Source organism: Macaca fascicularis, chromosome X (genome assembly GCF_037993035.2).
Source record: "Macaca fascicularis isolate 582-1 chromosome X, T2T-MFA8v1.1".
Taxonomy (NCBI): Eukaryota; Metazoa; Chordata; class Mammalia; order Primates; family Cercopithecidae; genus Macaca; species Macaca fascicularis.
In genome coordinates, this window is record NC_088395.1 from 59065230 (window position 1) to 59209408 (window position 144179).

The window sequence follows — 144179 nt, forward strand, 5'->3', positions numbered from 1 at the left end:
GAAGCTTTCTGAGAAACTGCTCTGTGATGTGTGACTTCCACTCACAGGGTTACATCTGAATTTCGTGGATCTCTTTGCTAGCCTTATTTCTGTGGAATCGGAGAACAGATATTTCGGATCCCTTTGAAGACTATAGGGCCAAAGGAAATATCCTCGGATAACAAAGAGAAAGAAGCTTTCTGACAAACTTCTTTGTGTTCTGTGAAATCATCTCACAGACTTACAGCTTTCCCCTCAAGAAGCCTTTCGCTAAGACAGTTCTTGTGGAATTGGCAAAGTGATATTTGGAAGCCCATAGAGGGCTATGGTGAAAAAGGAAATATCCTCAGATGAAATCTGGAAAGAAGCTTTCTGAGAAACTGCTCTATGATGTGTGACTTCCACTCACAGAGTTACATCTGTATTTCGTGTATCTCTTTGCTAGCCTTATTTCTGTGGAATCTGAGAACAGATATTTCGATCCCTTTGAAGACTATTGGGCCAAAGGAAATATCCTCCGATAATAAAGAGAAAGAAGCTTCTGACGAACTTCTTTGTGTTCTGTGAAATCATCTCAGAGAATTACAGCTTTCCCCTCAAGAAGCCTTTCGCTAAGACAGTTCTTGTGGAATTGGCAAAGTGATATTTGGAAGCCCCTAGAGGGCTATGGTGAAAAAGGTAATATCCTCAGATGAAATCTGGAAAGAAGCTTTCTGAGAAACTGCTTAGTGTTCTGTTAATTCATCTCACAGAGTTACATTGGAATTTCGTGGATCTCTTTGCTAGCCTTATTTCTGTGGAATCTGAGAACAGATATTTCGGATCCCTTTGAAGACTATAGGGCCAAAGGAAATATCCTCCGATAATAAAGAGAAAGAAGCTTTCTGACAAACTTCTTTGTGTTCTGTGAAATGATCTCACAGAGTTACAGCTTTCCCTTCAGGAAGCCTTTCGCTAAGACAGTTCTTGTGGAATTGGCAAAGTGATATTTGGAAGCCCTTAGAGGGCTATGGTGAAAACGGAGATATCCTCAGATGAAATCTGGAAAGAAGCTTTCTGAGAAACTGCTCTGTGATGTGTGACTTCCACTCACAGAGTTACATCTGTGTTTCGTGGATCTCTTTGCTAGCCTTATTTCTGTGGAATCTGACAACAGATATTTCGGATCCCTTTGAAGTCTATAGGGCCAAAGGAAATATCCTCCGATAACAAAGAGAAAGAAGCTTACTGAGAAACTTCTTTGTGTTCTGTGAAATCATCTCACAGAGTTACAGCTTTCCCCTCAAGAAGCCTTTCGCTAAGACAGTTGCTGTGGAATTGGCCAAGTGATATTTGGAAGCCCATAGAGGGCTATGGTGAAAAAGGAAATATCCTCAGATGAAATCTGGAAAGAAGCTTTCTGAGAAACTGCTCTATGATGTGTGACTTCCACTCACAGAGTCACATTGGTATTTCGTGGATCTCTTTGCTAGCCTTATTTCTGTGGAATCTGAGAACAGATATTTCGGATCCCTTTGAAGACTATAGAGCCAAAGGAAATATCCTCCGACAACAAAGAGAAAGAAGCTTTCCGAGAAACTTCTTTGTGTTCTGTGAAATCATCTCACAGAGTTACACCTTTCCCCTCAAGAAGCCTTTCGCTAAGACAGTTCTTGTGGAATTGGCAAAGTGATATTTGGAAATCCATAGAGGGCTCTGGTGAAAAAGGAAATATCCTCAGATGAAATCTGGAAAGAAGCTTTCTGAGAAACTGCTTAGTGTTCTGTTAATTCATCTCACAGAGTTACATTTGAATTTCGTGGATCTCTTTGCTAGTCTTATTTCTGTGGAATCTGAGAACAGATATTTCGGATCCCTTTGAAGACTATAGGGCCAAAGGAAATATCCTCCGATAATAAAGAGAAAGAAGCTTTCTGACAAACTTCTTTGTGTTCTGTGAAATGATCTCACAGAGTTACAGCTTTCCCTTTAGGAAGCCTTTCGCTAGGACAGTTCTTGTGGAATTGGCAAAGTGATATTTGGAAGCCCATAGAGGGCTAAGGTGAAAACGGAAATATCCTCAGATGAAATCTGGAAAGAAGCTTTCTGAGAAACTGCTCTGTGATGTGTGACTTCCACTCACTGAGTTACATCTGTGTTTCGTGGATCTCTTTGCTAGCCTTATTTCTGTGGAATCTGAGAACAGATATTTCGGATCCCTTTGAAGACTATAGGGCCAAAGGAAATATCCTGCGATAACAAAGAGAAAGAAGCTTTCTGACAAACTTCTTTGTGTTCTGTGAAATAATCTCACAGAGTTACAGCTTTCCCGTCAAGAAGCCTTTCGCTAAGACAGTTCTTGTGCAATTGGCAAAGTGACGTTTGGAAGCCCTTAGAGGGCTATGGTGAAAAAGGAAATATCCTCAGATGAAATCTCGAAAGAAGCTTTCTGAGAAACTGCTTAGTGTTCTGTTAATTCATCTCACAGAGTTACATCTGTATTTCGTGGATCTCTTTGCTAGCCTTATTTCTGTGGAATCTGAGAACAGATATTTCGGATCCCTTTGAAGACTATAGGGCCAAAGGAAATATCCTCTGATAACTAACAGAAAGAAGCTTTCTGAGAAACTTCTTTGTGTTCTGTGAAATCATCTCACAGAGTTACAGCTTTCCCCTCAAGAAGCCTTTCGCTAAGACAGTTCTTGTGGAATTGGCAAAGAGATATTTGGAAGCCCATAGAGGGCTATGGTGAAAAAGGAATTATCCTCAGATGAAATCTGGAAAGAAACTTTCTGAGAAACTGCTGTGTGATGTGTGACTTCCACTCACAGAGTTACATCTGTATTTCGTGGATCTCTTTGCTAGCCTTATTTCTGTGGAATCTGAGAACAGATATTTCGGATTGCTTTGAAGACTATAGGGCCAAAGGAAATATCCTCCGATAACAAAGAGAAAGAAGCTTTCTGACAAACTTCTTTGTGTTCTGTGAAATCATCTCACAGAATTACAGCTTTCCCCTCAAGAAGCCTTTCGCTAAGACAGTTCTTGTGGAATTGGCAAAGTGATATTTGGAAGCCCATAGAGGGCTATGGTGAAAAAGGAAATATCCTCAGATGAAATCTGGAAAGAAGCTTTCTGAGAAACTGCTTAGTGTTCTGTTAATTCATCTCACAGAGTTACATCTGTATTTCGTGGATCTCTTTGCTAGCCTTATTTCTGTGGAATCTGAGAACAGATATTTCGGATCCCTTTGAAGACTATAGGGCCAAAGGAAATATCCTCCGATAACAAAGTGAAAGAAGCTTTCTGAGAAACTTCTTTGTGTTCTGTGAAATCATCTCACAGAGTTACAGGTTTCCCCTCAAGAAGCCTTTCGCTAAGACAGTTCTTGTGGAATTGGCAAAGTGATATTTGGAAGTCCATAGAGGGCTATGGAGAAAAAGGAATTATCCTCAGATGAAATCTGGAGGGAAGCTTTCTGAGAAACTGCTTAGTGTTCTGTTAATTCATCTCACAGAGTTACATCTGTATTTCGTGGATCTCTTTGCTAGCCTTATATCTGTGGAATCTGAGAACAGATATTTCGGATCCCTTTGAAGACTATAGGGCCAAAGGAAATATCCTCCGATAACAAAGAGAAAGAAGCTTTCTGAGAAACCTCTTTGTGTTCTGTGAAATCATCTCACAGAGTAACAGCTTTCCCCTCAAGAAGCCTTTCGCTAAGACAGTTCTTGTGGAATTGGCAAAGTGATATTTGGAAGCCCATAGAGGGCTATGGTGAAAAAGGAAATATCCTCAGATGAAATCTGGAAAGAAGCTTTCTGAGAAACTGCTCTATGATGTGTGACTTCCACTCACAGAGTTACATATGTATTTCGTGTATCTCTTTGCTAGCCTTATTTCTGTGGAATCTGAGAACAGATATTTCGATCCCTTTGAAGACTATTGGGCCAAAGGAAATATCCTCCGATAATAAAGAGAGAGAAGCTTCTGACGAACTTCTTTGTGTTCTGTGAAATCATCTCAGAGAATTACAGCTTTCCCCTCAAGAAGCCTTTCGCTAAGACAGTTCTTGTGGAATTGGCAAAGTGATATTTGGAAGCCCCTAGAGGGCTATGGTGAAAAAGGAAATATCCTCAGATGAAATCTGGAAAGAAGCTTTCTGAGAAACTGCTTAGTGTTCTGTTAATTCATCTCACAGAGTTACATTTGAATTTCGTGGATCTCTTTGCTAGCCTTATTTCTGTGGAATCTGAGAACAGATATTTCGGATCCCTTTGAAGACTATAGGGCCAAAGGAAATATCCTCCGATAATAAAGAGAAAGAAGCTTTCTGAGAAACTTCTTTGTGTTCTGTGAAATGATCTCACAGAGTTACAGCTTTCCCTTCAGGAAGCCTTTCGCTAAGACAGTTCTTGTGGAATTGGCAAAGTGATATTTGGAAGCCCATAGAGGGCTATGGTGAAAACGGAGATATCCTCAGATGAAATCTGGAAAGAAGCTTTCTGAGAAACTGCTCTGTGATGTGTGACTTCCACTCACAGAGTTACATCTGTGTTTCGTGGATCTCTTTGCTAGCCTTATTTCTGTGGAATCTGAGAACAGATATTTCGGATCCCTTTGAAGTCTATAGGGCCAAAGGAAATATCCTCCGATAACAAAGAGAAAGAAGCTTACTGAGAAACTTCTTTGTGTTCTGTGAAATCATCTCACAGAGTTACAGCTTTCCCCTCAAGAAGCCTTTCGCTAAGACAGTTGCTGTGGAATTGGCAAAGTGATATTTGGAAGCCCATAGAGGGCTATGGTGAAAAAGGAAATATCCTCAGATGAAATCTGGAAAGAAGCTTGCTGAGAAATTGCTTAGTGTTCTGTTAATTCATCTCACAGAGTTACATCTGTATTTCGTGGATCTCTTTGCTAGACTTACTTCTGTGGAATCTGAGAACAGATATTTCGGATCCCTTTGAAGACTATAGGGCCAAAGGAAATATCCTGCGATAACAAAGAGAAAGAAGCTTTCTGACAAACTTCTTTGTGTTCTGTGAAATAATCTCACAGAGTTACAGCTTTCCCGTCAAGAAGCCTTTCGCTGAGACAGTTCTTGTGCAATTGGCAAAGTGACGTTTGGAAGCCTTTAGAGGGCTATGGTGAAAAAGGAAATATCCTCAGATGAAATCTGGATAGAAGCTTTCTGAGAAACTGCTCTGTGATGTGTGACTTCCATCACAGAGTTACATCTGTATTTCGTGGATGTCTTTGCTAGCCTTATTTCTGTGGAATCTGAGAACAGATATTTCGGTTACCTTTGAAGACTATAGGGTCAAAGGAAATATCCTCCGATAACAAAGAGAAAGAATCTTTCTGAGAAACTTCTTTGTGTTCTGTGAAATCATCTCACAGAGTTACAGCTTTCCCCTAAAGAAGCCTTTGACTAAGACAGTTCTTGTGGTATTGGCAAAGTGATATTTGGAAGCCCATAGAGGGCTATGGTGAAAAAGGAAATATCCTCTGATGAAATCTGGAAAGAAAATTTCTGAGAAACTGCTTAGTGTTCTGTTAATTCACCTCACAGAGTTACATCTGTGTTTCGTGGATCTCTTTGCTAGCCTTATATCTGTGGAATCTGAGAACAGATATTTCGGATCCCTTTGAAGACTATAGGGCCAAAGGAAATATCCTGCGATAACAAAGAGAAAGAAGCTTTCTGACAAACTTCTTTGTGTTCTGTGAAATAATCTCACAGAGTTACAGCTTTCCCCTCAAGAAGCCTTTCGCTAAGACAGTTCTTGTGGATTTGGCAAAGGGATATTTGGAAGCCCATAGAGGGCTGTGGTGAAAAAGGAAATATCCTAAAATGAAATTTGGAAAGAAGCTTTCTGAGAAACTGCTCTGTGATGTGTGACTTCCACTAACAGGGTTTCATCTGTATTTCGTGGATCTCTTTGCGAGCCTTATTTCTGTGGAATCTGAGAACATATATTTCGGATCCCTTTGAAGACTATAGGGCCAAAGGAAATATCCTCCGATAAAAAAGAGAAAGAAGCTTTCTGAGAAACTTCTTTGTGTTCTGTGAAATCATCTCACATAGTTACAACTTTCCCCTCAAGAAGCCTTTCGCTAAGACAGTTCTTGTGGAATTGGCAAAGTGATATTTGGAAGCCCATAGAGGGCTATGGTGAAAAAGGAAATATCCTCAGATGAAATCTGGAAAGAGGCTTTCTGAGAAACTGCTCCGTGATGTGTGACTTCCACTCACAGGGTTACATCTGTATTTCGTGGATCTCTTTGCTAGCCTTATTTCTGTGGAATCTGAGAACATATATTTCGGATCCCTTTGAAGACTATAGGGCCGAAGGAAGTATCCTCCGATAACAAAGAGAAAGAAGCTTTCTGAGAAATTTCTTTGTGTTCTGTGAAATCATCTCACAGTGTTACAGCTTTCCCCTCAAGAAGCCCTTCGCTAAGACAGTTCTTGTGGAATTGGCAAAGTGATATTTGGAAGCCCATAGAGGGCTATGGTGAAAAAGGAAATATCCTCAGATGAAATCTGGAAAGAAGCTTTCTGAGAAACTGTTTAGTGTTCTGTTAATTCATCTCACAGAGTTACATCTGTATTTCGTGGATCTCTTTGCTAGCCTTATTTCTGTGGAATCTGAGAACAGATATTTCGGATCCCTTTGAAGACTATAGTGCCAAAGGAAATATCCTCCGATAACAAAGAGAAAGAAGCTTTCTGAGAAACTTCTTTGTGTTCTGTGAAATCATCTCACAGAGTTAAAGCTTTCCACTCAAGAAGCCTTTCGCTAAGACAGTTCTTGTGGAATTGGCAAAGTGATATTTGGAAGCCCATAGAGGGCTGTGGTGAAAGAGGAAATATCCTAAAATGAAATTTGGAAAGAAGCTTTCTGAGAAACTGCTCTGTGATGTGTGACTTCCACTCACAGGGTTACATCTGAATTTCGTGGATCTCTTTGCTAGCCTTATTTCTGTGGAATCTGAGAACAGATATTTCGGATCCCTTTGAAGACTATAGGGCCAAAGGAAATATCCTCGGATAACAAAGAGAAAGAAGCTTTCTGACAAACTTCTTTGTGTTCTGTGAAATCATCTCACAGACTTACAGCTTTCCCCTCAAGAAGCCTTTCGCTAAGACAGTTCTTGTGGAATTGGCAAAGTGATATTTGGAAGCCCATAGAGGGCTATGGTGAAAAAGGAAATATCCTCAGATGAAATCTGGAAAGAGGCTTTCTGAGAAACTGCTTAGTGTTCTGTTAATTCATCTCACAGAGTTACATTTGAATTTCGTGGATCTCTTTGCTAGCCTTATTTCTGTGGAATCTGAGAACAGATATTTCGGATCCCTTTGAAGACTATAGGGCCAAAGGAAATATCCTCCGATAATAAAGAGAAAGAAGCTTTCTGACAAACTTCTTTGTGTTCTGTGAAATGATCTCACAGAGTTACAGCTTTCCCTTCAGGAAGCCTTTCGCTAAGACAGTTCTTGTGGAATTGGCAAAGTGATATTTGGAAGCCCATAGAGGGCTACGGTGAAAACGGAGATATCCTCAGATGAAATCTGGAAAGAAGCTTTCTGAGAAACCGCTCTGTGATGTGTGACTTCCACTCACAGAGTTACATCTGTGTTTCGTGGATCTCTTTGCTAGCCTTATTTCTGTGGAATCTGAGAACAGATATTTCGGATCCCTTTGAAGTCTATAGGGCCAAAGGAAATATCCTCCGATAACAAAGAGAAAGAAGCTTACTGAGAAACTTCTTTGTGTTCTGTGAAATCATCTCACAGAGTTACAGCTTTCCCCTCAAGAAGCCTTTCGCTAAGACAGTTGCTGTGGAATTGGCAAAGTGATATTTGGAAGCCCATAGAGGGCTATGGTGAAAAAGGAAATATCCTCAGATGAAATCTGGAAAGAAGCTTTCTGAGAAATTGCTTAGTGTTCTGTTAATTCATCTCACAGAGTTACATCTGTATTTCGTGGATCTCTTTGCTAGACTTACTTCTGTGGGATCTGAGAACAGATATTTCGGATCCCTTTGAAGACTATAGGGCCAAAGGAAATATCCTGCGATAACAAAGAGAAAGAAGCTTTCTGACAAACTTCTTTGTGTTCTGTGAAATAATCTCACAGAGTTACAGCTTTCCCGTCAAGAAGCCTTTCGCTGAGACAGTTCTTGTGCAATTGGCAAAGTGACGTTTGGAAGCCCTTAGAGGGCTATGGTGAAAAAGGAAATATCCTCAGATGAAATCTGGATAGAAGCTCTCTGAGAAACTGCTCTGTGATGTGTGACTTCCATCACAGAGTTACATCGGTATTTCGTGGATGTCTTTGCTAGCCTTATTTCTGTGGAATCTGAGAACAGATATTTCGGTTACCTTTGAAGACTATAGGGTCAAAGGAAATATCCTCCGATAACAAAGAGAAAGAATCTTTCTGAGAAACTTCTTTGTGTTCTGTGAAATCATCTCACAGAGTTACAGCTTTCCCCTAAAGAAGCCTTTGACTAAGACAGTTCTTGTGGTATTGGCAAAGTGATATTTGGAAGCCCATAGAGGGCTATGGTGAAAAAGGAAATATCCTCTGATGAAATCTGGAAAGAAAATTTCTGAGAAACCGCTTAGTGTTCTGTTAATTCACCTCACAGAGTTACATCTGTGTTTCGCGGATCTCTTTGCTAGCCTTATATCTGTGGAATCTGAGAACAGATATTTCGGATCCCTTTGAAGACTATAGGGCCAAAGGAAATATCCTGCGATAACAAAGAGAAAGAAGCTTTCTGAGAAACTTCTTTGTGTTCTGTGAAATAATCTCACAGAGTTACAGCTTTCCCCTCAAGAAGCCTTTCGCTAAGACAGTTCTTGTGGATTTGGCAAAGTGATATTTGGAAGCCCATAGAGGGCTGTGGCGAAAAAGGAAATATCCTAAAATGAAATTTGGAAAGAAGCTTTCTGAGAAACTGCTCTGTGATGTGTGACTTCCACTAACAGGGTTTCATCTGTATTTCGTGGATCTCTTTGCTAGCCTTATTTCTGTGGAATCTGAGAACATATATTTCGGATCCCTTTGAAGACTATAGGGCCGAAGGAAGTATCCTCCGATAACAAAGAGAAAGAAGCCTTCTGAGAAATTTCTTTGTGTTCTGTGAAATCATCTCACAGTGTTACAGCTTTCCCCTCAAGAAGCCCTTCGCTAAGACAGTTCTTGTGGAATTGGCAAAGTGATATTTGGAAGCCCATAGAGGGCTATGGTGAAAAAGGAAATATCCTCAGATGAAATCTGGAAAGAAGCTTTCTGAGAAACTGTTTAGTGTTCTGTTAATTCATCTCACAGAGTTACATCTGTATTTCGTGGATCTCTTTGCTAGCCTTACTTCTGTGGAATCTGAGAACAGATATTTCGGATCCCTTTGAGGACTATAGGGCCGAAGAAATATCCTCCGATAACAAGAGAAAGAAGATCTCTGAGAAACTTCTTTGTGTTCTGTGAAATCATCTCACAGAGTTACAGCTTTCCCCTCAAGAAGCCTTTCGCTAAGACAGTTCTTGTGGAATTGGCAAAGTGATATTGGGAAGCCCATAGAGGGCTATGGTGAAAAAGGAAATATCCTCAGATGAAATCTGGAAAGAAGCTTTCTGAGAAACTGCTTAGTGTTCTGTTAATTCATCTCTCAGAGTTACATCGGTATTTCGTGGATCTCTTTGCTAGCTTTATTTCTGTGGAATCTGAGAACACATATTTCGGATCCCTTTGAAGACTATAGGGCCAAAGGAAATATCATCCGATAACAAAGAGTCAGAAGCTTTCTGAGAAACTTCTTTGTGTTCGGTGAAATCACCTCACAGAGTTACAGATTTCTCCTCAAGAAGCCTTTCGCTAAGACAGTTCTTGTGGAATGGGCAAAGTGATATTTGGAAGCCCATAGAGGGCTATGGTGAAAAAGGAAATATCCTCCGATGAAATCTGGAACGAAGCTCTCTGAGAAACTGCTCTGTGATGTGTGACTTCCAATCACAGAGTTACATCTGTATTTCGTGGATCTCTTTGCTAGCCTTATTTCTGTGGAATCTGAGAACAGATATTTCGGATCCCTTTGAAGACTATAGGGCCGAAGGAAATATCCTCCGATAACAAGGAGAAAGAAGCTTTCTGAGAAACTACTTTGTGTTCTGTGAAATCATGTCACAGAATTACAGCTTTCCCCTCAAGAAGACTTTCGCTAAGACAGTTCTTGTGGAATTGTCAAAGTGATATTTGGAAGCCCATAGAGGGCTATGGTGAAAAAGGAAATATCCTCAGATGAAATCTGGAAAGAAGCTTTCTGAGAAACTGCTCTATGATGTGTGACTTCCACTCACAGAGTTACATTGGTATTTCGTGGATCTCTTTGCTAGCCTTATTTCTGTGGAATCTGAGAACAGATATTTCGGATCCCTTTGAAGACTATAGAGCCAAAGGAAATATCCTCCGACAACAAAGAGAAAGAAGCTTTCTGAGAAACTTCTTTGTGTTCTGTGAAATCATCTCACAGAGTTACAGCTTTCCCCTCAAGAAGCCTTTCGCTAAGACAGTTCTTGTGGAATTGTCAAAGTGATATTTGGAAATCCATATAGGGCTCTGGTGAAAAAGGAAATATCCTCAGATGAAATCTGGAAAGAAGCTTTCTGAGAAACTGCTTAGTGTTCTGTTAATTCATCTCACAGAGTTACATTTGAATTTCGTGGATCTCTTTGCTAGCCTTATTTCTGTGGAATCTGAGAACAGATATTTCGGATCCCTTTGAAGACTATAGGGCCAAAGGAAATATCCTCCGATAACAAAGAGAAAGAAGCTTTCTGAGAAACTTCTTTGTGTTCTGTGAAATCATCTCACAGAGTTACAGCTTTCCCCTCAAGAAGCCTTTCGCTAAGACAGTTCTTGTGGAATTGGCAAAGTGATATTTGGAAGCCCATAGAGGGCTATGTTGAAAAAGGAAATATCTTCTGATAAAATCTTGAAAGAAGATTTCTGAGAAACTGCTTCGTGTTCTGTTAATTCATCTCACAGAGTTACATCTGTGTTTCGTGGATCTCTTTGCTAGCCTTATTTCTGTGGAATCTGAGAAGAGATATTTCGGATCCCTTTGAAGACTATAGGGCCAAAGGAAATATCCTCCGATAATAAAGAGAAATAAGCTTTCTGACAAACTTCTTTGTGTTCTGTGAATTGATCTCACAGAGTTACAGCTTTCCCTTCAGGAAGCCTTTCGCTAAGACAGTTCTTGTGGAATTGGCAAAGTGATATTTGGAAGCCCATAGAGGGCTATGGTGAAAACGGAAATATCCTCAGATGAAATCTGGAAAGAAGCTTTCTGAGAAACTGCTCTGTGATGTGTGACTTCCACTCACAGAGTTACATCTGTATTTCGTGGATCTCTTTGCTAGCCTTATTTCTGTGGAATCTGAGAACAGATATTTCGGATCCCTTTGAAGACTCTAGGGCCAAAGGAAATATCCTCCGATAACAAAGAGAAAGAAGCTTACTGAGAAACTTCTTTGTGTTCTGTGAAATCATCTCACAGAGTTACAGCTTTCCCCTCAAGAAGCCTTTCGCTAAGACAGTTGTTGTGGAATTGGCAAAGTGATATTCGGGAGCCCATAGAGGGCTATGGTGAAAAAGGAAATATCCTTAGATGAAATCTGGAAAGAAGCTTTCTGAGAAACTGGTTAGTGTTCTGTTAATTCATCTCACAGAGTTACATCTTTATTTCGTGGATATCTTTGCTAGCCTTATTTCTGTGGAATCTGAGAACAGATATTTCGGATCCCGTTGAAGATTACAGGGCAAAAGGAAATATCCTCCGATAACAAAGAGAAAGAATCTTTCTGAGAAACTTCCTTGTGTTCTGTGAAATCATCTCACAGAGTTACAGCTTTCCCCTCAAGACGCCTTTGACTAAGACAGTTCTTGTGGTATTGGCAAAGTGATATTTGGAAGCCCATAGAGGGCTATGGTGAAAAAGGAAATATCCTCTGATGAAATCTGGAAAGAAACTTTCTGAGAAACTGGTTAGTGTTCTGTTAATTCACCTCACAGAGTTACATCTGTATTTCGTGGGTCTCTTTGCTAGCCTTATATCTGTGGAATCTGAGAACAGATATTTCGGATCCCTTTGAAGACTATAGGGCCAAAGGAAATATCCTCCGATAACAAAGAGAAAGAAGCTTTCTGAGAAACTTCTTTGTGTTCTGTGATATCATCTCACAGAGTTACGGCTTTGCCCTCAAGAAGCCTTTCGCTAAGACAGTTCTTGTGGAATTGGCAAAGTGATATTTGGAAGCCCATAGAGGGCTATGGTGAAAAAGGAAATATCCTCAGATGAAATCTAGAAAGAAGGTTTCTGAGAAACTACTTAGTGTTCTGTTAATTCATCTCACAGAGTTATATCTGTATTTCGTGGATCTCTTTGCTAGCCTTATTTCTGTGGAATCTGAGAACAGATATTTCGAATCCCTTTGAAGACTATAGGGCCAAAGGAAATATCCTGCGATTACAAAGAGAAAGAAGCTTTCTGAGAAACTTCTTTGTGTTCTGTGAAATCATCTCACAGAGCTACAGCTTTCCCCTCAAGAAGCCTTTCGCTAAGAGAGTTCTTGTGCATTTGGCAAAGTGATATTTGGAAGCCCAAAGAGGGCTATGGTGAAAAATGAAATATCCTCAGATGAAATCTGGAAAGAAGCTTTCTGAGAAACTGCTCTGTGATGTGTGACTTCCACTCACAGAGTTACGTCAGTATTTCGTGGATCTCTTTGCTAGCCGTTTTTCTGTGGAATCTGAGAACAGATATTTCGGATCCCTTTGAAGAGTATAAGGCTAAAGGAAATATCCTCCGATAAAAAAGAGAAAGAAGCTTTCTGAGAAACTTCTTTGTGTTCTGAGAAATCATATCACAGAGTTACAGCTTTCCCCTCAAGAAGCCTTTCGCTAAGAATGTTCTTGTGGAATTGGCAAAGTGATATTTGGAAGCCCATAGAGGGCTATGGCGAAAAAGGAATTATCCTCAGATGAAATCTGGAAAGCAGCGTTCTGAGAAACTGCTCTGTGATGTGTGACTTCCTCTCACAGCGTTACATCTGTATTTCGTGGATCTCTTTGCTAGCCTTATTTCTGTGGAATCTGAGAACAGATATTTAGGATCCCTTTGAAGGCTATAGGTACAAAGGAAATATCCTCCGATAACAAGAGAAAGAAGCTTTCTGAGAAACTTCTTTGTGTTCTGTGAAAGCATCTCACAGAGTTACAGCTGTCCCCTCAAGAAGCCTTTCGCTAAGATAGTTCTTGTGGAATTGACAAAGTGATATTTGGAAGCCCTTAGAGGGCTATGGTGAAAACGGAAATATCCTCAGATGAAATCTGGAAAGAAGCTTTCTGATAAACTGCTCTGTGATGTGTGACTTCCACTCACAGAGTTATATCTGTATTTCGTGGATCTCTTTGCTAGTCTTATTTCTGTGGAATCTGAGAACAGATATTTCGGATCCCTTTGAAGACTATAGCGTCAAAGGAAATATCCTCCGATAACAAAGAGGAAGAAGCTTTCTGAGAAACTACATTGTGTTCTGTGAAATCATCTCACATAGTTACAGCTTTCCTCTCAAGAAAGCTTTCGCTAAGACAGTTCTTTTGGAACTGGTAAAGTGACATTTGGAAGCCCATAGAGGGCTATGGTGAAAAAGGAAATATCCTCAGATGAAATCTGGAAAGAAGCTTTGTGAGAAACTGCTTAGTGTTCTGTTAATTCATCTCACAGAGTTACATCTGTATTTCGTGGATCTCTTTGCTAGCCTTATTTCTGGGGAATCTGAGAAAAGATATTTCGGATCCCTTTGAAGACTATAGGGCCAAAGGAAATATCCTCCGATAAAAAAGAGAAAGAAGCTTTCTGAGAAACTTCTTTGTGTTCTGTGAAATCATCTCACAGAGTTACAGCTTTCCGCTCAAGAAGTCTTTCGCTAAGACAGTTCTTGTGGAATTGGCAAAGTGATATTTGGACGCCCATAGAGGTCTATGGTGAAAAAGGAAATATCCTCAGATGAAATCTGGAAAGAAGCTTTCTGAGAAACTGCTTAGTGTTCTGTTAATTCATCTCACAGAGTTACATCTGTATTTCGTGGATCTCTTTGCTAGCCTTATTTCTGTGGAATCTGAGAACAGATATTTCGGATCCCTTTGAAGACTATAGGGCCAAAGGAAATATCCTCCGATAAAAAAGAGAAAGAAGCTTACTGAGAAACCTCTTTGTGTTCTGTGAAATCATCTCACAGAGTTACAGCTTTCCCCTCAAGAAGCCTTTCGCTAAGACAGTTCTTGTGGAATTGGCAAAGTGATATTTGGAAGCCCATAGGGGGCTCTGGTGAAAAAGGAAATATCCTCAGATGAAATCTGGAAAGAAGCTTTCTGAGAAACTGCTCTGTGATGTCTGATGTGTGACTTCCACTCACAGAGTTTCATCTGTATTTCGTGGATCTCTTTGCTAGCCTTATTTCTGTGGAATCTGAGAACAGATATTTCGGATCCCTTTGAAGACTATAGGGCCAAAGGAAATATCCTCCGATAACAAAGAGAAGGAAGCTTACTGAGAAACTTCTTTGTGTTCTGTGAAATCATCTCACAGAGTTACAGCTTTCCCCTCAAGAAGCCTTTCGCTAAGACAGTTGTTGTGGAATTGGCAAAGTGATATTTGGAAGCCCATAGAGGGCTATGGTGAAAAAGGAAATATCCTCAGATGAAATCTGGAAAGAAGCTTTCTGAGAAATTGCTTAGTGTTCTGTTAATTCATGTCACAGAGTTACATCTGTATTTCGTGGATCTCTTTGCTAGCCTTACTTCTCTGGGATCTGAGAACAGATATTTCGGATCCCTTTGAAGACTATAGGGCCATAGGAAATATCCTCCGATAAAAAAGAGAAAGAAGCTTTCTGAGAAACTTCTTTGTGTTCTGTGAAATCATCTCACAGAGTTAAAGCTTTCCACTCAAGAAGCCTTTCGCTAAGACAGTTCTTGTGGAATTGGAAAAGTGATATTTGGGAGCCCATAGAGGGCTGTGGTGAAAAAGGAAATATCCTAAAATGAAATTTGGAAAGAAGTTTTCTGAGAAACTGCTCTGTGATGTGTGACTTCCACTAACAGGGTTTCATCTGTATTTCGTGGATCTCTTTGCTAGCCTTATTTTTGTGGAATCTGAGAACAGATATTTCGGATCCCTTTGAAGACTATCGGGCCAAAGGAAATATCCTCGGATAACAAAGAGAAAGAAGCTTTCTGAGAAACTTCTTCGTGTTCTGTGAAATCATCTCACAGAGTTACAGCTTTCCCCTCAAGAAGCCTTTCGCTAAGGCAGTTCTTGTCGAATTGGCAAAGTGATATTTGGAAGCCCATAGAGGGCTACGGTGAAAAAGGAAATATCCTCAGATGATATCTGGAAAGAAGCTTTCTGAGAAACTGCTTAGTGTTCTGTTAATTCATCTCACAGAGTTACATCTGTATTTCGTGGATCTCTTTGCTAGCCTTATATCTGTGGAATCTGAGAACAGATATTTCGGATCCCTTTGAAGACTATAGGGCCAAAGGGAATATCCTCCGATAACAAAGAGAAAGAAGCTTGCTGAGAAACTTCTTTGTGTTCTGTGAAATCATCTCACAGAGTTACAGCTTTCCCCTCAAGAAGGCTTTCGCTAAGACAGTTCTTGTGGAATTGGCAATGTGAAATTTGGAAGCCCATAGAGGGCTATGGTGAAAAAGGAAATATCCTCAGATGAAATCTGGAAAGAAGCTGTCTGAGAAACTACTTAGTGTTCTGTTAATTCATCTCACAGGGTTACATTTGTATTTCGTGGATCCCTTTGCTAGCCTTATTTCTGTGGAATCTGAGAACAGATATTTCGGATCCCTTTGAAGACTATAGGGCCAAAGGAAATATCCTCCGATAACAAAGAGAAAGAAGCTTTCTGAGAAACTTCTTTGTGTTCTGTGAAATCATCTCACAGAGTTACAGCTTTCCCCTGAAGAAGCCTTTCGCTAAGACAGTTCTTGTGGAATTGGCAAAGTGATATTTGGAAGCCCATAGAGGGCTATGTTGAAAAAGGAAATATCCTCAGATAAAATCTTGAAAGAAGATTTCTGAGAAACTGCTTCGTGTTCTGTTAATTCATCTCACAGAGTTACATCTGTTTTTCGTGGATCTCTTTGCTAGCCTTATTTCTGTGGAATCTGAGAAGAGATATTTCGGATCCCTTTGAAGACTATAGGGCCAAAGGAAATATCCTCCGATAATAAAGAGAAATAAGCTTTCTGACAAACTTCTTTGTGTTCTGTGAAATCATCTCACAGAGTTACAGCTTTCCACTCAAGAAGCCTTTCGCTAAGACAGTTCTTGTGGAATTGGCAAAGTGATATTTGGAAGCCCATATTGGGCTATGGTGAAAAAGGAAATATCCTCAGATGAAATCTGGAAAGAAGCTTTCTGAGAAACTGGTCTGTAATGTGTGACTTCCACTCACAGAGATATATCTGTATTTCGTGGATATCTTTGCTAGCCTTATTTCTGTGGAATCTGAGAACAGATATTTCGGATCCCTTTGAAGACTATAGGGCCAAAGGAAATATCCTCCGATAACAAAGAGAAAGAAGTTTACTGAGAAACTTCTTTGTGTTCTGTGAAATCATCTCACAGAGTTACAGGTTTCCCCTCAAGAAGCCTTTTGCTAAGACAGTTCTTGTGGAATTGGCAAAGTGATATTTGGAAGCCCATAGAGAGCTAGGGTGAAAAAGGAAATATCCTCAGAAAAAATCTGGAAAGAAACTTTCTGAGAAACTGCTCTGTGATGTGTGATGTGTGACTTCCACTCACAGAGTTACATCTGTATTTCGTGGATCTCTTTGCTAGCCTTATTTCTGTGGAATCTGAGAACAGATATTTCGGATCCCTTTGAAGACTATAGTGCCAAAGGAAATATCCCCCTATAACAAAGAGAAAGAAGCTTTCTGAGAAACTTCTTTGTGTTCTGTGAAATCATCTCACAGAGTTACAGCTTTCCCCTGAAGAAGCCTTTCGGTAAGACAGTTCTTGTGGAATTTTCAAAGTGATATTTGGAAGCCCATAGAGGGCTATGGTGAAAAAGGAAATATCCTCAGATGAAATCTGGAAAGAAGCTGTCTGAGAAACTGCTTAGTGTTCTGTTAATTCATCTCACAGAGTTACATCTGTATTTCGTGGATCTCTTTGGTAGCCTTATTTCTGTGGAATCTGAGAACAGATATTTCGGATCCCTTTGAAGACTATAGGGCCAAAGGAAATATCCTCCGATAACAAAGAGAAAGAGGCTTACTGAGAAACTTCTTTGTGTTCTGCGAAATCATCTCACAGAGTTACAGCTTTCCCCTCAAGAAGCCTTTCACTAAGACAGTTCTTGTGGAATTGGCAAAGTGATATTTGGAAGCCCATAGTGGGCTATGGTGAAAAAGGAAATATCCTCAGATGAAATCCGGAAAGAAGCTTTCTGAGAAACTGGTCTGTGATGTGTGACTTCCACTCACAGAGTTACATCTGTATTTCGTGGATCCCTTTGCTAGCCTTATTTCTGTGGAATCTGAGAACAGATATTTCGGATCCCTTTGAAGACTATAGGGCCAAAGGAAATATCCTCCGATAACAAAGAGAAAGATGCTTACTGAGAAACTTCTTTGTGTTCTGTGAAATCATCTCACAGAGTTACAGCTTTCCACTCAAGAAGCCTTTCGCTAAGACAGTTCTTGTGGAATTGGCAAAGTGATATGTGGAAGCCCATATTGGGCTATGGTAAAAAAGGAATTATCCTCAGATGAAATCTGGAAAGAAGCTTTCTGAGAAACTGGTCTGTAATGTGTGACTTCCACTCACAGAGATATATCTGTATTTCGTGGATATCTTTGCTAGCCTTATTTCTGTGGAATCTGAGAACAGATATTTCGGATCCCTTTGAAGACTATAGGGCCAAAGGAAATATCCTCCGATAACAAAGAGAAAGAAGCTTTCTGAGAAACTTCTTTGTGTTCTGTGAAATCATCTCACAGAGTTACAGCTTTCCCCTGAAGAAGCCTTTCGCTAAGACAGTTCTTGTGGAATTTTCAAAGTGATATTTAGAAGCCCATAGAGGGCTATGGTGAAAAAGGAAATATCCTCAGATGAAATCTGGAAAGAAGCTGTCTGAGAAACTGCTTAGTGTTCTGTTAATTCATCTCACAGAGTTACATCTGTATTTCGTGGATCTCTTTGCTAGCCTTATTTCTGTGGAATCTGAGAACAGATATTTCGGATCCCTTTGAAGACTATAGGACCAAAGGAAATATCCTCCGATAACAAAGAGAAAGAGTCTTACTGAGAAACTTCTTTGTGTTCTGCGAAATCATCTCACAGAGTTACAGCTTTCCCCTCAAGAAGCCTTTCACTAAGACAGTTCTTGTGGAATTGGCAAAGTGATATTTGGAAGCCCATAGTGGGCTATGGTGAAAAAGGAAATATCCTCAGATGAAATCCGGAAAGAAGCTTTCTCAGAAACTGGTCTGTGATGTTTGACTTCCACTCACAGAAATACATCTGTATTTCGTGGATCTCTTTGCTAGCCTTATTTCTGTGGAATCTGAGAACAGATATTTCGGATCCCTTTGAAGACTATAGGGCCAAAGGAAATATCCTCCGATAACAAAGAGAAAGAAGCTTACTGAGAGACTTCTTTGTGTTCTGTGAATTCATCTCACAGAGTTACAGCTTTCCCCTCAAGAAGCCTTTCGCTAAGACAGTTCTTGTGGAATTGGCAAAGTGATATTTGGAAGCCCATAGAGGGCTAGGGTGAAAAAGGAAATATCCTCAGAAAAAATCTGGAAAGAAGCTTTCTGAGAAACTGCTCTGTGATGTGTGACTTCCACTCACAGAGTTACATCTGTATTTCGTGGATCTCTTCGCTAGCCTTATTTCTGTGGAATCTGAGAACAGATATTTCGGATCCCTTTGAAGACTATAGGGCCAAAGGAAATATCCTCCGATAACAAAGAGAAAGAAGCTTTCTGAGAAACTTCTTTGTGTTCTGTGAAATCATCTCACAGAGTTACAGCTTTCCCCTCAAGAAGCCTTTGACTAAGACAGTTCTTGTGGTATTGGCAAAGTGATAGTTGGAAGCCCATAGAGGGCTAGGGTGAAAAAGGAAATATCCTCAGATGAAATCTGGAAACAAACTTTATGAGAAACTGCTTAGTGTTCTGTTAATTCATCTCACAGAGTTACATCTGTATTTCGTGGATCTCCTTGCTAGCCTTATATCTGTGGAATCTGAGAACAGATATTTCGGATCCCTTTGAAGACTATAGGGCCAAAGGAAATATCCTCCGATAACAAAGAGAAAGAAGCTTTCTGAGAAACTTCTTTGTGTTCTGTGAAATCATCTCACAGAGTTACAGCTTTGCCCTCTAGAAGCCTTTCGCTAAGACAGTTCTTGGGGAATTGGCAAAGTGATATTTGGAAGCCCATAGAGGGCTATGGTGAAAAAGGAAATATCCTCAAATGAAATCTGGAAAGAAGCTTTCTGAGAAACTGCTTAGTGTTCTGTTAATTCATCTCACAGAGTTACATCTGTATTTCGTGGATCTCTTTGCTAGCCTTATTTCTGTGGAATCTGAGAACAGATATTTCGGATCCCTTTGAAGACTATAGGACCAAAGGAAATATCCTCCGATAACAAAGAGAAAGAAGCTTTCTGAGAAACTTCTTTGTGTTCTGTGAAATCATCTCACAGAGTTACAGCTTTCCCCTCAAGAAGCCTTTCGCTAAGACAGTTCTTGTGGAATTGGCAAAGTGATATTTGGAAGCCCATAGAGGGCTACGGTGAAAAAGGAAATATCCTCAGATGAAATCTGGAAAGAAGCTTTCTGAGAAACTGCTCTGTGATGTGTGACTTCCACTCACAGAGTTATATCTGTATTTCGTGGATCTCTTTGCTAGCCTTATTTCCGTGGAATCTGAGAACAGATATTTCGGATCCCTTTGAAGACTATAGGGCCAAAGGAAATATCCTCCGATAACAAAGAGAAAGAAGCTTTCTAAGAATCTACTTATTGTTCTCTGAAATCATCTCACAGAGTTACAGCTTTCCCCTGAAGAACCCTTTCGCTAAGACAGTTCTTCTGGTATTGGCAAAGTGACATTTGGAAGCCCTTAGAGGTCTATGGTGAAAAAGAAAATATCCTCAGATGAAATGTGTAAAGAATCTTTTTGAGAAACTGCTTAGTGTTATGTTAATTCATCTCACAGAGTTACATCTGTATTTCGTGGATCTCTTTGCTAGCCTTATTTCTGTGGAATCTGAGAACAGATATTTCGGATCCCTTTGAAGACTATTGGGCCAACGGAAATATCCACCGATAAAAAAGAGAAAGAAGCTTTCTGACAAACTTCTTTGTGTTCTATGAAATCATCTGACAGAGTTACAGCTTTCTCCTCAAGAAGCCTTTCGCTAAGACAGTTCTTGTGCAATTAGCAAAGTGACGTTTGGAAGCCCTTAGAGGGCTATGGTTGAAAAGGAAATATCCTCAGATGAAATCTGGATAGAAGCTTTCTGAGACACTGCTTAGTGTTCCGTTAATTCATCTCATAGGGTTACATCTGTATTTCTTGGATCTCTTTGCTAGCCTTATTTCTGTGGAATCTGAGAACAGATATTTCAGATCCCTTTGAAGACTATAGGGCCAAAGGAAATATCCTCCGTTAACAAAGAGAAAGAAGCTTTCTGAGAAACTTCTTTGTGTTCTGTGAAATCATCTCACAGAGTTACAGCTTTCCCCTCAAGAAGCCTTTGACTAAGACAGTTCTTGTGGTATTGGCAAAGTGATATTTGGAAGCCCATAGAGGGCTACGGTGAAAAAGGAAATATCCTCAGATGAAATCTGGAAATAAACTTTCTGAGAAACTGCTTAGTGTTCTGTTAATTCATCTAACAGAGTTACATCTGTATTTCGTGGATCTCCTTGCTAGCCTTATATCTGTGGAATCTGAGAACAGATATTTCGGATCCCTTTGAAGACTATAGGGCCAAAGGAAATATCCTCCGATAACATAGAGAAAGAAGCTTTCTGAGAAACTTCTTTGTGTTCTGTGAAATCATCTCACAGAGTTACAGGTTTCCCCTCAAGAAGCCTTTCGCTAAGACAGTTCTTGTGGAATTGGCAAAGTGATATTTGGAAGCCCATAGAGGGCTATGGTGAAAAAGGAAATATCCTCAGATGAAATCTGGAAAGAAGCTTTCTGAGAAACTGCTTAGTGTTCTGTTAATTCATCACACAGAGTTACATCTGTATTTCGTGGATCTCTTTGCTAGCCGTATTTCTGTGGAATCTGAGAACAGATATTTCGGATCCCTTTGAAGACTATAGGGCGAAAGGAAATATCCTCCGATAACAAAGAGAAAGAAGCTTTCTGAGAAACTTCTTTGTGTTCTGTGAAATCATCTCACAGAGTTACAGCTTTCCCCTCAGGAAGCCTTTCGCTAAGGCAGTTCTTGTGGAATTGGCAAAGTGATATTTCGAAGCCCATATAGGACTATGTTGAAAAAGGAAATATCCTCAGATGAAATCTGGAAAGAAGCTGTCTGAGAAACTGCTTAGTGTTCTGTTAATTCATCTCACAGAGTTACATCTGTATTTCGTGGATCTCTTTGCTAGCCTTATTTCTGTGGAATCTGAGAACAGATATTTCGGATCCCTTTGAAGACTATAGGGCCAAAGGAAATATCCTCCGATAACAAAGAGAAAGAGGCTTACTGAGAAACTTCTTTGTGTTCTGTGAAATCATCTCACAGAGTTACAGCTTTCCCCTCCAGAAGCCTTTCGCTAAGACAGTTCTTGTGGAATTGGCAAAGTGATATTTGGAAGCCCATACAGGGCTATGGTGAAAAAGGAAATATCCTCAGATGAAATGTGGAAAGAAGCTTTCTGAGAAACTGCTCTGTGATGTGTGACTTCCACTCACACAGTTACATCTGTATTTCGTGGATCTTTGCTAGCCTTATTTCTGTGGAATCTGAGAACAGATATTTCGGATCCCTTTGAAGACTATAGGGCCAAAGGAAATATCCTCCGATAACAAAGAGAAAGAAGCTTTCTGAGAAACTTCTTTGTGTTCTGTGAAATCATCTCACAGAGTTACAGCTTTCCCCTCAAGAAGCCTTTCGCTAAGGCAGTTCTTGTCGAATTGGCAAAGTGATATTTGGAAGCCCATAGAGGGCTATGGTGAAAAAGGAAATATCCAGAGATGAAATCTGGAAAGAAGCTTTCTGAGAAACTGCTTAGTGTTCTGTTAATCCATCTCACAGAGTTACATCGGTATTTCGTGGATCTCTTTGCTAGCCTTATTTCTGTGGAATCTGAGAACAGATATTTCGGATCCCTTTGAAGACTATAGGGCCAAAGGAAATATCCTCCGATTACAAAGAGAAAGAAGCTTTCTGAGAAACTTCTTTGTGTTCTGTGAAATCATCTCACAGAGTTCCAGCTTTCCCCTCAAGAAGCCTTTCGCTAAGACAGTTCTTGTGGAATTGGCAAAGTGATATTTGGAAGCCCATACAGGGCTATGGTGAAAAAGGAAATATCCTCAGATGAAATCTGGAAAGAAGCTTTCTGAGAAACTGCTCTGTGATGTGTGACTTCCACTCACACAGTTACATCTGTATTTCGTGGATCTTTGCTAGCCTTATTTCTGTGGAATCTGAGAACAGATATTTCGGATCCCTTTGAAGACTACAGGGCGAAAGGAAATATCCTCCGATAACAAAGAGAAAGAAGCTTTCTGAGAAACTTCTTTGTGTTCTGTGAAATCATCTCACAGAGTTACAGCTTTCCCCTCAAGAAGCCTTTCGCTAAGACAGTTCTTGTGGAATTGGCAAAGTGATATTTGGAAGCCCATAGTGGGCTATGGTGAAAAAGGAAATATCCTCAGATGAAATCCGGAAAGAAGCTTTCTGAGAAACTGGTCTGTGATGTGTGACTTCCACTCACAGAGTTACATCTGTATTTCGTGGATCCTTTTGCTAGCCTTATTTCTGTGGAATCTGAGAACAGATATTTCGGATCCCTTTGAAGACTATAGGGCCAAAGGAAATATCCTCCGATAACAAAGAGAAAGATGCTTACTGAGAAACTTCTTTGTGTTCTGTGAAATCATCTCACAGAGTTACAGCTTTCCACTCAAGAAGCCTTTCGCTAAGACAGTTCTTGTGGAATTGGCAAAGTGATATGTGGAAGCCCATATTGGGCTATGGTAAAAAAGGAATTATCCTCAGATGAAATCTGGAAAGAAGCTTTCTGAGAAACTGGTCTGTAATGTGTGACTTCCACTCACAGAGATATATCTGTATTTCGTGGATATCTTTGCTAGCCTTATTTCTGTGGAATCTGAGAACAGATATTTCGGATCCCTTTGAAGACTATAGGGCCAAAGGAAATATCCTCCGATAACAAAGAGAAAGAAGCTTTCTGAGAAACTTCTTTGTGTTCTGTGAAATCATCTCACAGAGTTACAGCTTTCCCCTGAAGAAGCCTTTCGCTAAGACAGTTCTTGTGGAATTTTCAAAGTGATATTTAGAAGCCCATAGAGGGCTATGGTGAAAAAGGAAATATCCTCAGATGAAATCTGGAAAGAAGCTGTCTGAGAAACTGCTTAGTGTTCTGTTAATTCATCTCACAGAGTTACATCTGTATTTCGTGGATCTCTTTGCTAGCCTTATTTCTGTGGAATCTGAGAACAGATATTTCGGATCCCTTTGAAGACTATAGGACCAAAGGAAATATCCTCCGATAACAAAGAGAAAGAGTCTTACTGAGAAACTTCTTTGTGTTCTGCGAAATCATCTCACAGAGTTACAGCTTTCCCCTCAAGAAGCCTTTCACTAAGACAGTTCTTGTGGAATTGGCAAAGTGATATTTGGAAGCCCATAGTGGGCTATGGTGAAAAAGGAAATATCCTCAGATGAAATCCGGAAAGAAGCTTTCTGAGAAACTGGTCTGTGATGTTTGACTTCCACTCACAGAAATACATCTGTATTTCGTGGATCTCTTTGCTAGCCTTATTTCTGTGGAATCTGAGAACAGATATTTCGGATCCCTTTGAAGACTATAGGGCCAAAGGAAATATCCTCCGATAACAAAGAGAAAGAAGCTTACTGAGAGACTTCTTTGTGTTCTGTGAATTCATCTCACAGAGTTACAGCTTTCCCCTCAAGAAGCCTTTCGCTAAGACAGTTCTTGTGGAATTGGCAAAGTGATATTTGGAAGCCCATAGAGGGCTAGGGTGAAAAAGGAAATATCCTCAGAAAAAATCTGGAAAGAAGCTTTCTGAGAAACTGCTCTGTGATGTGTGACTTCCACTCACAGAGTTACATCTGTATTTCGTGGATCTCTTCGCTAGCCTTATTTCTGTGGAATCTGAGAACAGATATTTCGGATCCCTTTGAAGACTATAGGGCCAAAGGAAATATCCTCCGATAACAAAGAGAAAGAAGCTTTCTGAGAAACTTCTTTGTGTTCTGTGAAATCATCTCACAGAGTTACAGCTTTCCCCTCAAGAAGCCTTTGACTATGACAGTTCTTGTGGTATTGGCAAAGTGATAGTTGGAAGCCCATAGAGGGCTAGGGTGGAAAAGGAAATATCCTCAGATGAAATCTGGAAACAAACTTTATGAGAAACTGCTTAGTGTTCTGTTAATTCATCTCACAGAGTTACATCTGTATTTCGTGGATCTCCTTGCTAGCCTTATATCTGTGGAATCTGAGAACAGATATTTCGGATCCCTTTGAAGACTATAGGGCCAAAGGAAATATCCTCCGATAACAAAGAGAAAGAAGCTTTCTGAGAAACTTCTTTGTGTTCTGTGAAATCATCTCACAGAGTTACAGCTTTGCCCTCTAGAAGCCTTTCGCTAAGACAGTTCTTGGGGAATTGGCAAAGTGATATTTGGAAGCCCATAGAGGGCTATGGTGAAAAAGGAAATATCCTCAGATGAAAACTGGAAAGAAGCTTTCTGAGAAACTGCTTAGTGTTCTGTTAATTCATCTCACAGAGTTACATCTGTATTTCGTGGATCTCTTTGCTAGCCTTATTTCTGTGGAATCTGAGAACAGATATTTCGGATCCCTTTGAAGAATATAGGACCAAAGGAAATATCCTCCGATAACAAAGAGAAAGAAGCTTTCTGAGAAACTTCTTTGTGTTCTGTGAAATCATCTCACAGAGTTACAGCTTTCCCCTCAAGAAGCCTTTCGCTAAGACAGTTCTTGTGGAATTGGCAAAGTGATATTTGGAAGCCCATAGAGGGCTACGGTGAAAAAGGAAATATCCTCAGATGAAATCTGGAAAGAAGCTTTCTGAGAAACTGCTCTGTGATGTGTGACTTCCACTCACAGAGTTATATCTGTATTTCGTGGATCTCTTTGCTAGCCTTATTTCCGTGGAATCTGAGAACAGATATTTCGGATCCCTTTGAAGACTATAGGGCCAAAGGAAATATCCTCCGATAACAAAGAGAAAGAAGCTTTCTAAGAATCTACTTATTGTTCTCTGAAATCATCTCACAGAGTTACAGCTTTCCCCTGAAGAACCCTTTCGCTAAGACAGTTCTTCTGGTATTGGCAAAGTGACATTTGGAAGCCCTTAGAGGGCTATGGTGAAAAAGAAAATATCCTCAGATGAAATCTGTAAAGAATCTTTTTGAGAAACTGCTTAGTGTTATGTTAATTCATCTCACAGAGTTACATCTGTATTTCGTGGATCTCTTTGCTAGCCTTATTTCTGTGGAATCTGAGAACAGATATTTCGGATCCCTTTGAAGACTATTGGGCCAACGGAAATATCCACCGATAAAAAAGAGAAAGAAGCTTTCTGACAAACTTCTTTGTGTTCTATGAAATCATCTGACAGAGTTACAGCTTTCTCCTCAAGAAGCCTTTCGCTAAGACAGTTCTTGTGCAATTAGCAAAGTGACGTTTGGAAGCCCTTAGAGGGCTATGGTTGAAAAGGAAATATCCTCAGATGAAATCTGGATAGAAGCTTTCTGAGACACTGCTTAGTGTTCCGTTAATTCATCTCACAGAGTTACATCTGTATTTCGTGGATCTTTGCTAGCCTTATTTCTGTGGAATCTGAGAACAGATATTTCGGATCCCTTTGAAGACTACAGGGCGAAAGGAAATATCCTCCGATAACAAAGAGAAAGAAGCTTTCTGAGAAACTTCTTTGTGTTCTGTGAAATCATCTCACAGAGTTACAGCTTTCCCCTCAAGAAGCCTTTCGCTAAGACATTTCTTGTGGAATTGGCAAAGTGATATTTGGAAGCCCAAAGAGGGCTACGGTGAAAAAGGAAATATCCTGAGATGAAATCTGGAAAGATGCTTTCTGAGAAACTGCTTAGTGTTCTGTTAATTCATCTCACAGAGTTACATCTGTATTTCGTGGATCTCTTTGCTTGCCTTATTTCTGTGGAATCTGAGAACAGATATTTCGGATCCCTTTGAAGTCCATAGGGCCAAAGGGAGTATCCTGCGATAACAAAGAGAAAGAAGCTTTCTGAGAAACTTCTTTGTGTTCTGTGAAATCATCTCACAGAGTTACAGCTTTCACCTCAAGAAGCCTTTCGCTAAGAGAGTTCTTGTGGAATTGGCAAAGTGACATTTGGAAGCCCTTAGAGGGCTATGTTGAAAAAGGAAATATCCTCAGATGAAATCTAGAAAGAAGCTTTCTGAAAAACTGCTTTGTGATGTGTGACTTCCACTCACAGAGTTACATCTGTATTTCGTGGATTTCTTTGCTAGCCTTATTTCTGTGGAATCTGAGAACAGATATTTCGGATCCCTTTGAAGTCTATAGGGCCAAAGGAAATATCCTCCGATAACAAAGAGAAAGAAGCTTTCTGAGAAACTTCTTTGTGTTCTTTGAAATCATCTCACAGAGTTACAGCTTTCCCTTCAAGAAGCCTTTCGCTAAGACAGTTCTTGTGGAATTGGCAAAGTGATATTTGGAAGCCCATAGAGGGCTATGGTGAAAAAGGAAATATCCAGAGATGAAATCTGGAAAGAAGCTTTCTGAGAAACTGCTTAGTGTTCTGTTAATGCATCTCACAGAGTTACATCGGTATTTCGTGGATCTCTTTGCTAGCCTTATTTCTGTGGAATCTGAGAACAGATATTTCGGATCCCTTTGAAGACTATAGGGCCAAAGGAAATATCCTCCGATTACAAAGAGAAAGAAGCTTTCTGAGAAACTTCTTTGTGTTCTGTGAAATCATCTCACAGAGTTCCAGCTTTCCCCTCAAGAAGCCTTTCGCTAAGACAGTTCTTGTGGAATTGGCAAAGTGATATTTGGAAGCCCATACAGGGCTATGGTGAAAAAGGAAATATCCTCAGATGAAATCTGGAAAGAAGCTTTCTGAGAAACTGCTCTGTGATGTGTGACTTCCACTCACACAGTTACATCTGTATTTCGTGGATCTTTGCTAGCCTTATTTCTGTGGAATCTGAGAACAGATATTTCGGATCCCTTTGAAGACTACAGGGCGAAAGGAAATATCCTCCGATAACAAAGAGAAAGAAGCTTTCTGAGAAACTTCTTTGTGTTCTGTGAAATCATCTCACAGAGTTACAGCTTTCCCCTCAAGAAGCCTTTCGCTAAGACATTTCTTGTGGAATTGGCAAAGTGATATTTGGAAGCCCATAGAGGGCTACGGTGAAAAAGGAAATATCCTGAGATGAAATCTGGAAAGATGCTTTCTGAGAAACTGCTTAGTGTTCTGTTAATTCATGTCACAGAGTTACATCTGTATTTCGTGGATCTCTTTGCTTGCCTTATTTCTGTGGAATCTGAGAACAGATATTTCGGATCCCTTTGAAGACCATAGGGCCAAAGGGAGTATCCTGCGATAACAAAGAGAAAGAAGCTTTCTGAGAAACTTCTTTGTGTTCTGTGAAATCATCTCACAGAGTTACAGCTTTCACCTCAAGAAGCCTTTCGCTAAGAGAGTTCTTGTGGAATTGGCAAAGTGACATTTGGAAGCCCTTAGAGGGCTATGTTGAAAAAGGAAATATCCTCAGATGAAATCTAGAAAGAAGCTTTCTGAAAAACTGCTTTGTGATGTGTGACTTCCACTCACAGAGTTACATCTGTATTTCGTGGATTTCTTTGCTAGCCTTATTTCTGTGGAATCTGAGAACAGATATTTCGGATCCCTTTGAAGACTATAGGGCCAAAGGAAATATCCTCCGATAACAAAGAGAAAGAAGCTTTCTGAGAAACTTCTTTGTGTTCTTTGAAATCATCTCACAGAGTTACAGCTTTCCCTTCAAGAAGCCTTTCGCTAAGTCAGTTCTTGTGGAATTGGCAAAGTGATATTTGGAAGCCCATAGAGGGCTATGGTGAAAAAGGAAATATCCAGAGATGAAATCTGGAAAGAAGCTTTCTGAGAAACTGCTTAGTGTTCTGTTAATGCATCTCACAGAGTTACATCGGTATTTCGTGGATCTCTTTGCTAGCCTTATTTCTGTGGAATCTGAGAACAAATATTTCTGATCCCTTTGAAGACTATAGGGCCAAAAGAAATATCCTCCGATTACAAAGAGAAAGAAGCTTTCTGAGAAACTTCTTTGTGTTCTGTGAAATCATCTCACAGAGTTCCAGCTTTCCCCTCAAGATGCCTTTCGCTAAGACTGTTCTTGTGGAATTGGCAAAGTGATATTTGGAAGCCCATAGAGGGCTATGGTGAAAAAGGAAATATCCTCAGATGAAATCTGGAAAGAAGCTTTCTGAGAAACTGCTCTGTGATGTGTGACTTCCACTCACAGAGTTATATCTGTATTTCGTGTAACTCTTTGCTATCCGTATTTCTGTGGAATCTAAGAAGAGATATATCGGATCCCTTTGAAGACTATAGGGACAAAGGAAATATCCTCCGATAACAAAGAGAAAGAAGCTTCCTGAGAAACTTCTTTGTGTTCTGTGAAATCATCTCACAGAGTTACAGCTTTCCCCTCAAGAATCCTTTCGCTAAGACAGTTCTTGTGGAATTGGCAAAGTGATATTTGGAAGCCCATAGAGGGCTATGGTGAAAAAGGAAATATCCTCAGATGAAATCCGGAAAGAAGCTTTCTGAGAAACTGCTCTGTGATGTGTGACTTCCACTCACAGAGTTATATCTGTATTTCGGGGATCTCTTTGCTAGCCTTATTTCTGTGGAATCTGAGAACAGATATTTCGGATCCCTTTGAAGACTATAGGGCCAAAGGAAATATCCTCCGATAAGAAAGAGAACGAAGCTTACTGAGAAACTTCTTTGTGTTCTGTGAAATCATCTCACAGAGTTACAGCTTTCCCCTCAAGAAGCCTTTCGCTAAGACAGTTCTTGTGGAATTGGCAAAGTGATATTTGGAAGCCCATAGAGGGCCAGGGTGAAAAAGGAAATATCCTCAGAAAAAATCTGGAAAGAAGCTTTCTGAGAAACTGCTCTGTGATGTGTGACTTCCACTCACAGAGTTACATCTGTATTTCGTGGATCTCTTCGCTAGCCTTATTTCTGTGGAACCTGAGAACAGATATTTCGGATCCCTTTGAAGACTATAGGGCCAAAGGAAATATCCTCCGATAACAAAGAGAAAGAAGCTTTCTGAGAAACTTCTTTGTGTTCTGTGAAATCATCTCACAGAGTTACAGCTTTCCCCTCAAGAAGCCTTTCGCTAAGACAGTTCTTGTGGAATTGGCAAAGTGATATTTGGAAGCCCATACAGGGCTATGGTGAAAAAGGAAATATCCTCAGATGAAATGTGGAAAGAAGTTTTCTGAGAAACTGCTCTGTGATGTGTGACTTCCACTCACAGAGTTACATCTGTATTTCGTGGATCTCTTTGCTAGCCTTATTTCTGTGGAATCTGAGAACAGATATTTCGGATCCCTTTGAAGACTACAGGGCGAAAGGAAATATCCTCCGATAACAAAGAGAAAGAAGCTTTCTGAGAAACTTCTTTGTGTTCTGTGAAATCATCTCACAGAGTTACAGCTTTCCCCTCAAGAAGCCTTTCGCTAAGACATTTCTTGTGGAATTGGCAAAGTGATATTTGGAAGCCCATAGAGGGCTACGGTGAAAAAGGAAATATCCTGAGATGAAATCTGGAAAGATGCTTTCTGAGAAACTGCTTAGTGTTCTGTTAATTCATCTCACAGAGTTACATCTGTATTTCGTGGATCTCTTTGCTTGCCTTATTTCTGTGGAATCTGAGAACAGATATTTCGGATCCCTTTGAAGACCATAGGGCCAAAGGGAATATCCTGCGATAACAAAGAGAAAGAAGCTTTCTGAGAAACTTCTTTGTGTTCTGTGAAATCATCTCACAGAGTTACAGCTTCCACCTCAAGAAGCCTTTCGCTAAGAGAGTTCTTGTGGAATTGGCAAAGTGACATTTGGAAGCCCTTAGAGGGCTATGTTGAAAAAGGAAATATCCTCAGATGAAATCTGGAAAGAAGCTTTCTGAAAAACTACTCTGTGATGTGTGAATTCCACTCACAGAGTTACATCTGGATTTCGTGGATCTCTTTGCTAGCCTTATTTCTGTGGAATCTAAGAAGAGATATATCGGATCCCTTTGAAGACTATAGGGACAAAGGAAATATCCTCCGATAACAAAGAGAAAGAAGCTTCCTGAGAAACTTTTTGTGTTCTGTGAAATCATCTCACAGAGTTACAGCTTTCCCCTCAAGAAGCCTTTCGCTAAGACAGTTCTTGTGGAATTGGCAAAGTGATATTTGGAAGCCCATAGAGGGCTATGGTGAAAAAGGAAATATGCTCAGATGAAATCTGGAAAGAAGCTTTCTGAGAAACTGCTCTGTGATGTGTGACTTCCACTCACAGAGTTATATCTGTATTTCCGGGATCTCTTTGCTAGCCTTATTTCTGTGGAATCTGAGAACAGATATTTCGGATCTCTTTGAAGACTATAGGGCCAAAGGAAATATCCTCCGATAACAAAGAGAAAGAAGCTTTCTGAAAAACTTCTTTGTGTCCCGGGAAATCATCTCACAGAGTTACAGCTTTCCCCTCAAGAAGCCTTTCGCTAAGACAGTTGTTGTGGAATTGGCAAAGTGATATTTGGAAGCCCTTAGAGGGCTATGGTGAAAAAGGAAATATCCTCAGATGAAATCTGGAAAGAAGCTTTCTGAGAAACTACTCTGTGATGTGTGAATTCCACTCACAGAGTTACATCTGGATTTCGTGGATCTCTTTGCTAGCCTTATTTCTGTGGAATCTGAGAACAGATATTTCGGATCCCTTTGAAGACTATAGGGCGAAAGGAAATATCCTCCGATAACAAAGAGAAAGAAGCTTTCTGAGAAACTTCTTTGTGTTCTGTGAAATCATCTCACAGAGTTACAGCTTTCCCTTCAGGAAGCCTTTCGCTAAGGCAGTTCTTGTGGAATTGGCAAAGTGATATTTGGAAGCCCATACAGGGCTATGGTGAAAAAGGAAATATCCTCAGATGAAATGTGGAAAGAAGCTTTCTGAGAAACTGCTCTGTGATATGTGATGTGTGACTTCCACTCACAGAGTTACATCTGTATTTCGTGGATCTCTTTGCTAGCCTTATTTCTGTGGAATCTGAGAACAGATATTTCGGATCCCATTGAAGACTATAGTGCCAAAGGAAATATCCCCCTATAACAAAGAGAAAGAATCTTTCTGAGAAACTTCTTTGTGTTCTGTGAAATCATCTCACAGAGTTACACCTTTCCCCTGAAGAAGCCTTTCGCTAAGACAGTTCTTGTGGAATTTTCAAAGTGATATTTGGAAGCCCATAGAGGGCTATGGTGAAAAAGGAAATATCCTCAGATGAAATCTGGAAAGAAGCTGTCTGAGAAACTGCTTAGTGTTCTGTTAATTCATCTCACAGAGTTACATCTGTATTTCGTGGATCTCTTTGCTAGCCTTATTTCTGTGGAATCTGAGAACAGATATTTCGGATCCCTTTCAAGACTATAGGGCCAAAGGAAATATCCTCCGATAACAAAGAGAAAGAGGCTTACTGAGAAACTTCTTTGTGTTCTGCGAAATCATCTCACAGAGTTACAGCTTTCCCCTCAAGAAGCCTTTCGCTAAGACAGTTATTGTGGAATTGGCAAAGTGATATTTGGAAGCCCATAGTGGGCTATGGTGAAAAAGGAAATATCCTCAGATGAAATCCGGAAAGAAGCTTTCTGAGAAACTGTTCTGTGATGTTTGACTTCCACTCACAGAGATACATCTGTATTTCGTGGATCTCTTTGCTAGCCTTATTTCTGTGAAATCTGAGAACAGATATTTCGGATCCCTTTGAAGACTATAGGGCCAAAGGAAATATCCTCCGATAACAAAGAGAAAGAAGCTTACTGAGAAACTTCTTTGTGTTCTGTGAAATCATCTCAGAGAGTTACAGCTTTCCCCTCAAGAAGCCTTTCGCTAAGACAGTTCTTGTGGAATTGGCAAAGTGATATTTGGAAGCCCATACAGGGCTAGGGTGAAAAAGGAAATATTCTCAGAAAAAATCTGGAAAGAAGCTTTCTGAGAAACTGCTCTGTGATGTGAGACTTCCACTCACAGAGTTACATCTGTATTTCGTGGATCTCTTCGCTAGCCTTATTTCTGTGGAATCTGAGAACAGATATTTCGGATCCCTTTGAAGACTATAGGGCCAAAGGAAATATCCTCCGATAACAAAGAGAAAGAAGCTTTCTGAGAAACTTCTTTGTGTTCTGTGAAATCATCTCACAGAGTTACAGCTTTCCCCTCAAGAAGCCTTTCGCTAAGACAGTTCTTGTGGAATTGGCAAAGTGATATTTGGAAGCCCATACAGGGCTATGGTGAAAAAGGAAATATCCTCAGATGAAATGTGGAAAGAAGCTTTCTGAGAAACTGCTCTGTGATGTGTGACTTCCACTCACAGAGTTACATGTGTATTTCGTGGATCTCTTTGCTAGCCTTATTTCTGTGGAATCTGAGAACAGATATTTCGGATCCCTTTGAAGACTACAGGGCGAAAGGAAATATCCTCCGATAACAAAGAGAAAGAAGCTTTCTGAGAAACTTCTTTGTGTTCTGTGAAATCATCTCACAGAGTTACAGCTTTCCCCTCAAGAAGCCTTTCGCTAACACATTTCTTGTGGAATTGGCAAAGTGATATTTGGAACCCCTAGAGGGCTACGGTGAAAAAGGAAATATCCAGAGATGAAATCTGGAAAGATGCTTTCTGAGAAACTGCTTAGAGTTCTGTTAGTTCATCTCACAGAGTTCCATCTGTATTTCGTGGATCTCTTTGCTAGCCTTATTTCTGTGGAATCTGAGAACAGATATTTCGGATCCCTTTGAAGACTATAGGGCCAAAGGAAATATCCTCCGATAACAAAGAGAAAGAAGCTTTCTGAGAAACTTCTTTGTGTTCTTTGAAATCATCTCACAGAGTTACAGCTTTCCCTTCAAGAAGCCTTTCGCTAAGACAGTTCTTGTGGAATTGGCAAAGTGATATTTGGAAGCCCATAGAGGGCTATGGTGAAAAAGGAAATATCCAGAGATGAAATCTGGAAAGAAGCTTTCTGAGAAACTGCTTAGTGTTCTGTTAATGCATCTCACAGAGTTACATCGGTATTTCGTGGATCTCTTTGCTAGCCTTATTTCTGTGGAATCTGAGAACAAATATTTCTGATCCCTTTGAAGACTATAGGGCCAAAGGAAATATCCTCCGATTACAAAGAGAAAGAAGCTTTCTGAGAAACTTCTTTGTGTTCTGTGAAATCATCTCACAGAGTTCCAGCTTTCCCCTCAAGATGCCTTTCGCTAAGACTGTTCTTGTGGAATTGGCAAAGTGATATTTGGAAGCCCATAGAGGGCTATGGTGAAAAAGGAAATATCCTCAGATGAAATCTGGAAAGAAGCTTTCTGAGAAACTGCTCTGTGATGTGTGACTTCCACTCACAGAGTTATATCTGTATTTCGTGTAACTCTTTGCTATCCGTATTTCTGTGGAATCTAAGAAGAGATATATCGGATCCCTTTGAAGACTATAGGGACAAAGGAAATATCCTCCGATAACAAAGAGAAAGAAGCTTCCTGAGAAACTTCTTTGTGTTCTGTGAAATCATCTCACAGAGTTACAGCTTTCCCCTCAAGAATCCTTTCGCTAAGACAGTTCTTGTGGAATTGGCAAAGTGATATTTGGAAGCCCATAGAGGGCTATGGTGAAAAAGGAAATATCCTCAGATGAAATCCGGAAAGAAGCTTTCTGAGAAACTGCTCTGTGATGTGTGACTTCCACTCACAGAGTTATATCTGTATTTCGGGGATCTCTTTGCTAGCCTTATTTCTGTGGAATCTGAGAACAGATATTTCGGATCCCTTTGAAGACTATAGGGCCAAAGGAAATATCCTCCGATAAGAAAGAGAAAGAAGCTTACTGAGAAACTTCTTTGTGTTCTGTGAAATCATCTCACAGAGTTACAGCTTTCCCCTCAAGAAGCCTTTCGCTAAGACAGTTCTTGTGGAATTGGCAAAGTGATATTTGGAAGCCCATAGAGGGCCAGGGTGAAAAAGGAAATATCCTCAGAAAAAATCTGGAAAGAAGCTTTCTGAGAAACTGCTCTGTGATGTGTGACTTCCACTCACAGAGTTACATCTGTATTTCGTGGATCTCTTCGCTAGCCTTATTTCTGTGGAACCTGAGAACAGATATTTCGGATCCCTTTGAAGACTATAGGGCCAAAGGAAATATCCTCCGATAACAAAGAGAAAGAAGCTTTCTGAGAAACTTCTTTGTGTTCTGTGAAATCATCTCACAGAGTTACAGCTTTCCCCTCAAGAAGCCTTTCGCTAAGACAGTTCTTGTGGAATTGGCAAAGTGATATTTGGAAGCCCATACAGGGCTATGGTGAAAAAGGAAATATCCTCAGATGAAATGTGGAAAGAAGCTTTCTGAGAAACTGCTCTGTGATGTGTGACTTCCACTCACAGAGTTACATCTGTATTTCGTGGATCTCTTTGCTAGCCTTATTTCTGTGGAATCTGAGAACAGATATTTCGGATCCCTTTGAAGACTACAGGGCGAAAGGAAATATCCTCCGATAACAAAGAGAAAGAAGCTTTCTGAGAAACTTCTTTGTGTTCTGTGAAATCATCTCACAGAGTTACAGCTTTCCCCTCAAGAAGCCTTTAGCTAAGACATTTCTTGTGGAATTGGCAAAGTGATATTTGGAAGCCCATAGAGGGCTACGGTGAAAAAGGAAATATCCTGAGATGAAATCTGGAAAGATGCTTTCTGAGAAACTGCTTAGTGTTCTGTTAATTCATCTCACAGAGTTACATCTGTATTTCGTGGATCTCTTTGCTTGCCTTATTTCTGTGGAATCTGAGAACAGATATTTCGGATCCCTTTGAAGACCATAGGGCCAAAGGGAATATCCTGCGATAACAAAGAGAAAGAAGCTTTCTGAGAAACTTCTTTGTGTTCTGTGAAATCATCTCACAGAGTTACAGCTTCCACCTCAAGAAGCCTTTCGCTAAGAGAGTTCTTGTGGAATTGGCAAAGTGACATTTGGAAGCCCTTAGAGGGCTATGTTGAAAAAGGAAATATCCTCAGATGAAATCTGGAAAGAAGCTTTCTGAAAAACTACTCTGTGATGTGTGAATTCCACTCACAGAGTTACATCTGGATTTCGTGGATCTCTTTGCTAGCCTTATTTCTGTGGAATCTAAGAAGAGATATATCGGATCCCTTTGAAGACTATAGGGACAAAGGAAATATCCTCCGATAACAAAGAGAAAGAAGCTTCCTGAGAAACTTTTTGTGTTCTGTGAAATCATCTCACAGAGTTACAGCTTTCCCCTCAAGAAGCCTTTCGCTAAGACAGTTCTTGTGGAATTGGCAAAGTGATATTTGGAAGCCCATAGAGGGCTATGGTGAAAAAGGAAATATGCTCAGATGAAATCTGGAAAGAAGCTTTCTGAGAAACTGCTCTGTGATGTGTGACTTCCACTCACAGAGTTATATCTGTATTTCGGGGATCTCTTTGCTAGCCTTATTTCTGTGGAATCTGAGAACAGATATTTCGGATCTCTTTGAAGACTATAGGGCCAAAGGAAATATCCTCCGATAACAAAGAGAAAGAAGCTTTCTGAAAAACTTCTTTGTGTCCCGGGAAATCATCTCACAGAGTTACAGCTTTCCCCTCAAGAAGCCTTTCGCTAAGACAGTTGTTGTGGAATTGGCAAAGTGATATTTGGAAGCCCTTAGAGGGCTATGGTGAAAAAGGAAATATCCTCAGATGAAATCTGGAAAGAAGCTTTCTGAGAAACTACTCTGTGATGTGTGAATTCCACTCACAGAGTTACATCTGTATTTCGTGGATCTCTTTGCTAGCCTTATTTCTGTGGAATCTGAGAACAGATATTTCGGATCCCTTTGAAGACTATAGGGCGAAAGGAAATATCCTCCGATAACAAAGAGAAAGAAGCTTTCTGAGAAACTTCTTTGTGTTCTGTGAAATCATCTCACAGAGTTACAGCTTTCCCTTCAGGAAGCCTTTCGCTAAGGCAGTTCTTGTGGAATTGGCAAAGTGATATTTGGAAGCCCATACAGGAATATGGTGAAAAAGGAAATATCCTCAGATGAAATGTGGAAAGAAGCTTTCTGAGAAACTGCTCTGTGATATGTGATGTGTGACTTCCACTCACAGAGTTACATCTGTATTTCGTGGATCTCTTTGCTAGCCTTATTTCTGTGGAATCTGAGAACAGATATTTCGGATCCCATTGAAGACTATAGTGCCAAAGGAAATATCCCCCTATAACAAAGAGAAAGAATCTTTCTGAGAAACTTCTTTGTGTTCTGTGAAATCATCTCACAGAGTTACACCTTTCCCCTGAAGAAGCCTTTCGCTAAGACAGTTCTTGTGGAATTTTCAAAGTGATATTTGGAAGCCCATAGAGGGCTATGGTGAAAAAGGAAATATCCTCAGATGAAATCTGGAAAGAAGCTGTCTGAGAAACTGCTTAGTGTTCTGTTAATTCATCTCACAGAGTTACATCTGTATTTCGTGGATCTCTTTGCTAGCCTTATTTCTGTGGAATCTGAGAACAGATATTTCGGATCCCTTTCAAGACTATAGGGCCAAAGGAAATATCCTCCGATAACAAAGAGAAAGAGGCTTACTGAGAAACTTCTTTGTGTTCTGCGAAATCATCTCACAGAGTTACAGCTTTCCCCTCAAGAAGCCTTTCGCTAAGACAGTTCTTGTGGAATTGGCAAAGTGATATTTGGAAGCCCATAGTGGGCTATGGTGAAAAAGGAAATATCCTCAGATGAAATCCGGAAAGAAGCTTTCTGAGAAACTGTTCTGTGATGTTTGACTTCCACTCACAGAGATACATCTGTATTTCGTGGATCTCTTTGCTAGCCTTATTTCTGTGAAATCTGAGAACAGATATTTCGGATCCCTTTGAAGACTATAGGGCCAAAGGAAATATCCTCCGATAACAAAGAGAAAGAAGCTTACTGAGAAACTTCTTTGTGTTCTGTGAAATCATCTCAGAGAGTTACAGCTTTCCCCTCAAGAAGCCTTTCGCTAAGACAGTTCTTGTGGAATTGGCAAAGTGATATTTGGAAGCCCATAGAGGGCTAGGGTGAAAAAGGAAATATTCTCAGAAAAAATCTGGAAAGAAGCTTTCTGAGAAACTGCTCTGTGATGTGAGACTTCCACTCACAGAGTTACATCTGTATTTCGTGGATCTCTTCGCTAGCCTTATTTCTGTGGAATCTGAGAACAGATATTTCGGATCCCTTTGAAGACTATAGGGCCAAAGGAAATATCCTCCGATAACAAAGAGAAAGAAGCTTTCTGAGAAACTTCTTTGTGTTCTGTGAAATCATCTCACAGAGTTACAGCTTTCCCCTCAAGAAGCCTTTCGCTAAGACAGTTCTTGTTTAATTGGCAAAGTGATATTTGGAAGCCCATACAGGGCTATGGTGAAAAAGGAAATATCCTCAGATGAAATGTGGAAAGAAGCTTTCTGAGAAACTGCTCTGTGATGTGTGACTTCCACTCACAGAGTTACATGTGTATTTCGTGGATCTCTTTGCTAGCCTTATTTCTGTGGAATCTGAGAACAGATATTTCGGATCCCTTTGAAGACTACAGGGCGAAAGGAAATATCCTCCGATAACAAAGAGAAAGAAGCTTTCTGAGAAACTTCTTTGTGTTCTGTGAAATCATCTCACAGAGTTACAGCTTTCCCCTCAAGAAGCCTTTCGCTAACACATTTCTTGTGGAATTGGCAAAGTGATATTTGGAACCCCTAGAGGGCTACGGTGAAAAAGGAAATATCCAGAGATGAAATCTGGAAAGATGCTTTCTGAGAAACTGCTTAGAGTTCTGTTAGTTCATCTCACAGAGTTCCATCTGTATTTCGTGGATCTCTTTGCTAGCCTTATTTCTGTGGAATCTGAGAACAGATATTTCGGATCCCTTTGAAGACTATAGGGCCAAAGGAAATATCCTCCGATAACAAAGAGAAAGAAGCTTTCTGAGAAACTTCTTTGTGTTCTGTGAAATCATCTCACAGAGTTACAGCTTTCCCCTCAAGAAGCCTTTCGCTAAGACAGTTCTTGTGGAATTGGCAAAGTGATATTTGGAAGCCCATAGAGGGCTATGGTGAAAAAGGAAATATCCTCAGATGAAATCTGGAAAGAAGCTTTCTGAGAAACTGCTTAGTGTTGTGGTAATTCATCTCACAGAGTTATATCTGTATTTCGGGGATCTCTTTGCTAGCCTTATTTCTGTGGAATCTGAGAACAGATATTTCGGATCCCTTTGAAGACTATAGGGACAAAGGAACTATCCTCCGATAACAAAGAGAAAGAAGCTTTCTGAAAAACTTCTTTGTGTCCCGGGAAATCATCTCACAGAGTTACAGCTTTCCCCTCAAGAAGCCTTTCGCTAAGACAGTTCTTGTGGAATTGGCAGAGTGATATTTGGAAGCCCATAGAGGGCTATGCTGAAAAAGGAAATATCCTCAGATGAAATCTGGAAGGAAGCTTTCTGAGAAACTGCTCTGTGATGTGTGACTTCCACTTACAGAGTTACATCTGGATTTCGTGGATCTCTTTGCTAGCCTTATTTCTGTGGAATCTGAGAACAGATATTTCGGATCCCTTTGAAGACTAAAGGGGCAAAGGAAATATCCTCCGAAAACAAAGAGAAAGAAGCTTTCTGAAAACTTCTTTGTGTTCTGTGAAATCATCTCACAGAGTTACAGCTTTCACCTCAGGAAGCCTTTCGCTAAGGCAGTTCTTGTGGAATTGGCAAAGTGATATTTGGAAGCCCATAGAGGGCTATGGTGAAAAAGGAAATATCCAGAGATGAAATCTGGAAAGAAGCTTTCTGAGAAACTGCTTAGTGTTCTGTTAATGCATCTCACAGAGTTACATCGGTATTTCGTGGATTTCTTTGCTAGCCTTATTTCTGTGGAATCTGAGAACAGATATTTCGGATCCCTTTGAAGACTATAGGGCCAAAGGAAATATCCTCCGATTACAAAGAGAAAGAAGCTTTCTGAGAAACTTCTTTGTGTTCTGTGAAATCATCTCACAGAGTTCCAGCTTTCCCCTCAAGAAGCCTTTCGCTAAGACAGTTCTTGTGGAATTGGCAAAGTGATATTTGGAAGCCCATAGAGGGCTATGGTGAAAATGGAAATATCCTCAGATGAAATCTGGAAAGAAGCTTTCTGAGAAACTGCTCTGTGATGTGTGACTTCCACTCACAGAGTTATATCTGTATTTCGTGTAACTCTTTGCTATCCTTATTTCTGTGGAATCTAAGAAGAGATATATCGGATCCCTTTGAAGACTATAGGGACAAAGGAAATATCCTCCGATAACAAAGAGAAAGAAGCTTCCTGAGAAACTTTTTGTGTTCTGTGAAATCATCTCACAGAGTTACAGCTTTCCCCTCAAGAAGCCTTTCGCTAAGACAGTTCTTGTGGAATTGGCAAAGTGATATTTGGAAGCCCATAGAGGGCTATGGTGAAAAAGGAAATATCCTCAGATGAAATCTGGAAAGAAGCTTTCTGAGAAACTGCTCTGTGATGTGTGACTTCCACTCACAGAGTTATATCTGTATTTCGGGGATCTCTTTGCTAGCCTTATTTCTGTGGAATCTGAGAACAGATATTTCGGATCTCTTTGAAGACTATAGGGCCAAAGGAAATATCCTCCGATAACAAAGAGAAAGAAGCTTTCTGAAAAACTTCTTTGTGTCCCGGGAAATCATCTCACAGAGTTACAGCTTTCCCCTCAAGAAGCCTTTCGCTAAGACAGTTGTTGTGGAATTGGCAAAGTGATATTTGGAAGCCCTTAGAGGGCTATGGTGAAAAAGGAAATATCCTCAGATGAAATCTGGAAAGAAGCTTTCTGAGAAACTACTCTGTGATGTGTGACTTCCACTCACAGAGTTACATCTGGATTTCGTGGATCTCTTTGCTAGCCTTATTTCTGTGGAATCTGAGAACAGATATTTCGGATCCCTTTGAAGATTATAGGGCGAAAGGAAATATCCTCCGATAACAAAGAGAAAGAAGCTTTCTGAGAAACTTCTTTGTGTTCTGTGAAATCATCTCACAGAGTTACAGCTTTCCCTTCAGGAAGCCTTTCGCTAAGGCAGTTCTTGTGGAATTGGCAAAGTGATATTTGGAAGCCCATACAGGGCTATGGTGAAAAAGGAAATATCCTCAGATGAAATGTGGAAAGAAGCTTTCTGAGAAACTGCTCTGTGATATGTGATGTGTGACTTCCACTCACAGAGTTACATCTGCATTTCGTGGATCTCTTTGCTAGCCTTATTTCTGTGGAATCTGAGAACAGATATTTCGGATCCCATTGAAGACTATAGTGCCAAAGGAAATATCCCCCTATAACAAAGAGAAAGAAGCTTTCTGAGAAACTTCTTTGTGTTCTGTGAAATCATCTCACAGAGTTACACCTTTCCCCTGAAGAAGCCTTTCGCTAAGACAGTTCTTGTGGAATTTTCAAAGTGATATTTGGAAGCCCATAGAGGGCTATGGTGAAAAAGGAAATATCCTCAGATGAAATCTGGAAAGAAGCTGTCTGAGAAACTGCTTAGTGTTCTGTTAATTCATCTCACAGAGTTACATCTGTATTTCGTGGATCTCTTTGCTAGCCTTATTTCTGTGGAATCTGAGAACAGATATTTCGGATCCCTTTGAAGACTATAGGGCCAAAGGAAATATCCTCCGATAACAAAGAGAAAGAGGCTTACTGAGAAACTTCTTTGTGTTCTGCGAAATCATCTCACAGAGTTACAGCTTTCCCCTCAAGAAGCCTTTCGCTAAGACAGTTCTTGTGGAATTGGCAAAGTGATATTTGGAAGCCCATAGTGGGCTATGGTGAAAAAGGAAATATCCTCAGATGAAATCCGGAAAGAAGCTTTCTGAGAAACTGTTCTGTGATGTTTGACTTCCACTCACAGAGATACATCTGTATTTCGTGGATCTCTTTGCTAGCCTTATTTCTGTGAAATCTGAGAACAGATATTTCGGATCCCTTTGAAGACTATAGGGCCAAAGGAAATATCCTCCGATAACAAAGAGAAAGAAGCTTACTGAGAAACTTCTTTGTGTTCTGTGAAATCATCTCAGAGAGTTACAGCTTTCCCCTCAAGAAGCCTTTCGCTAAGACAGTTCTTGTGGAATTGGCAAAGTGATATTTGGAAGCCCATAGAGGGCTAGGGTGAAAAAGGAAATATCCTCAGAAAAAATCTGGAAAGAAGCTTTCTGAGAAACTGCTCTGTGATGTGTGACTTCCACTCACAGAGTTACATCTGTATTTCGTGGATCTCTTCGCTAGCCTTATTTCTGTGGAATCTGAGAACAGATATTTCGGATCCCTTTGAAGACTATAGGGCCAAAGGAAATATCCTCCGATAACAAAGAGAAAGAAGCTTTCTGAGAAACTTCTTTGTGTTCTGTGAAATCATCTCACAGAGTTACAGCTTTCCCCTCAAGAAGCCTTTCGCTAAGACAGTTCTTGTGGAATTGGCAAAGTGATATTTGGAAGCCCATACAGGGCTATGGTGAAAAAGGAAATATCCTCAGATGAAATGTGGAAAGAAGCTTTCTGAGAAACTGCTCTGTGATGTGTGACTTCCACTCACAGAGTTTCATGTGTATTTCGTGGATCTCTTTGCTAGCCTTATTTCTGTGGAATCTGAGAACAGATATTTCGGATCCCTTTGAAGACTACAGGGCGAAAGGAAATATCCTCCGATAACAAAGAGAAAGAAGCTTTCTGAGAAACTTCTTTGTGTTCTGTGAAATCATCTCACAGAGTTACAGCTTTCCCCTCAAGAAGCCTTTCGCTAAGACATTTCTTGTGGAATTGGCAAAGTGATATTTGGAACCCCTAGAGGGCTACGGTGAAAAAGGAAATATCCAGAGATGAAATCTGGAAGGAAGCTTTCTGAGAAACTGCTCTGTGATGTGTGACTTCCACTTACAGAGTTACATCTGGATTTCGTGGATCTCTTTGCTAGCCTTATTTCTGTGGAATCTGAGAACAGATATTTCGGATCCCTTTGAAGACTAAAGGGCCAAAGGAAATATCCTCCGATAACAAAGAGAAAGAAGCTTTCTGAAAACTTCTTTGTGTTCTGTGAAATCATCTCACAGAGTTACAGCTTTCACCTCAGGAAGCCTTTCGCTAAGGCAGTTCTTGTGGAATTGGCAAAGTGATATTTGGAAGCCCATAGAGGGCTCTGGTGAAAAAGGAAATATCCTCAGATGAAATCTGGAAAGAAGCTGTCTGAGAAACTGCTTAGTGTTCTGTTAATTCATCTCACAGAGTTACATCTGTATTTCGTGGATCTCTTTGCTAGCCTTATTTCTGTGGAATCTGAGAACAGATATTTCGGATCCCTATGAAGACTATAGGGCCAAAGGAAATATCCTCCGATAACAAAGAGAAAGAAGCTTACTGAGAAACTTCTTTGTGTTCTGTGAAATCATCTCACAGAGTTACAGCTTTCCCCTCAAGAAGCCTTTCGCTAAGACAGTTCTTGTGGAATTGGCAAAGTGATATTTGGAAGCCCATAGAGGGCTCGGGTGAAAAAGGAAATATCCTCAGAAAAAATCTGGAAAGAAGCTTTCTGAGAAACTGCTCTGTGATGTGTGATGTGTGACTTCCACTCACAGAGTTACATCTGTATTTCGTGGATCTCTTTGCTCGCCTTATTTCTGGGGAATCTGAGAACAGATATTTAGGATCCCTTTGAAGACTATAGGGCCAAAGGAAATATCCTCCGATAACAAAGAGAAAGAAGCTTTCTGAGGAACTTCTTTGTGTTCTGTGAAATCATCTCACAGAGTTACAGCTTTCCCCTCAAGAAGCCTTTCGCTAAGACAGTTCTTGTGGAATTGTCAAAGTGATATTTGAAAGCCCATAGAGGGCTGTGGTGAAAAAGGAAATATCCTAAGATGAAATCTGGAAAGAAGCTTTCTGAGAAACTGCTTAGTGTTCTGGTAATTCATCTCACAGAGTTACATCTGTATTTCGTGGATCTCTTTGCTAGCCTTATTTCTGTGGAATCTGAGAACAGATATTTCGGATCCCTTTGAAGACTATAGGGCCAAAGGAAATATCCTCCGATAACAAAGAGAAAGAAGCTTTCTGAGAAACTTCTTTGTGTTCTGTGAAATCATCTCACAGTGTTACAGCTTTCCCCTCAAGAAGCCTTTCGCTAAGACAGTTCTTGTGGAATTGGCAAAGTGATATTTGGAAGCCCATAGAGGGCTACGGTGAAAAAGGAAATATCCTCAGATGAAATCTGGAAAGAAGCTTTCTGAGAAACTGCTCTGTGATGTGTGACTTCCACTCACAGAGTTACATCTGTATTTCGTGTAACTCTTTGCTATCCTTATTTCTGTGGAACCTAAGAACAGATATTTCGAATCCCTTTGAAGACTATAGGGCCAAAGGAAATATCCTCCGATAACAAAGAGAAAGAAGCGTTCTGAGAAACTTCTTTGTGTTCTGTGAAATCATCTCACAGAGTTACAGCTTTCCCCTCAAGAAGCCTTTCGCTAAGGCAGTTCTTGTGGAATTGGCAAAGTGATATTTGGAAGCCCATAGAGGGCTACGGTGAAAAAGGAAATATTCTCAAATGAAATCTGGAAAGAAGCTTTCTGAGAAACTGCTTAGTGTTCTGTTAATTCATCTCACAGAGTTACATCTGTATTTCGTGGATCTCTTTGCTAGCCTTATTTCTGTGGAATGTGAGAACAGATATTTCGGATCCCTTTGAAGACTATAGGGCCAAAGGAAATATCCTCCGATAACAAAGAGAAAGAAGCTTTCTGAGAAACTACTTTGTGTTGTGAGAAATCATCTCACAGAGTTACAGCTTTCCCCTCAAGAAGCCTTTCGCAAAGGCAGTTATTGTCGAATTGGCAAAGTGATATTTGGAAGCCCATAGAGGGCTACGGTGAAAAAGGAAATATCCTCAGAGGAATTCTGGAAAGAAGCTGTCTGAGAAACTGCTTAGTGTTCTGTTAATTCATCTCACATAGTTACATCTGTATTTCGTGGATCTCTTTGCTAGCCTTATATCTGTGGAATCTGAGAACAGATATTTCGGATCCCTTTGAAGACTATAGGGCCACAGGAAATATCCTCCGATAACAAAGAGAAAGAAGCTTTCTGAGAAACTTCTTTGTGTTCTGTGAAATCATCTCACAGAGTTATAGCTTTCCACTCAAGAAGCCTTTCGCTAAGACAGTTCTTGTGGAATTGTCAAAGTGATATTTGGAAGACCATAGAGGGCTATGGTGAAAAAGGAAATATCCTCAGAAAAAATCTGGAAAGAAGCTTTCTGAGAAACTGCTCTGTGAATGTGTGACTTCCACTCACAGAGTTACATCTGTATTTCGTGGATCTCTTCGCTAGCCGTATTTCTGTGGAATCTGAGAACAGCTATTTCGGATCGCATTGAAGACTATAGTGCCAAAGGAAATATCCCCCTATAACAAAGAGAAAGAAGCTTTCTGAGAAACTTCTTTGTGTTCTGTGAAATCATCTCACAGAGTTTCAGGTTTCCCCTGAAGAAGCCTTTCGCTAAGACAGTTCTTGTGGAATTTTCAAAGTGATATTTGGAAGCCCATAGAGGGCTATGGTGAAAAAGGAAATATCCTCAGATGAAATCTGGAAAGAAGCTGTCTGAGAAACTGCTTAGTGTTCTGTTAATTCATCTCACAGAGTTGCATCTGTATTTCGTGGATCTCTTTGCTAGCCTTATTTCTGTGGAATCTGAGAACAGATATTTCGGATCCCTTTGAAGACTATAGGGTCAAAGGAAATATCCTCCGATAACAAAGAGAAAGAAGCTTACTGAGAAACTTCTTTGTGTTCTGTGAAATCATCTCACAGAGTTACAGCTTTCCCCTCAAGAAGCCTTTCGCTAAGACAGTTCTTGTGGAATTGGCAAAGTGATATTTGGAAGCCCATAGTGGGCTATTGTGAAAAAGGAAATATCCTCAGATGAAATCCGGAAAGAAGCTTTCGGAGAAACAGGTCTGTGATGTTTGACTTCGACTCACAGAGATACATCTGTATTTCGTGAATCTCTTTGCTAGCCTTATTTCTGTGGAATCTGAGAACAGATATTTCGGATCCCTTTGAAGACTACAGGGCCAAAGGAAATATCCTCCGATAACAAAGAGAAAGAAGCTTACTGAGAAACTTCTTTGTGTTCTGTGAAATCATCTCACAGAGTTACAGCTTTCCCCTCAAGAAGCCTTTCGCTAAGACAGTTCTTGTGGAATTGGCAAAGTGATATTTGGAAGCCCATAGAGGGCTACGGTGAAAAAGGAAATATTCTCAAATGAAATCTGGAAAGAAGCTTTCTGAGAAACTGCTTAGTGTTCTGTTAATTCATCTCACAGAGTTACATCTGTATTTCGTGGATCTCTTTGCTAGCCTTATTTCTGTGGAACGTGAGAACAGATATTTCGGATCCCTTTGAAGACTATAGGACCAAAGGAAATATCCTCCGATAACAAAGAGAAAGAAGCTTTCTGAGAAACTACTTTGTGTTGTGAGAAATCATCTCACAGAGTTACAGCTTTCCCCTCAAGAAGCCTTTCGCTAAGGCAGTTCTTGTCGAATTGGCAAAGTGATATTTGGAAGCCCATAGAGGGCTACGGTGAAAAAGGAAATATCCTCAGAGGAATTCTGGAAAGAAGCTGTCTGAGAAACTGCTTAGTGTTCTGTTAATTCATCTCACATAGTTACATCTGTATTTCGTGGATCTCTTTGCTAGCCTTATATCTGTGGAATCTGAGAACAGATATTTCGGATCCCTTTGAAGACTATAGGGCCACAGGAAATATCCTCCGATAACAAAGAGAAAGAAGCTTTCTGAGAAACTGCTTTGTGTTCTGTGAAATCATCTCACAGAGTTATAGCTTTCCACTCAAGAAGCCTTTCGCTAAGACAGTTCTTGTGGAATTGTCAAAGTGATATTTGGAAGACCATAGAGGGCTATGGTGAAAAAGTAAATATCCTCAGAAAAAATCTGGAAAGAAGCTTTCTGAGAAACTGCTCTGTGAATGTGTGACTTCCACTCACAGAGTTACATCTGTATTTCGTGGATCTCTTTGCTCGCCTTATTTCTGGGGAATCTGAGAACAGATATTTAGGATCCCTTTGAAGACTATAGGGCCAATGGAAATATCCTCCGATAACAAAGAGAAAGAAGCTTTCTGAGGAACTTCTTTGTGTTCTGTGAAATCATCTCACAGAGTTACAGCTTTCCCCTCAAGAAGCCTTTCGCTAAGACAGTTCTTGTGGAATTGTCAAAGTGATATTTGGAAGCCCATAGAGGGCTATGGTGAAAAAGGAAATATCCTAAGATGAAATCTGGAAAGAAGCTTTCTGAGAAACTGCTTAGTGTTCTGGTAATTCATCTCACAGAGTTACATCTGTATTTCGTGGATCTCTTTGCTAGCCTTATTTCTGTGGAATCTGAGAACAGATATTTCGGATCCCTTTGAAGACTATAGGGCCAAAGGAAATATCCTCCGATAACAAAGAGAAAGAAGCTTTCTGAGAAACTTCTTTGTGTTCTGTGAAATCATCTCACAGAGTTACAGCTTTCCCCTCAAGAAGCCTTTCGCTAAGACAGTTCTTGTGGAATTGGCAAAGTGATATTTGGAAGCCCATAGTGGGCTATTGTGAAAAAGGAAATATCCTCAGATGAAATCCGGAAAGAAGCTTTCGGAGAAACAGGTCTGTGATGTTTGACTTCGACTCACAGTGATACATCTGTATTTCGTGAATCTCTTTGCTAGCCTTATTTCTGTGGAATCTGAGAACAGATATTTCGGATCCCTTTGAAGACTACAGGGCCAAAGGAAATATCCTCCGATAACAAAGAGAAAGAAGCTTACTGAGAAACTTCTTTGTGTTCTGTGAAATCATCTCACAGAGTTACAGCTTTCCCCTCAAGAAGCCTTTCGCTAAGACAGTTCTTGTGGAATTGGCAAAGTGATATTTGGAAGCCCATAGAGGGCTACGGTGAAAAAGGAAATATTCTCAAATGAAATCTGGAAAGAAGCTTTCTGAGAAACTGCTTAGTGTTCTGTTAATTCATCTCACAGAGTTACATCTGTATTTCGTGGATCTCTTTGCTAGCCTTATTTCTGTGGAATGTGAGAACAGATATTTCGGATCCCTTTGAAGACTATAGGGCCAAAGGAAATATCCTCCGATAACAAAGAGAAAGAAGCTTTCTGAGAAACTACTTTGTGTTGTGAGAAATCATCTCACAGAGTTACAGCTTTCCCCTCAAGAAGCCTTTCGCTAAGGCAGTTCTTGTCGAATTGGCAAAGTGATATTTGGAAGCCCATAGAGGGCTACGGTGAAAAAGGAAATATCCTCAGAGGAATTCTGGAAAGAAGCTGTCTGAGAAACTGCTTAGTGTTCTGTTAATTCATCTCACATAGTTACATCTTTATTTCGTGGATCTCTTTGCTAGCCTTATATCTGTGGAATCTGAGAACAGATATTTCGGATCCCTTTGAAGACTATAGGGCCACAGGAAATATCCTCCGATAACAAAGAGAAAGAAGCTTTCTGAGAAACTTCTTTGTGTTCTGTGAAATCATCTCACAGAGTTATAGCTTTCCACTCAAGAAGCCTTTCGCTAAGACAGTTCTTGTGGAATTGTCAAAGTGATATTTGGAAGACCATAGAGGGCTATGGTGAAAAAGTAAATATCCTCAGAAAAAATCTGGAAAGAAGCTTTCTGAGAAACTGCTCTGTGAATGTGTGACTTCCACTCACAGAGTTACATCTGTATTTCGTGGATCTCTTCGCTAGCCTTATTTCTGTGGAATCTGAGAACAGATATTTCGGATCGCATTGAAGACTATAGTGCCAAAGGAAATATCCCCCTATAACAAAGAGAAAGAAGCTTTCTGAGAAACTTCTTTGTGTTCTGTGAAATCATCTCACAGAGTTTCAGGTTTCCCCTGAAGAAGCCTTTCGCTAAGACAGTTCTTGTGGAATTTTCAAAGTGATATTTGGAAGCCCATAGAGGGCTATGGTGAAAAAGGAAATATCCTCAGATGAAATCTGGAAAGAAGCTGTCTGAGAAACTGCTTAGTGTTCTGTTAATTCATCTCACAGAGTTGCATCTGTATTTCGTGGATCTCTTTGCTAGCCTTATTTCTGTGGAATCTGAGAACAGATATTTCGGATCCCTTTGAAGACTATAGGGCCAAAGGAAATATCCTCCGATAACAAAGAGAAAGAAGCTTACTGAGAAACTTCTTTGTGTTCTGTGAAATCATCTCACAGAGTTACAGCTTTCCCCTCAAGAAGCCTTTCGCTAAGACAGTTCTTGTGGAATTGGCAAAGTGTTATTTGGAAGCCCATAGTGGGCTATTGTGAAAAAGGAAATATCCTCAGATGAAATCCGGAAAGAAGCTTTCGGAGAAACAGGTCTGTGATGTTTGACTTCGACTCACAGACATACATCTGTATTTCGTGAATCTCTTTGCTAGCCTTATTTCTGTGGAATCTGAGAACAGATATTTCGGATCCCTTTGAAGACTATAGGGCCAAAGGAAATATCCTCCGATAACAAAGAGAAAGATGCTTACTGAGAAACTTCTTTGTGTTCTGTGAAATCATCTCACAGAGTTACAGCTTTCCCCTCAAGAAGCCTTTCGCTAAGACAGTTCTTGTGGAATTGGCAAAGTGATATTTGGAAGCCCATAGAGGGCTAGGGTGAAAAAGGAAATATACTCAGAAAAAATCTGGAAAGAAGCTTTCTGAGAAACTGCTCTGTGATGTGTTACTTCCAGTCACAGAGTTACATCTGTATTTCGAGGATCTCTTCGCTAGCCTTATTTCTGTGGAATCTGAGAACAGATATTTCGGATCCCTTTGAAGACTATAGGGCCAAAGGAAATATCCTCCGATAACAAAGAGAAAGAAGCTTTCTGAGAAACTTCTTTGTGTTCTGTGAAATCATCTCACAGAGTTACAGCTTTCCCCTCAAGAAGCCTTTCGCTAAGACAGTTCTTGTGGAATTGGCAAAGTGATATTTGGAAGCCCATAGAGGGCTATGGTGAAAAAGGAAATATCCTCAGATGAAATCTGGAAAGAAGCTTTCTGAGAAACTGCTCTGTGATGTGTGACTTCCACTCACAGAGTTACATCTGTATTTCGTGGATCTCTTTGCTAGGCTTATTTCTGTGGAATCTGAGAACAGATATTTCGGATCCCTTTGAAGACTACAGGGCGAAAGGAAATATGCTCCGATAACAAAGAGAACGAAGCTTTCTGAAAACTTCTTTGTGTTCTGTGAAATCGTCTCACAGAGTTACAGCTTTCCCCTCAAGAAGCCTTTCGCTAAGACAGTTCTTGTGGAATTGGCAAAGTGATATTTGGAAGCCCGTAGAGGGCTACGGTGAAAAAGGAAATATCCTCAGATGAAATCTGGAAAGAAGCTTTCTGAGAAACTGCTTGGTGTTCTGTTAATTCGTCTCACAGGGTTACATCTGTATTTCGTGGATCTCTTTGCTAGCCTTATTTCTGTGGAATCTGAGTACAGATATTTCGGATCCCTTTGAAGACCATAGGGCCAAAGGGAATATCCTGCGATAACAAAGAGAAAGAAGCTTTCTGAGAAACTACTTTGTGTTCTGTGAAATCATCTCACAGAGTTACAGCTTTCACCTCAAGAAGCCTTTCGCTAAGACAGTTCTTGTGGAATTGGCAAAGTGACATTTGGAAGCCCTTAGAGGGCTATGTTGAGAAAGGAAATATCCTCAGATGAAATCTGGAAAGAAGCTTTCTGAAAAACTGCTTTGTGATGTGTGACTTCCACTCACAGAGTTACATCTGTATTTCGTGGATTTCTTTGCTAGCCTTATTTCTGTGGAATCTGAGAACAGATATTTCGGATGCCTTTGAAGACTATAGGACCAAAGGAAATATCCTCCGATAACAAAGAGAAAGAAGCTTTCTGAGAAACTTCTTTGTGTTCTGTGAAATCATCTCACAGAGTTACAGCTTTCCCCTCAAGAAGCCTTTCGCTAAGACAGTTCTTGTGGAATTGGCAAAGTGATATTTGGAAGCCCATAGAGGGCTATGGTGAAAAAGGAAATATCCTCAGATGAAATCTGGAAAGAAGCTTTCTGAGAAACTGCTTAGTGTTCTGGTAATTCATCCCACAAAGTTATATCTGTATTTCGTGGATCTTTTGCTAGCCTTATTTCTGTGGAATCTGAGAACAGATATTTCGGATCCATTTGAATACTACAGGGCCAAAGGAAATAACCTCCGATAACAAAGAGAAAGAAGCTTTCTGAGAAACTTCTTTGTGTTCCGGGAAATCATCTCACAGAGTTACAGCTTTCCCCTCAAGAAGCCTTTCGCTAAGACAGTTCTTGTGGAATTGGCGAAGTGATATTTGGAAGCCCATACGGGGCTATGGTGAAAAAGGAAATATCCTCAGATGAAATCTCGAAAGAAGCTTTCTGAGAAACTGCTCTGTGATGTGTGACTTCCACTCACAGAGTTACATCTGTATTTCGTGTAACTCTTTGCTATCCTTATTTCTGTGGAATCTAAGAACAGATATATCGGATCCCTTTGAAGACTATAGGGACAAAGGAAATATACTCCGATAACAAACAGAAAGAAGCTTCCTGAGAAACTTCTTTGTGTTCTGTGAAATAATCTCACAGAGTTACAGCTTTCCCCTCAAGAAGCCTTTCGCTGAGACAGTTCTTGTGGAATTGGCAAAGTGATATTTGGAAGCCCATAGAGGGCTATGGTGAAAAAGGAAATATCCTCAGATGAAATCTGGAAAGAAGATTTCTGAGAAACTGCTCTGTGATGTGTGACTTCCACTCACAGAGTTATATCTTTATTTCGGGGATCTCTTTGCTAGCCTTATTTCTGTGGAATCTGAGAACAGATATTTCGGATCCCTTTGAAGACTATAGGGCCAAAGGAAATATCCTCCAATAACAAAGAGAAAGAAGCTTTCTGAGAAACTTCTTTGTGTTCCGGGAAATCATCTCACAGAGTTACAGCTTTCCCCTCAAGAAGCCTTTCACTAAGACAGTTCTTGTGGAATTGGCAAAGTGATATTTGAAACCCATAGAGGGCTATGGTGAAAAAGGAAATATCCTCAGATGAAATCTGGAAAGAAGCTTTCTGAGAAACTGCTCTGTGATGTGTGACTTCCACTCACAGAGTTACATCTGTATTTCGTGGATCTCTTTGCTAGCCTTATTTCTGTGGAATCTGAGAACAGATATTTCGGATCCCTTTGAAGACTATAGAGACAAGGAGATATCCTCCGAAAACAAAGAGAAAGAAGCTTACTGAGAAACTTCTTTGTGTTCTGTGAAATCATCTCACAGAGTTACAGCTTTCCCCTCAAGAAGCCTTTCGCTAAGACAGTTCTTGTGGAATTGGCAAAGTGATATTTGGAAGCCCATAGAGGGCTATGGTGAAAAAGGAAATATCCTCAGATGAAATCTGGAAAGAAGCTTTCTGAGAAACTGCTCTGTGATGTGTGACTTCCACTCACAGAGTTACATCTGTATTTCGTGCATCTCTTTGCTAGCCTTATTTCTGTGGAATCAAAGAACAGATATTTCGGATCCATTTGAAGACTATAGGGCCAAAGGAAATATCCTCCGATAACAAAGAGAAAGAAGCTTTCTGAGAAACCTCTTTGTGTTCTGTGAAATCATCTCACAGAGTTACAGCTTTCCCCTCAAGAAGCCTTTCGCTAAGACAGTTCTTGTGGAATTGGCAAAGTGATATTTGGAAGCCCATAGAGGGCTATGGTAAAAAAGGAAATATCCTCAGATGAAATCTGGAAAGAAGCTTTCTGAGAAACTGCTTAGTGTTCTGTTAATTCATCTCACAGAGTTACATCTGTATTTCGTGGATCTCTTTGCTAGCCTTATTTCTGTGAAATCTGAGAACAGATATTTCGGATCCCTTTGAAGACTATAGGGCCAAAGGAAATATCCTCCGATAACAAAGAGAAAGAAGCTTACTGAGAAACTTCTTTGTGTTCTGTGAAATCATCTCACAGAGTTACAGCTTTCTCCTCAAGAAGCCTTTCGCTAAGACAGTTCTTGTGGAATTGGCAAAGTGATATTTGGAAGCCCATAGTGGGCTATGGTGAAAAAGGAAATATCCTCAGAAGATATCTGGAAAGAAGCTTTCTGAGAAACTGCTCCGTGATGTGTGACTTCCACTCACAGAGTTACATCTGTATTTCGTGGATCTCTTTGCTAGCCTTATTTCTGTGGAATCTGAGAACAAATATTTCGGATCCCTTTGAAGACTATAGGGCCAAAGGAAATATCGTCCGATAACAAAGAGAAATAAGCTTACAGAGAAACTTCTTTGTGTTCTGTGAAATCATCTCACAGAGTTACAGCTTTCTCTTCAAGAAGCCTTTCGCTAAGACTGTTCTTGTGGAATTGGCAAAGTGATATTTGGAAGCCCATAGAGGGCTATGGTGAAAAAGGAAATATCCTGAGATGAAATCTGGAAAGAAGCTTTCTGGGACTGCTTAGTGTTCTGTTAATGCATCTCACAGAGTTACATCGGTATTTCGTGGATCTCTTTGCTAGCCTTATTTCTGTGGAATCTGAGAACTGATATTTCGGATCCCTTTGAAGACTATAGGGCCAAAGGAAATATCCTCCGATAACAAAGAGAAAGAAGCTTTCTGAGAATCTTCTTTGTGTTCTGTGAAACCATCTCACAGAGTTACAGCTTTCCCCTCAAGAAGCCTTTCGCTAAGACAGTTCTTGTGGAATTGGCAAAGTGATATTTGGAAGCCCGTAGAGGGCTATGGTGAAAAAGGAAATATCCTCAGATGAAATCTGGAAAGAAGCTTTCTGAGAAACTGCTCAGTGATGTGTGACTTCCACTCACAGAGTTACATCTGTATTTCGTGGATCTCTTTGCTAGCCTTATTTCTGTGGAATCTGAGAACAGATATTTCTGTTCCCTTTGAAGACTATAGGGCCAAAGGAAATATCCTCCGATAACAAAGAGAAAGAAGCTTTCTGAGAAACTTCTTTGTGTTCTGTGAATTCATCTCACAGAGTTACAGCTTTCCCCTGAAGAAGACTTTCGCTAAGACAGTTCTTGTGGAATTGGCAAAGTGATATTTGGAAGCCCATAGAGGGCTATGGTGAAAAAGGAAATATCCTCAGATGAAATCTGGAAAGAAGCTTTCTGAGAAACTGCTCTCTAATGTGTGACTTCCACTCCAAGAGTTACATCTGTATTTCGTGGATCTCTTTGCTAGCCTTATTTCTGTGGAATCTGAGAACAGATATTTCGGATCCCTTTGAAGACTATAGGGCCAAAGGAAATATCCCCCGATAACAAAGAGAAAGTAGCTTTCTGAGAAACTTCTTTGTGTTCTGTGAAATCATCTCACAGAGTTACAGCTTTCCCCTCAAGAAGCCTTTCTCTAAGACAGTTCTTGTGAAATTGTCAAAGAGATATTTGGAAGCCCATAGAGGGCTATGGTGAAAAAGGAAATATCCTCAGATGAAATCTGGAAAGAAGCTTTCTGAGAAACTGCTTAGTGTTCTGTTAATTCATCTCACAGAGTTATATCTGTATTTCGTGGATCTCTTTGCTAGCCTTATTTCTGTGGAATATGAGAACAGATATTTCGGATCCCTTTGAAGACTACAGGGCCAAAGCAAATATCCTCCGATAACAAAGAGAAAGAAGCTTTCTGAGAAACTTCTTTCTGTTCTGTGAAATCATCTCACAGAGTTACAGCTTTCCCCTCAAGAAGCCTTTCGCTAAGACAGTTCTTGTGGAATTGGCAAAGTGATATTTGGAAGCCCATAGAGGGCTATGGTGAAAAAGGAAGTATGCTCAGATGAAATCTGGAAAGAAGCTTTCTGAGAAACTGCTCTGTGATGTGTGACTTCCACTCACAGAGATACATCTGTATTTCGGGGATCTCTTTGCTAGTCTTATTTCTGTGGAATCTGAGAACAGATATTTCGGATCCCTTTGAAGACTATAGGGCCAAAGGAAATATCCTCCGATAACAAAGAGAAAGAAGCTTTCAGATAAACTTATTTGTGTTCTGTGAAATCATCTCACAGAGTTACAGCTTTCCCCTCAAGAAGCCTTTCGCTAAGAGAGTTCTTGTGGAATTGGCAAAGTGATATTTGGAAGCCCATAGAGGGCTATGGTGAAAAAGGAAATATCCTCAGATGAAACCTGGAAAGAAGCTTTCTGAGAAACTGCTCTGTGATGTGTGACTTCCACTCACAGAGTTACATCTGTATTTCGTGGATCTCTTTGCTAGCCTTATTTCTGTGGAATCTGAGAACAGATATTTCGGATCCCTTTGAAGACTATAGGGGCAAAGGAAATATCCTCCGATAACAAAGAGAAAGAAGTTTACTGAGAAACTTCTTTGTGTTCTGTGAAATCATCTCACAGAGTTACAGCTTTACCCTCAAGAAGCCTTTCGCTAAGACAGTTCTTGTGGAATTGGCAAAGTGATATTTGGAAGCCCATAGGGAGCTATGGTGAAAAAGGAAATATCCTCAGATGAAATCTGGAAAGAAGATTTCTGAGAAACTGCTCTGTGATGTGTGACTTCCACTCACAGAGTTACATCTGTATTTCGTGGATCTCTTTGCTAGTCTTATTTCTGTGGAATATGAGAACAGATATTTCGGATCCCTTTGAAGACTATAGGGCCAAAGGAAACATACTCCGATAACAAAGAGAAAGAAGCTTACTGAGAAACTTCTTTGTGTTCTGCGAAATCATCTCACAGAGTTACAGCGTTCCCCTCAAGCAGCCTTTCGCTAAGACAGTTCTTGTGGAATTGGCAAAGTGATATTTGGAAGCCCATAGAGGGCTATGGTGAAAAAGGAAATATCCTCAGATGAAACCTGGAAAGAAGCTTTCTGAGAAACTGCTCTGTGATGTGTGACTTCCACTCACAGAGTTACATCTGTATTTCGTGGATCTCTTTGCTAGCCTTATTTCTGTGGAATCTGAGAACAGATATTTCGGATCCCTTTGAAGACTATAGGGCCAGAGGAAATATCCTCCGATAACAAAGAGGAAGAAGCTTTCTGAGAGACTTCTTTGTGATCTGTGAAATCATCTCACAGAGTTACAGCTTTCCCCTCAAGAAGCCTTTCGCTAAGACAGTTCTTGTGAAATTCGCAAAGTGATATTTGGAAGCCCGTAGAGGGCTACGGTGAAAAAGGAAATATCCTCAGATGAAAACAGGAAAGAAGCTTTTTGAGAAATTGCTTAGTGTTCTGTTAATTCATCTCACAGAGTTACATCTGTATTTCGTGGATCTCTTTGCTAGCCTTATTTCTGAGGAATCTGAGAACAGATATTTCGGTTCCCTTTGAAGACTATAGGGCCAAAGGAAATATCCTCCGATAACAGAGACAAGAAACTTTCTGAGAAACTTCTTTGTGTTCTGTGAAATCATCTCACATAGTTACAGCTTTCCCCTCAAGAAGCCTTTCGCTAAGACAGTTCTTGTGGAATTGGCAAAGTGATATTTGGAAGCCCATAGAAGGCTATGGTGAAAAAGGAAATATCCTCAGATGAAATCTGGAAAGAAGCTTTCTGAGAAACTGCTTAGTGTTCTGTTAATTCATCTCACAGAGTTACATCTGTATTTCGTGGATCTTTTTGCTGGCCTTATTTCTGTGGAATCTGAGAACAGATATTTCGGATCCCTTTGAAGACTATAGGGCCAAAGGAAATATCCTCTGATAACAAAGTGAAAGAAGATTTCTGAGAAACTTCTTTTTGTTCTGTGAAATCATCTCACAGAGTTACAGGTTTCCCCTCAAGAAGCCTTTCGCTAAGACAGTTCTTGTGGAATTGTCAAAGTGATATTTGGAAGCCCATAGAGGGCTATGGTGAAAAAGGAAATATCCTCAGATGAAATCTGGAAAGAAGCTTTCTGAGAAACTGCTCTGTGATGTGTGACTTCCACTCACAGAGTTATATCTCTATTTCGTGGAACTCTTTGCTAGCCTTATTTCTGTGGAATCTGAGTACAGATATTTCGGATCCCTTTGAAGACTATAGGGCCAAAGGAAATATCCTCCGATAACACAGAGAAAGAAGCTTTCTGAGAAACTTCTTTGTGTTCCGTGAAATCATCTCACAGAGTTACAGCTTTCTCCTCAAGAAGCCTTTCGCTAAGACAGTTCTTGTGGAATTGGCAAAGTGATATTTGGAAGCCCATAGAGGGCTATGGTTAAAAAAGTAAATATCCTCAGAAGAAATCTGGAAAGAAGCTTTCTGAGAAACTGCTCTGTGATGTGTGACTTCCACTCACAGAGTTACATCTGTATTTCGTGGATCTCTGTGCTAGCCTTATTTCTGTGGAATCTGAGAACAGATATTTCGGATCCCTTTGAAGACAATAGGGCCAAAGGAAATATCCTCAGATAACAAAGAGAAAGAAGCTTTCTGAGAAACTTCTTTGTGATCTGTGAAATCATCTCACAGAGTTACAGCTTTCCCCTCAAGAAGCCTTTCGCTAAGACAGATCTTGTGGAATTGGCAAAGTGATATTTGGATGCCCATAGAGGGCTATGGTGAAAAAGGAAATATCCTCAGAAGAAATCTGGAAAGAAGCTTTCTGAGAAACTGCTCTGGGATGTGTGACTTCCACTCACAGAGTTACATCTGTATTTCGTGGATCTCTTTGCTAGCCTTATTTCTGTGGAATCTGAGAACAGATATTTCGGATCCCTTTGAAGACTATAGGGCCAAAGGAAATATCCTCGGATAACAAAGAGAAAGAAGCTTTCTGAGAAACTTCTTTGTGTTCTGTGAAATCATCTCACAGAGTTACAGCTTTCCCCTCAAGAAGCCTTTCGCTAAGACAGTTCTTGTGGAATTGTCAAAGTGATATTTGGAAGACCACAGAGGGCTATGGTGAAAAAGGAAATATCCTCAGATGAAATCTGGAAAGAAGCTTTCTGAGAAACTGCTTAGTGTTCTGGTAATTCATCTCACAGAGTTTTATCTGTATTTCGTGGATCTTTTGCTAGCCTTATTTCTGTGGAATCTGAGAACAGATATTTCGGATCCCTTTGAAGACTACAGGGCCAAAAGAAATATCCTCCGATAGCAAAGAGAAAGAAGCTTTCTGAGAAACTTCTTTGTGTTCCGTGAAATCATCTCACAGAGTTACAGCTTTCCCCTCAAAAAGCCTTTCGCTAAGACAGTTCTTGTGGAATTGGCAAAGTGATATTTGGAAGCCCATAGTGGGCTATGGTGATAAAGGAAGTATCCTCAGATGAAATCTGGAAAGAAGCTTTCTGAGAAACTGCTCTGTGATGTGTGACTTCCACTCACAGAGTTACATCTGTATTTCGTGGATCTCTTTGCTAGCCTTATTTCTGTGGAATCTGAGAACAGATATTTCGGATCACTTTGAAGACTATAGGGCCAAAGGAAATATCCTGCGATAACAAAGAGAAAGAAGCTTACTGAGAAACTTCTTTGTGTTCTGTGAAATCATCTCACAGAGTTACAGCTTTCCCCCCAAGAAGCCTTTCGGTAAGACAGTTCTTGTGGAATTGGCAAAGTGATATTTGGAAGCCCGTAGAGGGCTATGGTGAAAAAGGAAATATCCTCAGAAGAAATCTGGAAAGAAGCTTTCTGATAAACTGCTGTGTGATGTGTGACTTCCATTCACAGAGTTACATCTGTATTTCGTGGATCTCTTTGCTAGCCTTATTTCTGTGGAATCTGAGAACAGATATTTCGGATCCCTTTGAAGACTATAGGGCCAAAGGAAATATCCTCCGATAACAAAGAGAAAGAAGCTTTCTGAGAAACTTCTTTGTGTTCTATGAAATCATCTCACAGAGTTACAGCTTTCCCCTCAAGAAGCCTTTCACTAAGACAGATCTTGTGGAATTGGCAAAGTGATATTTGGAAGCCCATAGAGGGCTATGGTGAAAAAGGAAATATCCTCAGATGAAATCTGGAAAGAAGCTTTCTGAGAAACTGCTCTGTGATGTGTGACTTCCACTCACAGAGTTACATCTGTATTTCGTGGATCTCTTTCCTAGCCTTATTTCTGTGGAATCTGAGAACAGATATTTCGGATCCCTTTGAAGACTATGGGGCCAAAGGAAATATCCTCGGATAACAAAGAGAAAGAAGCTTTCTGTGAAACTTCTTTGTGTTCTGTGAAATCATCTCATAGAGTTACAGCATTCCCCTCAAGAAGCCTTTCGCTAAGACAGTTTTTGTGGAATTGTCAAAGTGATATTTGGAAGCCCATAGAAGGCTATGATGAAAAAGTAAATATCCTCAGATGAAATCTGGAAAGAAGCTTTCTGAGAAACTGCTTAGTGTTCTGTTAATTCATCTCACAGAGTTACATCTGTATTTCGTGGATCTCTTTGCTAGCCTTATTTCTGTGGAATCTGAGAACAGATATTTCGGATCCCTTTAAAGACTATAGGGCCAAAGGATATATCCTCTGATAACAAAGAGAAAGAAGCTTTCTGAGAAACTACTTTTTGTTCTGTGAAATCACCTCACAGAGTCACAGCTTTCCCCTCAAAGCCTTTCGCTAAGACAGTTCTTGTGGAATTGGCAAAGTGATATTTGGAAGCCCATAGAGGGCTATGGTGAAAAAGGAAATATCCTCAGATGAAATCTGGAAAGAAGCTTTCTGAGAAACTGCTCTTTGATGTGTGACTTCCACTCACAGAGTTACATCTGTATTTCGTGGATCTCTTTGCTAGCCTTATTTCTGTGGAATCTGAGAACAGATATTTCGGATCCCATTGAAGACTATAGGGCCAGAGGAAATATCCTCCGATAACAAAGAGGAAGAAGCTTTCGGAGAAACTTCTTTGTGTTCTGTGAAACCATCTCACAGAGTTACAGCTTTCCCCTCAAGAAGCCTTTCGCTAAGACAGTTCTTGTGGAATTGGCAAAGTGATATTTGGCAGCCCCTAGAGGGCTATGGTGAAAAAGGAAATATCCTCAGATGAAATCTGGAAAGAAGCTTTCTGAGAAACTGTTCTGTGATGTGTGAGTTCCACTCACAGAGTTACATCTGTATTTCGTGGATCTCTTTGCTAGCCTTATTTCTGTGGAATCCGAGAAGAGATATTTCGGATCCCTTTGAAGACTACAGGGCCAAAGGAAATATCCTGCGATAACAAAGAGAAAGAAGCTTACTGAGAATCTTCTTAGTGTTCTGTGAAATCATCTCACAGTGTTACAGCTTTCCCTTTAAGAAGCCTTTCGCTAAGACAGTTCTTGTGGAATTGGCTAAGTGATATTTGGAAGCCCATAGAGGGCTATGGTGAAAAAGGAAATATCCTCAGATGAAATCTGGAAAGAAGCTTTCTGAGAAACTTCTTAGTGTTCTGTTAATTCATCTCACAGAGTTATATCTGTATTTCGTGTATCTCTTTGCTAGCCTTATTTCTGTGGAATCTTAGAACAGATATTTCGGATCCCTTTGAAGACAATAGGGCCAAAGAAAATATCCTCCGATAACAAAGAGAAAGAAGCTTTCTGAGAAACTTCTTTGTGTTCCGTGAAATCATCTCACAGAGTTACAGCTTTCCACTCAAGAAGCCTTTCGCTAAGACAGTTCTTGTGGAATTGGCAAAGTGATATTTGGAAGCCCATAGAGGGCTATGGTGAAAAAGGAAATATCCTCAGATGAAATCTGGAAAGAAGCTTTCTGAGAAACGGCTCTGTGATGTGTGACTTCCACTCACAGAGTTACATCTGTGTTTCGTGGATCTCTTTGCTAGCCTTATGTCTGTGGAATCTGAGAACAGATATTTCGGATCCCTTTGAAGTCTATAGGGCCAAAGGAAATATCCTCCGATAACAAAGAGAAAGAAGCTTTCGAGAAACTACTTTGTGTTCTGTGAAATCATCTCACAGAGTTACAGCTTTCCCCTCAAGAAGCCTTTCGCTAAGACAGTTCTTGTGGAATTGGCAAAGTGATATTTGGAAGCCCATAGAGGGCTATTTTGAAAAAGGAAATATCCTCAGATGAAATCTGGAAAGAAGCTTTCTGAGAAACTGCTTAGTGTTCTGTTAATTCATCTCACAGAGTTACATCTGTATTTCGTGGATCTCTTTGCTAGCCTTATTTGTGTGGAATTTGAGAACACATATTTCGGATCCCTTTGAAGACTGTAGGGCCAAAGGAAATATCCTCCGATAACAAAGAGAAAGAAGCTTTCTGAGAAACTTCTTTGTGTTCTGTGAAATCACCTCACAGAGTTACAGCTTTCCCCTCAAGAAGCCTTTAGCTAAGACAGTTCTTGTGGAATTGGCAAAGTGATATTTGAAAGCCCATAGAGGGCTACGGTGAAAAAGGAAATATCCTCAGATGAAATCTCGAAAGAAGCTTTCTGAGAAACTGCTCTGTGATGTGTGACTTCCACTCACAGAGTTACATCTGTATTTCGTGGATCTCTTTGCTAGCCTTATTTCTGTGGAATCTGAGAACAGATATTTCGGATCCTTTGAAGACTATAAGGCCAAAGGAAAATCCTCCGATAACAAAAAGAAAGATTTCTGAGAAACTACTTTGTGTTCTGTGAAATCATCTCACAGAGTTACAACTTTCCCCTCAAGAAGCCTTGCGCTAAGACAGTTCTTGTGGAATTGGCAAAGTGATATTTGAAAGCCCATAGAGGGCTATGGTGAAAAAGGAAATATCCTCAGATGAAATCTGGAAAGAAGCTTTCTGAGAAACTGCTTAGTGTTCTGTTAATTCATCTCACAGAGTTACATCTGTATTTCGTGGATCTCTTTGCTAGCCTTATTTCTGTGGAATCTGAGAACAGATATTTCGGATCCCTTTGAAGACTATAGGGCCAAAGGAAATATCCTCTGATAACAAAGAGAAAGAAGCTTACTGAGAAACTTCTTTGTGTTCTGTGAAATCATCTCACAGAGTTACAGCTTTCACCTCAAGAAGCCTTTCGCTAAGACAGTTCTTGTGGAATTGGCAAAGGCATATTTGGAATCCCTTAGAGGGCTATGGTGAAAAAGGAAATATCCTCACATGAAATCTGGAAAGAAGCTTTCTGAGAAACTGCTCTGTGATGTGTGACTTCCACTCACAGAGTTACATCTGTTTTTCATGGATCTCTTTGATAGCCTTATGTCTGTGGAATCTGAGAGCAGATATTTCGGATCCCTTTGAAGACTTTAGGGCCAAAGGAAATATCCTCCGATAACAAAGAGAAAGAAGCTTTCTGAGAAACTACTTTGTGTTTTATGAAATCATCTCACAGAGTTACAGCTTTCCCCTCAAGAAACCTTGCGCTAAGACAGTTCTTGTGGAATTGGCAAAGTGATATTTGGAAGCCCATAGAGATCTATGGTGAAAAAGGAAATATCCTCAGATGAAATCTGGAAAGAAGCTCTCTGAGAAACTGCTTAGTGTTCTGTTAATTCCTCTCACAGAGTTACATCTGCATTTCGTGGATATCTTTGCTAGCCTTATTTCTTTGGAATCTGAGAACAGATACTTCGGATCCCTTTGAAGACTATAGGGCCAAAGGAAATATCCTCCGATAACAAAGAGAAAGAAGCTTTCTGAGAAACTTCATTGTGTTCTGTGAAATCATCTCACAGAGTTACAGCGTTCCCCTCAAGAAGCCTTTCGCTAAGACAGTTCTTGTGGAATTGGCAAAGTGATATTTGGAAGCCCATAGAGGGCTATGGTGAAAAAGGAAATATCCTCAGATGAAATATGGAAAGAAGCTTTCTGAGAAACTGCTCTGTGATGTGTGACTTCCACTCACAGAGTTACATCTGCATTTCGTGGATCTCTTTGCTAGCCTTATTTCTTTGAATCTGAGAACAGATATTTCGGATCCCTTTGAAGACTATAGGGCCAAAGGAAATATCCTCCGATAACAAAGAGAAAGAATCTTTCTGAGAAACTTCTTTGTGTTCTGTGAAATCATCTCACAGAGTTACAGCTTTCCCCTCAAGAAGCCTTTCGCTAAGACACTTCTTGGGGAATTGGCAAAGTGATATTTGGAAGCCCAAAGAGGGCTATGTTGAAAAAGGAAATATCCTCAGATGAAATCTGGAAAGAAGCTTTCTGAGAAACTGCTCTGTGATGTGTGACTTCCACTCACAGAGTTACATCTGTTTTTCGTGGATCTCTTTGATAGCCTTATGTCTGTGGAATCTGAGAGCAGATATTTCGGATCCCTTTGAAGACTTTAGGGCCAAAGGAAATATCCTCCGATAACAAAGAGAAAGAAGCTTTCTGAGAAACTACTTTGTGTTTTATGAAATCATCTCACAGAGTTACAGCTTTCCCCTCAAGAAGCCTTTCGCTAAGACAGTTCTTGTGGAATTGGCAAAGCGATATTTGGAAGCCCATAGAGGGCTATGGTGAAAAAGGAAATATCCTCAGATGAAATCTGGAAAGAAGCTCTCTGAGAAACTGCTTAGTGTTCTGTTAATTCCTCTCACAGAGTTACATCTGCATTTCGTGGATATCTTTGCTAGCCTTATTTCTGTGGAATCTGAGAACAGATACTTCGGATCCCTTTGAAGAGTATAGGGCCAAAGGAAATATCCTCCGATAACAAAGAGAAAGAAGCTTTCTGAGAAACTTCATTGTGTTCTGTGAAATCATCTCACAGAGTTACAGCGTTCCCCTCAAGAAGCCTTTCGCTAAGACAGTTCTTGTGGAATTGGCAAAGTGATATTTGGAAGCCCATAGAGGGCTATGGTGAAAAAGGAAATATCCTCAGATGAAACCTGGAAAGAAGCTTTCTGAGAAACTGCTCTGTGATGTGTGACTTCCACTCACAGAGTTACATCTGCATTTCGTGGATCTCTTTGCTAGCCTTATTTCTTTGAATCTGAGAACAGATATTTCGGATCCCTTTGAAGACTATAGGGCCAAAGGAAATATCCTCCGATAACAAAGAGAAAGAATCTTTCTGAGAAACTTCTTTGTGTTCTGTGAAATCATCTCACAGAGTTACAGCTTTCCCCTCAAGAAGCCTTTCGCTAAGACACTTCTTGGGGAATTGGCAAAGTGATATTTGGAAGCCCAAAGAGGGCTATGTTGAAAAAGGAAATATCCTCAGATGAAATCTGGAAAGAAGCTTTCTGAGAAACTGCTCTGTGATGTGTGACTTCCACTCACAGAGTTACATCTGTTTTTCGTGGATCTCTTTGATAGCCTTATGTCTGTGGAATCTGAGAGCAGATATTTCGGATCCCTTTGAAGACTTTAGGGCCAAAGGAAATATCCTCCGATAACAAAGAGAAAGAAGCTTTCTGAGAAACTACTTTGTGTTTTATGAAATCATCTCACAGAGTTACAGCTTTCCCCTCAAGAAGCCTTTCGCTAAGACAGTTCTTGTGGAATTGGCAAAGCGATATTTGGAAGCCCATAGAGGGCTATGGTGAAAAAGAAATATCCTCAGATGTAATCTGGAAAGAAGCTCTCTGAGAAACTGCTTAGTGTTCTGTAAATTCATCTCACAGAGTTGTATCTGTATTTCGTGGATCTCTTTGCTAGCCTTATTTCTGTGGAATCTGACAGCAGATATTTCGGATCCCTTTGAAGACTATAGGGCCAAAGGAAATATCCTCCGATAACAAAGAGAAAGAAGCTTTCTGAGAAACTTCATTGTGTTCTGTGAAATCATCTCACAGAGTTACAGCTTTCCCCTCAAGAAGCCTTTCGCTAAGACAGTTCTTGTGGAATTGGCAAAGTGATATTTGGAAGCCCATAGAGGGCTATGGTGAAAAAGGAAATATCCTCAGACGAAATCTGGAAAGAAGCTTTCTGAGAAACTGTTCTGTGATGTGTGACTTCCACTCACAGAGTTACCTCTGTATTTCATGGATCTCCTTGCTAGCCTTATTTCTGTGGAATCTGAGAACAGATATTTCGGATCTCTTTGAAGACTATAGGGCCAAAGGAAATATCCTCCTATAACAAAGAGAAAGAAGCTTTCTGAGAAACTTCTTTGTGTTCTGTGAAATCATATCACAGAGTTACAGCTTTCCCCTCAAGAAGCCTTTCGCTAAGACAGTTCTTGTGGAATTGGCAAAGTGATATTTGGAAGCCCATAGAGGGCTATGGTGAAAAAGGAAATATCCTCAGATGAAATCTGGAAAGAAGCTTTCTGAGAAACTGCTTAGTGTTCTGTTAATTCATCTCACAGAGTTACATCTGTATTTCGTGGATCTCTTTGCTAGCCTTATTTCTGTGGAATCTGAGAACAGATATTTCGGATCCCTTTGAAGACTATAGGGCCAAAGGAATTATCCTCCGATAACAAAGATAAAGAATCTTTCTAAGACACTTCTTTGTGTTCTGTGAAATCATCTCACAGAGTTACAGCTTTCCCCTCAAGAAGACTTTCGCTAAGACAGTTCTAGTGGAATTGGCAAAGTGATATTTGGAAGCCCATAGAGGGCTATGGTGAAAAAGGAAATATCCTCAGATGAAATCTGGAAAGAAGCTTTCTGAGAAACTGCTTAGTGTTCTGTTAATTCATCTCACACAGTTTTATCTGCATTTCGTGGATCTCTTGGCTAGCCTTATTTCTGTGGAATCTGAAAACAGATATTTCGGATCCCTTTGAAGACTATAGGGCCAAAGGAAATATCCTCCGATAACAAAGAGAAAGAAGCTTTCTGAGAAACTTCTTTGTGTTCCGCGAAATCATCTCACAGAATTACAGCTTTCCCCTCAAGAAGCCTTTCGCTAAGACAGTTCTTGTGGAATTGGCAAAGTGATATTTGGAAGCCCATAGAGGGCTATGGTGAAAAATGAAATATCCTCAGATGAAATCTGGAAAGAAGCTTTCTGAGAAACTGTTCTGTGATGTGTGACTTCCACTCACGGAGTTACATCTGTATTTCGTGGATCTCTTTGCTAGCCTTATTTCTGTGGAATCTGAGAACAGATATTTCGGATCCCTTTGAAGACTATAGGGCCAAAGGAAATATCCTCCGATAACAAAGAGAAAGAAGCTTTCTGAGAAACTTCTTTGTGTTCTGTGAAATATTCTCACAGAGCTACAGCTTTCCCCTAAGGAAGCCTTTCTCTAAGACTGTTCTTGTGGAATTGGCAAAGTGACATTTCGAAGCCCATAGTGGGCTATGGTGAAAAAGGAAATATCCTCAGATGAAATCTGGAAAGAAGCTTTCTGAGAAACTGCTTAGTGTTCTGTTAATTCACCTCACAGTGTTACATCTGTATTTCGTGGATCTCTTTGCTAGCCTTATTTCTGTGGAATCTGAGAACAGATATTTCGGATCCCTTTGAAGACTATAGGGCCAAAGGAAATATCCTCCGATAACAAAGAGAAAGAATCTTTCTGAGAAACTTCTTTGTGTTCTGTGAAATCATCTCACAGAGTTACAGCTTTCCCCTCAAGAAGTCTTTCGCTAAGACAGTTCTTGTGGAATTGTCAAAGTGATATTTGGAAGCCCTAAGAGGGCTATGTGGAAAAAGGAAATATCCACAGATGAAATCTGGAAAGAAGCTTTCTGAGAAACTGCTCTGTGATGTGTGACTTCCACTCACAGAGTTACATCTGTTTTTCGTGAATCTCTTTGATAGCCTTATATCTGTGGAATCTGAGAACAAATATTTCGGATCCCTTTGAAGACTATACGGCCAAAGGGAATATCCTCCGATAACAAAGAAAAAGAAGCTTTCTGAGAAACTTCTTTGTGTTCTGTGAAATCATCTCACAGAGTTACAGCTTTCCCCTCAAGAAGCCTTTCGCTAAGACAGTTCTTGTCGAATTGGCAAAGTGATATTTGGAAGCCCATAGAGGGCTATGATGAAAAAGGAAATAACCTCAGATGAAATCTGGAAAAAAGCTTTCTGAGAAACTGCTCTGTGATGTGTGACTTCCACTCACAGAGTTACATCTGTGTTTCGTGGATCTCTTTGCTAGCCTTATGTCTGTGGAATCTGAGAACAGATATTTCGGATGCATTTGAAGACTATAGGGCCAAAGGAAATATCCTCCGATAACAAAGAGAAAGAAGCTTTCTGAGAAACTACTTTGTGTTCTGTGAAATCATCTCACAGAGTTACAGCTTTCCCCTCAAGAAGCCTTGCGCTAAGACAGTTCTTGTGGAAGTGGCAAAGTGATATTTGGTAGCCCATAGAGGGCTATGGTGAAAAAGGAAATATCCTCAGATGAAATCTGGAAAGAAGCTTTCAGAGAAACTGCTCTGTGATGTGTGACTTCCACTCGAAGAGTTACATCTGTTTTTCGTGGATGTCTTTGCTAGCCTTATTTCTGTGCAATCGGAGAACAGATATTTCGGATCCCTTTGAAGACTATAGGGCCAAAGGAAATATCCTCCGATAAAAAAGAGAAAGAAGCTTACTGAGAAACTTCTTTGTGTCCTGTGAAATCATCTCACAGAGTTACAGCTTTCACCTCAAGAAGACTTTCGCTAAGACAGTTCTTGTGGAATTGGCAAAGTGATATTTGGAAGCCCATAGAGGGCATCGGTGAAAAAGGAAATATCCTCAGATGAAATCTGCAAAGAAGCATTCTGAGAAACTGCTTAGTGTTCTGTTAATTAATCTCACAGAGTGACATCTGTATTTCGTGGATCTCTTTGCTAGCCTTATTTCTGTGGAATCTGAGAACAGATATTTCGGATCCCTTTGAAGACTATAGGGCCAAAGGAAATATCCTCCGATAAAAAAGAGAAAGAAGCTTACTGAGAAACTTCTTTGTGTCCTGTGAAATCATCTCACAGAGTTACAGCTTTCACCTCAAGAAGACTTTAGCTAAGACAGTTCTTGTGGAATTGGCAAGTGATATTTGGAAGCCCATAGAGGGCTTCGGTGAAAAAGGAAATATCCTCAGATGAAATCTGGAAAGAAGCTTTCTGAGAAACTGCTCTGTGATGAGTGACTTCCACTCGAAGAGTTACATCTGTATTTCGTGGATCTCTTTGTAGCCTTATTTCTGTGGAATCGGAGAACAGATATTTCGGATCCCTTTGAAGACTATAGGGACATAGGAAATATCCTCCGATAACAAAGAGAAAGAAGCTTACTGAGAAACTTCTTTGTGTTCTGTGAAATCATCTCACACAGTTACAGCTTTCCCCTCAAGAAGCCTTTCGCTAAGACAGTTCTTGTGGAATTCTCAAAGTGATATTTGGAAGCCCTTAGAGGGCTATGGTGAAAAAGGACATTTTCTCAGATGAAATCTGGAAAGAAGCTTTCTGAGAAACTGCTTAGTGGTCTGTTAATTCATCTCACAGAGTTGTATCTTTATTTCGTGGATCTCTTTGCTAGCCTTATTTCTGTGGAATCAGAGAACAGATATTTCGGATCCCTTTGAAGACTATAGGGCCAAAGGAAATATCCTCCGATAAAAAAGAGAAAGAAGCTTACTGAGAAACTTCTTTGGGTCCTGTGAAATCATCTCACAGAGTTACAGCTTTCACCTCAAGAAGACTTTCGCTAAGACAGTTCTTGTGGAATTGGCAAAGTGATATTTGGAAGCCCATAGAGGGCTACGGTGAAAAAGGAAATATCCTCAGATGAAATCTGGAAAGAAGCTTTCTGAGAAACTGCTCTGTGATGTGTGACTTCCACTTGAAGAGTTACATCTGTATTTCGTGGATCTCTTTGCTAGCCTTATTTCTGTGGAATCTGAGAACTGATATTTCGGATCCCTTTGAAGACTATAAGGCCAAAGGGAACATCCTCCGATAACAAAGAGAAAGAAGCTTTCTGAGAAACTTCTTTGTGTTCCGTGAAATCATCTCACAGAGTTACAGCTTTCCCCTCAAGAAGCCTTTCGCTAAGACAGTTCTTGTGGAATTGGCAAAGTGATATTTGGAAGCCCATAGAGGGCTATGGTGAAAAAGGAAATATCCTCAGATGAAATCTGCAAAGAAGCTTTCTGAGAAACTGCTCTGTGATGTGTGACTTCCACTCACAGAGTTACATCTGTGTTTCGTGGATCTCTTTGCTAGCCTTATGTCTGTGGAATCTGAGAACAGATATTTCGGATCCCTTTGAAGACTATAGGGCCAAAGGAAATATCCTCCGATAACAAAGAGAAAGAAGCTTTCTGAGAAACTACTTTGTGTTCTGTGAAATCATCTCACAGAGTTACAGCTTTCCCCTCAAGAAGCCTTGCGCTAAGACAGTTCTTGTGGAATTGGCAAAGTGATATTTGGAAGCCCATAGAGGGCTATGGTGAAAAAGGAAATATCCTCAGATGAAATCTGGAAAGAAGCTTTCTGAGAAACTGCTTAGTGTTCTGTTAATTCATCTCACAGAGTTACATCTGTATTTCGTGGATCTCTTTGCTAGCCTTATTTCTGTGGAATCTGAGAACAGATATTTCGGATCCCTTTGAAGACTATAGTGCCAAAGGAAATATCCTCCGATAACAAAGAGAAAGAAGCTTACTGAGAAACTTCTTTGTGTTCTGTGAAATCATCTCACAGACTTACAGCTTTCACCTCAAGAAGCCTTTCGCTAAGACAGTTCTTGTGGAATTGTCAAAGTGATATTAGGAAGCCCATAGAGGGCTATGGTGAAAAAGGAAATATCCTCAGATGAAATCTGGAAAGAAGCTTTCTGAGAAAATGCTCTGTGATGAGTGACTTCCACTCGAAGAGTTACATCTGTATTTCGTGGATCTCTTTGTAGCCTTATTTCTGTGGAATCGGAGAACACATATTTCGGATCCCTTTGAAGACTATAGGGCCAAAGGAAATATCCTCCAATAACAAAGAGAAAGAAGCTTACTGAGAAACTTCTTTGTGTTCTGTGAAATCATCTCACACAGTTACAGCTTTCCCCATAAGAAGCCTTTCGCTAAGACAGTTCTTGTGGAATTGTCAAAGTGATATTTGGAAGCCCATAGAGGGCTATGGTGAAAAAGGACATTTCCTCAGATGAAATCTGGAAAGAAGCTTTCTGAGAAACTGCTTAGTGGTCTGCTAATTCTTCTCACAGAGTTGTATCTGTATTTCGTGGATCTCTTTGCTAGCCTTATTTCTGTGGAATCTGAGAACAGATATTTCGGATTCCTTTGAAGACTATAGGGCCAAAGGAAATATCCTCCGATAAAAAAGAGAAAGAAGCTTACTGAGAAACATATTTGTGTCCTGTGAAATCATCTCACAGAGTTACAGCTTTCACCTCAAGAAGACTTTCGCTAAGACAGTTCTTGTGGAATTGGCAAAGTGATATTTGGAAGCCCATAGAGGGCTACGGTGAAAAAGGAAATATCCTCAGATGAAATCTGGAAAGAAGCTTTCTGAGAAACTGCTCTGTGATGTGTGACTTCCACTTGAAGAGTTACATCTGTATTTCGTGGATCTCTTTGCTAGCCTCATTTCTGTGGAATCTGAGAACAAATATTTCGGATCCCTTTGAAGACTATACGGCCAAAGGGAATATCCTCCGATAACAAAGAGAAAGAATCTTTCTGAGAAACTTCTTTGTGTTCTGTGAAATCATCTCACAGAGTTACAGCTTTCCCCTCAAGAAGCCTTTCGCTAAGACAGTTCTTGTGGAATTGGCAAAGTGATATTTGGAAGCCCCTAGAGGGCTATGGTGAAAAAGGAAATAACCTCAGATGAAATCTGGAAAAAAGCTTTCTGAGAAACTGCTCTGTGATGTGTGACTTCCACTCACAGAGTTACATCTGTGTTTCGTGGATCTCTTTGCTAGCCTTATTTCTGTGGAATCTGAGAACAGATATTTCGGATCCCTTTGAAGACTATAGGGCCAAAGGAAATATCCTCCGATAACAAAGAGAAAGAAGCTTCCTGAGAAACTTCTTTGTGTTCTGTGAAATCATCTCACACAGTTACAGCTTTCCCCTCAAGAAGCCTTTCGCTAAGACAGTTCTTGTGGAATTGTCAAAGTGATATTTGGAAGCCCATAGAAGGCTATGGTGAAAAAGGACATTTCCTCAGATGAAATCTGGAAAGAAGCTTTCTGAGAAACTGCTTAGTGGTCTGTTAATTCATCTCACAGAGTTGTATCTGCATTTCGTGGATCTCTTTGCTAGCCTCATTTCTGTGGAATCTGAGAACAGATATTTCGAATCCCTTTGAAGACTATAGGGCCAAAGGAAATATCCTCCGATAACAAAGCGAAAGAAGCTTTCTGAGAAACGTCCTTGTGTTCCGTGAAATCATATCATAGAGTTACAGCTTTCCCCTCAAGAAGCCTTTCGCTAAGACACTTCTTGTGGAATTGGCAAAGTGATATTTGGAAGCCCATAGAGGGCTATGGTGAAAAAGGAAATATCCTCAGATGAAATCTGGAAAGAAGCTTTCTGAGAAACTGTTCTGTGATGTGTGAGTTCCTCTCACAGAGTTACATTTGTATTTCGTGGATCTCTTTGCTAGCCTTATTTCTGTGGAATCCGAGAAGAGATATTTCGGATCCCTTTGAAGACTATAGGGCCAAAGGAAATATCCTGCGATAACAAAGAGAAAGAAGCTTACTGAGAATCTTCTTAGTGTTCTGTGAAATCATCTCACAGTGTTACAGCTTTCCCTTTAAGAAGCCTTTTGCTAAGACAGTTCTTGTGGAATTGGCAAAGTGATATTTGTAAGCCCATAGAGGGCTATGGTGAAAAAGGAAATATCCTCAGATGAAATCTGGAAAGAAGCTTTCTGAGAAACTTCTTAGTGTTCTGTTAATTCATCTCACAGAGTTATATCTGTATTTCGTGTATCTCTTTGCTGGCCTTATTTCTGTGGAATCTTAGAACAGATATTTCGGATCCCTTTGAAGACTATAGGGCCAAAGAAAATATCCTCCGATAACAAAGAGAAAGAAGCTTTCTGAGAAACTTCTTTGTGTTCCGTGAAATCATCTCACCGAGTTACAGCTTTCCCCTCAAGAAGCCTTTCGCTAAGACACTTCTTGTGGAATTGGCAAAGTGATATTTGGAAGCCCATAGAGGGCTATGGTGAAAAAGGAAATATCCTCAGATGAAATCTGGAAAGAAGCTTTCTGAGAAACTGCTCTGTGATGTGTGACTTCCACTCACAGAGTTACATCTGTGTTTCGTGGATCTCTTTGCTAGCCTTATGTCTGTGGAATCTGAGAACAGATGTTTCGGATCCCTTTGAAGTCTATAGGGCCAAAGGAAATATCCTCCGATAACAAAGAGAAAGAAGCTTTCTGAGAAACTACTTTGTGTTCTGTGAAATCATCTCACAGAGTTACAGCTTTCCCCTCAAGAAGCCTTGCGCTAAGACAGTTCTTGTGGAATTGGCAAAGTGATATTTGGAAGCCCATAGAGGGCTATGGTGAAAAAGGAAATATCCTCAGATGAAATCTGGAAAGAAGCTTTCGGAGAAACTGCTTAGTGTTCTGTTAATTCATCTCACAGAGTTACATCTGTATTTCGTGGATCTCTTTGCTAGCCTTATTTGTGTGGAATTTGAGAACACATATTTCGGATCCCTTTGAAGACTGTAGGGCCAAAGGAAATATCCTCCGATAACAAAGAGAAAGAAGCTTTCTGAGAAACTTCTTTGTGTTCTGTGAAATCAACTCACAGAGTTACAGCTTTCCCCTCAAGAAGCCTTTAGCTAAGACAGTTCTTGTGGAATTGGCAAAGTGATATTTGAAAGCCCATAGAGGGCTATGGTGAAAAAGGAAATATCCTCAGATGAAATCTCGAAAGAAGCTTTCTGAGAAACTGCTCTGTGATGTGTGACTTCCACTCACAGAGTTACATCTGTATTTCGTGGATCTCTTTGCTAGCCTTATTTCTGTGGAATCTGAGAACAGATATTTCGGATCCCTTTGAAGACTATAGGGCCAAAGGAAATATCCTCCGATAACAAAGAGAAAGAATCTTTCTGAGAAACTTCTTTGTGTTCTGTGAAATCATCTCACAGAGTTACAGCTTTCCCCTCAAGAAGCCTTTCGCTAAGACAGTTCTTGTGGAATTGGCAAAGTGATATTTGGAAGCCCATAGAGGGCTATGGTGAAAAAGGAAATATCCTCAGATGAAATCTGGAAAGAAGCTTTCTGAGAAACTGCTCTGTGATGTTTGACTTCCACTCACAGAGTTACATTTGTGTTTCGTGGATCTCTTTGCTAGCCTTATTTCTGTGGAATCTGAGAACAGATATTTCGGATCCCTTTGAAGACTATAGGGCCAAAGGAAATATCCTCCGATAACAAAGAGAAAGATTTCTGAGAAACTACTTTGCTTTCTGTGAAATCATCTCACAGAGTTACAACTTTCCCCTCAAGAAGCCTTGCGCTAAGACAGTTCTTGTGGAATTGGCAAAGTGATATTTGGAAGCCCATAGAGGGCTATGGTGAAAAAGGAAATATCCTCAGATGAAATCTGGAAAGAAGCTTTCTGAGAAACTGCTTAGTGTTCTGTTAATTCATCTCACAGAGTTACATCTGTATTTCGTGGATCTCTTTGCTAGCCTTATTTCTGTGGAATCTGAGAACAGATATTTCGGATCCCTTTGAAGACTATAGGGCCAAAGGAAATATCCTCCGATAACAAAGAGAAAGAAGCTTACTGAGAAACTTCTTTGTGTTCTGTGAAATCATCTCACAGAGTTACAGCTTTCACCTCAAGAAGCCTTTCGCTAAGACAGTTCTTGTGGAATTGGCAAAGGGATATTTGGAATCCCTTAGAGGGCTATGGTGAAAAAGGAATTATCCTCAGATGAAATCTGGAAAGAAGCTTTCTGAGAAACTGCTCTGTGATGTGTGACTTCCACTCACAGAGTTACATCTGTTTTTCGTGGATCTCTTTGATAGCCTTATGTCTGTGGAATCTGAGAGCAGATATTTCGGATCCCTTTGAAGACTTTAGGGCCAAAGGAAATATCCTCCGATAACAAAGAGAAAGAAGCTTTCTGAGAAACTACTTTGTGTTTTATGAAATCATCTCACAGAGTTACAGCTTTCCCCTCAAGAAGCCTTGCGCTAAGACAGTTCTTGTGGAATTGGCAAAGTGATATTTGGAAGCCCATAGAGGGCTATGGTGAAAAAGGAAATATCCTCAGATGAAATCTGGAAAGAAGCTCTCTGAGAAACTGCTTAGTGTTCTGTTAATTCCTCTCACAGAGTTACATCTGCATTTCGTGGATCTCTTTGCTAGCCTTATTTCTGTGGAATCTGAGAACAGATATTTCGGATCCCTTTGAAGACTGTAGGGCCAAAGGAAATATCCTCCGATAACAAAGAGAAAGAAGCTTTCTGAGAAACTTCATTGTGTTCTGTGAAATCATCTCACAGAGTTACAGCGTTCCCCTCAAGAAGCCTTTCGCTAAGACAGTTCTTGTGGAATTGGCAAAGTGATATTTGGAAGCCCATAGAGGGCTATGGTGAAAAAGGAAATATCCTCAGATGAAATATGGAAAGAAGCTTTCTGAGAAACTGCTCTGTGATGTGTGACTTCCACTCACAGAGTTACATCTGTATTTCGTGGATCTCTTTGCTAGCCTTATTTCTTTGAATCTGAGAACAGATATTTCGGATCCCTTTGAAGACTATAGGGCCAAAGGAAATATCCTCCGATAACAAAGAGAAAGAATCTTTCTGAGAAACTTCTTTGTGTTCTGTGAAATCATCTCACAGACTTACAGCTTTCCCCTCAAGAAGCCTTTCGCTAAGACACTTCTTGGGGAATTGTCAAAGTTATATTTGGAAGCCCAAAGAGGGCTATGTTGAAAAAGGAAATATCCTCAGATGAAATCTGGAAGGAAGCTTTCTGAGAAACTGCTCTGTGATGTGTGACTTCCACTCACAGAGTTACATCTGTTTTTCGTGGATCTCTTTGATAGCCTTATGTCTGTGGAATCTGAGAGCAGATATTTCGGATCCCTTTGAAGACTTTAGGGCCAAAGGAAATATCCTCCGATAACAAAGAGAAAGAAGCTTTCTGAGAAACTTCTTTGTGTTTTATGAAATCATCTCACAGAGTTACAGCATTCCCCTCAAGAAGCCTTTCGCTAAGACAGTTCTTGTGGAATTGGCAAAGCGATATTTGGAAGCCCATAGAGGGCTATGGTGAAAAAGAAATATCCTCAGATGTAATCTGGAAAGAAGCTCTCTGAGAAACTGCTTAGTGTTCTGTTAATTCATCTCACAGAGTGGTATCTGTATTTCGTGGATCTCTTTGCTAGCCTTATTTCTGTGGAATCTGAGAACAGATATTTCGGATCCCTTTGAAGACTATAGGGCCAAAGGAAATATCCTCCGATAACAAAGAGAAAGAAGCATTCTGAGAAACTTCATTGTGTTCTGTGAAATCATCTCACAGAGTTACAGCGTTCCCCTCAAGGAGCGTTTCTCTAAGACAGTTCTTGTGGAATTGGCAAAGTGATATTTGGAAGCCCATAGAGGGCTATGGTGAAAAAGGAAATATCCTCAGATGAAATCTGGATAGAAGCTTTCTGAGAAACTGTTCTGTGATGTGTGACTTCCACTCACAGAGTTACCTCTGTATTTCGTGGATCTCCTTGCTAGCCTTCTTTCTGTGGAATCTGAGAACAGATATTTCGGATCTCTTTGAAGACTATAGGGCCAAAGGAAATATCCTCCTATAACAAAGAGAAAGAAGCTTTCTGAGAAACTTCTTTGTGTTCTGTGAAATCATACAACAGAGTTACAGCTTTCCCCTCAAGAAGCTTTTCGCTAAGACAGTTCTTGTGGAATTGGCAAAGTGATATTTCGAAGCCCCTAGAGGGCTATGGTGAAAAAGGAAATATCCTCAGATGAAATCTGGAAAGAAGCTTTCTGAGAAACTGCTTAGTGTTCTGTTAATTCATCTCACAGAGTTACATCTGTATTTCGTGGATCTCTTTGCTAGCCTTATTTCTGTGGAATCTGAGAACAGATATTTCGGATCCCTTTGAAGACTATACGGCCAAAGGAAATATCCTCCGATAACAAAGAGAAAGAAGCTTTCTGAGAAACTACTTTGTGTTTTATGAAATCATCTCACAGAGTTACAGCTTTCCCCTCAAGAAGCCTTGCGCTAAGACAGTTCTTGTGGAATTGGCAAAGTGATATTTGGAAGCCCATAGAGGGCTATGGTGAAAAAGGAAATATCCTCAGATGAAATCTGGAAAGAAGCTCTCTGAGAAACTGCTTAGTGTTCTGTTAATTCCTCTCACAGAGTTACATCTGCATTTCGTGGATCTCTTTGCTAGCCTTATTTCTGTGGAATCTGAGAACAGATATTTCGGATCCCTTTGAAGACTGTAGGGCCAAAGGAAATATCCTCCGATAACAAAGAGAAAGAAGCTTTCTGAGAAACTTCATTGTGTTCTGTGAAATCATCTCACAGAGTTACAGCGTTCCCCTCAAGAAGCCTTTCGCTAAGACAGTTCTTGTGGAATTGGCAAAGTGATATTTGGAAGCCCATAGAGGGCTATGGTGAAAAAGGAAATATCCTCAGATGAAATATGGAAAGAAGATTTCTGAGAAACTGCTCTGTGATGTGTGACTTCCACTCACAGAGTTACATCTGTATTTCGTGGATCTCTTTGCTAGCCTTATTTCTTTGAATCTGAGAACAGATATTTCGGATCCCTTTGAAGACTATAGGGCCAAAGGAAATATCCTCCGATAACAAAGAGAAAGAATCTTTCTGAGAAACTTCTTTGTGTTCTGTGAAATCATCTCACAGACTTACAGCTTTCCCCTCAAGAAGCCTTTCGCTAAGACACTTCTTGGGGAATTGTCAAAGTTATATTTGGAAGCCCAAAGAGGGCTATGTTGAAAAAGGAAATATCCTCAGATGAAATCTGGAAGGAAGCTTTCTGAGAAACTGCTCTGTGATGTGTGACTTCCACTCACAGAGTTACATCTGTTTTTCGTGGATCTCTTTGATAGCCTTATGTCTGTGGAATCTGAGAGCAGATATTTCGGATCCCTTTGAAGACTTTAGGGCCAAAGGAAATATCCTCCGATAACAAAGAGAAAGAAGCTTTCTGAGAAACTTCTTTGTGTTTTATGAAATCATCTCACAGAGCTACAGCATTACCCTCAAGAAGCCTTTCGCTAAGACAGTTCTTGTGGAATTGGCAAAGCGATATTTGGAAGCCCATAGAGGGCTATGGTGAAAAAGAAATATCCTCAGATGTAATCTGGAAAGAAGCTCTCTGAGAAACTGCTTAGTGTTCTGTTAATTCATCTCACAGAGTGGTATCTGTATTTCGTGGATCTCTTTGCTAGCCTTATTTCTGTGGAATCTGAGAACAGATATTTCGGATCCCTTTGAAGACTATAGGGCCAAAGGAAATATCCTCCGATAACAAAGAGAAAGAAGCTTTCTGAGAAACTTCATTGTGTTCTGTGAAATCATCTCACAGAGTTACAGCGTTCCCCTCAAGAAGCGTTTCTCTAAGACAGTTCTTGTGGAATTGGCAAAGTGATATTTGGAAGCCCATAGAGGGCTATGGTGAAAAAGGAAATATCCTCAGATGAAATCTGGATAGAAGCTTTCTGAGAAACTGTTCTGTGATGTGTGACTTCCACTCACAGAGTTACCTCTGTATTTCGTGGATCTCCTTGCTAGCCTTCTTTCTGTGGAATCTGAGAACAGATATTTCGGATCTCTTTGAAGACTATAGGGCCAAAGGAAATATCCTCCTATAACAAAGAGAAAGAAGCTTTCTGAGAAACTTCTTTGTGTTCTGTGAAATCATACAACAGAGTTACAGCTTTCCCCTCAAGAAGCTTTTCGCTAAGACAGTTCTTGTGGAATTGGCAAAGTGATATTTCGAAGCCCCTAGAGGGCTATGGTGAAAAAGGAAATATCCTCAGATGAAATCTGGAAAGAAGCTTTCTGAGAAACTGCTTAGTGTTCTGTTAATTCATCTCACAGAGTTACATCTGTATTTCGTGGATCTCTTTGCTAGCCTTATTTCTGTGGAATCTGAGAACAGATATTTCGGATCCCTTTGAAGACTATACGGCCAAAGGAAATATCCTCCGATAACAAAGAGAAAGAAGCTTACTGAGAAACTTCTTTGTGTTCTGTGAAATCACCTCACAGAGTTACAGCTTTCCCCTCAAGAAGCCTTTCGCTAAGACAGTTCTTGTGGAATTGGCAAAGTGATATTTGAAAGCCCATAGAGGGCTATGGTGAAAAAGGAAATATCCTCAAATGAAATATGGAAAGAAGCTTTCTGAGAAACTGCTCTGTGATGTGTGAATTCCACTCATTGAGTTACATCTGTATTTCGTGGATCTCTTTTCTAGCCTCATTTCTGTGGAATCTGAGAACAGATATTTCGGATCCCTTTGAAGACTATAGGGCCAAAGGAATTATCCTCCGATAACAAAGATAAAGAATCTTTCTAAGACACTTCTTTGTGTTCTGTGAAATCATCTCACAGAGTTACAGCTTTCCCCTCAAGAAGACTTTCGCTAAGACAGTTCTTGTGGAATTGGCAAAGTGATATTTGGAAGCCCATAGAGGGCTATGGTGAAAAAGGAAATATCCTCAGATGAAATCTGGAAAGAAGCTTTCTGAGAAACTGCTTAGTGTTCTGTTAATTCATCTCACAGAGTTATATCTGTATTTCGTGGATGTCTTGGCTAGCCTTATTTCTGTGGAATCTGAGAACAGATATTTCGGATCCCTTTGAAGACTATAGGGCCAAAGGAAATATCCTCCGATAACAAAGAGAAAGAAGCTTTCTGAGAAATTTCTTTGTGTTCCGCGAAATCATCTCACAGAGTTACAGCTTTCCCCTTAAGAAGTCTTTCGCTAAGACAGTTCTTGTGGAATTGGCAAAGTGATATTTGGAAGCCCATAGAGGGCTATGGTGAAAAATGAAATATCCTCAGATGAAATCTGGAAAGAAGCTTTCTGAGAAACTGTTCTGTGATGTGTGACTTCCACTCACGGAGTTACATCTGTATTTCGTGGATCTCTTTGCTAGCCTTATTTCTGTGGAATCTGAGAACAGATATTTCGGATCCCTTTGAAGACTATAGGGCCAAAGGAAATATCCTCCGATAACAAAGAGAAAGAAGCTTTCTGAGAAACTTCTTTGTGTTCTGTGAAATATTCTCACAGAGTTACAGCTTTCCCCTAAGGAAGCCTTTCGCTAAGACTGTTCTTGTGCTATTGGCAAAGTGACATTTCGAAGCTCATAGTGGGCTATGGTGAAAAAGGAAATATCCTCAGATGAAATCTGGAAAGAAGCTTTCTGAGAAACTGCTTAGTGTTCTGTTAATTCATCTCACAGTGTTACATCTGTATTTCGTGGATCTCTTTGCTAGCCTTATTTCTGTGGAATCTGAGAACAGATATTTCGGATCCCTTTGAAGACTATAGGGCCAAAGGAAATATCCTCCGATAACAAAGAGAAAGAATCTTTCTGAGAAACTTCTTTGTGTTCTGTGAAATCATCTCACAGAGTTACAGCTTTCCCCTCAAGAAGCCTTTCGCTAAGACACTTCTTGTGGAATTGGCAAAGTGATATTTGGAAGCCCTAAGAGGGCTATGTTGAAAAAGGAAATATCCACAGATGAAATCTGGAAAGAAGCTTTCTGAGAAACTGCTCTGTGATGTGTAACTTCCACTCACAGAGTTACATCTGTTTTTCGTGGATCTCTTTGATAGCCTTATGTCTGTGGAATCTGAGAACAAATATTTCGGATCCCTTTGAAGACTATACGGCCAAAGGGAATATCCTCCGATAACAAAGAGAAAGAAGCTTTCTGAGAAACTTCTTTGTGTTCTGTGAAATCATCTCACAGAGTTACAGCTTTCCACTCAAGAAGCCTTTCGCTAAGACAGTTCTTGTCGAATTGGCAAAGTGATATTTAGAAGCCCCTAGAGGGCTATGATGAAAAAGGAAATAACCTCAGATGAAATCTGGAAAAAAGCTTTCTGAGAAACTGCTCTGTGATGTGTGACTTCCACTCACAGAGTTACATCTGTGTTTCGTGGATCTCTTTGCTAGCCTTATGTCTGTGGAATCTGAGAACAGATATTTCGGATCTCTTTGAAGACTATAGGGCCAAAGGAAATATCCTCCGATAACAAAGAGAAAGAAGCTTCCTGAGAAACTTCTTTGTGTTCTGTGAAATCATCTCACACAGTTACAGCTTTCCCCTCAAGAAGCCTTTCGCTAAGACAGTTCTTGTGGAATTGTCAAAGTGATATTTGGAAGCCCATAGAAGGCTATGGTGAAAAAGGACATTTCCTCAGATGAAATCTGGAAAGAAGCTTTCTGAGAAACTGCTTAGTGGTCTGTTAATTCATCTCACAGAGTTGTATCTGCATTTCGTGGATCTCTTTGCTAGCCTCATTTCTGTGGAATCTGAGAACAGATATTTCGAATCCCTTTGAAGACTATAGGGCCAAAGGAAATATCCTCCGATAACAAAGCGAAAGAAGCTTTCTGAGAAACGTCCTTGTGTTCCGTGAAATCATATCATAGAGTTACAGCTTTCCCCTCAAGAAGCCTTTCGCTAAGACACTTCTTGTGGAATTGGCAAAGTGATATTTGGAAGCCCATAGAGGGCTATGGTGAAAAAGGAAATATCCTCAGATGAAATCTGGAAAGAAGCTTTCTGAGAAACTGTTCTGTGATGTGTGAGTTCCTCTCACAGAGTTACATTTGTATTTCGTGGATCTCTTTGCTAGCCTTATTTCTGTGGAATCCGAGAAGAGATATTTCGGATCCCTTTGAAGACTATAGGGCCAAAGGAAATATCCTGCGATAACAAAGAGAAAGAAGCTTACTGAGAATCTTCTTAGTGTTCTGTGAAATCATCTCACAGTGTTACAGCTTTCCCTTTAAGAAGCCTTTTGCTAAGACAGTTCTTGTGGAATTGGCAAAGTGATATTTGTAAGCCCATAGAGGGCTATGGTGAAAAAGGAAATATCCTCAGATGAAATCTGGAAAGAAGCTTTCTGAGAAACTTCTTAGTGTTCTGTTAATTCATCTCACAGAGTTATATCTGTATTTCGTGTATCTCTTTGCTAGCCTTATTTCTGTGGAATCTTAGAACAGATATTTCGGATCCCTTTGAAGACTATAGGGCCAAAGAAAATATCCTCCGATAACAAAGAGAAAGAAGCTTTCTGAGAAACTTCTTTGTGTTCCGTGAAATCATCTCACAGAGTTACAGCTTTCCCCTCAAGAAGCCTTTCGCTAAGACACTTCTTGTGGAATTGGCAAAGTGATATTTGGAAGCCCATAGAGGGCTATGGTGAAAAAGGAAATATCCTCAGATGAAATCTGGAAAGAAGCTTTCTGAGAAACTGCTCTGTGATGTGTGACTTCCACTCACAGAGTTACATCTGTGTTTCGTGGATCTCTTTGCTAGCCTTATGTCTGTGGAATCTGAGAACAGATGTTTCGGATCCCTTTGTAGTCTATAGGGCCAAAGGAAATATCCTCCGATAACAAAGAGAAAGAAGCTTTCTGAAAAACTACTTTGTGTTCTGTGAAATCATCTCACAGAGTTACAGCTTTCCCCTCAAGAAGCCTTGCGCTAAGACAGTTCTTGTGGAATTGGCAAAGTGATATTTGGAAGCCCATAGAGGGCTATGGTGAAAAAGGAAATATCCTCAGATGAAATCTGGAAAGAAGCTTTCGGAGAAACTGCTTAGTGTTCTGTTAATTCATCTCACAGAGTTACATCTGTATTTCGTGGATCTCTTTGCTAGCCTTATTTGTGTGGAATTTGAGAACACATATTTCGGATCCCTTTGAAGACTGTAGGGCCAAAGGAAATATCCTCCGATAACAAAGTGAAAGAAGCTTTCTGAGAAACTTCTTTGTGTTCTGTGAAATCAACTCACAGAGTTACAGCTTTCCCCTCAAGAAGCCTTTAGCTAAGACATTTCTTGTGGAATTGGCAAAGTGATATTTGAAAGCCCATAGAGGGCTATGGTGAAAAAGGAAATATCCTCAGATGAAATCTCGAAAGAAGCTTTCTGAGAAACTGCTCTGTGATGTGTGACTTCCACTCACAGAGTTACATCTGTATTTCGTGGATCTCTTTGCTAGCCTTATTTCTGTGGAATCTGAGAACAGATATTTCGGATCCCTTTGAAGACTATAGGGCCAAAGGAAATATCCTCCGATAACAAAGAGAAAGAATCTTTCTGAGAAACTTCTTTGTGTTCTGTGAAATCATCTCACAGAGTTACAGCTTTCCCCTCAAGAAGCCTTTCGCTAAGACAGTTCTTGTGGAATTGGCAAAGTGATATTTGGAAGCCCATAGAGGGCTATGGTGAAAAAGGAAATATCCTCAGATGAAATCTGGAAAGAAGCTTTCTGAGAAACTGCTCTGTGATGTTTGACTTCCACTCACAGAGTTACATTTGTGTTTCGTGGATCTCTTTGCTAGCCTTATTTCTGTGGAATCTGAGAACAGATATTTCGGATCCCTTTGAAGACTATAGGGCCAAAGGAAATATCCTCCGATAACAAAGAGAAAGATTTCTGAGAAACTACTTTGCTTTCTGTGAAATCATCTCACAGAGTTACAACTTTCCCCTCAAGAAGCCTTGCGCTAAGACAGTTCTTGTGGAATTGGCAAAGTGATATTTGGAAGCCCATAGAGGGCTATGGTGAAAAAGGAAATATCCTCAGATGAAATCTGGAAAGAAGCTTTCTGAGAAACTGCTTAGTGTTCTGTTAATTCATCTCACAGAGTTACATCTGTATTTCGTGGATCTCTTTGCTAGCCTTATTTCTGTGGAATCTGAGAACAGATATTTCGGATCCCTTTGAAGACTATAGGGCCAAAGGAAATATCCTCCGATAACAAAGAGAAAGAAGCTTACTGAGAAACTTCTTTGTGTTCTGTGAAATCATCTCACAGAGTTACAGCTTTCACCTCAAGAAGCCTTTCGCTAAGACAGTTCTTGTGGAATTGGCAAAGGGATATTTGGAATCCCTTAGAGGGCTATGGTGAAAAAGGAAATATCCTCAGATGAAATATGGAAAGAAGCTTTCTGAGAAACTGCTCTGTGATGTGTGACTTCCACTCACAGAGTTACATCTGTTTTTCGTGGATCTCTTTGATAGCCTTATGTCTGTGGAATCTGAGAGCAGATATTTCGGATCCCTTTGAAGACTTTAGGGCCAAAGGAAATATCCTCCGATAACAAAGAGAAAGAAGCTTTCTGAGAAACTACTTTGTGTTTTATGAAATCATCTCACAGAGTTACAGCTTTCCCCTCAAGAAGCCTTGCGCTAAGACAGTTCTTGTGGAATTGGCAAAGTGATATTTGGAAGCCCATAGAGGGCTATGGTGAAAAAGGAAATATCCTCAGATGAAATCTGGAAAGAAGCTCTCTGAGAAACTGCTTAGTGTTCTGTTAATTCCTCTCACAGAGTTACATCTGCAGTTCGTGGATCTCTTTGCTAGCCTTATTTCTGTGGAATCTGAGAACAGATATTTCGGATCCCTTTGAAGACTGTAGGGCCAAAGGAAATATCCTCCGATAACAAAGAGAAAGAAGCTTTCTGAGAAACTTCATTGTGTTCTGTGAAATCATCTCACAGAGTTACAGCATTCCCCTCAAGAAGCCTTTCGCTAAGACAGTTCTTGTGGAATTGGCAAAGTGATATTTGGAAGCCCATAGAGGGCTATGGTGAAAAAGGAAATATCCTCAGATGAAATATGGAAAGAAGCTTTCTGAGAAACTGCTCTGTGATGTGTGACTTCCACTCACAGAGTTACATCTGTATTTCGTGGATCTCTTTGCTAGCCTTATTTCTTTGAATCTGAGAACAGATATTTCGGATCCCTTTGAAGACTATAGGGCCAAAGGAAATATCCTCCGATAACAAAGAGAAAGAATCTTTCTGAGAAACTTCTTTGTGTTCTGTGAAATCATCTCACAGACTTACAGCTTTCCCCTCAAGAAGCCTTTCGCTAAGACACTTCTTGGGGAATTGTCAAAGTTATATTTGGAAGCCCAAAGAGGGCTATGTTGAAAAAGGAAATATCCTCAGATGAAATCTGGAAGGAAGCTTTCTGAGAAACTGCTCTGTGATGTGTGACTTCCACTCACAGAGTTACATCTGTTTTTCGTGGATCTCTTTGATAGCCTTATGTCTGTGGAATCTGAGAGCAGATATTTCGGATCCCTTTGAAGACTTTAGGGCCAAAGGAAATATCCTCCGATAACAAAGAGAAAGAAGCTTTCTGAGAAACTTCTTTGTGTTTTATGAAATCATCTCACAGAGTTACAGCATTCTCCTCAAGAAGCCTTTCGCTAAGACAGTTCTTGTGGAATTGGCAAAGCGATATTTGGAAGCCCATAGAGGGCTATGGTGAAAAAGAAATATCCTCAGATGTAATCTGGAAAGAAGCTCTCTGAGAAACTGCTTAGTGTTCTGTTTATTCATCTCACAGAGTGGTATCTGTATTTCGTGGATCTCTTTGCTAGCCTTATTTCTGTGGAATCTGAGAACAGATATTTCGGATCCCTTTGAAGACTATAGGGCCAAAGGAAATATCCTCCGATAACAAAGAGAAAGAAGCTTTCTGAGAAACTTCATTGCGTTCTGTGAAATCATCTCACAGAGTTACAGCGTTCCCCTCAAGAAGCGTTTCTCTAAGACAGTTCTTGTGGAATTGGCAAAGTGATATTTGGAAGCCCATAGAGGGCTATGGTGAAAAAGGAAATATCCTCAGATGAAATCTGGATAGAAGCTTTCTGAGAAACTGTTCTGTGATGTGTGACTTCCACTCACAGAGTTACCTCTGTATTTCGTGGATCTCCTTGCTAGCCTTCTTTCTGTGGAATCTGAGAACAGATATTTCGGATCTCTTTGAAGACTATAGGGCCAAAGGAAATATCCTCCTATAACAAAGAGAAAGAAGCTTTCTGAGAAACTTCTTTGTGTTCTGTGAAATCATACAACAGAGTTACAGCTTTCCCCTCAAGAAGCTTTTCGCTAAGACAGTTCTTGTGGAATTGGCAAAGTGATATTTCGAAGCCCATAGAGGGCTATGGTGAAAAAGGAAATATCCTCAGATGAAATCTGGAAAGAAGCTTTCTGAGAAACTGCTTAGTGTTCTGTTAATTCATCTCACAGAGTTACATCTGTATTTCGTGGATCTCTTTGCTAGCCTTATTTCTGTGGAATCTGAGAACAGATATTTCGGATCCCTTTGAAGACTATACGGCCAAAGGAAATATCCTCCGATAACAAAGAGAAAGAAGCTTACTGAGAAACTTCTTTGTGTTCTGTGAAATCACCTCACAGAGTTACAGCTTTCCCCTCAAGAAGCCTTTCGCTAAGACAGTTCTTGTGGAATTGGCAAAGTGATATTTGAAAGCCCATAGAGGGCTATGGTGAAAAAGGAAATATCCTCAGATGAAATATGGAAAGAAGCTTTCTGAGAAACTGCTCTGTGATGTGTGAATTCCACTCATTGAGTTACATCTGTATTTCGTGGATCTCTTTTCTAGCCTTATTTCTGTGGAATGTGAGAACAGATATTTCGGATCCCTTTGAAGACTATAGGGCCAAAGGAATTATCCTCCGATAACAAAGATAAAGAATCTTTCTAAGACACTTCTTTGTGTTCTGTGAAATCATCTCACAGAGTTACAGCTTTCCCCTCAAGAAGACTTTCGCTAAGACAGTTCTTGTGGAATTGGCAAAGTGATATTTGGAAGCCCATAGAGGGCTATGGTGAAAAAGGAAATATCCTCAGATGAAATCTGGAAAGAAGCTTTCTGAGAAACTGCTTAGTGTTCTGTTAATTCATCTCACAGAGTTATATCTGTATTTCGTGGATGTCTTGGCTAGCCTTATTTCTGTGGAATCTGAGAACAGATATTTCGGATCCCTTTGAAGACTATAGGGTCAAAGGAAATATCCTCCGATAACAAAGAGAAAGAATCTTTCTGAGAAACTTCTTTGTGTTCTGTGAAATCATCTCACAGAGTTACAGCTTTCCACTCAAGAAGCCTTTCGCTAAGACAGTTCTTGTCGAATTGGCAAAGTGATATTTAGAAGCCCCTAGAGGGCTATGATGAAAAAGGAAATAACCGCAGATGAAATCTGGAAAAAAGCTTTCTGAGAAACTGCTCTGTGATGTGTGACTTCCACTCACAGAGTTACATCTGTGTTTCGTGGATCTCTTTGCTAGCCTTATGTCTGTGGAATCTGAGAACAGATATTTCGGATCCCTTTGAAGACTATAGGGCCAAAGGATATATCCTCCGATAACAAAGAGAAAGAAGCTTTCTGAGAAACTACTTTGTGTTCTGTGAAATCATCTCACAGAGTTACAGCTTTCCCCTCAAGAAGCCTTGCGCTAAGACAGTTCTTGTGGAAGTGGCAAAGTGATATTTGGTAGCCCACAGAGGGCTATGGTGAAAAAGGAAATATCCTCAGATGAAATCTGGAAAGAAGCTTTCTGAGAAACTGCTCTGTGATGTGTGACTTCCACTCGAAGAGTTACATCTGTTTTTCGTGGATGTCTTTGCTAGCCTTATTTCTGTGCAATCGGAGAACAGATATTTCGGATCCCTTTGAAGACTATAGGGCCAAAGGAAATATCCTCCGATAAAAAAGAGAAAGAAGCTTACTGAGAAACTTCTTTGTGTCCTGTGAAATCATCTCACAGAGTTACAGCTTTCACCTCAAGAAGACTTTCGCTAAGACAGTTCTTGTGGAATTGGCAAAGTGATATTTGGAAGCCCATAGAGGGCTTCGGTGAAAAAGGAAATATCCTCAGATGAAATCTGGAAAGAATCTTTCTGAGAAACTGCTCTGTGATGAATGACTTCCACTCGAAGAGTTACATCTGTATTTCGTGGATCTCTTTGTAGCCTTATTTCTGTGGAATCGGAGAACAGATATTTCGGATCCCTTTGAAGACTATAGGGACATAGGAAATATCCTCCGATAACAAAGAGAAAGAAGCTTACTGAGAAACTTCTTTGTGTTCTGTGAAATCATCTCACACAGTTACAGCTTTCCCCTCAAGAAGCCTTTCGCTAAGACAGTTCTTGTGGAATTCTCAAAGTGATATTTGGAAGCCCATAGAGGGCTATGGTGAAAAAGGACATTTCCTCAGATGAATTCTGGAAAGAAGCTTTCTGAGAAACTGCTTAGTGGTCTGTTAATTCATCTCACAGAGTTGTATCTTTATTTCGTGGATCTCTTTTCTAGCCTTATTTCTGTGGAATCAGAGAACAGATATTTCGGATCCCTTTGAAGACTATAGGGCCAAAGGAAATATCCTCCGATAAAAAAGAGAAAGAAGCTTACTGAGAAACTTCTTTGGGTCCTGTGAAATCATCTCACAGAGTTACAGCTTTCACCTCAAGAAGACTTTCGCTAAGACAGTTCTTGTGGAATTTGCAAAGTGATATTTGGAAGCCCATAGAGGGCTACGGTGAAAAAGGAAATATCCTCAGATGAAATCTGGAAAGAAGCTTTCTGAGAAACTGCTCTGTGATGTGTGACTTCCACTTGAAGAGTTACATCTGTATTTCGTGGATCTCTTTGCTAGCCTTATTTCTGTGGAATCTGAGAACAGATATTTCGGATCCCTTTGAAGACTATAAGGCCAAAGGGAATAACCTCCGATAACAAAGAGAAAGAAGCTTTCTGAGAAACTTCTTTGTGTTCTGTGAAATCATCTCACAGAGTTACAGCTTTCCCCTCAAGAAGCCTTTCGCTAAGACAGTTCTTGTGGAATTGGCAAAGTGATATTTGGAAGCCCATAGAGGGCTATGGTGTAAAAGGAAATATCCTCAGATGAAATCTGCAAAGAAGCTTTCTGAGAAACTGCTCTGTGATGTGTGACTTCCACTCACAGAGTTACATCTGTGTTTTCTGGATCTCTTTGCTAGTCTTATGTCTGTGGAATCTGAGAACAGATATTTCGGATCCCTTTGAAGACTATAGGGCCAAAGGAAATATCCTCCGATAACAAAGAGAAAGAAGCTTTCTGAGAAACTACTTTGTGTTCTGTGAAACCATCTCACAGAGTTACAGCTTTCCCCTCAAGAAGCCTTGCGCTAAGACAGTTCTTGTGGAATTGGCAAAGTGATATTTGGAAGCCCATAGAGGGCTATGGTGAAAAAGGAAATATCCTCAGATGAAATCTGGAAAGAAGCTTTCTGAGAAACTGCTTAGTGTTCTGTTAATTCATCTCACAGAGTTACATCTGTATTTCGTGGATCTCTTTGCTAGCCTTATTTCTGTGGAATCTGAGAACAGATATTTCGGATCCCTTTGAAGACTATAGGGCCAAAGGAAATATCCTCCGATAACAAAGAGAAAGAAGCTTTCTGAGAAACTTCTTTGGGTCCTGTGAAATCATCTCACAGACTTACAGCTTTCACCTCAAGAAGCCTTTCGCTAAGACAGTTCTTGTGGAATTGTCAAAGTGATATTAGGAAGCCCATAGAGGGCTATGGTGAAAAAGGAAATATCCTCAGATGAAATCTGGAAAGAAGCTTTCTGAGAAAATGCTCTGTGATGAGTGACTTCCACTTGAAGAGTTACATCTGTATTTCGTGGATCTCTTTGTAACCTTATTTCTGTGGAATCGGAGAACAGATATTTCGGATCCCTTTGAAGACTATAGGGCCAAAGGAAATATCCTCCAATAACAAAGAGAAAGAAGCTTACTGAGAAACTTCTTTGTGTTCTGTGAAATCATCTCACACAGTTACAGCTTTCCCCACAAGAAGCCTTTCGCTAAGACAGTTCTTGTGGAATTGTCAAAGTGATATTTGGAAGCCCATAGAGGGCTATGGTGAAAAAGGACATTTCCTCAGATGAAATCTGGAAAGAAGCTTTCTGAGAAACTGCTTAGTGGTCTGTTAATTCATCTCACAGAGTTGTATCTGTGTTTCGTGGATCTCTTTGCTAGACTTATTTCTGTGGAATCTGAGAACAGATATTTCGGATCCCATTGAAGACTATAGGGCCAAAGGAAATATCCTCCGATAAAAAAGAGAAAGAAGCTTACTGAGAAACATATTTGTGTCCTGTGAAATCATCTCACAGAGTTACAGCTTTCACCTCAAGAAGACTTTCGCTAAGACAGTTCTTGTGGAATTGGCAAAGTGATATTTGGAAGCCCATAGAGGGCTACGGTGAAAAAGGAAATATCCTCAGATGAAATCTGGAAAGAAGCTTTCTGAGAAACTGCTCTGTGATGTGTGACTTCCACTTGAAGAGTTACATCTGTATTTCGTGGATCTCTTTGCTAGCCTTATTTCTGTGGAATCTGAGAACAAATATTTCGGATCCCTTTGAAGACTATACGGCCAAAGGGAATATCCTGCGATAACAAAGAGAAAGAAGCTTACTGAGAATCTTCTCAGTGTTCTGTGAAATCATCTCACAGTGTTACAGCTTTCCCTTTAAGAAGCCTTTCGCTAAGACAGTTCTTGTGGAATTGTCAAAGTGATATTTGGAAGCCCATAGAGGGCTATGGTGAAAAAGGAAATATCCTCAGATGAAATCTGGAAAGAAGCTTTCTGAGAAACTGCTCTGTGATGTGTGACTTCCACTCACAGAGTTACATCTGTGTTTCGTGGATCTCTTTGCTAGCCTTATGTCTGTGGAATCTGAGAACAGATATTTCGGATCCCTTTGAAGTCTATAGGGCCAAAGGAAATATCCTCCGATAACAAAGAGAAAGAAGCTTTCTGAGAAACTACTTTGTGTTCTGTGAAATCATCTCACAGAGTTACAGCTTTCCCCTCAAGAAGCCTTGCGCTAAGACAGTTCTTGTGGAATTGGCAAAGTGATATTTGGAAGCCCATAGAGGGCTATGGTGAAAAAGGAAATATCCTCAGATGAAATCTGGAAAGAAGCTTTCTGAGAAACTGCTTAGTGTTCTGTTAATTCATCTCACAGAGTTACATCTGTATTTCGTGGATCTCTTTGCTAGCCTTATTTGTGTGGAATTTGAGAACACATATTTCGGATCCCTTTGAAGACTGTAGGGCCAAAGGAAATATCCTCCGATAACAAAGAGAAAGAAGCTTTCTGAGAAACTTCTTTGTGTTCTGTGAAATCACCTCACAGAGTTACAGCTTTCCCCTCAAGAAGCCTTTCGCTAAGACAGTTCTTGTGGAATTGGCAAAGTGATATTTGAAAGCCCATAGAGGGCTATGGTGAAAAAGGAAATATCCTCAGATGAAATCTCGAAAGAAGCTTTCTGAGAAACTGCTCTGTGATGTGTGACTTCCACTCACAGAGTTACATCTGTATTTCGTGGATCTCTTTGCTAGCCTTATTTCTGTGGAATCTGAGAACAGATATTTCGGATCCCTTTGAAGACTATAGGGCCAAAGGAAATATCCTCCGATGACAAAGAGAAAGAATCTTTCTGAGAAACTTCTTTGTGTTCTGTGAAATCATCTCACAGAGTTACAGCTTTCCCCTCAAGAAGCCTTTCGCTAAGACAGTTGTTGTGGAATTGGTAAAGTGATATTTGGAAGCCCATAGAGGGCTATGGTGAAAAAGGAAATATCCTCAGATGAAATCTGGACAGAAGCTTTCTGAGAAACTGCTTAGTGTTCTGTTAATTCATCTCACAGAGTTACATCTGTATTTCGTGGATCTCTTTGCTAGCCTTATTTCTGTGGAATCCGAGAAGAGATATTTCGGATCCCTTTGAAGACTATAGGGCCAAAGGAAATATCCTGCGATAACAAAGAGAAAGAAGCTTACTGAGAATCTTCTCAGTGTTCTGTGAAATCATCTCACAGTGTTACAGCTTTCCCTTTAAGAAGCCTTTCGCTAAGACAGTTCTTGTGGAATTGGCAAAGTGATATTTGGAAGCCCATAGAGGGCTATGGTGAAAAAGGAAATATCCTCAGATGAAATCTGGAAAGAAGCTTTCTGAGAAACTTCTTAGTGTTCTGTTAATTCATCTCACAGAGTTATATCTGTATTTCGTGTATCTCTTTGCTAGCCTTACTTCTGTGGAATCTTAGAACAGATATTTCGGATCCCTTTGAAGACTATAGGGCCAAAGAAAATATCCTCCGATAACAAAGACAAAGAAGCTTTCTGAGAAACTTCTTTGTGTTCCGTGAAATCATCTCACAGAGTTACAGCTTTCCCCTCAAGAAGCCTTTCGCTAAGACACTTCTTGTGGAATTGGCAAAGTGATATTTGGAAGCCCATAGAGGGCTATGGTGAAAAAGGAAATATCCTCAGATGAAATCTGGAAAGAAGCTTTCTGAGAAACTGCTCTGTGATGTGTGACTTCCACTCACAGAGTTACATCTGTGTTTCGTGGATCTCTTTGCTAGCCTTATGTCTGTGGAATCTGAGAACAGATATTTCGGATCCCTTTGAAGTCTATAGGGCCAAAGGAAATATCCTCCGATAACAAAGAGAAAGAAGCTTTCTGAGAAACTACTTTGTGTTCTGTGAAATCATCTCACAGAGTTACAGCTTTCCCATCAAGAAGCCTTGCGCTAAGACAGTTCTTGTGGAATTGGCAAAGTGATATTTGGAAGCCCATAGAGGGCTATGGTGAAAAAGGAAATATCCTCAGATGAAATCTGGAAAGAAGCTTTCTGAGAAACTGCTTAGTGTTCTGTTAATTCATCTCACAGAGTTACATCTGTATTTCGTGGATCTCTTTGCTAGCCTTATTTGTGTGGAATTTGAGAACACATATTTCGGATCCCTTTGAAGACTGTAGGGCCAAAGGAAATATTCTCCGATAACAAAGAGAAAGAAGCTTTCTGAGAAACTTCTTTGTGTTCTGTGAAATCACCTCACAGAGTTACAGCTTTCCCCTCAAGAAGCCTTTAGCTAAGACAGTTCTTGTGGAATTGGCAAAGTGATATTTGAAAGCCCATAGAGGGCTATGGTGAAAAAGGAAATATCCTCAGATGAAATCTCGAAAGAAGCTTTCTGAGAAACTGCTCTGTGATGTGTGACTTCCACTCACAGAGTTACATCTGTATTTCGTGGATCTCTTTGCTAGCCTTATTTCTGTGGAATCTGAGAACAGATATTTCGGATCCCTTTGAAGACTATAGGGCCAAAGGAAATATCCTGCGATAACAAAGAGAAAGAAGCTTACTGAGAATCTTCTCAGTGTTCTGTGAAATCATCTCACAGTGTTACAGCTTTCACTTTAAGAAGCCTTTCGCTAAGACAGTTCTTGTGGAATTGGCAAAGTGATATTTGGAAGCCCATAGAGGGCTATGGTGAAAAAGGAAATATCCTCAGATGAAATCTGGAAAGAAGCTTTCTGAGAAACTGCTCTGTGATGTGTGACTTCCACTCACAGAGTTACATCTGTGTTTCGTGGATCTCTTTGCTAGCCTTATGTCTGTGGAATCTGAGAACAGATATTTCGGATCCCTTTGAAGTCTATAGGGCCAAAGGAAATATCCTCCGATAACAAAGAGAAAGAAGCTTTCTGAGAAACTACTTTGTGTTCTGTGAAATCATCTCACAGAGTTACAGCTTTCCCCTCAAGAAGCCTTGCGCTAAGACAGTTCTTGTGGAATTGGCAAAGTGATATTTGGAAGCCCATAGAGGGCTATGGTGAAAAAGGAAATATCCTCAGATGAAATCTGGAAAGAAGCTTTCTGAGAAACTGCTTAGTGTTCTGTTAATTCATCTCACAGAGTTACATCTGTATTTCGTGGATCTCTTTGCTAGCCTTATTTGTGTGGAATTTCAGAACACATATTTCGGATCCCTTTGAAGACTGTAGGGCCAAAGGAAATATCCTCCGATAACAAAGAGAAAGAATCTTTCTGAGAAACTTCTTTGTGTTCTGTGAAATCATCTCACAGACTTACAGCTTTCCCCTCAAGAAGCCTTTCGCTAAGACACTTCTTGGGGAATTGTCAAAGTTATATTTGGAAGCCCAAAGAGGGCTATGTTGAAAAAGGAAATATCCTCAGATGAAATCTGGAAGGAAGCTTTCTGAGAAACTGCTCTGTGATGTGTGACTTCCACTCACAGAGTTACATCTGTTTTTCGTGGATCTCTTTGATAGCCTTATGTCTGTGGAATCTGAGAGCAGATATTTCGGATCCCTTTGAAGACTTTAGGGCCAAAGGAAATATCCTCCGATAACAAAGAGAAAGAAGCTTTCTGAGAAACTTCTTTGTGTTTTATGAAATCATCTCACAGAGTTACAGCATTCTCCTCAAGAAGCCTTTCGCTAAGACAGTTCTTGTGGAATTGGCAAAGCGATATTTGGAAGCCCATAGAGGGCTATGGTGAAAAAGAAATATCCTCAGATGTAATCTGGAAGGAAGCTCTCTGAGAAACTGCTTAGTGTTCTGTTTATTCATCTCACAGAGTTGTATCTGTATTTCGTGGATCTCTTTGCTAGCCTTATTTCTGTGGAATCTGAGAACAGATATTTCGGATCCCTTTGAAGACTATAGGGCCAAAGGAAATATCCTCCGATAACAAAGAGAAAGAAGCTTTCTGAGAAACTTCATTGCGTTCTGTGAAATCATCTCACAGAGTTACAGCGTTCCCCTCAAGAAGCGTTTCTCTAAGACAGTTCTTGTGGAATTGGCAAAGTGATATTTGGAAGCCCATAGAGGGCTATGGTGAAAAAGGAAATATCCTCAGATGAAATCTGGATAGAAGCTTTCTGAGAAACTGTTCTGTGATGTGTGACTTCCACTCACAGAGTTACCTCTGTATTTCGTGGATCTCCTTGCTAGCCTTCTTTCTGTGGAATCTGAGAACAGATATTTCGGATCTCTTTGAAGACTATAGGGCCAAAGGAAATATCCTCCTATAACAAAGAGAAAGAAGCTTTCTGAGAAACTTCTTTGTGTTCTGTGAAATCATACAACAGAGTTACAGCTTTCCCCTCAAGAAGCTTTTCGCTAAGACAGTTCTTGTGGAATTGGCAAAGTGATATTTCGAAGCCCATAGAGGGCTATGGTGAAAAAGGAAATATCCTCAGATGAAATCTGGAAAGAAGCTTTCTGAGAAACTGCTTAGTGTTCTGTTAATTCATCTCACAGAGTTACATCTGTATTTCGTGGATCTCTTTGCTAGCCTTATTTCTGTGGAATCTGAGAACAGATATTTCGGATCCCTTTGAAGACTATACGGCCAAAGGAAATATCCTCCGATAACAAAGAGAAAGAAGCTTACTGAGAAACTTCTTTGTGTTCTGTGAAATCACCTCACAGAGTTACAGCTTTCCCCTCAAGAAGCCTTTCGCTAAGACAGTTCTTGTGGAATTGGCAAAGTGATATTTGAAAGCCCATAGAGGGCTATGGTGAAAAAGGAAATATCCTCAGATGAAATATGGAAAGAAGCTTTCTGAGAAACTGCTCTGTGATGTGTGAATTCCACTCATTGAGTTACATCTGTATTTCGTGGATCTCTTTTCTAGCCTTATTTCTGTGGAATGTGAGAACAGATATTTCGGATCCCTTTGAAGACTATAGGGCCAAAGGAATTATCCTCCGATAACAAAGATAAAGAATCTTTCTAAGACACTTCTTTGTGTTCTGTGAAATCATCTCACAGAGTTACAGCTTTCCCCTCAAGAAGACTTTCGCTAAGACAGTTCTTGTGGAATTGGCAAAGTGATATTTGGAAGCCCATAGAGGGCTATGGTGAAAAAGGAAATATCCTCAGATGAAATCTGGAAAGAAGCTTTCTGAGAAACTGCTTAGTGTTCTGTTAATTCATCTCACAGAGTTATATCTGTATTTCGTGGATGTCTTGGCTAGCCTTATTTCTGTGGAATCTGAGAACAGATATTTCGGATCCCTTTGAAGACTATAGGGTCAAAGGAAATATCCTCCGATAACAAAGAGAAAGAATCTTTCTGAGAAACTTCTTTGTGTTCTGTGAAATCATCTCACAGAGTTACAGCTTTCCACTCAAGAAGCCTTTCGCTAAGACAGTTCTTGTCGAATTGGCAAAGTGATATTTAGAAGCCCCTAGAGGGCTATGATGAAAAAGGAAATAACCGCAGATGAAATCTGGAAAAAAGCTTTCTGAGAAACTGCTCTGTGATGTGTGACTTCCACTCACAGAGTTACATCTGTGTTTCGTGGATCTCTTTGCTAGCCTTATGTCTGTGGAATCTGAGAACAGATATTTCGGATCCCTTTGAAGACTATAGGGCCAAAGGATATATCCTCCGATAACAAAGAGAAAGAAGCTTTCTGAGAAACTACTTTGTGTTCTGTGAAATCATCTCACAGAGTTACAGCTTTCCCCTCAAGAAGCCTTGCGCTAAGACAGTTCTTGTGGAAGTGGCAAAGTGATATTTGGTAGCCCACAGAGGGCTATGGTGAAAAAGGAAATATCCTCAGATGAAATCTGGAAAGAAGCTTTCTGAGAAACTGCTCTGTGATGTGTGACTTCCACTCGAAGAGTTACATCTGTTTTTCGTGGATGTCTTTGCTAGCCTTATTTCTGTGCAATCGGAGAACAGATATTTCGGATCCCTTTGAAGACTATAGGGCCAAAGGAAATATCCTCCGATAAAAAAGAGAAAGAAGCTTACTGAGAAACTTCTTTGTGTCCTGTGAAATCATCTCACAGAGTTACAGCTTTCACCTCAAGAAGACTTTCGCTAAGACAGTTCTTGTGGAATTGGCAAAGTGATATTTGGAAGCCCATAGAGGGCTTCGGTGAAAAAGGAAATATCCTCAGATGAAATCTGGAAAGAATCTTTCTGAGAAACTGCTCTGTGATGAATGACTTCCACTCGAAGAGTTACATCTGTATTTCGTGGATCTCTTTGTAGCCTTATTTCTGTGGAATCGGAGAACAGATATTTCGGATCCCTTTGAAGACTATAGGGACATAGGAAATATCCTCCGATAACAAAGAGAAAGAAGCTTACTGAGAAACTTCTTTGTGTTCTGTGAAATCATCTCACACAGTTACAGCTTTCCCCTCAAGAAGCCTTTCGCTAAGACAGTTCTTGTGGAATTCTCAAAGTGATATTTGGAAGCCCATAGAGGGCTATGGTGAAAAAGGACATTTCCTCAGATGAATTCTGGAAAGAAGCTTTCTGAGAAACTGCTTAGTGGTCTGTTAATTCATCTCACAGAGTTGTATCTTTATTTCGTGGATCTCTTTTCTAGCCTTATTTCTGTGGAATCAGAGAACAGATATTTCGGATCCCTTTGAAGACTATAGGGCCAAAGGAAATATCCTCCGATAAAAAAGAGAAAGAAGCTTACTGAGAAACTTCTTTGGGTCCTGTGAAATCATCTCACAGAGTTACAGCTTTCACCTCAAGAAGACTTTCGCTAAGACAGTTCTTGTGGAATTTGCAAAGTGATATTTGGAAGCCCATAGAGGGCTACGGTGAAAAAGGAAATATCCTCAGATGAAATCTGGAAAGAAGCTTTCTGAGAAACTGCTCTGTGATGTGTGACTTCCACTTGAAGAGTTACATCTGTATTTCGTGGATCTCTTTGCTAGCCTTATTTCTGTGGAATCTGAGAACAGATATTTCGGATCCCTTTGAAGACTATAAGGCCAAAGGGAATAACCTCCGATAACAAAGAGAAAGAAGCTTTCTGAGAAACTTCTTTGTGTTCTGTGAAATCATCTCACAGAGTTACAGCTTTCCCCTCAAGAAGCCTTTCGCTAAGACAGTTCTTGTGGAATTGGCAAAGTGATATTTGGAAGCCCATAGAGGGCTATGGTGTAAAAGGAAATATCCTCAGATGAAATCTGCAAAGAAGCTTTCTGAGAAACTGCTCTGTGATGTGTGACTTCCACTCACAGAGTTACATCTGTGTTTTCTGGATCTCTTTGCTAGTCTTATGTCTGTGGAATCTGAGAACAGATATTTCGGATCCCTTTGAAGACTATAGGGCCAAAGGAAATATCCTCCGATAACAAAGAGAAAGAAGCTTTCTGAGAAACTACTTTGTGTTCTGTGAAACCATCTCACAGAGTTACAGCTTTCCCCTCAAGAAGCCTTGCGCTAAGACAGTTCTTGTGGAATTGGCAAAGTGATATTTGGAAGCCCATAGAGGGCTATGGTGAAAAAGGAAATATCCTCAGATGAAATCTGGAAAGAAGCTTTCTGAGAAACTGCTTAGTGTTCTGTTAATTCATCTCACAGAGTTACATCTGTATTTCGTGGATCTCTTTGCTAGCCTTATTTCTGTGGAATCTGAGAACAGATATTTCGGATCCCTTTGAAGACTATAGGGCCAAAGGAAATATCCTCCGATAACAAAGAGAAAGAAGCTTTCTGAGAAACTTCTTTGGGTCCTGTGAAATCATCTCACAGACTTACAGCTTTCACCTCAAGAAGCCTTTCGCTAAGACAGTTCTTGTGGAATTGTCAAAGTGATATTAGGAAGCCCATAGAGGGCTATGGTGAAAAAGGAAATATCCTCAGATGAAATCTGGAAAGAAGCTTTCTGAGAAAATGCTCTGTGATGAGTGACTTCCACTTGAAGAGTTACATCTGTATTTCGTGGATCTCTTTGTAACCTTATTTCTGTGGAATCGGAGAACAGATATTTCGGATCCCTTTGAAGACTATAGGGCCAAAGGAAATATCCTCCAATAACAAAGAGAAAGAAGCTTACTGAGAAACTTCTTTGTGTTCTGTGAAATCATCTCACACAGTTACAGCTTTCCCCACAAGAAGCCTTTCGCTAAGACAGTTCTTGTGGAATTGTCAAAGTGATATTTGGAAGCCCATAGAGGGCTATGGTGAAAAAGGACATTTCCTCAGATGAAATCCGGAAAGAAGCTTTCTGAGAAACTGCTTAGTGGTCTGTTAATTCATCTCACAGAGTTGTATCTGTGTTTCCTGGATCTCTTTGCTAGACTTATTTCTGTGGAATCTGAGAACAGATATTTCGGATCCCATTGAAGACTATAGGGCCAAAGGAAATATCCTCCGATAAAAAAGAGAAAGAAGCTTACTGAGAAACATATTTGTGTCCTGTGAAATCATCTCACAGAGTTACAGCTTTCACCTCAAGAAGACTTTCGCTAAGACAGTTCTTGTGGAATTGGCAAAGTGATATTTGGAAGCCCATAGAGGGCTACGGTGAAAAAGGAAATATCCTCAGATGAAATCTGGAAAGAAGCTTTCTGAGAAACTGCTCTGTGATGTGTGACTTCCACTTGAAGAGTTACATCTGTATTTCGTGGATCTCTTTGCTAGCCTTATTTCTGTGGAATCTGAGAACAAATATTTCGGATCCCTTTGAAGACTATACGGCCAAAGGGAATATCCTGCGATAACAAAGAGAAAGAAGCTTACTGAGAATCTTCTCAGTGTTCTGTGAAATCATCTCACAGTGTTACAGCTTTCCCTTTAAGAAGCCTTTCGCTAAGACAGTTCTTGTGGAATTGTCAAAGTGATATTTGGAAGCCCATAGAGGGCTATGGTGAAAAAGGAAATATCCTCAGATGAAATCTGGAAAGAAGCTTTCTGAGAAACTGCTCTGTGATGTGTGACTTCCACTCACAGAGTTACATCTGTGTTTCGTGGATCTCTTTGCTAGCCTTATGTCTGTGGAATCTGAGAACAGATATTTCGGATCCCTTTGAAGTCTATAGGGCCAAAGGAAATATCCTCCGATAACAAAGAGAAAGAAGCTTTCTGAGAAACTACTTTGTGTTCTGTGAAATCATCTCACAGAGTTACAGCTTTCCCCTCAAGAAGCCTTGCGCTAAGACAGTTCTTGTGGAATTGGCAAAGTGATATTTGGAAGCCCATAGAGGGCTATGGTGAAAAAGGAAATATCCTCAGATGAAATCTGGAAAGAAGCTTTCTGAGAAACTGCTTAGTGTTCTGTTAATTCATCTCACAGAGTTACATCTGTATTTCGTGGATCTCTTTGCTAGCCTTATTTGTGTGGAATTTGAGAACACATATTTCGGATCCCTTTGAAGACTGTAGGGCCAAAGGAAATATCCTCCGATAACAAAGAGAAAGAAGCTTTCTGAGAAACTTCTTTGTGTTCTGTGAAATCACCTCACAGAGTTACAGCTTTCCCCTCAAGAAGCCTTTCGCTAAGACAGTTCTTGTGGAATTGGCAAAGTGATATTTGAAAGCCCATAGAGGGCTATGGTGAAAAAGGAAATATCCTCAGATGAAATCTCGAAAGAAGCTTTCTGAGAAACTGCTCTGTGATGTGTGACTTCCACTCACAGAGTTACATCTGTATTTCGTGGATCTCTTTGCTAGCCTTATTTCTGTGGAATCTGAGAACAGATATTTCGGATCCCTTTGAAGACTATAGGGCCAAAGGAAATATCCTCCGATGACAAAGAGAAAGAATCTTTCTGAGAAACTTCTTTGTGTTCTGTGAAATCATCTCACAGAGTTACAGCTTTCCCCTCAAGAAGCCTTTCGCTAAGACAGTTGTTGTGGAATTGGTAAAGTGATATTTGGAAGCCCATAGAGGGCTATGGTGAAAAAGGAAATATCCTCAGATGAAATCTGGACAGAAGCTTTCTGAGAAACTGCTTAGTGTTCTGTTAATTCATCTCACAGAGTTCCATCTGTATTTCGTGGATCTCTTTGCTAGCCTTATTTCTGTGGAATCCGAGAAGAGATATTTCGGATCCCTTTGAAGACTATAGGGCCAAAGGAAATATCCTGCGATAACAAAGAGAAAGAAGCTTACTGAGAATCTTCTCAGTGTTCTGTGAAATCATCTCACAGTGTTACAGCTTTCCCTTTAAGAAGCCTTTCGCTAAGACAGTTCTTGTGGAATTGGCAAAGTGATATTTGGAAGCCCATAGAGGGCTATGGTGAAAAAGGAAATATCCTCAGATGAAATCTGGAAAGAAGCTTTCTGAGAAACTCCTTAGTGTTCTGTTAATTCATCTCACAGAGTTATATCTGTATTTCGTGTATCTCTTTGCTAGCCTTACTTCTGTGGAATCTTAGAACAGATATTTCGGATCCCTTTGAAGACTATAGGGCCAAAGAAAATATCCTCCGATAACAAAGACAAAGAAGCTTTCTGAGAAACTTCTTTGTGTTCCGTGAAATCATCTCACAGAGTTACAGCTTTCCCCTCAAGAAGCCTTTCGCTAAGACACTTCTTGTGGAATTGGCAAAGTGATATTTGGAAGCCCATAGAGGGCTATGGTGAAAAAGGAAATATCCTCAGATGAAATCTGGAAAGAAGCTTTCTGAGAAACTGCTCTGTGATGTGTGACTTCCACTCACAGAGTTACATCTGTGTTTCGTGGATCTCTTTGCTAGCCTTATGTCTGTGGAATCTGAGAACAGATATTTCGGATCCCTTTGAAGTCTATAGGGCCAAAGGAAATATCCTCCGATAACAAAGAGAAAGAAGCTTTCTGAGAAACTACTTTGTGTTCTGTGAAATCATCTCACAGAGTTACAGCTTTCCCATCAAGAAGCCTTGCGCTAAGACAGTTCTTGTGGAATTGGCAAAGTGATATTTGGAAGCCCATAGAGGGCTATGGTGAAAAAGGAAATATCCTCAGATGAAATCTGGAAAGAAGCTTTCTGAGAAACTGCTTAGTGTTCTGTTAATTCATCTCACAGAGTTACATCTGTATTTCGTGGATCTCTTTGCTAGCCTTATTTGTGTGGAATTTGAGAACACATATTTCGGATCCCTTTGAAGACTGTAGGGCCAAAGGAAATATTCTCCGATAACAAAGAGAAAGAAGCTTTCTGAGAAACTTCTTTGTGTTCTGTGAAATCACCTCACAGAGTTACAGCTTTCCCCTCAAGAAGCCTTTAGCTAAGACAGTTCTTGTGGAATTGGCAAAGTGATATTTGAAAGCCCATAGAGGGCTATGGTGAAAAAGGAAATATCCTCAGATGAAATCTCGAAAGAAGCTTTCTGAGAAACTGCTCTGTGATGTGTGACTTCCACTCACAGAGTTACATCTGTATTTCGTGGATCTCTTTGCTAGCCTTATTTCTGTGGAATCTGAGAACAGATATTTCGGATCCCTTTGAAGACTATAGGGCCAAAGGAAATATCCTGCGATAACAAAGAGAAAGAAGCTTACTGAGAATCTTCTCAGTGTTCTGTGAAATCATCTCACAGTGTTACAGCTTTCACTTTAAGAAGCCTTTCGCTAAGACAGTTCTTGTGGAATTGGCAAAGTGATATTTGGAAGCCCATAGAGGGCTATGGTGAAAAAGGAAATATCCTCAGATGAAATCTGGAAAGAAGCTTTCTGAGAAACTGCTCTGTGATGTGTGACTTCCACTCACAGAGTTACATCTGTGTTTCGTGGATCTCTTTGCTAGCCTTATGTCTGTGGAATCTGAGAACAGATATTTCGGATCCCTTTGAAGTCTATAGGGCCAAAGGAAATATCCTCCGATAACAAAGAGAAAGAAGCTTTCTGAGAAACTACTTTGTGTTCTGTGAAATCATCTCACAGAGTTACAGCTTTCCCCTCAAGAAGCCTTGCGCTAAGACAGTTCTTGTGGAATTGGCAAAGTGATATTTGGAAGCCCATAGAGGGCTATGGTGAAAAAGGAAATATCCTCAGATGAAATCTGGAAAGAAGCTTTCTGAGAAACTGCTTAGTGTTCTGTTAATTCATCTCACAGAGTTACATCTGTATTTCGTGGATCTCTTTGCTAGCCTTATTTGTGTGGAATTTCAGAACACATATTTCGGATCCCTTTGAAGACTGTAGGGCCAAAGGAAATATCCTCCGATAACAAAGAGAAAGAAGCTTTCTGAGAAACTTCTTTGTGTTCTGTGAAATCACCTCACAGAGTTACAGCTTTCCCCTCAAGAAGCCTTTAGCTAAGACAGTTCTTGTGGAATTGGCAAAGTGATATTTGAAAGCCCATAGAGGGCTATGGTGAAAAAGTAAATATCCTCAGATGAAATCTCGAAAGAAGCTTTCTGAGAAACTGCTCTGTGATGTGTGACTTCCACTCACAGAGTTACATCTGTATTTCGTGGATCTCTTTGCTAGCCTTATTTCTGTGGAATCTGAGAACAGATATTTCGGATCCCTTTGAAGACTGTAGGGCCAAAGGAAATATCCTCCGATGACAAAGAGAAAGAATCTTTCTGAGAAACTTCTTTGTGTTCTGTGAAATCATCTCACAGAGATACAGCTTTCCCCTCAAGAAGCCTTTCGCTAAGACAGTTGTTGTGGAATTGGCAAAGTGATATTTGGAAGCCCATAGAGGGCTATGGTGAAAAAGGAAATATCCTCAGATGAAATCTTTAAAGAAGCTTTCTGAGAAACTGTTCTGTGATGTGTGAGTTCCACTCACAGAGTTACATCTGTATTTCGTGGATCTCTTTGCTAGCCTTATTTCTGTGGAATCCGAGAAGAGATATTTCGGATCCCTTTGAAGACTATAGGGCCAAAGGAAATATCCTGCGATAACAAAGAGAAAGAAGCTTTCTGAGAAACTTGTTTGTGTTCCGTGAAATCATCTCACAGAGTTACAGCTTTCCCCTCATGAATCCTTTCGCTAAGACAGTTCTTGTGGAATTGGCAAAGTGATATTTGGAAGCCCATAGAGGGCTATGGTGAAAAAGGAAATATCCTCAGATGAAATCTGGAAAGAAGCTTTCTGAGAAACTGCATATTGTTCTGTTAATTCATATTACAGAGTTATATCTGTATTTCGTGGATCTCTTTGCTAGCCTTATTTCTGTGGAATCTGAGTATAGATATTTCGGATCCCTTTGAAGACTATAGGGCCAAAGGAAATATCCTCCGATAACAAAGAGAAAGAAGCTTTCTGAGAAACTTCTTTGTGTTCTGTGAAATAATCTCACAGAGTTACAGCTTTCCCCTCAAGAAGCCTTTCGCTAAGACAGTTCTTGTGGAATTGGCAAAGTGATATTTGGAAGCCCATAGAGGGCTATGGTGAAAAAGGAAATATCCTCAGATGAAATTTGCAAAGAAGTTTCTGAGAAACTGCTTAGTGTTCTGTTAATTCATCTCACAGAGTTACATCTGTATTTCGTGGATCTCTTTGCTAGCCTTATTTCTGTGGAATCTGAGAACAGATATTGCGGATCCCTTTGAAGACTATAGGGCCAAAGGAAATATCCTCCGATAACAAAGAGAAAGAAGCTTTCTGAGAAAGTTCCTTGTGTTCCGTGAAATCATCTCACAGAGTTACAGCTTTCCCCTCAAGAAGCCTTTCGCTAAGACACTTCTTGTGGAACTGGCAAGTGATATTTGGAAGCCCATAGAGGGCTATGGTGAAAAAGGAAATATCCTCAGATGAAATCTGGAAAGAAGCTGTCTGAGAAACTGCTCTGTGATGTGTTACTTCCACTCACAGAATTACATCTGTATTTCGTTGATCTCTTTGCTAGCCTTTCTTCGGTGGAATCTGAGAACAGATATTTCGGATCCCTTTGAAGACTATAGGGCCAAAGGAAATATCCTCCGATAACAAAGAGAAAGAAGCTTTCTGAGAAACTTCTTTGTGCTCTGTGAAATCATCTTCCAGAGTTACAGCTTTCCCCTCATGAAGCCTTTCGCTAAGACAGTTCTTGTGGAATTGCCAAAGTGATATTTGGAAGCCCATAGAGGGCTATGGTGAAAAAGGAAATATCCTCAGATGAAATCTGGAAAGAAGCTTTCTGAGAAACTGCTCTGTGATGTGTGACTTCCACTCACAGAGTTAAGTCTGTATTTCGTGGATCTCTTGGCTAGCCTTATTTCTGTGGAATCTGAGAACAGATATTTCGGATCCCTTTGAAGACTATAGGGCCAAAGGAAATATCCTCCGATAACAAAGAGAAAGAAGCTTTCTGAGAAACTTCCTTGTGTTCCGTGAAATCATCTCACAGAGTTACAGCTTTCCCCTAAAGAAGCCTTTCACTAAGACAGTTCTTGTGGAATTGGCAAAGTGATATTTGGAAGCCCTTAGAGGGCTATGGTGAAAAAGGAAATATCCTCAGATGGAATCTGGAAAGAAGCTTTCTGAGAAACTGCTTAGTGTTCTGTTAATTCATCTCACAGAGTTACATCTGTATTTCGTGGATCTCTTTGCTAGCCTTATTTCTGTGGAATCGGAGAAGAGATATTTCGGATCCCTTTGAAGACTATAGGGCCAAGGGAAATATCCTGCGATAACAAAGAGAAAAAAGCTTACTGAGAATCTTCTTTGTGTTCTGTGAAATCATCTCACAGTGTTACAGCTTTCCCTTTAAGAAGCCTTTCGCTAAGACAGTTCTTGTGGAATTGGCAAGGTGATATTTGGAAGCCCATAGAGGGCTATGGTGAAAAAGGAAATATCCTCAGATGAAATCTGGAAAGAAGCTTTCTGAGAAACTGCTTAGTGTTCTGTTAATTCATCTCACAGAGTTATATCTGTATTTCGTGGATCTCTTTGCTAGCCTTATTTCTGTGGAACCTGAGAACAGATATTTCGGATCCCTTTGAAGACTATAGGGCCAAAGGAAATATCCTCCGATAACAAAGAGAAAGAAGCTTTCTGAGAAACTTCTTTGTGTTCCGTGAAATCATCTCACAGAGTTACAGCTTTCCCCTCACGAAGCCTTTCGCTAAGACAGTTCTTGTGGAATTGGCAAAGTGACATTTCAAAGCCCATAGTGGGCTATGGTGAAAAAGGAAATATCCTCAGATGAAATCTGGAAAGAAGCTTTCTGAGAAACTGCTTAGTGTTGTGTTAATTCATCTCACAGAGTTACATCTGTATTTCGTGGATCTCTTTGCTAGCCTTATTTCTGTGGAATCTGAGAACAGATATTTCGGATCCCTTTGAACACTATAGGGCGAAAGGAAATATCCTCCGATAACACAGAGAAAGAAGCTTACTGAGAAACTTCCTTGTGTTTTGTGAAATCACCTCACAGAGTTACAGCTTTCCCCTCAAGAAGCCTTTCCCTAAGACAGTTCTTGTGGAATTGGCAAAGTGATATTTGAAAGCCCATAGAGGGCTATGGTGAATAAGGAAATATCCTCAGATTAAATCTGGAAAGAAGCTTTCTGAGAAACTGCTCTGTGATGTGTGACTTCCACTCGAAGAGTTACATCTGTATTTCGTGGATCTATTTGCTAGCCTTATTTCTGTGGAATCGGAGAACAGATATTTCGGATCACTTTGAAGACTATAGGGACAAAGGGAATATCTTCCGATAACAAAGAGAAAGAGGCATTCTGAGAAACATCTTTGTGTTCTGTGAAATCGTCTCACAGAGTTACAGCTTTCCCCTCAAGAAGACTTTCGCTAAGACAGTTCTTGTGGAATTGGCAAAGTGATATTTGGAAAACCATAGAGGGCTATGGTGAAAAAGGAATTATCCTCAGATGAAATCTGGAAAGAAGCTTTCTGAGAAACTGCTTAGTGGTCTGTTAATTCATCTCACAGAGTTATATCTGTGTTTCGTGGATCTGTTTGCTAAGCTTATTTCTGTGGAATCTGAGAACAGATATTTCGGATCCCTTTGAAGACTATAGGGCCAAAGGAAATATCCTCCGATAACAAAGAGAAAGAAGCTTTCTGAGAAACTTCTTTGTGTTCCGTGAAATCATCTCACAGAGTTACAGCTTTCCCCTCAAGAAGCCTTTCGCTATGACAGTTCTTGTGGAATTGGCAAAGTGATATTTGGAAGCCCTTAGAGGGCTATGGTGAAAAATGAAATATCCTCAGATGAAATCTGTAAAGAAGCTTTCTGAGAAACTGTTCTGTGATGTGTGACTTCCACTCACAGCGTTACATCTGTATTTCGTGTATCTCTTTGCTAGCCTTATTTCTGTGGAATCTGAAAACAGATATTTACGATCCCTTTGAAGACTATAGGGCCAAAGGAAATATCCTCCGATAACAAAGAGAAAGAAGCTTACTGAGAAACTTCTTTGTGTTCTGTGAAATCATCTCAAACAGTTACAGCTTTCCCCTCAGGAAGCTTTTCGCTATGACTGTTCTTGTGGAATTGGCAAAGTGACATTTCGAAGCCCACAGTGGGCTATGGTGAAAAAGGAAATATCCTCAGATGAAATCTGGAAAGAAGCTTTCTGAGAAACTGCTTAGTGTTCTTTTAATTCATCTCACACAGTTACATCTGTATTTCGTGGATCTCTTTGCTAGCCTTATTTCTGTGGAATCTGAGAACAGATATTTCGGATCCCTTTGAAGACTATAGGGCCAAAGGAAATATCCTCCGATAACAAAGAGAAAGAAGCTTACTGAGAAACTTCTTCGTGTTCTGTGAAATCACCTCACAGAGTTACAGCTTTCCCCTCAAGAAGCCTTTCGCTAAGACAGTTCTTGTGGAATTGGCAAAGTGATATTTGAAAGCCCATAGAGGGCTATGGTGAAAAAGGAAATATCCTCAGATGAAATCTGGAAAGAAGCTTTCTGAGAAACTGCTCTGTGGTGTGTGACTTCCACTCACAGAGTTACATCTGTATTTCGTGGATCTCTTTGCTAGCCTTATTTCTGTGGAATCTGAGAACAGATATTTCGGATCCCTTTGAAGACTATAGGGCCAAAGGAAATATCCTCCGATAACAAAGAGAAAGAAGCTTACTGAGAAACTTCTTTGTGTTCTGTGAAATCATCTCACAGAGTTACAGCTTTCCCCTCAAGAAGCCTTGCGCTAAGACACTTCTTGTGGAACTGGCAAAGTGATATTTGGAAGCCCATAGAGGGCTGTGGTGAAAAAGGAAATATCCTCAGATGAAATCTGGAAAGAAGCTTTCTGAGAAACTGTTTAGTGTTCTGTTAATTCATCTCACAGAGTTATATCTGTATTTCGTGGATCTCTTTGCTAGCCTTATTTCTGTGGAATCTGAGAACAGATATTTCGGATCCCTTTGAAGACTATAAGGCCAAAGGAAATATCCTCCGATAACAAAGAGAAAGAAGCTTTCTGAGAAACTTCTTTGTGTTCTGTGAAATCATCTCACAGAGTTACAGCTTTCCCCTCAAGAAGCCTTTCGCTAAGACAGTTCTTGTGGAATTGGCAAAGTGATATTTGGAAGCCCTTAGAAGGCTATGGTGAAAAAGGACATATCCTCAGATGAAATCTGGAAAGAAGCTTTCTGAGAAACTGCTCTGTGATGTGTGACTTCCACTCGAAGAGTTACATCTGTATTTCTTGGATCTCTTTGCTAGTCTTATTTCTGTGGAATCGGAGAACAGATGTTTCGGATCCCTTTGAAGACTATAGGGACAAAGAAATATCCTCCGATAACAAAGAGAAAGAAGCTTTCTGAGAAACTTCTTTGTGTTCTGTGAAATCATCTCACAGAGTTACAGCTTTCCCCTCAAGAAGACTTTCGCTAAGACAGTTCTTGTGGAATTAGCAAAGTGATATTTGGAACCCCTAGAGGGCTATGGTGAAAAAGGAAATATCCTCAGATGAAATCTGGAAAGAAGCTTTCTGAAAAACTGCTTAGTGTTCTGTTATTTCATCTCACAGAGTTACATCTATATTTCGTGGATCTCTTTGCTAGCCTTATTTCTGTGGAATCTGAGAACAGATATTTCGGATCCCTTTGAAGACTATAGGGCCAAAGGAAATATCCTCCGATAACAAAGAGAAAGAAGCTTTCTGAGAAACTTCCTTGTGTTCCGTGAAATCATCTCACAGAGTTACAGCTTTCCCCTCAAGAAGCCTTTCACTAAGACAGTTCTTGTGGAATTGGCAAAGTGATATTTGGAAGCCCTTAGAGGGCTATGGTGAAAAAGGAAATATCCTCAGATGGAATCTGGAAAGAAGCTTTCTGAGAAACTGCTTAGTGTTCTGTTAATTCATCTCACAGAGTTACATCTGTATTTCGTGGATCTCTTTGCTAGCCTTATTTCTGTGGAATCGGAAAAGAGATATTTCGGATCCCTTTGAAGACTATAGGGCCAAGGGAAATATCCTGCGATAACAAAGAGAAAAAAGCTTACTGAGAATCTTCTTTGTGTTCTGTGAAATCATCTCACAGTGTTACAGCTTTCCCTTTAAGAAGCCTTTCGCTAAGACAGTTCTTGTGGAATTGGCAAGGTGATATTTGGAAGCCCATAGAGGGCTATGGTGAAAAAGGAAATATCCTCAGATGAAATCTGGAAAGAAGCTTTCTGAGAAACTGCTTAGTGTTCTGTTAATTCATCTCACAGAGTTATATCTGTATTTCGTGGATCTCTTTGCTAGCCTTATTTCTGTGGAATCTGAGAACAGATATTTCGGATCCCTTTGAAGACTATAGGGCCAAAGGTAATATCCTCCGATAACAAAGAGAAAGAAACTTTCTGAGAAACTTCTTTGTGTTCCGTGAAATCATCTCACAGAGTTACAGCTTTCCCCTCAAGAAGCCTTGCGCTAAGACAGTTCTTGTGGAATTGGCAAAGTGATATTTGGAAGCCCATAGAGGGCTATGGTGAAAAAGGAAATATCCTCAGATGAAATCTGGAAAGAAGCTTTCTGAGAAACTGCTCTGTGATGTGTGACTTCCACTCACAGAGTTACATCTGTGTTTCGTGGATCACTTTGCTAGCCTTATGTCTGTGGAATCTGAGAACAGATATTTCGGATCCCTTTGAAGACTATAGGGCCAAAGGTAATATCCTCCGATAACAAAGAGAAAGAAGCTTTCTGAGAAACTTCTTTGTGTTCCGTGAAATCATCTCACAGAGTTACAGCTTTCCCCTCAATAAGCCTTTCGATAAGACAGTTCTTGTGGAATTGGCAAAGTGATATTTGGAAGCACATAGACGGCTATGGTGAAAAATGAAATATCCTCAGATGAAATCTGGAAAGAAGCTTTCTGAGAAACTGTTCTGTGATGTGTGACTTCCACTCACAGAGTTACATCTGTAATTCGTGGATCTCTTTGCTAGCCTTATTTCTGTGGAATCTGAGAACAGATATTTCGGATCCCTTTGAAGACTATAGGGCCAAAGGAAATATCCTCCGATAACAAAGAGAAAGAAGATTTCTGAGAAACTTCTTTGTGTTCTGTGAAATATTCCCACAGAGTTACAGCTTTCCCCTAAGGAAGCCTTTTGCTAAGACTGTTCTTGTGGAATTGGCAAAGTGACATTTCGAAGCCCATAGTGGGCTATGGTGAAAAAGGAAATATCCTCAGATGAAATCTGTAAAGAAGCTTTCTGAGAAACTGCTTAGTGTTCTGTTAATTCATCTCACAGAGTTACATCTGTATTTCGTGGATCTCTTTGCTAGCCTTATTTCTGTGGAATCTGAGAACAGATATTTCGGATCCCTTTGAAGACTATAGGTCCAACGGAAATATCCTCCGATAACAAAGAGAAAGAAGCTTACTGAGAAACTTCTTTGTGTTCTGTGAAATCATCTCACAGAGTTACAGCTTTCACCTCAAGAAGCCTTTCGCTAAGACAGTTCTTGTGGAATTGGCAAAGGGATATTTGGAATCCCTTAGAGTGCTATGGTGAAAAAGGAAATATCCTCACATGAAATCTGGAAAGAAGCTTTCTGAGAAACTGCTCTGTGATGTGTGACTTTCACTCACAGAGTTACATCTGTGTTTCGTGGATCTCTTTGCTAGCCTTATTTCTGTGTAATCTGAGAACAGATATTTCGGATCCCTTTGAAGACTATAGGGCCAAAGGAAACATCCTCCGATAACAAAGAGAAAGAATCTTTCTGAGAAACTTCTTTGTGTTCTGTGAAATCATCTCACAGAGTTACTGCTTTCCCCTCAAGAAGCCTTTCGCTAAGACAGTTCTTGTGGAATTGGCAAAGTGATATTTGGAACCCCATAGAGGGCTATGGTGAAAAAGGAAATGTCCTCAGATGAAATCTGGAAAGAAGCTTTCTGAGAAACTGCTCTGTGATGTGTGACTTCCACTCACAGAGTTAAGTCTGTATTTCGTGGATCTCTTTGCTAGCCTTATTTCTGTGGAATCTGAGAACAGATATTTCGGATCCCTTTGAAGACTATAGGGCCAAAGGAAATATCCTCCGATAACAAAGAGAAAGAAACTTACTGAGAAACTTCTTCGTGTTCTGTGAAATCACCTCACAGAGTTACAGCTTTCCCCTCAAGAAGCCTTTCGCTAAGACAGTTCTTGTGGAATTGGCAAAGTGATATTTGAAAGCCCATAGAGGGCTATGGGGAAAAAGGAAATATCCTCAGATGAAATCTGGAAAGAAGCTTTCTGAGAAACTGATCTGTGGTGTGTGACTTCCACTCACAGAGTTACATCTGTATTTCGTGGATCTCTTTGCTAGCCTTATTTCTGTGGAATCTGAGAACAGATATTTCGGATCCCTTTGAAGACTATAGGGCCAAAGGAAATATCCTCCGATAACAAAGAGAAAGAAGCTTACTGAGAAACTTCTTTGTGTTGTGTGAAATCATCTCACACAGTTACAGCTTTCCCCTCAAGAAGCCTTTCGCTAAGACACTTCTTGTGGAATTGGCAAAGTGATATTTGGAAGCCCATAGAGGGCTATGGTGAAAAAGGAAATATCCTCAGATGAAATCTGCAAAGAAGCTTTCTGAGAAACTGCTTAGTGTTCTGTTAATTCATCTCACAGAGTTACATCTGTATTTCGTGGATCTCTTTGCTAGCCTTATTTCTGTGGAATCTGAGAACAGATATTTCGGATCCCTTTGAAGACTATAGGGCCAAAGGAAATATCCTCCGATAAAAAAGAAAAGAAGCTTACTGAGAAACTTCTGTGTGTCCTGTGAAATCATCTCACAGAGTTACAGCTTTCACCTCAAGAAGACTTTCGCTAAGACAGTTCTTGTGGAATTGGCAAAGTGATATTTTGAAGCCCATAGAGGGCTACGATGAAAAAGGAAATATCCTCAGATGAAATCTGGAAAGAAGCTTTCTGAGAAACTGCTCTGTGATGTGTGACTTCCACTTGAAGAGTTACATCTGTATTTCGTGGATCTCTTTGCTAGCCTTATTTCTGTGGAATCTGAGAACACATATTTCGGATCCCTTTGAAGACTATAGGGCCAAAGGGAATATCCTCCGATAACAAAGAGAAAGAAGCTTTCTGAGAAACTTCTTTGTGTTCTGTGAAATCATCTCACAGAGATACAGCTTTCCCCTCAGGAAGCCTTTCGCTAAGACAGTTCTTGTGGAATTGGCAAAGTGATATTTGGAAGCCCATAGAGGGCTATGGTGAAAAAGGAAATATACTCAGATGAAATCTGGAAAGAAGCTTTTTGAGAAACTGCTCTGTGATGTGTGACTTCCACTCACAGAGTTACATCTGTGTTTCGTGGATCTCTTTGCTAGCCTTATGTCTGTGGAATCTGAGAACAGATATTTCGGATCCCTTTGAAGTCTATAGGGCCAAAGGAAATATCCTGCGATAACAAAGAGAAAGAAGCTTTCTGAGAAACTACTTTGTGTTCTGTGAAATCATCTCACAGAGTTACAGCTTTCCCCTCAAGAAGCCTTGCGCTAAGACAGTTCTTGTGGAATTGGCAAAGTGATATTTGGAAGCCCATAGAGGGCTATGGTGAAAAAGGAAATATCCTCAGATGAAATCTGGAAAGAAGCTTTCTGAGAAACTGCTTAGTGTTCTGTTAATTCATCTCACAGAGTTACATGTGTATTTCGTGGATCTCTTTGCTATCCTTATTTCTGTGGAATCTGAGAACAGATATTTCGGATCCCTTTGAAGACTATAGGGCCAAAGGAAATATCCTCCGGTAACAAAGCGAAAGAAGCTAACTGAGAAACTTCTTTGTATTCTGTGAAATCATCTCACAGACTTACAGCTTTCAACTCAAGAAACCTTTCGCTAAGACAGTTCTTGTGGAATTGGCAAAGTGATATTAGGAAGCCCATAGAGGGCTATGGTGAAAAAGGAAATATCATCAGATGAAATCTGGAAAGAAGCTTTCTGAGAAAATGCTCTGTGATGAATGACTTCCACTCGAAGAGTTGCATCTGTATTTCGTGGATCTCTTTGCTAGCCTTATTTCTGTGGAATCGGAGAACAGATATTTCGGATCCCTTTGAACACTATAGGGACATAGGAAATATCCTCTGATAACAAAGAGAAAGAAGCTTACTGAGAAACTTCTTTGTGTTCTGTGAAATCATCTCACACAGTTACAGTTTTCCCCTCAAGAAGCCTTTCGTTAAGACAGTTCTTGTGGAATTTTCAAAGTGATATTTGGAAGCCCATAGAGGGCTATGGTGAAAAAGAAAATTTCCTCAGATGAAATCTGGAAAGAAGCTTTCTGAGAAACTGCTTAGTGGTCTGTTAATTCATCTCACAGAGTTGTATCTGTATTTCGTGGATCTCTTTGCTAGCCTTATTTCTGTGGAATCTGAGAACAGATATTTCGGATCCCTTTGAAGACTATAGGGCGAAAGGAAATATCGTTCGATAACAAAGAGAAAGAAGCTTACTGAGAAACTTCTTCGTGTTCTGTGAAATCACCTCACAGAGTTACAGCTTTCCCCTCAAGAAGCCTTTCGCTAAGACAGTTCTTGTGGAATTGGCAAAGTGATATTTGAAAGCCCAAAGAGGGCTATGGTGAAAAAGGAAATATCCTCAGATGAAATCTGGAATGAAGCTTTCTGAGAAACTGCTCTGTAATGTGTGACTTCCACTCACAGAGTTACATCTGTATTCGTGGATCTCTTTGCTAGCCTTATTTCTGTGGAATCTGAGAACAGATATTTCGGATCCCTTTGAAGACTATAGGGCCAAAGGAAATATCCTCCGATAACAAAGAGAAAGAATCTTTCTGAGAAACTTCTTTGTGTTCTGTGAAATCATCTCACAGAGTTACAGCTTTCCCCTCAAGAAGCCTTTCGCTAAGACACCTCTTCTGGTATTGGCAAAGTTATATTTGGAAGCCCATAGAGGGCTATGGTGAAAAAGGAAATATCCTCAGATGAAATCTGGAAAGAAGCTTTCTGAGAAACTGCTCTGTGATGTGTGACTTTCACTCACAGAGTTACATCTGTGTTTCGTGGATCTCTTTGCTAGCCTTATTTCTGTGTAATCTGAGAACAGATATTTCGGATCCCTTTGAAGACTATAGGGCCAAAGGAAACATCCTCCGATAACAAAGAGAAAGAATCTTTCTGAGAAACTTCTTTGTGTTCTGTGAAATCATCTCACAGAGTTACTGCTTTCCCCTCAAGAAGCCTTTCGCTAAGACAGTTCTTGTGGAATTGGCAAAGTGATATTTGGAACCCCATAGAGGGCTATGGTGAAAAAGGAAATGTCCTCAGATGAAATCTGGAAAGAAGCTTTCTGAGAAACTGCTCTGTGATGTGTGACTTCCACTCACAGAGTTAAGTCTGTATTTCGTGGATCTCTTTGCTAGCCTTATTTCTGTGGAATCTGAGAACAGATATTTCGGATCCCTTTGAAGACTATAGGGCCAAAGGAAATATCCTCCGATAACAAAGAGAAAGAAACTTACTGAGAAACTTCTTCGTGTTCTGTGAAATCACCTCACAGAGTTACAGCTTTCCCCTCAAGAAGCCTTTCGCTAAGACAGTTCTTGTGGAATTGGCAAAGTGATATTTGAAAGCCCATAGAGGGCTATGGTGAAAAAGGAAATATCCTCAGATGAAATCTGGAAAGAAGCTTTCTGAGAAACTGATCTGTGGTGTGTGACTTCCACTCACAGAGTTACATCTGTATTTCGTGGATCTCTTTGCTAGCCTTATTTCTGTGGAATCTGAGAACAGATATTTCGGATCCCTTTGAAGACTATAGGGCCAAAGGAAATATCCTCCGATAACAAAGAGAAAGAAGCTTACTGAGAAACTTCTTTGTGTTGTGTGAAATCATCTCACACAGTTACAGCTTTCCCCTCAAGAAGCCTTTCGCTAAGACACTTCTTGTGGAATTGGCAAAGTGATATTTGGAAGCCCATAGAGGGCTGTGGTGAAAAAGGAAATATCCTCAGATGAAATCTGGAAAGAAGCTTTCTGAGAAACTGCTTAGTGTTCTGTTAATTCATCTCACAGAGTTATATCTGTATTTCGTGGATCTCTTTGCTAGCCTTATTTCTGTGGAATCTGAGAACAGATATTTCGGATCCCTTTGAAGACTATAGGGCCAAAGGTAATATCCTCCGATAACAAAGAGAAAGAAGCTTTCTGAGAAACTTCTTTGTGTTCCGTGAAATCATCTCACAGAGTTACAGCTTTCCCCTCAATAAGCCTTTCGATAAGACAGTTCTTGTGTAATTGGCAAAGTGATATTTGGAAGCCCATAGAGGGCTATGGTGAAAAAGGAAATATCCTCAGATGAAACCTGGAAAGAAGCTTTCTGAGAAACTGCTCTGTGATGTGTGACTTCCACTCGAAGAGTTACATCTGTATTTCGTGGATGTCTTTGCTAGCCTTATTTCTGTGGAATCGGAGAACAGATATTTCGGATCCCTTTGAAGACTATAGGGACAAAGGAAATATCCTCCGATAACAAAGAGAAAGAAGCTTTCTGAGAAACTTCTTTGTGTTCTGTGAAATCATCTCACAGAGTTACAGCTTTCCCCTCAAGAAGACTTTCGCTAAGACAGTTCTTGTGTAATTGGCAAAATGATATTTGGAAGCCCATAGAGGGCTATGGTGAAAAAGGAAATATCCTCAGATGAAATCTGCAAAGAAGCTTTCTGAGAAACTGCTTAGTGTTCTGTTAATTCATCTCACAGAGTTACATCTGTATTTCGTGGATCTCTTTGCTAGCCTTATTTCTGTGGAATCTGAGAACAGATATTTCGGATCCCTTTGAAGACTATAGGGCCAAAGGAAATATCCTCCGATAAAAAAGAAAAGAAGCTTACTGAGAAACTTCTGTGTGTCCTGTGAAATCATCTCACAGAGTTACAGCTTTCACCTCAAGAAGACTTTCGCTAAGACAGTTCTTGTGGAATTGGCAAAGTGATATTTTGAAGCCCATAGAGGGCTACGATGAAAAAGGAAATATCCTCAGATGAAATCTGGAAAGAAGCTTTCTGAGAAACTGCTCTGTGATGTGTGACTTCCACTTGAAGAGTTACATCTGTATTTCGTGGATCTCTTTGCTAGCCTTATTTCTGTGGAATCTGAGAACACATATTTCGGATCCCTTTGAAGACTATAGGGCCAAAGGGAATATCCTCCGATAACAAAGAGAAAGAAGCTTTCTGAGAAACTTCTTTGTGTTCTGTGAAATCATCTCACAGAGATACAGCTTTCCCCTCAGGAAGCCTTTCGCTAAGACAGTTCTTGTGGAATTGGCAAAGTGATATTTGGAAGCCCATAGAGGGCTATGGTGAAAAAGGAAATATACTCAGATGAAATCTGGAAAGAAGCTTTTTGAGAAACTGCTCTGTGATGTGTGACTTCCACTCACAGAGTTACATCTGTGTTTCGTGGATCTCTTTGCTAGCCTTATGTCTGTGGAATCTGAGAACAGATATTTCGGATCCCTTTGAAGACTATAGGGCCAAAGGAAATATCCTGCGATAACAAAGAGAAAGAAGCTTTCTGAGAAACTACTTTGTGTTCTGTGAAATCATCTCACAGAGTTACAGCTTTCCCCTCAAGAAGCCTTGCGCTAAGACAGTTCTTGTGGAATTGGCAAAGTGATATTTGGAAGCCCATAGAGGGCTATGGTGAAAAAGGAAATATCCTCAGATGAAATCTGGAAAGAAGCTTTCTGAGAAACTGCTTAGTGTTCTGTTAATTCATCTCACAGAGTTACATGTGTATTTCGTGGATCTCTTTGCTATCCTTATTTCTGTGGAATCTGAGAACAGATATTTCGGATCCCTTTGAAGACTATAGGGCCAAAGGAAATATCCTCCGGTAACAAAGCGAAAGAAGCTAACTGAGAAACTTCTTTGTATTCTGTGAAATCATCTCACAGACTTACAGCTTTCAACTCAAGAAACCTTTCGCTAAGACAGTTCTTGTGGAATTGGCAAAGTGATATTAGGAAGCCCATAGAGGGCTATGGTGAAAAAGGAAATATCATCAGATGAAATCTGGAAAGAAGCTTTCTGAGAAAATGCTCTGTGATGAGTGACTTCCACTCGAAGAGTTGCATCTGTATTTCGTGGATCTCTTTGCTAGCCTTATTTCTGTGGAATCGGAGAACAGATATTTCGGATCCCTTTGAACACTATAGGGACATAGGAAATATCCTCTGATAACAAAGAGAAAGAAGCTTACTGAGAAACTTCTTTGTGTTCTGTGAAATCATCTCACACAGTTACAGTTTTCCCCTCAAGAAGCCTTTCGTTAAGACAGTTCTTGTGGAATTTTCAAAGTGATATTTGGAAGCCCATAGAGGGCTATGGTGAAAAAGAAAATTTCCTCAGATGAAATCTGGAAAGAAGCTTTCTGAGAAACTGCTTAGTGGTCTGTTAATTCATCTCACAGAGTTGTATCTGTATTTCGTGGATCTCTTTGCTAGCCTTATTTCTGTGGAATCTGAGAACAGATATTTCGGATCCCTTTGAAGACTATAGGGCGAAAGGAAATATCGTTCGATAACAAAGAGAAAGAAGCTTACTGAGAAACTTCTTCGTGTTCTGTGAAATCACCTCACAGAGTTACAGCTTTCCCCTCAAGAAGCCTTTCGCTAAGACAGTTCTTGTGGAATTGGCAAAGTGATATTTGAAAGCCCAAAGAGGGCTATGGTGAAAAAGGAAATATCCTCAGATGAAATCTGGAATGAAGCTTTCTGAGAAACTGCTCTGTAATGTGTGACTTCCACTCACAGAGTTACATCTGTATTCGTGGATCTCTTTGCTAGCCTTATTTCTGTGGAATCTGAGAACAGATATTTCGGATCCCTTTGAAGACTATAGGGCCAAAGGAAATATCCTCCGATAACAAAGAGAAAGAATCTTTCTGAGAAACTTCTTTGTGTTCTGTGAAATCATCTCACAGAGTTACAGCTTTCCCCTCAAGAAGCCTTTCGCTAAGACACCTCTTCTGGTATTGGCAAAGTTATATTTGGAAGCCCATAGAGGGCTATGGTGAAAAAGGAAATATCCTCAGATGAAATCTGGAAAGAAGCTTTCTGAGAAACTGCTCTGTGATGTGTGACTTCCACTCACAGAGTTACATCTGTGTTTCGTGGATCTCTTTGATAGCCTTATGTCTGTGGAATCTGAGAGCAGATATTTCGCATCCCTTTGAACACTTTAGGGCCAAAGGAAATATCCTCCGATAACAAAGAGAAAGAAGCTTTCTGAGAAACTACTTTGTGTTTTATGAAATCATCTCACAGAGTTACAGCTTTCCCCTCAAGAAGCCTTGCGCTAAGACAGTTCTTGTGTAATTGGCAAAGTGATATTTGGAAGCCCATAGAGGGCTATGTTTAAAAAGGAAATATCCTCAGATGAAATCTGGAAAGAAGCTTTCTGAGAAACTGCTTAGTGTTCTCTTATTTCATCTCACAGAGTTCCATCTGTATTTCGTGGATCTCTTTGCTAGCCTTATTTCTGTGGAATCTGAGAACAGATATTTCGGATCCCTTTGGTAACTATAGGGCCAAAGGAAATATCCTCCGATAACAAAGAGAAAGAAGCTTACTGAGAAACTTCTTTGTGTTCTGTGAAATCATCTCACAGAGTTACAGCTTTCACCTCAAGAAGCCTTTCGCTAAGACAGTTCTTGTGGAATTGGCAAAGTGATATTTGGAAGCCCATAGAGGGCTATGGTGAAAAAGGAAATATCCTCAGATGAAATATGGAAAGAAGCTTTCTGAGAAACTGCTCTGTGATGTGTGACTTCCACTCGAAGAGTTACATCTGTATTTCGTGGATGTCTTTGCTAGCCTTATTTCTGTGGAATCGGAGAACAGATATTTCGGATCCCTTTGAAGACTATAGGGCCATAGGAAATATCCTCCGATAACAAAGAGAAAGACGCTTTCTGAGAAACTTCTTTGTGTTCTGTGAAATCATCTCACAGAGTTACAGCTTTCCCCTCAAGAAGCCTTTCGCTAAGACAGTTCTTGTGGAATTGGCAATGTGATATTTGGAAGCCCATAGAGGGCTATGGTGAAAAAGGAAATATCCTCACATGAAATCTGGAAATAAGCTTTCTGAGAAACTGCCCTGTGATGTGTGACTTCCACTCACAGAGTTACATCTGTATTTCGTGGATCTCTTTGCTTGCCTTATTTCTGTGGAATCTGAGAACAGATATTTCGGATCCCTTTGAAGACTATTGGGCCAGAGGAAATATCCTCCGATGACAAAGAAAAAGAAGCTTTCTGAGAAACTTCTTTGTGTTCTGTGAAATCATCTCACAGAGTTACAGCTTTCCCCTCAAGAAGCCGTTCGCTAAGGCAGTTCTTGTGGAATTGGCAATGTGATATTTGGAAGCCCATAGAGGGCTATGGTGAAAAAGGAAATATCCTCAGATGAAATCTGGAAAGAAGCTGTCTGAGAAACTGCTTAGTGTTCTGTTAATTCATCTCACAGAGTTACATCTTTATTTCGTGGATCCCTTTGCTAGCCTTATTTCTGTGGAATCTGAGAACAGATATTTCGGATCCCTTTGAAGACTATAGGGCCAAAGGAAATATCCTCCGATAACAAAGAGAAAGATGCTTACTGAGAAACTTCTTTGTGTTCTGTGAAATCATCTCACAGAGTTACAGCTTTCCACTCAAGAAGCCTTTCGCTAAGACAGTTCTTGTGGAATTGGCAAAGTGATATTTGGAAGCCCATATTGGGCTATGGTGAAAAAGGAAATATACTCAGATGAAATCTGGAAAGAAGCTTTCTGAGAAACTGGTCTGTAATGTGTGACTTCCACTCACAGAGATATATCTGTATTTCGTGGATCTCTTTCCTAGCCTTATTTCTGTGGAATCTGAGAACAGATATTTCGGATCCCTTTGAAGACTATAGGGCCAAAGGAAATATCCTCCGATAACAAAGAGAAAGAAGCTTACTGAGAAACTTCTTTGTGTTCTGTGAAATCATTTCACAGAGTTACAGCTTTCCCCTCAAGAAGCCTTTCGCTAAGACAGTTCTTGTGGAATTGGCAAAGTGATATTTGGAAGCCCATAGAGAGCTCGGGTGAAAAAGGAAATATCCTCAGAAAAAATCTGGAAAGAAGCTTTCTGAGAAACTGCTCTGTGATGTGTGACTTCCACTCACAGAGTTACATCTGTATTTCGTGGATCTCTTTGCTAGGCTTATTTCTGAGGAATCTGAGAACAGATATTTCGGATCCCTTTGAAGACTATAGGGCCAAAGGGAATATCCTCCGATAACAAAGAGAAAGAAGCTTTCTGAGAAGCTTCTTTGTGTTCTGTGAAATCATCTCACAGAGTTACAGTTGTCCTCTCAAGAAGCCTTTCGCTAAGACAGTTCTTGTGGAATTGGCAAAGTGATATTTGGAAGCCCATAGAGGGCTATGGTGAAAAAGGAAATATCCTCAGATGAAATCTGGAAAGAAGCTTTCTGAGAAACTCCTTAGTCTTCTGTTAATTCATCTCACAGAGTTACATCTGTATTTCGTGGATCTCTTTGCTAGCCTTATTTCTGTGGAATCGGAGAACAGATATTTCGGATCACTTTGAAGACTATAGGGCCAAAGGAAATATCCTCCGATAACAAAGAGAAAGAAGCTTTCTGAGAAACTTCGTTGTGTTCCGTGAAATCATCTCACAGAGTTACAGCTTTCCCCTCAAGAAGCCTTTCGCTAAGACAGTTCTTGTGAAATTCGCAAAGTGATATTTGGAAGCCCGTAGAGGGCTATGGTGAAAAAGGAAATATCCTCAGATGAAAACAGGAAAGAAGCTTTTTGAGAAATTGCTTAGTGTTCTGTTAATTCATCTCACAGAGTTACATCTGTATTTCGTGGATCTCTTTGCTAGCCTTATTTCTGAGGAATCTGAGAACAGATATTTCGGTTCCCTTTGAAGACTATAGGGCCAAAGGAAATATCCTCCGATAACAGAGACAAGAAACTTTCTGAGAAACTTCTTTGTGTTCTGTGAAATCATCTCACATAGTTACAGCTTTCCCCTCCAGATGCCTTTCGCTAAGACAGTTCTTGTGGAATTGGCAAAGTGATATTTGGAAGCCCATAGAGGGCTATGGTAAAAAAGGAAATATCCTCAGATGAAATCTGGAAAGAAGCTTTCTGAGAAACTGCTTAGTGTTCTGTTAATTTATCTCACAGAGTTACATCTGTGTTTCATGGATCTCTTTGCTAGCCTTATTTCTGTGGAATCTGAGAACAGATATTTCGGATCCCTTTGAAGACTTTAGGGCCAAACGAAATATCCTCCGATAACAAAGAGAAAGAAGCGTTCTGAGAAACTTCTTTGTGTTCTGTGAAATCATCTCACAGAGTTACAGCTTTCCCCTCAAGAAGCCTTTCGCTAAGACAGTTCTTGTGGAATTGGCAAAGTGATATTTGGAAGCCCATAGTGGGCTATGGTGATAAAGGAAATATCCTCAGATGAAATCTGGAAAGAAGCTTTCTGAGAAACTGCTCTGTGATGTGTGACTTCCACTCACAGAGTTACATCTGTATTTCGTGGATCTCTTTGCTAGCCTTATTTCTGTGGAATCTGAGAACAGATATTTCGGATCATTTTGAAGACTATAGGGCCAAAGGAAATATCCTGCGATAACAAAGAGAAAGAAGCGTTCTGAGAAACTTCTTTGTGTTCTGTGAAATCATCTCACAGAGTTACAGCTTTCCCCTCAAGAAGCCTTTCGCTAAGACAGTTCTTGTGGAATTGGCAAAGTGATATTTGGAAGCCCATAGAGGGCTATGGTGAAAAAGGAAATTTCCTCAGAAGAAATCTGGAAAGAAGCTTTCTGAGAAACTGCTCTGTGATGTGTGACTTCCACTCATAGAGTTACATCTGTATTTCGTGGATCTCTTTGCTCGCCTTATTTCTGTGGAATCTGAGAACAGATATTTCGGATCCCTTTGAAGACTACAGGGCCAAAGGAAATATCCTCCGATAACAAAGAGAAAGAAGCTTTCTGAGAAACTTCTTTGTGTTCTGTGAAATCATCTCACAGAGTTACAGCTTTCCCCTCAAGAAGCCTTTCGCTAAGACAGTTCTTGTGGAATTGGCAAAGTGATATTTGGAAGCTCATAGAGGGCTATGGTGAAAAAGGAAATATCCTCAGATGAAATCTGGAAAGAAGCTTTCTGAGAAACTGCTTAGTGTTCTGTTAATTCATCTCACAGTGTTACATCTGTATTTCGTGGATCTCTTTGCTAGCCTTATTTCTGTGGAATCTGAGAACAGATATTTCGGATCCCTTTGAAGACTATAGGGGCAAAGGAAATATCCTCCGATAACAAAGAGAAAGAAGTTTACTGAGAAACTTCTTTGTGTTCTGTGAAATCATCTCACAGAGTTACAGCTTTACCCTCAAGAAGCCTTTCGCTAAGACAGTTCTTGTGGAATTGGCAAAGTGATATTTGGAAGCCCATAGGGGGCTATGGTGAAAAAGGAAATATCCTCAGAAGAAATCTGGAAAGAAGCTTTCTGAGAAACTGCTGTGTGATGTGTGACTTCCACTCACAGAGTTACATCTGTATTTCGTGGATCTCTTTGCTAGCCTTATTTCTGTGGAATCTGAGAACAGATATTTCGGATCCCTTTGAAGACTAGAGGGCCAAAGGAAATATCCTCTGATAACAAAGAGAAAGAAGCTTTCTGAGAAACTTCTTTGTGTTCTCTGAAATCATCTCACAGAGTTACAGCTTTCCCCTCAAGAAGCCTTTCGCTAAGACAGTTCTTGTGGAATTGTCAAAGTGATATTTGGGAGCCCATAGAGGGCTATGGTGAAAATGAAATATCCTCAGATGAAATCTGGAAAGAAGGTGTCTGAGAAACTGCTTAGTGTTCTGTTAATTCATCTCACAGAGTTACATCTGTATTTCGTGGATCTCTTTGCTGGCCTTATTTCTGAGGAATCTGAGAACAGATATTTCGGATCCCTTTGAAGACTATAGGGCCAAAGGAAATATCCTCTGATAGCAAAGAGAAAGAAGCTTTCTGAGAAACTTCTTTTTGTTCTGTGAAATCATCTCACAGAGTTACAGCTTTCCCCTCAAGAAGCCTTTCGCTAAGACAGTTCTTGTGGAATTGTCAAAGTGATATTTGGAAGCCCATAGAGGGCTATGGTGAAAAAGGAAATATCCTCAGATGAAATCTGGAAAGAAGCTTTCTGAGAAACTGCTCTGTGATGTGTGACTTCCACTCACAGAGTTACATCTGTATTTCGTGGAACTCTTTGCTAGCCTTATTTCTGTGGAATGTGAGTACAGATATTTCGGATCCCTATGAAGACTATAGGGCCAAAGGAAATATCCTCCGATAACAAAGAGAAAGAAGCTTTCTGAGAAACTTCTTTGTGTTCTGTGAAATCATCTCACAGAGTTACAGCTTTCCCCTCAAGAAGCCTTTCCGTAAGACTGTTCTTGTGGAATTGGCAAAGTGATATTTGGAAGCCCATAGAGGGCTATGGTGAAAAAGGAAATATCCTCAGATGAAATCTGGAAAGAAACTTTCTGAGAAACTGCTTAGTGTTCTGTTAATTCATCTCACAGAGTTACATCTGTATTTCGTGGATCTCTTTGCTAGCCTTATTTCTGTGGAATCTGAGAACAGATATTTCGGATCCCTTTGAAGACTATAGGGCCAAAGGAAATATCCTCCGATAACAAAGAGAAAGAAGCTTTCTGAGAAACTACTTTGTGTTCTGTGAAATCACCTCACGGAGTTACAGCTTTCCCCTCAAGAAGCCTTTCGCTAAGACAGTTCTTGTGGAATTGGCAAAGTGACATTTGGAAGCCCTTAGAGGGCTATGGTGAAAAAGGAAATATCCTCAGATGAAATCTGGAAAGAAGCTTTGTGAGAAACTGCTCTGTGATGTGTGACTTCCACTCACAGAGTTCCATCTGTATTTCGTGGATCTCTTTGCTAGCCTTATTTCTGTGGAATCTGAGAACAGATATTTCGGATCCCTTTGAAGATTATAGGGCCAGAGGAAATATCCTCCGATAACAAAGAGGAAGAAGCTTTCTGAGAAACTTCTTTGTGTTCTGTGAAATCATCTCACAGAGTTACAGCTTTCCCCTCAAGAAGCCTTTCGCTAAGACAGTTCTTGTGGAATTGGCAAAGTGATATTTGGAAGCCCATAGAGGGCTATGGTGAAAAAGGAAATATCCTCAGATGAAATCTGCAAAGAAGCCTTCTGAGAAACTGCTCTGTGATGTGTGACTTCCACTCACAGAGTTACATCTGTATTTCGTGGATCTCTTTGCTAGCCTTATTTCTGTGGAATATGAGAACAGATATTACGGATCCCTTTGAAGACTATAGGGCCTGAGGAAATATCCTCCGATAACAAAGAGGAAGAAGCTTTCTGAGAAACTTCTTTGTGATCTGTGAAATCATCTCACAGAGTTACAGCTTTCCCCTCAAGAAGCCTTTCGCTAAGACAGTTCTTGTGAAATTCGTAAAGTGATATTTGGAAGCCCGTAGAGGGCTATGGTGAAAAAGGAAATATCCTCAGATGAGAACAGGAAAGAAGCTTTTTGAGAAATTGCTTAGTGTTCTGTTAATTCATCTCACAGAGTTACATCTGTATTTCGTGGATCTCTTTGCTAGCCTTATTTCTGAGGAATCTGAGAACAGATATTTCGGTTCCCTTTGAAGACTATAGGGCCAAAGGAAATATCCTCCGATAACAGAGACAAGAAACTTTCTGAGAAACTTCTTTGTGTTCTGTGAAATCATCTCACATAGTTACAGCTTTCCTCTCAAGAAGCCTTTCGCTAAGACAGTTCTTGTGGAATTGGCAAAGTGATATTTGGAAGCCCATAGAGGGCTATGGTGAAAAAGGAAATATCCTCAGATGAAATCTGGAAAGAAGCTTTCTGAGAAACTGCTTAGTGTTCTGTTAATTTATCTCACAGAGTTACATCTGTGTTTCATGGATCTCTTTGCTAGCCTTATTTCTGTGGAATCTGAGAACAGATATTTCGGATCCCTTCGAAGACTTTAGGGCCAAAGGAAATATCCTCCGATAACAAAGAGAAAGAAGCGTTCTGAGAAACTTCTTTGTGTTCTGTGAAATCATCTCACAGAGTTACAGCTTTCCCCTCAAGAAGCCTTTCGCTAAGACAGTTCTTGTGGAATTGGCAAAGTGATATTTGGAAGCCCATAGTGGGCTATGGTGATAAAGGAAGTATCCTCAGATGAAATCTGGAAAGAAGCTTTCTGAGAAACTGCTCTGTGATGTGTGACTTCCACTCACAGAGTTACATCTGTATTTCGTGGATCTCTTTGCTAGCCTTATTTCTGTGGAATCTGAGAACAGATATTTCGGATCACTTTGAAGACTATAGGGCCAAAGGAAATATCCTGCGATAACAAAGAGAAAGAAGCTTACTGAGAAACTTCTTTGTGTTCTGTGAAATCATCTCACAGAGTTACAGCTTTCCCCTCAAGAAGCCTTTCGCTAAGACAGTTCTTGTGGAATTGGCAAAGTGATATTTGGAAGCCCATAGAGGGCTATGGTGAAAAAGGAAATATCCTCAGAAGAAATCTGGAAAGAAGCTTTCTGAGAAACTGCTCTGTGATGTGTGACTTCCACTCACAGAGTTACATCTGTATTTCGTGGATCTCTTTGCTAGTCTTATTTCTGTGGAATCTAAGAACAGATATTTCGGATCCCTTTGAAGACTATAGGGCCAAAGGAAATATCCTCCGATAACAAAGAGAAAGAAGCTTTCTGAGAAACTTCTTTGTGTTCTGTGAAATCATCTCACAGAGTTACAGCTTTCCTCTCAAGAAGCCTTTCGCTAAGACAGATCTTGTGGAATTGGCAAAGTGATATTTGGATGCCCATAGAGGGCTATGGTGAAAAAGGAAATATCCTCAGAAGAAATCTGGAAAGAAGCTTTCTGAGAAACTGCTCTGTGATGTGTGACTTCCACTCACAGAGTTACATCTGTATTTCGTGGATCTCTTTGCTAGGCTTATTTCTGAGGAATCTGAGAACAGATATTTCGGATCCCTTTGAAGACTATAGGGCCAAAGGGAATGTCCTCCGATAACAAAGAGAAAGAAGCTTTCTGAGAAGCTTCTTTGTGTTCTGTGAAATCATCTCACAGAGTTACAGTTGTCCTCTCAAGAAGCCTTTCGCTAAGACAGTTCTTGTGGAATTGGCAAAGTGATATTTGGAAGCCCATAGAGGGCTATGGTGAAAAAGGAAATATCCTCAGATGAAATCTGGAAAGAAGCTTTCTGAGAAACTCCTTAGTCTTCTGTTAATTCATCTCACAGAGTTACATCTGTATTTCGTGGATCTCTTTGCTAGCCTTATTTCTGTGGAATCGGAGAACAGATATTTCGGATCACTTTGAAGACTATAGGGCCAAAGGAAATATCCTCCGATAACAAAGAGAAAGAAGCTTTCTGAGAAACTTCGTTGTGTTCCGTGAAATCATCTCACAGAGTTACAGCTTTCCCCTCAAGAAGCCTTTCGCTAAGACAGTTCTTGTGAAATTCGCAAAGTGATATTTGGAAGCCCGTAGAGGGCTATGGTGAAAAAGGAAATATCCTCAGATGAAAACAGGAAAGAAGCTTTTTGAGAAATTGCTTAGTGTTCTGTTAATTCATCTCACAGAGTTACATCTGTATTTCGTGGATCTCTTTGCTAGCCTTATTTCTGAGGAATCTGAGAACAGATATTTCGGTTCCCTTTGAAGACTATAGGGCCAAAGGAAATATCCTCCGATAACAGAGACAAGAAACTTTCTGAGAAACTTCTTTGTGTTCTGTGAAATCATCTCACATAGTTACAGCTTTCCCCTCCAGATGCCTTTCGCTAAGACAGTTCTTGTGGAATTGGCAAAGTGATATTTGGAAGCCCATAGAGGGCTATGGTAAAAAAGGAAATATCCTCAGATGAAATCTGGAAAGAAGCTTTCTGAGAAACTGCTTAGTGTTCTGTTAATTTATCTCACAGAGTTACATCTGTGTTTCATGGATCTCTTTGCTAGCCTTATTTCTGTGGAATCTGAGAACAGATATTTCGGATCCCTTTGAAGACTTTAGGGCCAAACGAAATATCCTCCGATAACAAAGAGAAAGAAGCGTTCTGAGAAACTTCTTTGTGTTCTGTGAAATCATCTCACAGAGTTACAGCTTTCCCCTCAAGAAGCCTTTCGCTAAGACAGTTCTTGTGGAATTGGCAAAGTGATATTTGGAAGCCCATAGTGGGCTATGGTGATAAAGGAAATATCCTCAGATGAAATCTGGAAAGAAGCTTTCTGAGAAACTGCTCTGTGATGTGTGACTTCCACTCACAGAGTTACATCTGTATTTCGTGGAACTCTTTGCTAGCCTTATTTCTGTGGAATGTGAGTACAGATATTTCGGATCCCTATGAAGACTATAGGGCCAAAGGAAATATCCTCCGATAACAAAGAGAAAGAAGCTTTCTGAGAAACTTCTTTGTGTTCTGTGAAATCATCTCACAGAGTTACAGCTTTCCCCCCAAGAAGCCTTTCGGTAAGACTGTTCTTGTGGAATTGGCAAAGTGATATTTGGAAGCCCATAGAGGGCTATGGTGAAAAAGGAAATATCCTCAGATGAAATCTGGAAAGAAACTTTCTGAGAAACTGCTTAGTGTTCTGTTAATTCATCTCACAGAGTTACATCTGTATTTCGTGGATCTCTTTGCTAGCCTTATTTCTGTGGAATCTGAGAACAGATATTTCGGATCCCTTTGAAGACTATAGGGCCAAAGGAAATATCCTCCGATAACAAAGAGAAAGAAGCTTTCTGAGAAACTACTTTGTGTTCTGTGAAATCACCTCACGGAGTTACAGCTTTCCCCTCAAGAAGCCTTTCGCTAAGACAGTTCTTGTGGAATTGGCAAAGTGACATTTGGAAGCCCTTAGAGGGCTATGGTGAAAAAGGAAATATCCTCAGATGAAATCTGGAAAGAAGCTTTCTGAGAAACTGCTCTGTGATGTGTGACTTCCACTCACAGAGTTACATCTGTATTTCGTGGATCTCTTGGCTAGCCTTATTTCTGTGGAATCTGAGAACAGATATTTCGGATCCCTTTGAAGACTATAGGGCCAGAGGAAATATCCTCCGATAACAAAGAGGAAGAAGCTTTCTGAGAAACTTCTTTGTGTTCTGTGAAATCATCTCACAGAGTTACAGCTTTCCCCTCAAGAAGCCTTTCACTAAGACAGTTCTTGTGGAATTGGCAAAGTGATATTTGGAAGCCCATAGAGGGCTATGGTGAAAAAGGAAATATCCTCAGATGAAATCTGCAAAGAAGCCTTCTGAGAAACTGCTCTGTGATGTGTGACTTCCACTCACAGAGTTACATCTGTATTTCGTGGATCTCTTTGCTAGCCTTATTTCTGTGGAATATGAGAACAGATATTACGGATCCCTTTGAAGACTATAGGGCCTGAGGAAATATCCTCCGATAACAAAGAGGAAGAAGCTTTCTGAGAAACTTCTTTGTGATCTGTGAAATCATCTCACAGAGTTACAGCTTTCCCCTCAAGAAGCCTTTCGCTAAGACAGTTCTTGTGAAATTCGTAAAGTGATATTTGGAAGCCCGTAGAGGGCTATGGTGAAAAAGGAAATATCCTCAGATGAAAACAGGAAAGAAGCTTTTTGAGAAATTGCTTAGTGTTCTGTTAATTCATCTCACAGAGTTACATCTGTATTTCGTGGATCTCTTTGCTAGCCTTATTTCTGAGGAATCTGAGAACAGATATTTCGGTTCCCTTTGAAGACTATAGGGCCAAAGGAAATATCCTCCGATAACAGAGACAAGAAACTTTCTGAGAAACCTCTTTGTGTTCTGTGAAATCATCTCACATAGTTACAGCTTTCCTCTCAAGAAGCCTTTCGCTAAGACAGTTCTTGTGGAATTGGCAAAGTGATATTTGGAAGCCCATAGAGGGCTATGGTGAAAAAGGAAATATCCTCAGATGAAATCTGGAAAGAAGCTTTCTGAGAAACTGCTTAGTGTTCTGTTAATTTATCTCACAGAGTTACATCTGTGTTTCATGGATCTCTTTGCTAGCCTTATTTCTGTGGAATCTGAGAACAGATATTTCGGATCCCTTTGAAGACTTTAGGGCCAAAGGAAATATCCTCCGATAACAAAGAGAAAGAAGCGTTCTGAGAAACTTCTTTGTGTTCTGTGAAATCATCTCACAGAGTTACAGCTTTCCCCTCAAGAAGCCTTTCGCTAAGACAGTTCTTGTGGAATTGGCAAAGTGATATTTGGAAGCCCATAATGGGCTATGGTGATAAAGGAAGTATCCTCAGATGAAATCTGGAAAGAAGCTTTCTGAGAAACTGCTCTGTGATGTGTGACTTCCACTCACAGAGTTACATCTGTATTTCGTGGATCTCTTTGCTAGCCTTATTTCTGTGGAATCTGAGAACAGATATTTCGGATCACTTTGAAGACTATAGGGCCAAAGGAAATATCCTCCGATAACAAAGAGAAAGAAGCTTACTGAGAAACTTCTTTGTGTTCTGTGAAATCATCTCACAGAGTTACAGCTTTCCCCTCAAGAAGCCTTTCGCTAAGACAGTTCTTGTGGAATTGGCAAAGTGATATTTGGAAGCCCATAGAGGGCTATGGTGAAAAAGGAAATATCCTCAGAAGAAATCTGGAAAGAAGCTTTCTGAGAAACTGCTCTGTGATGTGTGACTTCCACTCACAGAGTTACATCTGTATTTCGTGGATCTCTTTGCTAGTCTTATTTCTGTGGAATCTAAGAACAGATATTTCGGATCCCTTTGAAGACTATAGGGCCAAAGGAAATATCCTCCGATAACAAAGAGAAAGAAGCTTTCTGAGAAACTTCTTTGTGTTCTGTGAAATCATCTCACAGAGTTACAGCTTTCCTCTCAAGAAGCCTTTCGCTAAGACAGATCTTGTGGAATTGGCAAAGTGATATTTGGATGCCCATAGAGGGCTATGGTGAAAAAGGAAATATCCTCAGAAGAAATCTGGAAAGAAGCTTTCTGAGAAACTGCTCTGTGATGTGTGACTTCCACTCACAGAGTTACATCTGTATTTCGTGGATCTCTTTGCTAGCCTTATTTCTGTGGAATCTGAGAACAGATATTTCGGATCCCTTTGAAGACTATAGGGCCAAAGGAAATATCCTCGGATAACAAAGAGAAAGAAGCTTTCTGAGAAACTTCTTTGTGTTCTGTGAAATCATCTCACAGAGTTACAGCTTTCCCCTCAAGAAGCCTTTCGCTAAGACAGTTCTTGTGGAATTGTCAAAGTGATATTTGGAAGACCACAGAGGGCTATGGTGAAAAAGGAAATATCCTCAGATGAAATCTGGAAAGAAGCTTTCTGAGAAACTGCTTAGTGTTCTGGTAATTCATCTCACAGAGTTTTATCTGTATTTCGTGGATCTTTTGGTAGCCTCATTTCTGTGGAATCTGAGAACAGATATTTCGGATCCCTTTGAAGACCACAGGGCCAAAAGAAATATCCTCCGATAGCAAAGAGAAAGAAGCTTTCTGAGAAACTACTTTGCGTTCCGTGAAATCATCTCACAGAGATACAGCTTTCCCCTCAAGAAGCCTTTCGCTAAGACAGTTCTTGTGGAATTGGCAAAGTGATATTTGGAAGCCCATAGTGGGCTATGGTGATAAAGGAAGTATCCTCAGATGAAATCTGGAAAGAAGCTTTCTGAGAAACTGCTCTGTGATGTGTGACTTCCACTCACAGAGTTACATCTGTATTTCGTGGATCTCTTTGCTAGCCTTATTTCTGTGGAATCTGAGAACAGATATTTCGGATCCCTTTGAAGACTATAGGGCCAAGGGAAATATCCTGCGATAACAAAGAGAAAGAAGCTTACTGAGAAACTTCTTTGTGTTCTGTGAAATCATCTCACAGAGTTACAGCTTTCCCCTCAAGAAGCCTTTCACTAAGACAGATCTTGTGGAATTGGCAAAGTGATATTTGGAAGCCCATAGAGGGCTATGGTGAAAAAGGAAATATGCTCAGATGAAATCTGGAAAGAAGCTTTCTGAGAAACTGCTCTGAGATGTGTGACTTCCACTCACAGATATACATCTGTATTTCGGGGATCTCTTTGCTACCCTTATTTCTGTGGAATCTGAGAACAGATATTTCGGATCCCTTTGAAGACTATAGGGCCAAAGGAAATATCCTCCGATAACAAAGAGAAAGAAGCTTTCAGATAAACTTATTTGTGGTCTGTGAAATCATCTCACAGAGTTACAGCTTTCCCCTCAAGAAGCCTTTCGCTAAGAGAGTTCTTGTGGAATTGGCAAAGTGATATTTGGAAGCCCATAGAGGGCTATGGTGAAAAAGGAAATATCCTCAGATGAAATCTGGAAAGAAGCTTTCTGAGAGACTGCTTAGTGTTCTGGTAATTCATCTCACAGAGTTACATCTGTATTTCGGGGATCTCTTTGCTAGCCTTATTTCTGAGGAATCTGAGAACAGATATTTCGGATCCCTTTGAAGACTATAGGGCCAAAGGAAATATCCTCCGATAACAAAGAGAAAGAAGCTTTCTGAGAAGCTTCATTGTGTTCTGTGAAATCATCTCACAGAGTTACAGTTGTCCTGTCAAGAAGCCTTTCGCTAAGACAGTTCTTGTGGAATTGGCAAAGTGATATTTGGAAGCCCATAGAGGGCTATGGTGAAAAAGGAAATATCCTCAGATGAAATCTGGAAAGAAGCTTTCTGAGAAACTGCTTAGTCTTCTGTTAATTCATCTCACAGAGTTACATCTGTATTTCGTGGATCTCTTTGCTAGCCTTATTTCTGTGGAATCGGAGAACAGATATTTCGGATCACTTTGAAGACTATAGGGCCAAAGGAAATATCCTCCGATAACAAAGAGAAAGAAGCTTTCTGAGAAACTTCGTTGTGTTCTGTGAAATCATCTCACAGAGTTACAGCTTTCCCCTCAAGAAGCCTTTCGCTAAGACAGTTCTTGTGAAATTCGCAAAGTGATATTTGGAAGCCCGTAGAGGGCTATGGTGAAAAAGGAAATATCCTCAGATGAAAACAGGAAAGAAGCTTTTTGAGAAATTGCTTAGTGTTCTGTTAATTCATCTCACAGAGTTACATCTGTATTCCGTGGATCTCTTTGCTAGCCTTATTTCTGAGGAATCTGAGAACAGATATTTCGGTTCCCTTTGAAGACTATAGGGCCAAAGGAAATATCCTCCGATAACAGAGACAAGAAACTTTCTGAGACACTTCTTCGTGTTCTGTGAAATCATCTCACATAGTTACAGCTTTCCCCTCCAGATGCCTTTCGCTAAGACAGTTCTTGTGGAATTGGCAAAGTGATATTTGGAAGCCCATAGAGGGCTATGGTAAAAAAGGAAATATCCCCAGATGAAATCTGGAAAGAAGCTTTCTGAGAAACTGCTTAGTGTTCTGTTAATTTATCTCACAGAGTTACATCTGTGTTTCATGGATCTCTTTTCTAGCCTTATTTCTGTGGAATCTGAGAACAGATATTTCGGATCCCTTTGAAGACTTTAGGGCCAAACGAAATATCCTCCGATAACAAAGAGAAAGAAGCGTTCTGAGAAACTTCTTTGTGTTCTGTGAAATCATCTCACAGAGTTACAGCTTTCCCCTCAAGAAGCCTTTCGCTAAGACAGTTCTTGTGGAATTGGCAAAGTGATATTTGGAATCCCATAGTGGGCTATGGTGATAAAGGAAATATCCTCAGATGAAATCTGGAAAGAAGCTTTCTGAGAAACTGCTCTGTGATGTGTGACTTCCACTCACAGAGTTACATCTGTATTTCGTGGATCTCTTTGCTAGCCTTATTTCTGTGGAATCTGAGAACAGATATTTCGGATCACTTTGAAGACTATAGGGCCAAAGGAAATATCCTGCGATAACAAAGAGAAAGAAGCTTACTGAGAAACTTCTTTGTCTTCTGTGAAATCATCTCACAGAGTTACAGCTTTCCCCTCAAGAAGCCTTTCGCTAAGACAGTTCTTGTGGAATTGGCAAAGTGATATTTGGAAGCCCATAGAGGGCTATGGTGAAAAAGGAAATATCCTCAGAAGAAATCTGGAAAGAAGCTTTCTGAGAAACTGCTCTGTGATGTGTGACTTCCACTCACAGAGTTACATCTGTATTTCGTGGATCTCTTTGCTCGCCTTATTTCTGTGGAATCTGAGAACAGATATTTCGGATCCCTTTGAAGACTACAGGGCCAAAGGAAATATCCTCCGATAACAAAGAGAAAGAAGCTTTCTGAGAAACTTCTTTGTGTTCTGTGAAATCATCTCACAGAGTTACAGCTTTCCCCTCAAGAAGCCTTTCGCTAAGACAGTTCTTGTGGAATTGGCAAAGTGATATTTGGAAGCTCATAGAGGGCTATGGTGAAAAAGGAAATATCCTCAGAAGAAATCTGGAAAGAAGCTTTCTGAGAAACTGCTCTGTGATGTGTGACTTCCACTCACAGAGTTACATCTGTATTTCGTGTTTCTCTTTGCTAGCCTTATTTCTGTGGAATCTGAGAACAGATATTTCGGATCCCTTTGAAGACTATAGGGCCAAAGGAAATATCCTCGGATAACAAAGAGAAAGAAGCTTTCTGAGAAACTTCTTTGTGTTCTGTGAAATCATCTCACAGAGTTACAGCTTTCCCCTCAAGAAGCCTTTCGCTAAGACAGTTCTTGTGGAATTGTCAAAGTGATATTTGGAAGACCACAGAGGGCTATGGTGAAAAAGGAAATATCCTCAGATGAAATCTGGAAAGAAGCTTTCTGAGAAACTGCTTAGTGTTCTGGTAATTCATCTCACAGAGTTTTATCTGTATTTCGTGGAACTTTTGGTAGCCTCATTTCTGTGGAATCTGAGAACAGATATTTCGGATCCCTTTGAAGACCACAGGGCCAAAAGAAATATCCTCCGATAGCAAAGAGAAAGAAGCTTTCTGAGAAACTACTTTGCGTTCCGTGAAATCATCTCACAGAGATACAGCTTTCCCCTCAAGAAGCCTTTCGCTAAGACAGTTCTTGTGGAATTGGCAAAGTGATATTTGGAAGCCCATAGTGGGCTATGGTGATAAAGGAAGTATCCTCAGATGAAATCTGGAAAGAAGCTTTCTGAGAAACTGCTCTGTGATGTGTGACTTCCACTCACAGAGTTACATCTGTATTTCGTGGATCTCTTTGCTAGCCTTATTTCTGTGGAATCTGAGAACAGATATTTCGGATCCCTTTGAAGACTATAGGGCCAAGGGAAATATCCTGCGATAACAAAGAGAAAGAAGCTTACTGAGAAACTTCTTTGTGTTCTGTGAAATCATCTCACAGAGTTACAGCTTTCCCCTCAAGAAGCCTTTCGCTAAGACAGTTCTTGTGGAATTGGCAAAGTGATATTTGGAAGCCCGTAGAGGGCTATGGTGAAAAAGGAAATATCCTCAGAAGAAATCTGGAAAGAAGCTTTCTGAGAAACTGCTCTGTGATGTGTGAATTCCACTCACAGAGTTATATCTGTATTTCGTGGATCTCTTTGCTAGCCTTATTTCTGTGGAATCTGAGAACAGATATTTCGGATACCTTTGAAGACTATAGGGCCAAAGGAAATATCCTCCGATAACAAAGAGAAAGAAGCTTTCTGAGAAACTTCTTTGTGTTCTGTGAAATCATCTCACAGAGTTACAGCTTTCCCCTCAAGAAGCCTTTCACTAAGACAGATCTTGTGGAATTGGCAAAGTGAGATTTGGAAGCCCATAGAGGGCTATGGTGAAAAAGGAAATATGCTCAGATGAAATCTGGAAAGAAGCTTTCTGAGAAACTGCTCTGTGATGTGTGACTTCCACTCACAGATATACATCTGTATTTCGGGGATCTCTTTGCTACCCTTATTTCTGTGGAATCTGAGAACAGATATTTCGGATCCCTTTGAATACTATAGGGCCAAAGGAAATATCCTCCGATAACAAAGAGAAAGAAGCTTTCAGATAAACTTATTTGTGGTCTGTGAAATCATCTCACAGAGTTACAGCTTTCCCCTCAAGAAGCCTTTCGCTAAGAGAGTTCTTGTGGAATTGGCAAAGTGATATTTGGAAGCCCATAGAGGGCTATGGTGAAAAAGGAAATATCCTCAGATGAAATCTGGAAAGAAGCTTTCTGAGAGACTGCTTAGTGTTCTGGTAATTCATCTCACAGAGTTACATCTGTATTTCGGGGATCTCTTTGCTAGCCTTATTTCTGAGGAATCTCAGAACAGATATTTCGGATCCCTTTGAAGACTATAGGGCCAAAGGAAATATCCTCCGATAACAAAGAGAAAGAAGCTTTCTGAGAAGCTTCTTTGTGTTCTGTGAAATCATCTCACAGAGTTACAGTTGTCCTCTCAAGAAGCCTTTCGCTAAGACAGTTCTTGTGGAATTGGCAAAGTGAAATTTGGAAGCCCTTAGAGGGCTATGGTGAAAAAGGAAATATCCTCAGATGAAATCTGGAAAGAAGCTTTCTGAGAAACTGCTTAGTCTTCTGTTAATTCATCTCACAGAGTTACATCTGTATTTCGTGGATCTCTTTGCTAGCCTTATTTCTGTGGAATCGGAGAACAGATATTTCGGATCACTTTGAAGACTATAGGGCCAAAGGAAATATCCTCCGATAACAAAGAGAAAGAAGCTTTCTGAGAAACTTCGTTGTGTTCTGTGAAATCATCTCACAGAGTTACAGCTTTCCCCTCAAGAAGCCTTTCGCTAAGACAGTTCTTGTGAAATTCGCAAAGTGATATTTGGAAGCCCGTAGAGGGCTATGGTGAAAAAGGAAATATCCTCAGATGAAAACAGGAAAGAAGCTTTTTGAGAAATTGCTTAGTGTTCTGTTAATTCATCTCACAGAGTTACATCTGTATTTCGTGGATCTCTTTGCTAGCCTTATTTCTGAGGAATCTGAGAACAGATATTTCGGTTCCCTTTGAAGACTATAGGGCCAAAGGAAATATCCTCCGATAACAGAGACAAGAAACTTTCTGAGAAACTTCTTTGTGTTCTGTGAAATGATCTCACATAGTTACAGCTTTCCCCTCCAGATGCCTTTCGCTAAGACAGTTCTTGTGGAATTGGCAAATTGATATTTGGAAGCCCATAGAGGGCTATGGTAAAAAAGGAAATATCCTCAGATGAAATCTGGAAAGAAGCTTTCTGAGAAACTGCTTAGTGTTCTGTTAATTTATCTCACAGAGTTACATCTGTGTTTCATGGATCTCTTTGCTAGCCTTATTTCTGTGGAATCTGAGAACAGATATTTCGGATCCCTTTGAAGACTTTAGGGCCAAACGAAATATCCTCCGATAACAAAGAGAAAGAAGCGTTCTGAGAAACTTCTTTGTGTTCTGTGAAATCATCTCACAGAGTTACAGCTTTCCCCTCAAGAAGCCTTTCGCTAAGACAGTTCTTGTGGAATTGGCAAAGTGATATTTGGAAGCCCATAGTGGGCTATGGTGATAAAGGAAATATCCTCAGATGAAATCTGGAAAGAAGCTTTCTGAGAAACTGCTCTGTGATGTGTGACTTCCACTCACAGAGTTACATCTGTATTTCGTGGATCTCTTTGCTAGCCTTATTTCTGTGGAATCTGAGAACAGATATTTCGGATCACTTTGAAGACTATAGGGCCAAAGGAAATATCCTGCGATAACAAAGAGAAAGAAGCTTACTGAGAAACTTCTTTGTGTTCTGTGAAATCATCTCACAGAGTTACAGCTTTCCCCTCAAGAAGCCTTTCGCTAAGACAGTTCTTGTGGAATTGGCAAAGTGATATTTGGAAGCCCATAGAGGGCTATGGTGAAAAAGGAAATATCCTCAGAAGAAATCTGGAAAGAAGCTTTCTGAGAAACTGCTCTGTGATGTGTGACTTCCACTCACAGAGTTACATCTGTATTTCGTGGATCTCTTTGCTCGCCTTATTTCTGTGGAATCTGAGAACAGATATTTCGGATCCCTTAGAAGACTACAGGGCCAAAGGAAATATCCTCCGATAACAAAGAGAAAGAAGCTTTCTGAGAAACTTCTTTGTGTTCTGTGAAATCATCTCACAGAGTTACAGCTTTCCCCTCAAGAAGCCTTTCGCTAAGACAGTTCTTGTGGAATTGGCAAAGTGATATTTGGAAGCTCATAGAGGGCTATGGTGAAAAAGGAAATATCCTCAGATGAAATCTGGAAAGAAGCTTTCTGAGAAACTGCTTAGTGTTCTGTTAATTCATCTCACAGTGTTACATCTGTATTTCGTGGATCTCTTTGCTAGCCTTATTTCTGTGGAATCTGAGAACAGATATTTCGGATCCCTTTGAAGACTATAGGGGCAAAGGAAATATCCTCCGATAACAAAGAGAAAGAAGTTTACTGAGAAACTTCTTTGTGTTCTGTGAAATCATCTCACAGAGTTACAGCTTTACCCTCAAGAAGCCTTTCGCTAAGACAGTTCTTGTGGAATTGGCAAAGTGATATTTGGAAGCCCATAGGGGGCTATGGTGAAAAAGGAAATATCCTCAGAAGAAATCTGGAAAGAAGCTTTCTGAGAAACTGCTGTGTGATGTGTGACTTCCACTCACAGAGTTACATCTGTACTTCGTGGATCTCTTTGCTAGCCTTATTTCTGTGGAATCTGAGAACAGATATTTCGGATCCCTTTGAAGACTAGAGGGCCAAAGGAAATATCCTCTGATAACAAAGAGAAAGAAGCTTTCTGAGAAACTTCTTTGTGTTCTCTGAAATCTTCTCACAGAGTTACAGCTTTCCCCTCAAGAAGCCTTTCGCTAAGACAGTTCTTGTGGAATTGTCAAAGTGATATTTGGGAGCCCATAGAGGGCTATGGTGAAAATGAAATATCCTCAGATGAAATCTGGAAAGAAGCTGTCTGAGAAACTGCTTAGTGTCCTGTTAATTCATCTCACAGAGTTACATCTGTATTTCGTGGATCTCTTTGCTGGCCTTATTTCTGAGGAATCTGAGAACAGATATTTCGGATCCCTTTGAAGACTATAGGGCCAAAGGAAATATCCTCTGATAGCAAAGAGAAAGAAGCTTTCTGAGAAACTTCTTTTTGTTCTGTGAAATCATCTCACAGAGTTACAGCTTTCCCCTCAAGAAGCCTTTCGCTAAGACAGTTCTTGGGGAATTGTCAAAGTGATATTTGGAAGCCCATAGAGGGCTAGGGTGAAAAAGGAAATATCCTCAGATGAAATCTGGAAAGAAACTTTCTGAGAAACTGCTTAGGGTTCTGTTAATTCATCTCACAGAGTTACATCTGTATTTCGTGGATCTCTTTGCTAGCCTTATTTCTGTGGAATCTGAGAACAGATATTTCGGATCCCTTTGAAGACTATAGGGCCAAAGGAAATATCCTCCGATAACAAAGAGAAACAAGCTTTCTGAGAAACTACTTTGTGTTCTGTGAAATCACCTCACGGAGTTACAGCTTTCCCCTCAAGAAGCCTTTCGCTAAGACAGTTCTTGTGGAATTGGCAAAGTGACATTTGGAAGCCCTTAGAGGGCTATGGTGAAAAAGGAAATATCCTCAGATGAAATCTGGAAAGAAGCTTTCTGAGAAACTGCTCTGTGATGTGTGACTTCCACTCACAGAGTTACATCTGTATTTCGTGGATCTCTTTGCTAGCCTTATTTCTGTGGAATCTGAGAACAGATATTTCGGATCCCTTTGAAGACTATAGGGCCAGAGGAAATATCCTCCGATAACAAAGAGGAAGAAGCTTTCTGAGAAACTTCTTTGTGTTCTGTGAAATCATCTCACAGAGTTACAGCTTTCCCCTCAAGAAGCCTTTCGCTAAGACAGTTCTTGTGGAATTGGCAAAGTGATATTTGGAAGCCCATAGAGGGCTATGGTGAAAAAGGAAATATCCTCAGATGAAATCTGCAAAGAAGCCTTCTGAGAAACTGCTCTGTGATGTGTGACTTCCACTCACAGAGTTACATCTGTATTTCGTGGATCTCTTTGCTAGCCTTATTTCTGTGGAATATGAGAACAGATATTACGGATCCCTTTGAAGACTATAGGGCCTGAGGAAATATCCTCCGATAACAAAGAGGAAGAAGCTTTCTGAGAAACTTCTTTGTGATCTGTGAAATCATCTCACAGAGTTACAGCTTTCCCCTCAAGAAGCCTTTCGCTAAGACAATTCTTGTGAAATTCGTAAAGTGATATTTGGAAGCCCGTAGAGGGCTATGGTGAAAAAGGAAATATCCTCAGATGAAAACAGGAAAGAAGCTTTTTGAGAAATTGCTTAGTGTTCTGTTAATTCATCTCACAGAGTTACATCTGTATTTCGTGGATCTCTTTGCTAGCCTTATTTCTGAGGAATCTGAGAACAGATATTTCGGTTCCCTTTGAAGACTATAGGGCCAAAGGAATTATCCTCCGATAACAGAGACAAGAAACTTTCTGAGAAACTTCTTTGTGTTCTGTGAAATCATCTCACATAGTTACAGCTTTCCTCTCAAGAAGCCTTTCGCTAAGACAGTTCTTGTGGAATTGGCAAAGTGAAATTTGGAAGCCCATAGAGGGCTATGGTGAAAAAGGAAATATCCTCAGATGAAATCTGGAAAGAAGCTTTCTGAGAAACTGCTTAGTGTTCTGTTAATTCATCTCACAGAGTTATATCTGTATTTCGTGGATCTCTTTGCTAGCCTTATTTCTGTGTAATCTGAGAACAGATATTTCGGATCCCTTTGAAGACTACAGGGCCAAAGGAAATATCCTCCGAAAACAAAGAGAAAGAAGCTTTCTGAGAAACTTCTTTGTGTTCCGTGAAATCATCTCATAGAGTTACAGCTTTCCCCTCAAGAAGCCTTTCGCTAAGACAGTTCTTGTGGAATTGGCAAAGTGATATTTGGAAGCCCATAGTGGGCTATGGTGAAAAAGGAAATATCCTCAGAAGAAATCTGGAAAGAAGCTTTCTGAGAAACTGCTCTGTGATGTGTGACTTCCACTCACAGAGTTACATCTGTATTTCGGGGATCTCTTTGCTAGCCTTATTTCTATGGAATCTGAGAACAGATATTTCGGATCCCTTTGAAGACTATAGGGCCGGAGGAAATATCCTCCGATAACAAAGAGGAAGAAGCTTTCTGAGAAACTTCTTTGTGTTCTGTGAAATCATCTCACAGAGTTACAGCTTTCACCTCAAGAAGCCTTTCGCTAATACAGTTCTTTTGGAATTGGCAAAGTGATATTTGGAAGCCCATAGGGGGCTATGGTGAAAAAGGAAATATCCTCAGATGAAATCTGGAAAGAAGCTTTCTGAGAAACTGCTGTGTGATGTGGGACTTCCTCTCACAGAGTTACATCTGTATTTCCTGGGTCTCTTTGCTAGCCTTATTTCTGTGGAATCTGAGAACAGATATTTCGGATCCCTTTGAAGACTATAGGGCCAAAGGAAATATCCCCCGATAACAAAGAGAAAGTAGCTTTCTGAGAAACTTCTTTGTGTTCTGTGAAATCATCTCAAAGAGTTACAGCTTTCCCCTCAGGAAGCCTTTCGCTAAGACAGTTCCTGTGAAATTCGCAAAGTGATATTTGGAAGCCCATAAAGGGCTATGGTGAAAAAGGAAATATCCTCAGATGAAATCAGGAAAGAAGCTTTTTGAGAAACTGCTTAGTGTTCTGTTAATTCATCTCACAGAGTTACTTCTGTATTTCGTGGATCTCTTTGCTAGCCTTATTTCTGAGGCATCTGAGAACAGATATTTCGGTTCCCTTTGAAGACTATAGGGCCAAAGGAAATATCCTCTGATAACAGAGACAAGAAACTTTCTGAGAACCTTCTTTGTGTTCTGTGAAATCATCTCACAGAGTTACAGCTTTTCCCTCAAGAAGGCTTTCGGTAAGACAGTTCTTGTGGAATTGGCAAAGTGATATTTGGAAGCCCATAGAGGGCTATGGTGAAAAAGGAAATATCCTCAGATGAAATCTGGAAAGAAGCTTTCTGAGAAACTGCTTAGTGTTCTGTTAATTCATCTCACAGAGTTACATCTGTATTTCGTGGATCTCTTTGCTAGCCTTATATCTGTGGAATCTGAGAACAGATATTTCGGATCCCTTTGAAGACTATAGGGCCAAAGGAAATATCCCCCGATAACAAAGAGAAAGTAGCTTTCTGAGAAACTTCTTTGTGTTCTGGGAAATCATCTCACAGAGTTACAGCTTTCCCCTCAAGAAGCCTTTCGCTAAGACAGTTCTTGTGGAATTGGCAAAGTGATATTTGGAAGCCCTTAGAGGGCTATGGTGAAAAAGGAAATATCCTCAGATGAAATCTGGAAAGAAGCTTTCTGAGAAACTGCTTAGTGTTCTGTTAATTCATCTCACAGAGTTACATCTGTATTTCGGGGATCTCTTTGCTAGCCTTATTTCTGTGGAATCTGAGAACAGATATTTCGGATCGCTTTGAAGACTATAGGGCCAAAGAAATATCCTCCGATAACAAAGAGCAAGAAGCTTTCTGAGAAACTACTTTGTGTTCTGTGAAATCACCTCACAGAGTTACAGCTTTCCCCTCAAGAAGCCTTTCGCTAAGACAGTTCTTGTGGAATTGGCAAAGTGACATTTGGAAGCCCCTAGAGGTCTATGGTGAAAAAGGAAATATCCTCAGATGAAATCAGGAAAGAAGCTTTCTGAGAAACTGCTTAGTGTTCTGTTAATTCATCTCACAGAGTTACATCTGTATTTCGTGGATTTCTCTGCTAGCCTTATTTCTGTGGAATCTGAGAACAGATATTTCGGATCCCTTTGAAGACTATAGGGCCAAAGGAAATATCCTCCGATAACAAAGAGAAAGAAGCTTTCTGAGAAAATTCTTTGTGGTCTGTGAAATATTCTCACAGAGTTACAGCTTTCCCCTAAGGAAGCCTTTCGCTAAGACTGTTCTTGTGGAATTGGCAAAGTGACATTTCGAAGCCCATAGTGGGCTATCGTGAAAAAGGAAATATCCTCAGATGAAATCTGGAAAGAAGCATTCTGAGAAACTGCTTAGTGTTCTGTTAATTCATCGCACAGAGTTACATCTGTATTTCTTGGATCTCTTTGCTAGCCTTATTTCTGTGGAATCTGAGAACAGATATTTCACATCCCTTTGAAGACTATAGGGCCAAAGGAAATATCCTCCGATAACAAAGAGAAAGAATCTTTCTGAGAAACTTCTTTGTGTTCTGTGAAGTCATCTCACAGAGTTACAGCTTTCCCCTCAAGAAGCCTTTCGCTAAGACACTTCTTGTGGAATTGGCAAAGTGATATTTGGAAGCCCAAAGAGGGCTATGTTGAAAAAGGAAATATCCACAGATGAAATCTGGAAAGAAGCTTTCTGAGAAACTGCTCTGTGATGTGTGACTTCCACTCACAGAGTTACATCTGTTTTTCTTGGATCTCTTTGATAGCCTTATGTCTGTGGAATCTGAGAGCAGATATTTCGGATCCCTTTGAAGACTTTAGGGCCAAAGGAAATATCCTCCGATAACAAAGAGAAAGAAGCTTTCTGAGAAACTACTTTGTGTTTTATGAAATCATCTCACAGAGTTACAGCTTTCCCCTCAAGAAGCCTTGCGCTAAGACAGTTCTTGTGGAATTGGCAAAGTGATATTTGGAAGCCCATAGAGGGCTATGGTGAAAAAGGAAATATCCTCAGATGAAATCTGGAAAGAAGCTTTCTGAGAAACTGCTTAGTGTTCTGTTAATTCCTCTCACAGAGTTACATCAGCATTTCGTGGATCTCTTTGCTAGCCTTATTTCTGTGGAATCTGAGAACAGATATTTCGGATCCCTTTGAAGACTATAGGGCCAAAGGAAATATCCTCCGATAACAAAGAGAAAGAAGCTTTCTGAGAAACTTCATTGTGTTCTGTGAAATCATCTCACAGAGTTACAGCGTTCCCCTCAAGAAGCCTTTCGCTAAGACAGTTCTTGTGGAATTGGCAAAGTGATATTTGGAAGCCCATAGAGGGCTATGGTGAAAAAGGAAATATCCTCAGATGAAATATGGAAAGAAGCTTTCTGAGAAACTGCTCTGTGATGTGTGACTTCCACTCACAGAGTTACATCTGTATTTCGTGGATCTCTTTGCTAGCCTTATTTCTGTGGAATCTGAGAACAGATATTTCGGATCCCTTTGAAGACTATAGGGCCCAAGGAAATATCCTCCGATAACAAAGAGAAAGAATCTTTCTGAGAAACTTCTTTGTGTTCTGTGAAATCATCTCACAGAGTTACAGCTTTCCCCTCAAGAAGCCTTTCGCTAAGACACTTTTTGGGGAATTGGCAAAGTGATATTTGGAAGCCCAAAGAGGGCTATGTTGAAAAAGGAAATATCCTCAGATGAAATCTGGAAAGAAGCTTTCTGAGAAACTGCTCTGTGATGTGTGACTTCCACTCACAGAGTTACATCTGTTTTTCGTGGATCTCTTTGATAGCCTTATGTCTGTGGAATCTGAGAGCAGATATTTCGGATCCCTTTGAAGACTTTAGGGCCAAAGGAAATATCCTCCGATAACAAAGAGAAAGAAGCTTTCTGAGAAACTACTTTGTGTTTTATGAAATCATCTCACAGAGTTACAGCTTTCCCCTCAAGAAGCCTTTCGCTAAGACAGTTCTTGTGGAATTGGCAAAGTGATATTTGGAAGCCCATAGAGGGCTATGGTGAAAAAGGAAATATCCTTAGATGTAATCTGGAAAGAAGCTCTCTGAGAAACTGCTAAGTGTTCTGTTAATTCATCTCACAGAGTTGTATCTGTATTTCGTGGATCTCTTTGCTAGCCTTATTTCTGTGGAATCTGAGAACAGATATTTCGGATCCCTTTGAAGACTATAGGGCCAAAGGAAATATCCTCCGATAACAAAGAGAAAGATGCTTTCTGAGAAACTTCATTGTGTTCTGTGAAATCATCTCACAGAGTTACAGCTTTCCCCTCAAGAAGCCTTTCGCTAAGACAGTTCTTGTGGAATTGGCAAAGTGATATTTGGAAGCCCATAGAGGGCTATGGTGAAAAAGGAAATATCCTCATATGAAATCTGGAAAGAAGCTTTCTGAGAAACTGTTCTGTGATGTGTGACTTCCACTCACAGAGTTACATCTGTATTTCGTGGATCTCTTTGCTAGCCTTATTTCTGTGGAATCTGAGAACAGATATTTCGGATCTCTTTGAAGACTATAGGGCCAAAGGAAATATCCTCCTATAACAAAGAGAAAGAAGCTTTCTGAGAAACTTCTTTGTGTTCTGTGAAATCATATCACAGAGTTACAGCTTTCCCCTCAAGAAGCCTTTCGCTAAGACAGTTCTTGTGGAATTGGCAAAGTGATATTTGGAAGTAAATAGAGGGCTATGGTGAAAAAGGAAATATCCTCAGATGAAATCTGGAAAGAAGATTTCTGAGAAACTGTTCTGTGATGTGTGACTTCCTCTCACAGAGTTACCTCTGTATTTCGTGGATCTCTTTGCTAGCCTTATTTCTGTGGAATCTGAGAACAGATATTTCGGATCCCTTTGAAGACTATAGGGCCAAAGGAAATATCCTCAGATAACAAAGAGAAAGAAGCTTACTGAGAAACTTCTTTGTGTTCTGTGAAATCACCTCACAGAGTTACAGCTTTACCCTCAAGAAGCCTTTCGCTAAGACAGTTCTTGTGGAATTGGCAAAGTGATATTTGAAAGCCCATAGAGGGCTATGGTGAAAAAGGAAATATCCACAGATGAAATATGGAAAGATGCTTTCTGAGAAACTGCTCTGTGATGTGTGACTTCCACTCATAGAGTTACATCTGTATTTCGTGGATCTCTTTGCTAGCCTTATTTCTGTGGAATCTGAGAACAGATATTTCGGATCCCTTTGAAGACTATAGGGCCTAAGGAAATATCCTCCGATAACAAAGAGAAAGAATCTTTCTGAGAAACTTCTTTGTGTTCTGTGAAATCATCTCACAGAGTTACAGCTTTCCCCTCAGGAAGCCTTTCGCTAAGACACTTCTTGTGGAATTGGCAAAGTGATATTTGGAAGCCCATAGAGGGCTCTGGTGAAAAAGGAAATATCCTCAGATGAAATCTGGAAAGAAGCTTTCTGAGAAACTGCTTAGTGTTCTGGTAATTCATCTCACAGAGTTATATCTGTATTTCGTGGATCTCTTTGCTAGCCTTATTTCTGTGGAATCTGAGAACAGATATTTCGGATCCCTTTGTAGACTATAGGGCCAAAGGAAATATCCTGCGATAACAAAGAGAAGGAAGCTTTCTGAGAAACTTCTTTGTGTTCCGTGAAATCGTCTCACAGAGTTACAGCTTTCCCCTCAAGAAGCCTTTCGCTAAGACACTTCTTGTGGAATTGGCAAAGTGATATTTGGAAGCCCATAGAGGGCTATGGGGAGAAATGAAATATCCTCAGATGAAATCTGGAAAGAAGCTATCTGAGAAACTGTTCTGTGATGTGTGACTTCCACTCACAGAGTTACATCTGTATTTCGTGGATCTCTTTGCTAGCCTTATTTCTGTGGAATCTGAGAACAGATATTTCAGATCCCTTTGAAGACTATAGGGCCAAAGGAAATATTCTCCGA